Here is a 144,179-nt window from a genome sequence, read left to right as displayed (position 1 = left end):
GCACAGTCCCCCCTCCCCTCCCTGGAGGGGATGCTTATTTCAAAGCATAGGAAGCCAATCCTGCAGTCTGTGAGCTTCCAAGAAGCTCTAGGATTGGGCCCGTCTTCCACAGTGGAAGACAGGAGTGTCATATTCTAGGACACTTGAAAGTTTTCTCCTTTGAAGTGATATACTTTCATCAAGTACCAAGCCATGTATCCTAGCAACATCAGGATCCACGAATCAGGGCTGGCTGGCTCTGTTTGATTATAAAATAACTGTTAAAAAAAAAAATAATAAAAGCAGGTTTACTTAGGAATAATGAGAATAAATTGGCCCAAATTTAGAAAGTCAATGACTGAAGGAAAACATAGAAAGTCAATATTTAGAGGCAGGTCATGTACCCTCAGTTTGGAAATGGTGCCATTTGCATTATGTATTTGTATCCATTGCACTGATTTAATTTTTGAATGTGGAGCATGCAGATTTTATATCATAGTAACCATGATCTAACAGATTGCTAGGATTTCTAAAAAGATTTGCCTCTGTGATGGCTGCCAAGCCGCTGGGTAATTTAGTTAAAGTGTTTAAAGTTATCACTAAATCTTAGGGAAATAAATGGAAGGATTTTAAATTAGAGAAAGTGCCATTAAGGAAAAAAAGCATCTGTTCCTACTCTTCAGACTCCCCATTTGAACACTGACAACCCATCGCATAACGTGGTGAACTATATCTGTGCAGTGTATCATTTCTATTTCAAACATACACACATGGTTTCCTCTTGTATTGTCTTATAAATAAGGATCAAGAAAGTCATAACAAACATTGACTTGTCTTGTGTATATGGAAGAACAGATCAAATGAGATGAATTGCTCGATCCTAATCTGTCCAGGGAGCTTGCAAAGTACTCTAAACTCTAAGAGAACCCCTTGACTGCCAGTCGAGGCATGAACCCAGCCCTGGAATAAGAATTTTGGTAAACGTCAGATTTAACCAATTTTCATAGTCAGAGAAGACTAAGACGTTTTTGAAAGGATTATGTAAAAAGTAGGGAGAATTAAGTGTGGCATTCAAATTACTTGTAGTTAAAGGAATCTGGTTAACGGGACTGAGAGCTTTCATCCGAAGATGAGTTCAGAGACACAAAAAATGAAGGCATCCACTAAATTAACCAACTTGGACTTAAACAGGAGTAGTAGTCAATTTGTATTCTGTTCTTTGGGTACAAGCGGTTAAATCTGCTCCATCACTGAGATGCCTAGAAATAGCCCAGATCATTGCTTTCTTTGATCTATTGGGTTTTTTTTTTCCCCCACCATATTGAGAGGCCTCTGTGGTTATTGGCAGTGTCTATGAAGCTGTACTAATTCCATGAATACTACCCCAGTTGTGATATTGTGAGCTAAGTATTAGAATGGATCAATGCTAAATCTTCTCTTATTCATTTAAGTGATTACTGGACTCTGGATAAAATGTCAAACACCTTATGAACTGCAACCAAAGCCTTCCAGCCTGGCCTCAGTTCAACCAGCACTGAGGCAGCATCAGGGCTTAAGCCTAATACAAAAAATACATATCTTGTCTGCGTTTGCACATCAAGCCTGTTCTACAAGTCAGTTAAAGTTAAGACAGCTGCATATTTTGGTAAGCTATTGTTAAGGAATGTTAACAACACAAGAAATAATATATGTTCGTAAATGTAGGTAGATAAAGTATTTAGCCTGGAGAAATTCATCCATGGATTTTATCCATCCTCAAAATGTTGGACAGTGAAATTAGTGATGGAATCTGGGCCCTTTGGGGCACTTTGTAATTTAACAAAATTAAAAAAAATATTTTTGGTTTTTGGTTTGGTTTTGGTTTTAGCTGTGGGGTGTTTTAACTGTAGTTTTAAAGGTTAGGTGGTTGGTGATTTGGGCGGAAGGAGGGTTGGGAATCTGATTCTTGTCGGTTACATTAAGCTAACTGATGGGTTGGTTCTGTGAATCCCCACCCAAGAGCCAACATGAGTGACTAAAGTAGGTGCTACCACTCCAAACCAGCCAGTGTTTATGCATAGTGCAGCTGATAAATGCCTGCCGCCACCGCCTCTGTCCCCAGACTTGAGTATCTTCATCCACTCTCCAATGCTAGCCACCTTTTAATTCTTTATAGAAAGGCAAAAAGACCACCTCCTCCTCTTTTGATAAGTAATTAGATGCAGTAAGTTGCCTGAAGAATGTTTAAATATTAACAGAAAAATATTGTGATCTTACACATCATTACATTCCTCATTAAGAAAGAGCTCTTTATGTGGTACACTGCCTGTTGGATTTCCATAGTCCCTTACCTCAGCCCCTCTGATTATTTGCTAGGCACAAAACACCAGATCAGGGGCTCTCTGACCTAGCATTTGCTGGTCTGAATAACAATAGCATATTCTCAGTATCCTGGAATTGTAAGTGCTGTTCTTCCAATTAATTTTCACCACACACACACACACACACACACACCAAACAGGACCTTTGAAGTCATTATATATTTGTGGGAACCACTAATTTTTTATATCTGGCGAAACAAAATTATTTTTCTTTGGAAAAATAGGCCTTTCCTTCTGTCCTAAAATATCTCACACAAAACACTGCAGTTTAATGACAGGGCTTGTCGTTAGCCTGTAAATGACCAAGAATTGTTGATTGGACGACTGGCTTGAAGGGTATGTTCCACATTTAGAAATCATCATAAGGATGCTTCAGCAGCACGGCGCTTCGGGGTTGTATTCCGTTCAAATGGTTCCTTAGAAACCAGGAGCTGGTCTGCACAGAATGACTGAACCCAGGGGAAATATTTTTATCTAGCTTAAGTGCTCACATTTTGGAAAAATCCATATCAAGTATTGCAGTACATATTCAAATTAATTTAGTTGAGCTACATTCTCCACTGAACCCTAACATTAAAACAAAAAAAAATTTCTAGACTGAAACTTGGTGCATATCAAGTGGGGAAAGAGGAAAAGACAAAACAAAACAGAAACTCCCTAAACAGGAGACCTCTGACAGGTACCAGACAGCACTTACTTGGAGTTAGTGGTCCCCATACTCTCGTGTAATTGGACTAACAGTGGTTCTGGATGGGCTCTCCAATCCACAGCAGCTTCTCCAGGAACTTGTTAGAAATGCAGATTCTCAGGCCCCACCCTAGACATGCTGAATCAAAAACTCTGGGGGTGGAGCCAGCAAATCTGTGTTTTTAACAGGTCCTCCGGGCGATTCTCATGCTCACACAAGTTTGGGAATCACTGGACTAAGGGAAGTAGACAACCGGCCCACCCTATGTTTTAGATCACTGGAAGATAGCCGCCCAAGAAATTGGAACCGTGAGTTTGAATCCCAGCCATGCCGCTACCTCTTTCCAGGGCCCTGAAAGCTTCATTCAAACCATCTAGCTTTTCATTTCCTAAAAGCCACAAGAGCAGTGGCTGTTCCAGGCAGAATACTGCTCAGCATTGGAAGAAGGCACTGACGATTTAAAAGCGAGCACGTACATGTGTGCAGGGAAGGCTCACCATAGTTTATAGTCAACAATTCTTTTCTTTCCTTTCAAAACTACAGCAGTCGTGGATTCAGGACCCAGAGCATGTAGTCGTTTGTAACACATTTGGAATGACTGGGAGAAATGAGAAACAACATGCAGCAAATTAATAAAGAAAAGATTATTCCATCTGGGGAGCTGGGCTCTGCACCTGCTAGCACGTCCCTCTCTCTGTGAAACAGAGCTATATTGGTCACAAATTAAATAAGCTTCCTGAATTAATCAGCTATTAACATCCAGCTGAGAAGTCCTAGGTTCAACCCCTCCAGAATGACCAGATTGTAAACACAAAGGGCTTCTCCAGTGTTTGTGGCAAACCTTTCCCTGACTGTTGGAACTGTTTCTGGAAACGGGGACTGGAGAGTAATCTATTCCCACCCCCACCCCATCTCTGTGTGTATGTGTATGTCTGTGTGTGTGCACATTTCTGCACATGTTAGACTCCGCAAACAGCGTTTGAAGATTTTCTGTTTGTGGGCTGGGGTGGAGGTGTCCAAATATGTTAACCATCTATTGGGCAACGTGGAGACCTGAATTCTGGCAAGGCTGCCTTAGGACCCAGGAGTCCTCGTAGCTCAGTTAACTAAGTGAAGCCTTTTTCTGGGTCCTGAACTTTAAAGCCCTCATCTGTCAGGAAGTGACTCAACTGGACTGTCTTGGAGGCAAATTCCAGCTCCAAGAGTCTGTCATCCTGTTCTTCCTACTAAATCACTTGTGGTACAAAGAGATTAAAGAGGTATCTGAAGCACTTAAAGGCTGGGGAACAAATCTGAGGATTCACTGTCCATCCCCTGTCTCCATTATTGATGCCCTTACTGCTTGGCACGTACCACAAAATTGAAATCCAGAGGCACTTGGGTCCTGAATAGAAGTCGAAGCAGGGACGTGCCCCAGGGAAGGTGTTCACTTCATATGTGACTATGAAAATGGTACCAAACTGCTTGACAATCAGGCAGAAAATGCCTTGGAGGTGGTGCCCAAATATTATTCAAGGGGTGAACTTCGTCTAAACTTAATTTCAGAGGCCAGACAATGATATTTGCCTATTTTATGTCACTCCGTATTCAGCGGTACCTGGCCAAGAGAGACACAGGGTGTTTTGTGGAGGCACAGTCAGGAAACCCTGGATCAAACCACAGCATCTTCGTCCTGCAGATCACTGTCACAGAACTCTGAACAAACAGGGCTCGCGCCTCAGTCCCTTTGCTGTCACCAACGACATGTTGCTCTCAGCTTGCCTCATTGCTGCCCCAAACATTCTGGATGTGTCTTCTTTCTTGAGACAATGGCGGTGAAGACAAGAGTGTCACACGATAAACCAGGGCAACACTATACCCAACAGCAGACTTCTTCAGAGCTGACCTTTAGGGAAGGTCATTCTGAGTGGAGCTTAGAAGACAAACTTCACTGGCACAGTGGAGTCTGGAATTCTTCATGCCAGCCTCCCAACTTTGGCTTATTCCTGGCCCAGGGGCCTTTAGGCCTAAATCTCTGAGAAGCCCCTATTTTCTTTCTAGTTCAATGTACTTCTGCTCCCAGTTTATGTCCATCCTCCCTTCCTAGTGACCCGAGGAGTCGTTTCTTCTGGAATCCAATGTCTCACCTCTTGGAGCATAGTATGAGACTTAAAAGTATAGATTCTGGAGCCTGACTGTTGGGGTCTGAATCCCAGCTTTGCTACTAGAGGCTGTGTATCTGTGGGCAAGTTACTTAACTTCTCTTCACCCCAATTTCCTTCTAAACGACAGGTAAAAATTCTACCACCTACCTCAGAGGATTTTTGTGACGATCAAATGAGTGAATACACATAAAGCACTGAGAAAAATGACAGACCTGTGGGAAGGTGTCAAGATGATTTTACAAGCTCTTATTCTATTGACTGGTGATGAACTGGGCTCACCTAGCATGGGTATCAGAGATCCTTCTCTAACATTCTCTGATTCTTAGAGGAGATCCCATTTCATCGGTGTTTCATAAGCATCCAGGGCACTTTGTCTTTTCTGGAAGACTCAGAGAGGCAGCTCTTGGTTAGCCACTAACAATACTCCTTGGCCGTTGAGCTGTGGCCAATACACAAATGGAGGAGATATACTACAATAAAAGGCATTTTTCTAGACTGTCCAGTCCAAATAAAGCCCATTAGCCTTAAGTGTCCATTCCAGCTGAATGGAAAGGACTGAAGCCAGGGAGAAGTGGATGAACTCACATAGTCGGAAAGAGAAACCAGGAGCCCCAGCCACATTTCTAAGAATAGCCATGGCACGTCAGGAGGATCCTATCTCACCATTCAGCCTCGTGTTACCCAGACCATTACACAATGCTAACGGTTAGTGTTCTCTCTATGCAAGCACTGTTCCAGGCACCTCTTGCAGATCTAGGTGGCAGTGTTAGCACTCACATACTAGAAGGGAGGAAAGGAAGGCACAGAGGGGTCAACGGAGTTGCCCAAGGTCGCGGTACTAGTGAGTAGCAGAGCAGGGACTGGAATCCATGCAGTCTGGGTCTGGAGCCACTCTGCTAACTGCTGCAAAGTGGAAAGAGTGTAAAGAACATGGGAGGGAAACAGAAACAAAAGAAATGGAAAGTACCTATGTATCTAAGAAGATTCGGGCTTCCATCACAAAGGAAGAACACTAATGGCATCTTCAATGTTTAGCTTTCAAGAGAACACTGGCTTTCTCTTTTAAGGGTTAACATGCACAGGCTCATGTTGCATGGAGGCCCTTCCAAAAGCGGACACAACACTGCTCTGCGCTGAACAATCTGAGGGCAGGGTTTCTAGAGCTTTGTGCCAGCTGTTTCCAATACCTGGAAAGGGACAGCTGTCACCCCCCTCACCCTCATGGCAGATCAGAAGGGCTTCCTCTGAGTTGCCAGCATTGGATAGACAGCGTGTTCTGGAATCGCTTGCTAAACTCAGGAAGGCCCAGTCCTCCCCAGGTCAAAAATTTACAAAGTTATTCTGTGTTTGAGATTGGTGGAAGAGAAAAAAAGGTCAGGGACCTTGGCCCTGCTGTGTCTGGACGACAGGTCTTGGATGACAGGATGCAGGGGGCATGTGCCACCGCCTCTTCACAGCTTTTGTGTATGGCAGACATGACTACTAAGTCCTTGCTGAGCTGAGTTTCAGCCTCAGAATCCTTCTTAAAATTGGGCTTTGTGTAGTCACTGCCAATTGAATGCAACTGACCCCAAAGATGAATTCGGTTTGCTGTCTTGGTTTCCCAGTTTCTCTAGAATAGATCTCAGAGGTAGTGGGATAGATCAGGCAACAAAGTAAAGTGCTGAGGACTGGACATGCCCATCAAGTTGGAGCAGAATTAGGGTGCGAAAGGGTAAAGAATGTTCTATAGGCAAGTGCATAGAGAGTGATATCCATGGGCTGCAGACGGATGATCCATATGTGAGAAGCCCAGTGAGGGGTGATTAGTGTAGGAAGTGGTTGAACACAAGGAAGAGAGTTTGGCCATAGGCAATACTATTACATTACCGAGGTATTTTGTACAAGATGCCATGGTAGATGTTTCACATGCTATCCAAAATACGTGTCAACCATGAGAGATGAGATTTAAGAGATAAGGAAACTAACAATACACAAGCCTAAATCACTTGTCCCAAGGGTCACACAGTTAATAAAGGTTACATTCAGATTTGGAAGCCACATCTACATAATCCCAAGGTTCCCAATTTTTAAAAGTATTTTTTTTTAATGTTTATTCATTTTTGAGAGAGAGTGAGCGAGGGAGGGGCAGAGAGAGAAGGTGACAGAGTATCCGAAGCCAGCTCTACGCGGAGAGCAGTGAGCCTGATGCGAGGCTTAGAACTCACCTGAGCTGAGCTGAAGTCAGATGCTCAACTGACTGAGCCACCCAGGTGCCCCACCCCCCATTTTTTTTAAATGAGAAAATTGTTTTATTTTATTTCATTATTCATATGCTACCTAAAAATCTTAGTAAATTTACTGCTGCCTCTATTTTCACAATCTGTTGGCATTCTAGTATAACCTTATATCTTCTGTCATTTTTCTCCTCGCTCCCAGCTTTACTGAGATATAATTGACCGATAACCTTGTATAACTTTAAGATGTACAATGTGTTGATTTGATATACTTATATGTTGCAAAATGATTACCACCATAGCCTTAGCCAACACCTGCATCATCTCTCATAATTACCATTTCTAAGAACATTAAAGATCTGTTCTCTTAGCAACAGTTGAGGTCAACAATACAGTATTGTTACCTACAGTTGCCATGCTGTGCATCAGATTGCCCAGAACTTACTCATCTTAGACCTGGAAGTTTATATTCTTTGACCAGCATTTCTTCTTTCCCCCACCCCCCAGCCCCTGACAACCCCCATTCTAATCTCTAGTTCTAGGAGTTCAGCTTTTTAAGATTCCACATATAAGTGAGAGCATACAGTATTTTTCTCTGACTTCCTTTCACTTAACAAAATACCCTCGCAAATGCCAAGGCCCCCAATCTTATCCACCAGACCAGTGGTTCTAGACCTTGATCTGTATACATTTGAATCACTTAAGGAATTTTTTAAAAATACCTATGCCCAGGTCCCACCCCAGATAAGTTCAATCAGAATCTCTGGGAGTGGGGCCCTGGCATATGTTTTTCTTACAGCTTTCTAGTAGTTCCGTTGACCAGCCAGGGTAGAATTACTGCCCAAACAGGAGATGTGCCAGCGGCTGCAGGAGGGCTGAGCCACAGAGGAAGGTCAAGTGGCCCAGTGGTGTGGAGGACAGACCCCATAGACCAGAAGGCAGGCAGATCATCACCTGACCCACCCCCCGGTAGCCTGCTTGGAGCCAGCGACAAGCTCCCACACGTTGTTTCACTAAGACTTGGCTTGATCTGCTGGACTCCAAAGAACCTTATAAAGTTCAAGCAAAGAGAAAAAAAACAAGTAGTCCGTGTTGATTGTTTGGAACGGTTTCTCTGTTTCCCAAAGTGACCGTTAGATTAACATGTGGCTTTGCCTTCCGCGCCTTCTAGTAGTTTTTCTCTCTCCCCTATCCCTACCTCCAGCTGCCAGGCAGCCAGTCTTGATTGACGGTTAGTAGGGAAAAACATCTCTGTCTCATGGCCCCTTCCTGGAGGCTTCTTTTAGCAGCAAAGCAGGACATGCCCGGCTTAGCCAGGCCACGGGGCTAATCGAAATTGGCAAATGCTCTGCGTCAGCAGACACCGGGGTGCTAATGCCCCAGGTCAGCTGGTTAGAGGGTGAGTGGGCAAGTGCCTGGCTTTTTCCTCATCTTTTCAGAACAGGAATCTGAGTCCCCGTAATCGCAAGGCTGTGGGACCAGAGGCTATTTTGGGCATTCCTTTATCCAATGGAAAGTCAGGGGTGGTGTCATCTGAAACTGCCAGGGGGCATCAGGTTTCACCCTTTTCCGGGACATGTACCTACAGGAAATGGAAGCTGTGTCAAGGAGACCAGATTGCGGGTGTCACAACGTCCCTTTGTTTTTATTTCTGTGTCATTTCTTTTCATCTGGTCCTTTCATTTTCAGCCCACCTTGCCACTACTCCAGTTCAGGTCTTCGTTAGATTCGTCTGGACTCTCCTACCACCCTTCTGGTGGGCTCTCTATCTCCAATCTGTAACCCCTTCCCCAGTCTACCTTCGCGTGATAGCAGAACGATCTCCCCTAAATGTTCAACGGAAATAATGAATGTGAAAATGTTTCATAACACATTTTACAAGTAGCAACACCTACCTACACACAAGTTTGCTGACTTGGCAGGAGAAGGGGTGCAGTCCTTCCTCCCTGGTGAACACACGGGGATAATGTCCGGTGCTGTTGCAAAAGGATGAAATAGATTGAGAGGAACGTTTTAGGGTAAAAAGACTATGAATTGGTGCACACAGTATTGGAACCTGCAAACAAGTCCCCGAAAGGCATCCAAGGTGGACTTGTCTGCTCTGCGATAGTCTCTCATCTTGATACTCCTGATGAGCAGTGTAGGTTGGAGGCCTAATCATGCCCGTCTCTCAAAGAACCAAGGACAAGAGTGGCTAGGTGATGTGCCAGACATCACTCAGTGAGTGCAGAGCAGGCCCAGAACACGCATTCGGAGGACACGTGCTTTCCAGGGTACCACACTGACACAGACACCTTGATGTGGATGGTGGATGGATGCATGGATGAAAGGATGGAGCATAGTTGCCTCCTTTTAACATGTTGAAGGGCTCTCCATTGCTGACAGAGATAGACTGGCCTTTGTGGCATTCTAGGATGTGATTTTAGGTTATCTTCCTACTTTACTGTCCAGACAACCCCCAACACGCCCTACACTGCACTCTCACACCACCTCACCCTCCTCCTCAAATACAACTTGTACTCTTGCTCCTCTGTGCCTGTGTGCATTTCCTGTTTCCCTCTCTGATTGTAGGAGCCCCACCTGACTGTAACCTATAGTAGGATTGCCAGATAAGATACAGGATGTCCAGTTACATTTCAATTTCAGGGGGCACTTGGGTGGCTCAGTCGGTTAAGTGTCTGACTGTTGATTTGGGCTCAGGTCATGATCTCATGGTTCGTGAGTGAGTTCAAGCCCCACATCAGGGTCCATGCTGACAGCTTGGAGCCTGTTTGAGATTCTTTCTCTGTCCCTCCCCTGCTCGCTCTGTCTGTCTTGCTCTCAAAAATAAATAAATAAAATTTAAGAAATTCAATTTCAGGTAAATAATAAATAATTGTTTAATATAAGTATATCCAAATACTACATGGGACATACTTATATTAAAAAATTATTTGTGGGGATGCCTAGGTGACTCAGTGGGTTAAGCGTTGACTTTGGCTCAGGTCATGATCTCATAGTTCATGGGTTCGAACCCTGCATCAGGCTCTGTGCTGACAGCTCAGAGCTTAAAGCCTGCTTTGGCTTCTGTGTTTCCCTCTCTCTCTGCCCTTCCCCCACTCGTGCTCTGTCTCTCTTTCTCTCAAAAATAAATAAGCATTAAAGAAGTTATTTGTGTTGGGGCGCCTGGGTGGCGCAGTCGGTTAAGCGTCCGACTTCAGCCAGGTCACGATCTCGCGGTCTGTGAGTTCGAGCCCCGCGTCGGGCTCTGGGCTGATGGCTCAGAGCCTGGAGCCTGTTTCCGATTCTGTGTCTCCCTCTCTCTCTGCCCCTCCCCTGTTCATGCTCTGTCTCTCTCTGTCCCAAAAATAAATAAACGTTGAAAAAAAATTAAAAAAAAAAAGAAGTTATTTGTGTTTATTTCAATTCAAATTTAACTCTGCATCTTATAATTTCATTTGACAAATGTGACAACACTGCTCATAAGATGTTATCTTATATGTATCCTCTGGTTTTATCCTGCCCATCCCAAAGTGGGGTTTGGTGCTTCTTTGTATTTTCCATACAGAATTCACTGGTAAACAACGTGTATTTTACTGTTTCTTAGTAAACATGGAAGATGGGGTTTACATTCCATAATACCTAACATTTTGTCTAAAAAATATTCTTATTAAAAAATGGCCTCAGGGCACCTGGGTGGCTGAGTAGGTTAAGTGTCCAACTCTTGATTTCAGCTCAGGTCATGATCTCACAGTTTGTGAGTTTGAGCTCTGCATCGAGCTCTGTTCTGGCAGTTCAGAGCTTGCTTGGGATTCTTTCTCTCCCTCTCTCTGCCACTTCTCCCTCTCAAAGATAAATAAATAAGCATTAAAAAAAAAATGGCCTCATGAGCCTCTGTTCTTGGTCAAAAAGTCACCAAGCATTCTTTTGACCTCTTTCCTATGTGGTATTCCGCTCTGCTCCCACTCATTATGCAGAGAAGCTTCCATTTTCCAAACCCAAGCAGTGGCCCAAGGCTCTTTCACACACTGTGGCGAACTTACGAACGCAATGTTTCGATGAAACATACCCTTCCATAAAAAGGAATTGTCTACTAAGAAGATAAAAATCGTTTATAGAATCTTTAAGATTCAATTCCATGAGGTCTTCAGGATTTTCCCAGGAAAATGGAATTGCTCCCTCTCCAGGTGGTAGTTACTTTATAAGTGACTCAGCCCCTTGTTTTACCCAATGCAATTTTAGCGCCATGGATATTTCATTCATGTGTGCACCCACTGCAGTCTGTCTAACCACATCCCAGAAAGTACTCAACAGGTATCCATTAAATTGCACGCCACAGTGTAACACTGCATTTTAAGTGAATTTAGCCCTATGTAGACACACAAGCCCTATGTAGACACACAAGGAAGACACACAGGTAATGCTGCTGGACAGTCTAGTTGAGTGACTCTTCCTCCTAGTTACATGTGACACCTGGAGAGTTTCTTTTAAAAATCATTATGTTTAGGGGCACCTGGGTGGCTCAGTCAGTTAAGTGGCCGACTTCGGCTCAGGTCATGATCTCGCGGTCCGTGAGTTCAAGCCCCGCGTCAGGCTCTGTGCTAACAGCTCAGAGCCTGGAGCCTGTTTCAGATTCTGTGTCTCCCTCTCTCTGACCCTCCTGCGTTCATGCTCTGTCTCTCGCTGTCTCAAAAATAAATAAACATTAAAAAAATTAAAAATCATTATGTCTAGGCACCATCCCAAGGAAAGTGAATTAGAATCTTTGGAGTTCAGGCATCCATGTTGTTTTCAAAGCTCCCAGGTGATTTTATTGGGCAGCAAGGTTGAAAATTAGGAGTGGTTGCTGGAGATACTTTTCTGGGTCTGATGCATGACAGAGAACAGAGGATAGGATAATGTGAGGGAGAGTCACGGCTCTCTGTTGTTTTCCTGTTGTATGTGTTTTATAGTTTACACAGTGCTTTCACACATGCATGGACACATACGCACATGCCACACCCACAACACAGTCTGGCCATCTAGTCTTCGCCGCACGTTCACTTTGTGAGTATGAGGGACATGGTGGCTACAGAAGTGCTATGTGGACGTGCAGTCAGTCTTGGTTTTGGTTGGGTTGGGAATTGCTCCGCTAGATCCCAATTCCACTTTCACTCTTTGGGGTTTTGGTCTCACCAAGAAATCAATAGCTGTGATACGTTTTGGGTACGAAAGGATGAAGAACTTGCTAATGAGGAATTGGCCAGCTTTCCACACCTCGATCCCCACCACTCGCCGACCTGAACCAACCAGAGAAAACACCAAGGAATGGCTTCTTCCTGGTTTGGATACATTCCACTTGAAGCTCTTCCAGGCATGTGAAGAATTCCTTTCAGTGTATGTGACTGTAAAGAGATGGGTTCTTGAAATGGAGAGTTTGAAAAGTAAGGATGAGCATGAACAGAGAGAAAACATGGGCCTGGGAGTCAGCAGATTGGAATCCCTGACCTTGCTCTGCCCCTCCTGCTCTGTGATCTGGGCAAGTCCCCCTTACTTCTTTCAGCCTTGGTCATGAATTCTACAAAAGGAGGACACTGAATTCGATGATCTGAAGGTTCCTTCCAGCTCTAAATGCTCCATGGATTCTAAGCCTTGAAGCAGCAATGAAAGCTCTGTTGTGACTCTATGAACCACTCTTAAGAAACAACATTCTTCCCCCAAGTCCTGCCTATATATGTGTTCAGACAGTGCACTGAAATGAGCACTGGATGGGACACAGTTCCATCTTGAACTGGCTCCATGTTCTTGAGAAAGTTGTGCTCCCTCTGTGGGCCCTACTCTTCTTAGCTATAATCTGGTGTTCAAGTACATTCTCTCTATGATCCCTTTCGGCTCTGCCACTTTAGGAACATTGGGGCTCTAGTGACTGAGAGTTCATGTTACAGTGAATATAATATTCGAACATAGGAAAACATCCATAACATGAAGGAGAAATCTGAAATAAAGATGGAGAAGACATCAGTTGTCCAGGAACCAAATTATGAACAAAGGTGAAATGCAAGCAGAAGGAAGGAAGGGAGAGAAGGAGGGAAGAAGGAGGGAGGCAAAAAAAAAAAAATCACAAATAAAATTTAAAGTCTAGATGTATTCAGTCAGGGGAAAATACCTATATTTGCGTTTTACTTAGATATGGAAATTATGTCATATTTCAGAAAGAAAACTCTTCAAATGAACAAACGTGTTGTTTGCAAAATCAGTTCCCTTTGTGGTTAAAAAAAAAGCCTTTTAACGTCAGTAAACTAATGTAACTTTTTCAGAAAAGAACTAATTAGATACATAAGCCCATATTTTGTCAATTCTTACTAATTGACACAGGCGTAGGTTCTATTTTTGTGTTTTATTCTTTTCCCATTTGGTCTTTTTAAGAACCATGTTAGGGATCTTCAACTTTAGATGCACATTATGGAGCTTCACACTTGAGGTCCCTGGTGATGTGTCTTCACTGAGGGTTTCAGTCCTCATCCCTCTCTGCTCTCCTGCACACACCCCGGGATCTACTGTTACTGAAACACCCACTGCCTGTTTCCCTTCTACCTTGCCCTTCCCACCCCAACCCTTTGCTTTTCCTTTCTCATCCCTGCCTCTGCATAAATAAATCCTTCAAGACTCAAATCAAACGCCACTTCCTCTCCACAAAGCTTCTCCTATTTCCTGGGTTAGAAGCAATCTCTGTCCCACTTTGGTTCTACCTCCCTAGTGGCACATCGTGTCTTCAACCCTGCAATAGTGCTTCTAGAATATGACTTTCTTGAGCGCAAGATTTTGCTTCTCAGGATAGCACACAGCACAGTGGGCATGAGGTCCAGCTGTTAGACCTGGATTTGAGTCCTGGTTCTGCTACTGGTTTCTGGGTGACCTTGGAGGGGTTACTCGATCTCTCAGCTTCGGTTTGCTTCCTCTATTAAAGGTGGATGGTACCTACTTCATAAGGTTGCCGGGACACTCAGTGAGAAAATATATGTGAAATGACACTTAATATAGCACTTACTGTATGCCAGACGTGGTAAGCACCTGATATTTATTAAACTCAGGAACCTTATAGCAACTATCATAAAGCTCCACTTTACACAAAGAACCTAAGGATCTTGCTCAAAGTCCTACAGTAGGTAGATAGTCTGGCTCCATGATCCATGCACTTGGCCACTGTACTTAATTGCTTCTGTTCTGTAAATGTTACCTATTTTTATGAGTAAAATTCATTTCTTTATAGAGTCTAGTACACTGTTGGCATGGAGTAGATGCTCAAGAAATAATTAGTTGAAGGAAGTGACTCAATATTTAATTTGAAGAAATTCACCTGGTTAGATGCATCTTGGCTGTTACGGGATTAGCTACTTGAATGACGCACCTGTAGTGAGCTGACACATGCGTGATGAGCTTATACTTCTTTTCCGGTTTCCTTCCACCACCTCATTTCTACTATATCCATCAGGGGACCTAGGCTATATGGCACTGGCCTTTGGAAGGAAAGACTTGATTTTAAAAATTGTTCTCTTTCTAAGGAAGTGTCAATAATACTGAAAACATCAAAATGTTTCTTAGGAAGAATAATGACATAAAAGAATTACTATTTCACAGTGTGACCTTAGGCAAGTCATTTCCTGTCTCCTAGACGTAGTCTTCTCATCCATAGAGTGACAGCGCTAAGCATAGTGATCTTTAAGCTCCAACATTTCATGATTCCATGTCGTTACACATTTCTTTCTTCTTCTGATACCTCAATATGTGCCTTAAGCAGCCAGGATACAGAAATGTAAAAATTTGACCTATATAAGATATACTTGCCAAATGCAAAAACCAAAACAGAAGTAAAGGCATTTTCTTTCTTAAAGAGTTATTTCCATCGCTACTCATAAATTTGCATAGTGTTAGTAGTAATAGCGGCTCCTGTAAATTTAATACCTTTGCATTTACTCAGGGCTTTTTGAGATTTTCAAAGGCTTTCACTCTCATTGTTAAGAGGTCTCTCAACTATTGAAAAGCATTGCAACAAAAACAGGAAAGACCGATGCATAGAAAGCCTGAATCCCATGTGTATATCTAACACTTATTAGGCATCCATCATTTCTAAGTTCTGTAAAGAAACTTAGACGACACACCCTAGACTCAAGGCTCGTGCCCCCGAAAGGGAAGACATGCAAATATACACAGCTACAAATTAAGAGTATGAAAGTCTTGTGCAAAGAATGGCTTGCCTAAAACATCCTGGGAACCAGGCAATAGGCCAGAAGGTCATTGTAGAATTTTTCTGGCCTTAAAAATTATAATCCTTTCCAAGTGCGTGGTGCCTCAGAGTTTCCAGAACCTTTCGTGTGCATTTCTTAATTTAATCCTTGGGGCAGACACACGTGCTGCCACCACCACATCCATGTCTTTGCAGAACTCTATTATTCCTAGTTGACAGATGGGGAAACTGTGATTCAGAACTACAAAAAAGACTTGCCATAGGTCAAGAAATTTGTATAATGCTGACACGAGTCAAATCTTCTGACTCCAAATCCTGCTTTCTTGTCACTTTTCAAACTGTTTCTCTGAGGTCTCATGGAGATTAGAGGGTGGCTGGAGAACTCTGAGGTTTTGGTTACAGTCAGGGAGAATGGGAACAGATGTGCTTGGATGAGGCAGAAAAGCCCAGGTACCTGGAAGAAAGATGTTCTTTGGTTGCCTAGCTTAAACATTTTGAATTGGAAATGTATGTTTATCTCCATTTATAGATGAGGAGAGTCAGACTCAGAGTGATGAGTCCAGAATCACATAGCTAGTGGCAACCTCAAGATTTGAAATCAGGTGTGCCTTACTCTAAATATAATGACTAGAAACATGAGTTTTGGTTTGAGCTCTGCTCTCCACAGAGATCTGGGGCCACCCAGATCCCTAAACCTGTTCTCACTGTGAAATGAGGTTAATAATAACCACTGATATAATCTTATGTGAGATGAGTCCTGTGACACACACAATACAGTATTAGGCACCTAGGAAATGTTCAGCAACTATTTGCTATGGAGATTATTTGGCAGACCTCACTGCTTCTCTTCAGTACCATCCCTCACCTCCTCAATGCCTTCCCAGGAAGGTACAAATGGATGTGAGAAGATGGGGAAAAAATACAATCCAGTAGAATGAACATGAATATAGCTGCCCAGCTCACATTGACCTCTGTGGACTGCCTTTGATCCATAGATGCAGACATGATGGATTGGGCAGAGCTGATTGGATCAGAGGTCAACACTGCTCTAGATGAAAACAATCAGGTTCTCCCTCTGGAAATTTGATACTGGGATTGGGGAAGGCATGATAAGTATTGCATTTTTTGGGGAACTATTGCATGGAAACCTGAGAGTGATGGGGTGGCCATAGGAACTGAGGAGACAAAGACGAACATCCAACAGAGAGGGACAGGATGAAGCCAGTCTGCAGAAGAAGGCGGTAATAAAAAAGAGCTTCCTACCTCAGTCCATTCCTAAGACCCAGCTATGTGCCTGTCCTTCGGTTCCAATTCCATATCCTCCTGTTGTTCAAGCTGCTTGAGGAGTCCCACATTGCAGCAGCCACTGTGGTTCTGTGGTTCTGTTACTCTGCCCACACCGTGCAGGAGTCCAAACCCCCAAATCTCCTTGGAGTCATGAGGCTTGCTTCTTTAGGAAAGAGGACATTGAAGCTGCATACCCAAGCACCCAGAGGAACACTTAAGCCAGACTGTGTCTGGATTGAGGCTGTGTAATAAGCCTATTTCAAGTGATTTAGGCTTTAAGAACACCAGATAATATAAAAGACTGACACCCAAGATTTCAGGAGTCTGAACTGGACTCTGAGTCACATGCATCACTGAGATCCAGTCATGCCTAATGTGGGCAAGGTTTTCACAGAAAACTCAGTCTAAAGGAAGAAGACATTGGACAGTCTTGGTGCAGCAATAAAGCCTTAGTCACCAAAGGAGAGGGGCAGATCCTAGCTCAGTATTGTGCCTCCCAGCCCATTTCCCTGCAACATCTCCCCTGGACCCTATGAAGCAAAGTAAGGGTATGCATGGAGGCAGAGCAGTGCTGTGATAAACACCAACCAAGCTAAGACTCTCTAAAACAGAAGTTTAGTAGCCATGCCAAACATGAGAGAGAAGCATTTATTCTACCCACCTCTGCAAGGGAACCTGTACGACCTTGAGGCCTTGGTGTCAAGGTGGGAGACCACAGTGTTCAGCAAAAGTGGCTCACCAGGAGCTTTGACAGAACAAGGCAGATGCCATGCAAACTCAGAAGACAGATGTCTGGTACACACGCAGCCCCTGCAGGCTCTCAGAAATAACTGAGAGAGGGACGTCTTTTAAAATAATACCAGAAGTACTGCAAGAGCCACTAAAGGTGGTGGGGAGTGGGAGCAGTAAAGCCCAGGTTAGAAAAGGCAATAACTCCTGGGACGTAAATATGTGTTCAGGCAACTGCAAAGATGGGGACCAGATGCCCTGAAGGAATTTAATGAGGCTGAAAATTCAGGCCAGTGATGTGAAGTGCAGATGGCTGCTGAGTTTCAGGACTGAGAGTCATTCAGCCTCTTAACCTTAATGCAAATGGTAACTTCAGTGATCTGCAAAGCAGGTTCTCCTCTCCTATTTGAAAATCACCACATACATTTCCATTAGGGATTCAGAGAGCAGAGAGGGTGCCAGCTAGGGTAGGAGAAAAGCGAGACTCCGCTTTTCTTCATATCCCATATGGCCATTGATATAATATTAATTCAGGGGGGCCTGGCAATATTAATCCTTAGGTGCCCTGGGGGTTTGAGAATTCATGGACATCAGAAGGGGAAAGCAGATTCCGGGTGGGATGGAAACGCAGAGTGGGATTTTGTGGTCGCGCAGCTTGGCCCCAGAGAGCCCCAAATTATGGTTCTACCACTTACCAAACATGTGATATAGAGCGTGTTGATTCACTTTTCTGGTCTCCAGCTTCTCTTTCTGCAAAATCGAGATAACAATATGTAAAGCTGATAGTTACAAAATGTTTTTTAAAAAAAATTTTCCTGTTATAAATTAGCACTCTCTTTTAATTCCAATGTTGTTTTCCTTCCCGTTTCCTCTTTGAAAACTGTAATGCCCAGGGGACTGGACACATAACCTAGGCAAGTGTGGGGCTACCTTGAGACTAAGACATATAGGAGAGGGCCTCCCTCATTCAAAGAGGCTTCTTTAGATCCAGCCTACTCTTGGTGTGCAAACACCAGCCATAGAATATCAAACATGACTTTTAAAAAACTTTTTTTAATGTTTATTTATTTTTTGAGAGAGACAGAGCATAACTAGGGGAGGGGCAGAAAGAGGGAGACACAGAATCTGAAGGAGGCTCCAGGCTCTGAGCTGTCAGCACAGAGCCCAACACAGGGCTAGAACCCATGAACTGTGAGATCATGGCCTGAGCCGAAGTTGGATGCTTGACCAACTGAGCCACCCAGGCACCCATAAACATGATTTTTTAAAGAGAAATCAGCAATGTGGAGTTTCATGTGTAGTCTCATTTTAAATGTCTCAATTCAATTTTCTTAAGTTTATTTATTTATTTTGAGAGAGAGTATGAGCCAGAGAGGGGCAGAGAAAGAGGGAGAGAGAGAATCCCAAGCAGGCTCCGAGCTGTCAGTGCAGAGCCCAATGGAGGGCTCAGTCTCACAAACCCTGATATCATGACCCGAACCAAAATCAATAGATGCTTAACCCACTGAACCATGCAGGCACACTTCAAAAATTTTTTTTTTTTTTAAAACCCATTATAGGGCAAATCCACAACAGGCTGCACTCAGCCCATGACTGCTGGCCCACCTTGAGAAAAGAGGTAACCAGTTTTAATCTCTCCTCAGAAACTAGTTCAAACCACCCAAGGCATCTTTGGTTTCCCCCAAACAGAAAGCCATACTGAGGGAGAAGGGAAGACAAGACTCAGGGATTTTTCCAGTGGCTCTCTGTAAGAGCACTTGGTTATTCACTTTGGATCAAGGGCTCCCATGTCCCACCTGTAGCTCCCAGGAGTCCTAGGGGATGACACTTTCTCAGCTCCCATCTTCCTGTGTTTGGACTCAGGTGCTATGAGGCTGAAGTCCCCATATGATGAGATTCTGTATTCTAGGAAGTGTTCTAATGTCCTGGTTCTCTTCTGGGTGGCCTCATTGCTCCTGAGAGAATAGAATTGTGCCATTAGAGATCCTCCTCTATGCAAAGCTGAGGGATGTATTTACAAAGCTTGTTGGGGGATTGATTGATTTTGACATTATCTCTTAGGCTGCTCAAGCTCAAATGAGGAACAAATCATCTGGGGAATCAGGTAGAGGAGGAAATGTCACTGAGAGAGACAGCCACAAACAAATGCAGATGGAGGTCCCTCGAGAGACACTGGCGTCAGAGGAAGTCAACACATTACAATAAGGTCATGGCCTCGGTGGATTAAGAAGCTATCAAATTCACAAAGAACATGATAGTTAAACAAATCCTAGCACAGAGGGAACACTTCCAAGGGCTTTATCTTCAATGATCCCATAATTTAAAAATCATCTATGGCTAGCACTGCAGGCAGAATGAAAGGAGAGAATTCACATGGGTTAAACACCTACTGTATTCCATACATTGTGGTTCTATGTATTGTCTAGCTATGGGACGTGCACAAGGCACTCAACCGTGCTGAAGCTCAGTCTGCACCTGTGCTATAAGAATGATAATGTGCTGTCTTGTAGGATTATACTAGAAAATAAAGCAAAGTATATGGAAGCTGCTGATACTGGGCCTGGTACATATTAAGTATTCAATAAGTCATCACTATCCGTATCTCCCTGATTCTTCCCAATAGCCCATGGATATTATCTGAATTTCATGATGAGAACTTCAAGTGCACAGAGGTTACTAGTCCAAACTGCTTGCCCAAATTCTTCCAGCTAATAAGTCAAAGACCAAGATTCCAATTCAGGATTGCTTGCTTTTTTTTCTTCCCTACAAACTTGTTTTTCTGGTTTAGTAACATTAGCAAGTCAATATTCTAAATTTTTCTACCCAGTTATTTTTTTCTCTTGAACCAAAATGGAATGAGGCAACATTTAACACCTGACTAAGCCCTCCGAAGTCCCTTAGTTCATTGCCAATGCTTTCCTCCAACACCCCAAACAGTTTCACAATCTGACATGTGGGGTCAAGCCCTCTCTTGTGCCTTCTGCCCTGGATCTTGGTTTTGGGGTGTCTGTCCCAGGCAAGGTCATTCAGACACTATCCAGCTGTCATCCAACACAGGTTGCCTTCCCAACTGGGTCTGCACCTCTGCACTGGTTTCTCCCACTTTCTTGCTTCGTTCCTGAACTTTGTCCCATTTGTCCATGGTATTTCTGACATCTGGCATCCTGACATCTGCTCATGTTCTGACATCTGATTTGGCTTCTCCATCTTGACCCTCAATGTGGTTTTAATATAGCTTCTGTCCCTTTCTTGAAACCAGCTTGTGGAAACCAACTCACTGGAGCTGGCCAGGGCCCACAACACAGGAAGCAGAGAACCATGCTGCAGTTTATAAATAAACATGAGTGTTTAATATTCGTTAATCACCTGGTCAAACCAGTCAATTCACTTTTAGGAAGCAATGATTAAAAAAGTAACAAAAACATGCATGTGTGTGCACAATACAGCATTGCTTGTAATGACCAAACAGCAGGGTTTGAGTATCCATCAGTGGAGCAAAACCCAATGTCATCAAATACAATGAGGTTAATCTGGAAAGATATTCATGCTATACTAAGTGAAAAAAGTAAGTTGCAACTCATACGTAAAGTCTAATCCTCCTTCGGTCAAAAAAAAAAAAAAAAGACAGCTTATATGTACATAGTTATTTGGCTTTATAAGCAAAGAAAATTCTGAAAAGATATTCCCCAAGTAGCAACAGTGTGACTGTGGCTTAATTTTTAGAATATTAACTTACATTTATCCTCCCTGTGTTTCTTCCTCTCCTCCACTGTAAGCAGATGGTCAGGGCTTTTTGTGGCCTTTTGCCACAAAGGAGATTTTTGTCACAGGGCCAGAAGCCAAAGTTGTCTGCAAAACACTTCTGATCCTGGTCTGGAATTTTATAAAACCTAAACCCATTGAGAAGACTCTACTTGGTATCTTGGAGGAAAAGGAGAGAGAAGGGAAGGTCTTTGAAATGGAAATACCATAGAAGTCTGTGATCCTGGAGTACTCCCAGGAAGAGGAAGACCTCAGATGAGCTGGTTTAGGGAGTTGGGAATTCTGAAGTCTCACCAAAGATTTTCCTGGCTTAAAAAGAGGCAGCAGAGGAGCCAGACCTGGAAGAGACCATGTGGTCTGAGACCATGAATGTCTCAGCAGTAAATATAGACTAAAGCCAATGGCTGAAGAGTCCCCAGGACTTGGTGATACATAAAACCCTGAGACATTCACCTAATCCTGAGGGTGGCTGAGATTGAATTTCTAATGACCTGATAGGATGAAGAGAGTGTAGACTCAGAATTGGATTTAATTTATGTAAAATAAATAAAGTGCTATTTCTTGCACATCTGAGTTTGTAAAGTAAGATTCATGCTCACTACACATAATGGGAATGGAGAGTCAGAGGGCAGAACTTCACTTCTTATATCATGTAATTTTCAAGTGGTAGGATTTATGGATAAGCTTTTATTTTCTTTTTTTGCCCTCCCGCCCCACCACCCCCAATATTTTTCTGTTTCTAATGTTTGTTAGGTCACCACACCCTCTCAGTCTGATGGCAACCTCTCCAGAGAGTTAGAGTGAATTGCCTAATCATCATTTCTGGTCCTAAGACATGGGTACTATTTATTCATTTAGACATCACTTGAAAGATCCACTTGCTGAAATGGTCTGTGACACTCTTCTGGGTCCTGAATTTCTGCTTCTCCTTGACTCTGAATTCCTCTATCTTCTCAGAAATGAGCCCTCATTCTACCACTTCTTCATCCATCTCCTGACTCAAGTTTTCCCCCAAATGTCTGTCAGATTATGAACTTACCTTCAAACTCATTTATTCTCCAGGTTTCCTGGATGAGATTCTTTTAAAATTTCTTTGGAGGGCTTCCCTCTTAAGAAGAGAAAATGACTCTGAAGTGAGTAGGAAGGAGAGAGGATGATGGCTGGGGACAGCTGTACACAGTCTGTAGTGGGCTCTGCTGTCAGAGTGCTACAGAAAAGATAACTCCCCATTGAAAAACGCAGTAATGCCATCTAAGCCCCCTGCATGGAAGAAAAAGGAAGAGGCTCTTTTCTGCACATCAGTCCTTGGGTCCTATCAATCCCTCTAGTTGTAGGACCCACTGCTCTCCAATATACAACCTCCCGACTATCAGGCCAGAACTCTGCACCGATCCCTGCAAGAGCACAGGTCCAATCTCCAGATCTTCATACAAATTGGTTGCCTTTCATGATGAACCACCTCCATCACGCTTCTTCTAGCTTAATTCTGTTTATCTCACAATGAAGCTTACTCTACCTCCTCCTGGCAATGGTCACCTTTTTTGAACCCAGATGTTACATATATATACCGGTATTAGGGTTCTCCAGTTAGGGTTTCCAGAGACACACACACACACACACACACACACACACACACATATAAATTTATATGCATGTGTATATTGTAGGGCAAGTCTGCACATTGAAAATTCATATAAGACTTGATGTTGCAGTCGTGAGTCCAAAACCCCCATCTAAAAACATACTTTCACAGCAAAATCTAGACTGGTGTTTGATTGAACAAGGGCACAAAGCCTAGCCAAACTGACACCTAAAATTAACTATTACCATACCTCAACTATTATTTTATGTGTTTGAATTGTATCTCCTCAGTAGGATTTTAAGCTATTGGAGAGCAGGGAACAGAATGACATCATGAGTTCAGGCAGAGATGTGTCTATTGAAAGCTCCATATAGTAACCAGAGTCAGAAATACTGAATCTCAGAATCTTAATTCTGAATGTCAGAATCTCAAATACATTTCCTGTGACTGTGAACTTAATCACTGGGGGACAGAAAATGTGAGTTCTCCTTCTTTCTGCTGCAGACTTTTGGATGCTTGCTGTGGAAATGGGGTTTCCATTGGAGTTTAGTCCAACATGAAGAAAGGAAGCAACTCTCCACTAAGCCCAGAGTTAACAACTGTCATAAACAGTCAGTGGGGGTAGATAGTTGAAAGTTGTGATTTAAATGACATTCATAATTATCTTTGGATTTGTTTAAGCCATAATAGCCATGATGGAGAGCTCACAGGTCCAGTTGGTGAACAGGTCAACAGTAGGTCAAACATTAATTGGGCCATTCTCCCTTCCCATACCTCACCTCCCAACACACACACACACACACACACACACACTGATCTGACTGAATTTTTGCCTGAAAATTAACTGAAGGTTGACCAATTAATTATGAGTTAATCCTGAGAATCGATCTTTATGGAAGCTATTGGGAACTGAGTCAGAGAAAAGGATACCAAAAGGGAAGCAGATGGACAAACTTTTCTGCCTCACAGCCATGTTCCTGCTACCCTCCCCAGTTAACCACAACTCACAGTGACATTTCAAAAAGGGTCCCCCCTGCAGTTGACAGTGACCATACACACAACCCCATTTATAGACTATCTCTGGTGTGGTAAGATTGAAGTGTCTCCTAGCAGAATATCTTATTCTTTCCCTGTAGCCTGTTATATTCCAGAAAGATGGTACATGTAATATTATATTTGAATATTTAATGTAAAACACATACAAGTAGTACTTCATCTGCATGTATTATGTTCCTAGAAGTATATTTAGAATTTTAAGCTGTTCCAACTATTACACATTTTGCCAAATTTTAGTCATTGAGAGAGTTGTGTTTAAACATCTGTTGACTGCAGATGTTAAGCAGTGTGAAATAGTCTTTTAAGATGCCAAAATGCAGTTAAAATCATAATATTTTTCTTAGGAACATATCATGCTACATCAATGGAAATTCAGAAAGATAACACTCGATGAACAATGAGTGGTAATAATTCTCTAAACAAATCAGCTGTGACTCACGGCAGGGGAGAATTAGCTTTTAACTAAATTATGTTAAATTAGCCATGCCAATTTGCCCAGCTCTTGAAGATAGTTACTTTTTTTTTTTTTCCAAACCAAGCAGTGGTCAGGTGGAATAAAGTGCAAGGAAAGATCTTTTTTGGCTTGAAGGAGAAGATAATTCGGTAACAAACTTTTCCCTTACTTTTAGCTAGACCACTGAACCAGAGGATGTCAGTATTTAAAACATAGAAATGCCAACTCTTCTCTTGAATGTTAATGTGGGGGTGTCTGGTTTATACCTGGGCTCAGGATTCAGAAAAAGGTATGTGGTACATGGAGCTTGGACAAGCCTCAGCTTGGACGGCTCCACCTCCGATTGTGGAAGAAACACATCTACAACATAAGCAGAGAGGATACTTCTGTGCTTCCCATGACTCAAATCTGCCTTACTTTGGTTGCTAGGTGGGAAGTAGGAGCATTACTGGAGCTTCTAGAAGAGAAGAGAGAGCTATCTCTTCAGTGTGAATTAAGCAGTGTCGAGAGGCCTCACAGTTCAAAATAGCTTTCTCCCCTGCCTGAAATTCTACGGCTAGAGTTTTTCTTTAGGTTTAAAACCTTGAAAGCTCTATAATGTTCCTGAGTAGAACAACAAAGCCATTAGCAGTCAATGTCTCTCTCTAACTTTTTTTTTTCCCATTTCAATTTCAGGTCTAATTCTCTGTGCTTCCTAAAAATATGTTTCATATTTTCATGAGGATTGGACCTTCATATGTAATTGGTTCAAACACCTTAATTTGTTGGCTAAATTAGTTGAAATTCTTTTCTAGACAAAAGTGAATTCATCAAATTGGGTGACCCATTATTTCTTAAATTCATCATTGATTGAGAGCATGTGTTATGTGCCAAGCTCTATGCTAACTCCTGGGGCAACAGAGGTAACGCTTCATAATCCCTCTTTCTGGCACCGTGTCACTCTGCTGGGGACACAAGCACATCACCAGACCATTATTATGTGGTGTGATAAATAGTTGAGGAGGTAGACGTAGGATGCTTTTGAGCACATCCTGGTAGTGTATTGATGATGATATCCTGGGCTTCAAATACAGCACATTGAAAAAGTATAATGAGGAGATGCTAAATTAGTAGACAGTATTCATGCAAAGTTCTACCATGTTTTTACTCCTATGCCAAGTGTTTGGTTTGAGTAAGAGTATTGGAGAAGAGAATAGAAGTTGGGAAGGAAGAAAACATCATCTCAGCCATCAAGGAGTTCCCAATTTAGTTGTAGGAAATAAGATGGAAATATTAGGAATTACTAAAAATTAAGGCAATCTACAAATTTATAGAGTATGAACACCAAGTTGTGTGGCAAACAGTAAGTGACACGAGAAAAGGAAAGGAATGATATAGAGTGGGATAGTCTCAAAAAAGTTCCTCCCCAGGAGATGGGCATGACATAGACAAGGAAGGGCTGGTCCAATTGACATTGGTAAAAGTGAAGGGCTCACGCTATCTATACAGTGTGGGTAGCAGGGACAAATGTCCAGAGTTGGCAATGAGGGGGAATGTTTTGTTGTATGGGTGTTACAAGGGTGGATGTAAGGGATTATGCAATTAGGGAGCAGAATAAGAGTCTGAAGTCCAGTTTTGTGCAGGGTCTTCAACTCACTCATTATTGAGGGCCATGCACTGGGCTATATACTATACATACAGGAATTAATAAATTCCTGCCATCTTGAATATTATAATTTAGTCCTAAAAAGAAACTTAGATTTCTTGGAGCCTCACTGTGTTGGTGTCTATGCCCCTTTCATTTCATCCTTCAAATGCTTTCCACTCAATGAAATCTCCCCAATCCGTTCAGCCAAAATAATTTGTGATGACAACAAAACCAGCTAACATTATTAAGTACCTCCTAGACCATTGTACTGTACTAAATAAACACTTCACATACTTATTCAAAATAATAGTTATCATCTAAGTGTTTCAATGTAACAGGCACCATGTTATATTTTTTGCAAAGATTACATAATTTAATCCTTACAACAAACCTTAGATGTACTATGATTATCCCCATCATCTGTACAAGAAAAGTGAGGCTCTGAAGGGTTAAATGATTTACCCAAGGTCACCCTTAACTTTTTGAGAAAGAGACGATGCTTAGAGAATGAAATGACCGCCACTGTATGCCTCCAGATGTGATAGAATATAACACGTGGCACCATCTATGAAGTAATGTTTGACCAAAAAAAAGTTGAATGTAAATCTAGTTAGCTCTTTAGATCTAACTTCCAGTTTATTCAAAGTAGAGGAATAAAGAATCAAGATGAATGATACCATAAAGAAATAAACAGAAAAAATTTAAATTTGAGAGTGTGGGGACTGCAGGACAGTTGACCTGATTTATTCAACATGTATATTATATATAGAATAGTATAGTGTAGTATAGTATAATATAAGTGTAATATGATGATAAATGATAGATAGATAGATGATAGAAGAACTTGGTTTGGGTTGAGTTAATTTAATGTTTAAGCCTTGTTTGGTTCCTTATTTTAGCAAACCAATTTTTAAAAATATTTTTATGTTTATTTATTTTTGAAAGAGAGAGACAGAATGCAAGCGGGAGAGGAGCAGAGAGAGAGGGACACACAGAATCCAAAACAGGCTCCAGGCTCTGAGCTGTCAGCACAGAGCCCAAGGCAGGGCTCAAACTCACGAGCTGTGAAATGATGACCTGAGCCAAAGTTGGACGTTTAACCGACTGAGCTACCTAGGTGCCCCATCAAACCATTTCTTTTTTTTAGTGTTTATTTATTTTTGAGAGAGACAGTGCATGCAAATGGGGGAGGGGCAAAGAAAGAGGAGGACAGAGGATCTGAAGAGGGCTCTGTGCTGAGAGCAGCGAGCCTGATGCGGGGCTCGAACTCACGAATCATGAGATCATGACCTAAGTTGAAGTCAGTCACTCAACCCACTGAGCCACCCAAGCATCCCTTGAGCAAAACAATTTTAAAAAGACATTTTTGAGGAATGCCTGGTGGCTCAGTTCATTAAGGATCCAACTCTTGATTTCAGCTCAGTTCATGATCTCACAGGCCCTGTTGCTGCCAGTGCAGAACCTACTTAGGATTCTTTCTCTTCCTTTCCCTCTCTCTCTCTCAAAATAAATAAACAAAAATAAAAATAAAGACATTTTTGAAAAGTGGGGCAGTTTGAATGTGGACTGGTTATTGGTGGTTACCAAGCAAATATTCTTAATTTTCTTGGGTGTGATCATGGCACTGAGATTATGGAAGAAAACACTAATTTTTTTGAGATGTGTACAAGTGAATTAGGAAATGATGAGATCTATGATTTGCTTAAAAATATTTAGCAAAATAATTACAATAGGAAAGGATAAATGAGGCAAGAATGGCAAATGTTTGCTAGTTATTGAAGCTTGCCGACTGATACATGGGGAATCATTGTATTAGTCCCTCAATTCTTGTGTGTTTAAAATTTTTTGATATAAAAATTCATTAAAAAAGATACTGGCTTAGGGGCGCCTGGCAGTCTCGGTAGAGCATGTGACTCTTGATCTCAGGGTTGTGAGTTCAAGCCCCACACTGGGTGTAGAGATTACATAAAATTAAAAAATAAAATAAAATCTTAAAAAAAAAAATACATGGCTTAAAAAATCAATCAGGCTGAAAATGGATTCTCCTGTACCACTGGGCCCAGTTTCTTGCCGATAGTAGGGGCTCAATAAGCACATGCTTAAATACACGTCACAGGAATATGTGCTCCAAACCAGCAACCTCTCTTTTCTTCCAGAATGCTGCATGTTGCTTTTTAAATGAAATATCCTCCTTTTCTCTTTGCCTTCAGGGCTGCCCCTGATGTTAATTTTGATCAAAATTCACACAGATAAAATTTTAAAAGTGGGCCTTTGCAGTGCGGTTCACCTTGTGAGTCCAGCTTGCTTGATTACAGAGAGCTTTGAATGCAGCCTGGGATTCTGACCTCATCTCTGAAATCACAAACAGCAGCCTCCACCTTTACATGGATGTGATTAAATCAATGTCTTAAGATCAGTTTCCAGCTCCTCCTCTCAGTGTACCTCCAAATCTGTCTTTCACGATGTTATTTCTTCTGTAGTAGGGTAAAAACACCCCTGAATTGTGACTGCAGAGGGATGGGGGTTGCAACAGGCAGAAAGACACTGCCCGTGCTAATCTTCCATTTTGAACATGGTCAGACACTTTTTCCATATCAAATCTGCAGAGAATTGCAAAAATGACGTCAACAAATATTTTTCCGGAAACTGATTTATTATACCAAATATGAAATTACTGATACTTTTCCAAGGGGGAAACAAGACAGTAAGCTCTGCATAGAGCCTGGTTATAATAAGATATTTGTTTCTCAATTCCAGAAGCTGGCGACTGAACTCCCAGAAATGAACTGGCACCAATTCCCATGAATGAAATGACTATGAATCATTTCATTCTTGAAAATTAAACAAAGATGTGACTTAACAGGTGATGAGTTGGGTGGATGTGCAATATTTCCACAAACACTCAGCCACGATAGGTGCTCATATTATTGGTATGAATCGGAACTCTTTAAACATTTTTCCATCTGAGCCTTATGAGAGAGAGAAAAAAAAAACCCTGAGTGTATCTGTTTGAACATGCTCAACAAATTATTTTTGTGGAAGTCTGTCTTTCAGTGTTTCAGATGAGGTGATGCATAATTTTTATAGTATGGAATGTCCTGCGTAGCTTGGGCATCCTATTAGAAACAAGTTTCTGTTTTTGAATAGTTCCCTCTCCTAAATGAGAAATAAAGGGAAAGAGGACCAGAATTAACAGTCACTTCTTGACTCTTACAAATCCAGAATTTCACTCACCCATCGCTTTGAGAAAGTACATCTGTGCTGTGAAATACAGTAGCCGCTGGCCACATGCAACGATTTTAAATGTAAATTAATTAAAATTATAAATTCAGTTTCTTGGTTGCACTAGCTACATTTCAAATAGTCAGTAGCCACCCATGGCTAGTGGGACCATATCGAATAGCCAAGATTTAGAACATTTCCACTGTTGCAAAGTGAGTGAGGAGGCATTGATATGGTTCCCATTTCCTCATTTTTTTCAAGTTAGAAGAGCAGCATTTGTCTCTGTAGCCCCGACAGAAGGATATCGTGGGATTAATAAGAAAACACCTGAAATTAGTTTCTCCAAAATTCATCCTAAAGCTCTGTGGACTCAGTTGAAATAGTGTAAGATTTTGACTCTATACGTCCTGAAATATTAAAAAAGAATGACCAAATTGAAGATTTTTAGCGTTTACTGGAATGGTTAAGTGATTTTTTTTTATATTTGATAAAATACAGCATTTTGTTAAATCTCATTTGAAACTAGGGAATGGCCCAGTTTATCTATATACCTATATCTTTATCAGTATGTATCTGTATATACCACTGATTGGAAAAACCCTGACATAGGAAGATGTACTTATGTAATACTTATAATCTTTTGTCTTGTGTGTTGTCCCTGAGAGCAAGACATGGAATAAGATACCGGTAGCAAATGAGAGTTTCTTCTTATATGTGACATGACAGAATGACTCACTTGTTAGTAAGATGACCAAGGACAAGGAAAGGGACCCCGGAAGAGCTGACAGTAAAGTTACTTCCAGAGCTCTAACATTGGTAGATTATGTATTTTTCCTTGAAGGCTTCTAAATCTAATGATATGATTTGGACGCACTGCTCTATCCAAAGTTGAAACCAATGTTAGATTAAGTAATGCCTGAGTTTAGTGAAAACATGCATCACTGTGGGGGAAAAGTACCCACCATGATTCATTCAGCAACGAATGCAGCATCCACTAGAACCAGTCACTGTTTAGGTGCTTAAGTATATTAGGAGAAATAGCTCTAAAGAGATAACCAAATGAATAATTAATTATAACTGAAATAAGTATCTGTAAAGCTTCCTGTAAAAGCACATAACAGGAGGACCAAATATACTTTTGGGAGTCAGAAAAGGTTTTCCTAAAAACATGATGTTCAAGGTGACACCTGAAGGATGAGTAGGATTTATCAAGGTCAAGCGGTGTGGAAGGAATGTTTTGGGAGGCGAATATATGGATGGACTCCCCAAAACCAGAAACAGCATTGAGCATTTGCTGTGTGGCAGGGTGTAGTAAGCAAGAAATAGGAGGGTATAACATGGCTGGGAGGTAGGTGGACACCTGCTCATGGGGGACCTTACACACCGTGATGAATAATAAATTAATCAATGAAATATGCATATATATAAATACTGTTATTGTTTGTATTTTAATGAATAGTTATTAATACAGAGTAAAAGGCATAATTATGCAGAAGCACATAGTTTGGGATGTTACTTAGTTACCCAGATCTATGAAAAGAAGGATTTCTTTTCATAGATGGAAATAAACAGTGTTTTCAAATTTGTGGAGGTAAGAAAGAATCCAGTGTTTTCTGGAAATAATTAAGAAGAAGGGCAAGAGAAAAAGCTAAATTGTAGATGAGGCCAGATTGTTGAAATTTTTTAATGGCAGGATAAGGTGAATGAATTTTATCTGTCATGTAGCAGAGAACCATTGAAGATTTTCATTAGGGAAGGAGCAAAATTAGAACTTTATTTAGGATGATCTAGCAAGTGGTAGTGAATGGTTGGGGAGAGGGAAATTTAAATGGATATTAGAACTTGAATTTGATGTTGCGGCCACAGGCAAATTATGTTAGAGTCTTGACGTGAGGATAAAAACTTAAATGAGAAAAATTATTTAGTTGGTAAGTGGAATAAATCCGTTGCAGCAGTGACGTAAGGAAAGCTAAGAGTGTGTGTGTGTTGGGGAAGTGGGTAGGGGTGGGGATGTGGTTATGAAGAATCTGAAAGCCAATGAGAATGAGAGAACTAGGTCTTGGTGGCTTTTCCAGCCTCCATTTCCCTCTTTTCTGTTCAACAGCATCTAAATTTTCCTTTGGAGAACAGCCACCACCTCAGCTTCAAGAAATCTCCAGCTCCTGGTTTTAGTAACTGGCTCAAGAATACACAGGTAACCCTATTTGGGCCAATAAGAAACAAGGAGACATTTGCTGGGACTTCTCTAGGAAAGAAGCTTCTTGATGGTTCTCTAACGGCTATCGAGGTGATGGTCTTCCTCCTTCTGAAGACAGTAAGAAAAGGATGGGGATCCTGGAATGGCTGCAGCCTTTTTATAGAAGGATAGGGAACCAGGATGAGAATGAACCTGTCACAGGCAGGAGAGCAGAGGCAAATGAATCACAGAGAAGTGGGTCAATTCCTGATGACACTGAGAACCTCTACACTCCAGTTACAGGAGCCAATAAATTCCCTTTGCCAGTTTGTGCTGGGACTCTGTAGCGTGACACCACCATAATAAGGCTGAATGATAAGGGGAACAAAAATGAGTTCATTTCTACAAAAATAGGAAATTGATGGAGTGCCTGCCTGGCTCCATCGGTTAAGCGTCCAACTCCTGATTTCAGCTGAGGTCATGATCTCACCGTCATGGGATCGAGCTCTGCATAGGGCTCCAGACTGGGTGTGGAGCCTGCTTGAGATTCTCTGTCACTCCCTCCTTCTGCCCCTCCCCCACAGGGTGCTCATGCCGCTCTCTCTAAAAAAAATAAAAATAGGGGCGCCTGGGTGGCTCAGTCCGTTGAGGATCCGACTTCGGCTCAGGTCATGATCTTGCGGTCCGTGGGTTCGAGCCCCGCGTCGGGCTCTGTGCTGACAGCTCGGAGCCTGGAGCCTGTTTCAGATTCTGTGTCTCCCTCTCTCTGATCCTCCCCTGTTCATGCTCTGTCTCTCCCTGTCTCAAAAATAAATAAAATGTTAAAAAAAAAATTTAAAAAAAATAAAATAAATAAAATAAAAATAAATAATTGAAAATGGATGAGAATTATCACCAGGAAGGATTAATTTTATCTCAGCTGTATGACAATTGGCTTAATAATCAAAAGGATAGATTATAATCTATAAATGATACAGTAGCACATAGCATTAAAGCCAAAGATCCCGCTCATAGCCATGTGCTTCTGCTTATTTTCCCCAGAATTGTTGGTTGCAATAAAGAACCATGACTAATAAATGAAATTCAAAAATTTTAAGAATATTAAAAAATCACTATTAACATTTCCAGTCATTTATGAACGTACACAAATTTATTTTTATAAAAATGGGATCCTATTCATGCATTGTACTATAACCCGAGTTTTGCACACGCCGATATGTAAGAGACACATTTCTACGTCAATAAATGATGAGTTACATCATCTTTTTACTAGCAGTTCCCCATACATGTTTTTAGAAAGCATATCCTCTGGTGGTAAAGAGAGAGGATTTAACACCAAAGTGCGTGCTCAGATCCTGCCTCTGCCTCTTACCTCTCGAACGCTCTCTGGTTCCTCATTTCAGTTTTGCACTTTAAATGAACTGCCTCCACAGTCCTTAGTACAATGCCTGGTGGAGGGTGACACTTGGTAATGAGAGTTACTACCATCATTTTTAATATACTGTGTGCTGCAGGGGCCAAGGTAAGGAGATACAGAAAATATATATTAGACTCAAATATAAAATACAACTTGGGCCCTGTCTGTACACGATAGCAATGAATCAATGGGAGAAATAAAAGGAGAAACCAAACATTATCCTGTTCCCTCATTACTAATTTGAAGGTCAACTAATGCTTGCAGCATAATCGTTATAAAATTTGAGCAATGAGATTCTTGAAACAACTGAACCCTTAAGCCTTTTATTTGACTCCTCCCCTCCCCCTTCTACAAATTAGGATGAACAGAAACAAAAGAGTGGAGTTTATGGTCTTTATGAAAAAGTGCTTTTCTCTGTGTCCTTAGGCAAAATGCCTTCAATTGACACAGGCTCCATCTGCACTCCAGGCAAAACTGCACGTTCTTCTTTTTTTAAATGTGTGTCTTTAAAATACCATTTGGCACCCACCCTACGAAGCTTAAAAATTAGCTTTTGAAAAAAATAAATCACCCAAAATGTTGCCTCGCGTGTAGAAGCAAGCAAATCGAATTCATGTAAATGATCCTTAAGAAATATCTTTAAGTCTGTATTCCAACAACTGCATTTTTAAAAATAAACAGTGATTTGCTTTTAAAATTCTAGACTCCTTATATTTCCCTTCCTCTTTTAGAAAAGAACCTGAATTATTCAAATAGAGCTTGCATTAGAAATCCTAGTAAGTGAATACTCTTATTTGCATCATAGAAAAATTATAGAGTCATTATTTACTCTTCAGAACGATTTTCAAAAATTATTCAAAGTAAAATCCCTTTAAATAAAAAACTTACCAAGGAAATTTATTTTTTTAAGTTTATTTATTTATTTTGAGAGAGAGAGAGAGTGCAAGTAGAGGAGGGGCGGGGGGGGGGGTGGGGGAGAGGGAGAGAGAAAACATCCCAAGCAGGCTCAACACTGCCAGAATGGAGCCCAGTGCTAGGCCAGAACTCATGAACCGTGAGATCATGACCTGAGAGGAAATCAAGAGTTGGACGCTTAACTGACTGAGCCACCCAGATGCTCCCCACCTATTTTTTTAAGTTAGAAAACTTACCAAAGAAATTCACAGTATGATTTAAATTTCATACAACTTTTCTGTAACTCATCTATTAGGTATAGTAATACAACAATGCGCATGAAAAATTTAATATAACCGCCACTATATTCTCAGCAGTATATGTATGTCTGGAAATATTTTGAGCTAAAATGACTTGGAAGTATCTCTAGCACAAACGACCATAGTGATACAAAGAAATTGATCTAACCCAGTGGAGATTGGCAAATGGTAATAGTAGGAGTCACCTTTCATTGGGCTGACAGATATTCCAAGACAGAGCTGTGTCTTATTCATATTTGTATTAGTGGTTTTTTCCCTATGACATGTTGAGTATTTGCATTCTAAAACTGCCATCTTGTGACTTATTCAGTAAATAATTGGATTAACTGGATGACTTTAGAAAAAATAAAGTGGGATCCCTACCATACTCTTTAATGTTTAAAAATGAATTCCACATGGATCAAAGATTTAAACACAAAAAACCATAGACTTCTATTTCAGCAACATGAGAGACTGGTCCTTGGAGACTTTTTCACGTTACAGAACACCTAAAGGTTTGAATTAAATTGTTAAAATATATTTTAATGCATGGATAAGCTGTCAGGAAGTCAAAGGAAAATATCAAAATCCTTGAGGCCAGAATCAACAGCAAAACAAAATAATATATAAAAATTGCTTATTTCTGGAAGCCCAAAGCCTTGGTTTTTATTGGGCCAGACATGAGATGCAAAGTTGGAAGTGGCCAAAGCAGAATGAGAAAGTAAAGCAAAACTTCTAAAGAGGGAACCCCACGTTCAAAGGTTGAATAAACTTGCAACAAGCAGAAAGTGTTCGCCTATTCAGACTTGACTCTAAATGGAGTTGAGAAAGAGAGAGTGTGGGGAAGGAAGGACACCTTATCTCAAATTCCTAACCACAGGCTGCCACTCATATTATTGGGAGAGATGAATTAACATTACTTGTGGAACAGCCCCCCTCCTCAAATTTTAGTCAAAAATGTAGTTCAAAATGATAAAGTGTAGTTATTGGACTACTTAATAACATTTTGTTTAAATAGTTATTGGGAGAATACTAATGAAAATGTACACCTACCTCACACCATACACAAAATATCAGTTCCTGATGGATTGATGACATTTGAGAAAGGCAAAATTTTAAAACATTTAGTAAACACATAGAGTATATTTTTCAACTTGAAATGAGGAATGAGTTCTTAAACAAGGTATAAAATGTGCAAACCATGAAAGGAAATGTTGATACATTTGATCATTAAAATTAAGAACAGTTTGTCAAAAAATACCATAAAGAAAGGAAACTGATAGCCCCTAAATAAAAATTATGATGAGCTTGGAAAGGAGACTTCCAATAACTGCACAAGAGCCCTTTCTTCGACATGGATCTATCCACCTGTCTTCTTCAGGTAGGATCATTCATTTGGTTATAATGCCACTATATTCTTATCACCTTATTTAAAATATTGTCATTGGAGTTGCTATAAGTGGATCATATCTCGATTTCTTTTTTTTTTTAAGTTTATTTATTTTGAGAGGGAGAGACAGTGCAAGCAGGGGAGGGGCAGAAAGAGAGGGAGACAGAGAATCCCAAGCAGGCTCCGCAGTGTCAGCACAGAGCTTGATGCAGGGCTTGAACTCATGAAACCGTGAAATCATGACCTGAGCAGAAACCAGGAATTGGACACTTAACCGACTGAGCCACCCAGGCACCCCAAAGCATATCTGGATTTCAATGAAGTGTTGTTCTGTTCTAGTTTTCCAGTGTTTTTTAGGGAATCCTTCCATGTGTTCGTTCAACTGCTTATTTATTCATTTATTCATTGATTTTAATTAGTAAACATTCACTGAACATCTACTTTATGCTTAGCACAGCCCCAAGTCCTGAATATCCTCAAGAGAACTAGACTGGATTTTAAAAATTAACTTACTCACTCACTCAACAACTATCTATTGAGCAACTATATATAACATACCAGGCACTGGTATATTGAGTGTTGAGATGTAGCGGGGGGAAAAAAAATGAAAGAATTTCCTGTCCTTGTGGAGTTTACTGTCTAGTGTTGTCTATTAATGTCACATTAACATTAAAATCTAAAGCTCTCTACACCTACCCTTATTTGTTCACCCAAGAATTCCAATCCCTTGCATAACCTCCCCCCAAGCAATATATTTCTGATGGCTACCAACAACATATTATTCACCCCACAATTCAGGATAGGCTGTCACTTACCACTGGCCTTTGTTCCACCATTCTGAGCCAACCACCAAGATGGAAGGCCTTAATTAGCCCAAGCTCTATTAATGTTATTATTAGAAACACAAATTTATATAGCATTAATAGCTACCATTTAGCATGTGGTGGGCACTAAGTCCCTAATATGCATCACTTAATTCTATGAGATGTTCTGTGTAGTCTTTAACTTTGAAATATATCAGGACAGATAGTAATGTGTATGTATGTTTCAATCTACACCTTAGGGTAGTTAATTATCCTAGATAATTACCCTAATTAAAACCACTTTAGGGAGATTAATTAATATTCAAAGAACTCTTATCAGAAAAACACACTGAGGATGTCTAGTTAGCCTTTGAAAGACCCCATTAGAATCCCACATTTCAGAGGCAGTTACTACAGAACTACTTTAGTTCTTAGCTATCATGATCTCTGGTTAACACCCAAATTTTATTAATCAGAATTAGTATAATGGATGTTAGAAATCATTTTTGTTGTTGAAATGAAGAGAGTTCCAGATGCTGGGTTGGCTAGTAGTACTCTCTCTCTCTCTCCATTGCTAAAACAGAATGTAAAAATCTAATCACTCAATAGCCCAATTGCTTCAAAAAAAGATCTCTAGGTTTCGAGTTCTAAAGAGATGATGTTACCTGGCTCCTACAAAAATTTAAGCAGAATTCTACCCTTAAAAATTGTCATAGTCACCTAAACAAGAATCACAGAGAGCTGAGATTTTGTCACATTTGCAAAAACGGTTTGTATGACTGATGCTTCCTTATCTGTGGCAGAATCTAAGAATTTGGCCAGACACTTTCTTTCATGCAAAGTAGCACCTGACAGATTTTGGAGGAGGAAACCTACAGCCCTCATCTACTTACCTACCTACCTACCTACCTATCTACCTACCATGTAACTATTACAAGCTACATATTCAGTATCAAAAAGAGCCTAACAATAATAATCCCTGGAGGATTTGCTATTTCTGAATAAGCAATAGGCTAAGTCCATTTGCCACAAAGCAGGTATTATGATCCCATTTTAAAGAGGAGGAAACTAGTAAGGTTTGACATGTTAAATTACTTCATTAAGTTCTTGAAATTAGTACGTGAAGGAAGTGGGATTTGAAAGGAAGGTCTGTGTGATTCCACAAGCTTTATACCAATCCCTTACCGATTATATTATCAGGAAACTCTGCTTTCATTATCGGACATACGGCCATCTGCTACACTCTAGCCTTTGAGACAAAGCTTGGCTTGCAAACCATGGGCGAGTTGCACGCACAACCATTGGGAGGTTGATCATTCAAAAATATATACTCATCCTATTGAACTTCCTGTCCACATTACCACCCCCTTGACTTTGGGCTTTTCCTGGCATGGAAGGGTTCACGGAAAGGTTCACTTTTGGGTTCACGGATGGACATGGAAGTCTTTTTTAGCTGTGTCTGACTCAGGAAGAAAGATGCAGGGCAACCTAAAATCCCACTAGTTCTCTAAGACACTTCTGTCCAAAGGATTCTGCACGGAATGCTGCAGAAAGAAAAACTGTATGAAGGGGACAGGTTGCTAATCTTATTAAAATAGTCCAATTGTTTGAACTCGGATGCTTGACAGCATATGAATATGCACTGATCAGTTTACAGCCATGTAATCCAATCCACATAATGTTCTGCCTAAAAGAGAGACTGCTCAGACCCACACTGATGGCAGCCCAGGCTGAGAAGTTGCCGGTAAGAGCAGTGAGATGCCTAAGCCAGTGGTCTCTAGGGTTTCATCCCTGCTGGGTAGCGTGGCTAGCTGATACCCATGTGTTGATATTCTGTACATGTTTATAGCCATGCCAGGATGACATTGCCATTCCGTTAACTCTACTGCTGCACAGCTGACTTATGTTCTATTCTCCACCCTTAAGTCTTTGAAGTCACCTGTACAAATAGCCCAAAAGCTCCCTGGCTGGTGCCTGATTGAGGGGAAGGACTCACTTACTTTGGTAATATAAGACTAAGACTAAGACTAAGGATAAGAATGCAATCATTTTTAGTGTTTATTACATGCCAGGTACTAAAGTAAGTGCTTTACATATATTACTCTAGAAGAGCTCACAGCAGCCCTTTGATCCGGGTATTATTTTTATTGTTTCCACCTTACGCATAAGGAAACTGAGGCTCAGAAAGTTTAAATAGCTTGGAGCCAGAAATTAATCTAAATCTGCTTGACATTTACTCCTTCTCTTAACCACCATTCTTGCAGTCAATCAACTCATAGCATATGAGATTCTTTTTTATTATAGTCACTCTGATTTCATGGGCTTGATGCCTCTTGTGAAGAAATAAGTAGTGATTTACCTCAATATGGTAAAGAGAGCATAGTATTTGGAATAAGGGGACCTGGAATCAATCCTGGGTCTATTATTGGCAAGCCATCTGATCTTGAACAGATTAATTTCCCATAGTCTGCTCCTCTTATCTGTAACATGGAAATGATACAAACATTATCAGTTATTGTGTGAATCAGATAAAATAACAGCTCCTTAAGTATCAGTTCCCTCCCTTCCCCATATCACTCAGCTTATTATTGACTGTATTAAAATCTATATCTTGTAACTACTATTCCTCTTTGCCTTTTAGTTGACCTGGGTATCTTCTGACTTTCCACTTATTATAATATGCTGAGCCAATGTCTTTGGCTCTTGTCTCATTTGATAATGTTGGAGAAGTCTTAATCACATTGACAGCTGAAAGCCCCCTAGGAAGTGAAGAAACAGGAGGAAAACTATAAAATACAGATACAAGATACGTACACAGAGGCTATTTAGCACTGGGACAAATACCTCAAGAGCTTCTAAGCGTCCCTACTTTAGCACACAGAACTAATTATGTTTGTTCAAAAGTGCAGGTAATAGTGTTTTAGAAAGCTATCCACTAACCATGCTCAAATTATAAAATAAAAAGATGTACTGTCTGGTAAAATAGACCTGTTATCTGACAACTCAATCATCCAGAAAAGCCTTCCAAAGTCTCTCTATCCATTTATTCAATAATTATTGAGACATCTACCAGCTGCCAGACACTGGTCTTGGTGCTAAGACTACAATAGTGAACAAAATACACAACAAATTTTGCTTTTACAAAGCTCATACTCTTGCGGGGACTCAGGCAAGGAATAGGTCAAGTAAGTATGCATGTATGTATGTGTGTGTTTTCTCCTCAGCACTCTCTACTACACTACAGTACAGTGTAGTAGAGAGTGCTGAGGAGAAAAATGAAACTGGGAAAGAAACCAGGAAATCTTGGGGTTGAAGGCTAAAACTTTAGAGAGGGTGACCAGGGAAAGCCTTACTAGAGAGTGACTTTTGAGTAAAGGCATAAAGGAAGTGAAGGAGCTGGATCTGTTGATGTTTGGATAGCATCACCTTAGGATGAAGGAAGAGGAAATGTCCCCAAATGGGAGCATATCTGTCTTGTTGAAGACCAGCAAGACCAGGGGAGCAGAGTGAGAAAGGGGGACACAGAGTGGTACTGGGGCAGAGGGGAGAGACAGCTTAAAGTGGTAACGTGGGGGAGGGGGAGGAGATAGTGCAGGTAGATTGGGCCTTGTAGGCCATATTAAGAATTTGGTTTTCATTCTGCATTAGATCATTGGAATTGCCACATTTGCAGGATCACTCTGCCTGCTTCTTGAGAATGGACTAGCAAGAGGGACAGGGCCCAAACCACAGAGACCAATTAGGAAGGTATTTCAGTAAGCCAGGCAAGAGATGATGAGGCTTGGACCAGAGTGGGGGCAATGGGAGTGGTGAAAAGGGTTTGAAAAATAAACAAATTGTCTTATTTTGGAACTGACAGAGTTTGATGACAGACTGGATGTGTGGTCTGAGTGAAAGAGATGAGTCAAGGATGACACCAAAGTGTTTTGCCAAAGCAATGAAAGAGTAATACAATGATATCAAGACAAATGCCAAACTCTGTAGAATGGGAAACAGCAGCCTTCACAATCTCCTTCTGCTTTTCTCCCACCATTTTCTGTCTGTGCTTTGACCTGTTTCTAGTGTTCTGAACTCACCAATGCTTTCTTGCCTATAGGCCTTCACCAAGGCATTTCTTCCTCCTATAACATTTCTTATTCCCTTAATTCCATGAAAGAGGGGACATATCCTCAGCATGGGGTTGGTAGTGCTAAAAATGTAATTGATTGAATGAATATCTAAATATTCCAGGTAACTGGGGCACCTGACTGGCTGTCAGTAGAGCATGCCATGCTTGATCTCAGGGTCATGAGTTCAAGCCTCGCATTGGGGGTAGAGCTTACTTAAACAAAAACAAAAACAAAAATAAAAAACAAAAAAATGTGCTAAGTATTCCAAGTAACTGATGTTTGTCTCTAGGATCCATGGTGCTGGACAGAAGTTGGGCCAAGGCTGAGAAAGTTTAGGAAGCAGGAGTTGAGTCACAAGGAGTTCTAGGGAAGTGGATGCCATAGTCACTAAAGGATCAGGGTGGATGGGGGTGGAGTAGAGGCTGGAGTGCTTCACTCAGATCCCCTCATCAGGGTTGACACATTCATTCCTCAGCTATTGAGGACTGAGCTTGTCACTGGAAATTGTCTCAGCCACAGGGAACTATGTCATCCAAGGTGATGCTTGCTCTCAGGGAGCAGCCTGTGTCCAGTGACAGCTGATGTGCGGACACAATGACTGGCTTTCTTGACTCAATTTGGGACAAGTCTGATGGGACTTCCCAACTACAAAATGTCCAATAGGATGGCTGAGGCCTGACTTGGACCCTCTTATAGGTCAGCTCCCCACCTCTTCCCCACATGACCTTCCTCATTTCCTCAAAGAGCATTATTCCTACCTAATAAACCTTCTCTGTGCAAGTCCCCATCTCAAAGTCTGGCTCCATAGACCTCCATCTTGAACAAGAAACATCATTCCAAAGGACAGTTCCACAGTGGTCTTCAGCAAGCAGGATCCCTCTGTGTTTCAGGGGCTCGGGGACACACAGTGGCTTCAGAAGGCGAGACAACTCTGAGACTGAGGCTCTGACCACTGGAAAGGTTCATTAGTGAAACTATGCAGTATAATTTCATAGAAGATTATTCTATCTGGAAGCTAACAGATGGCTCTGAAGCCAAATTCGGGACTCTAATTCAACAGAGAGATTCTGCTGATGTCACCAGCACTTGAGCTGTGTGTTCCAGTGTGGGCTTTTTAAGGGTTTTGGTTGTCTTTTTTTTTTTTCTCTTCCACAAACAGCCATAGAGCCTCGAGAGTTAATTCAGCCTTGTAGTCACTCCAAGGCCATCTGTTGTTCAAATTAAAATACATATTTTTAACTTTAACCTTTCAATCTCTAAAGTTTTAAACCTTTGCAATAGAAACAGTCACTTTGCAACAGCTTTTCAGCTTCCTGATTCAGTGACATCAATGAAAGGGTAATGTCAGTTTCAGGGACGTCAGTAAGGAACGTTGGCAGGGCTGACATCGGTAGAGGGACATGGAGAATTTACCAGGCTATTTTCTGTTCTTGCATGACATGGTAATGTGCTGTGCTCTCATTAGCTGGAGTTAATAGAAACTCTGAATAGATTTCATGAAGGATAATTTAGGAATTCATATTTATTCTGAGACATAAATAAATAAAGAAGGATCTAGAAAAAAAATATACTGCAGATTTTAGGTTCCTTTGTTAGTTCCATTAAGCCTTTGGCATATTCTAGCATGGAAGCCAGAATAAAATGTGACCAAAATATTAATGTCTTTGTGAATGATTTGTTTCTTATTGAAAAAGTCATGTGTGCTCATTGGAGAAAATACAGAAAAGGCAGAAAACTCCAAAGATGCTAGTAATCCTGCTGTCCAGACATAAATTCCTTGTACATCTTGGTGTATTACATTTGTATTTTTAAAAGTTTAAATACCCCTTGAATGAGATGAGGGGGTGGTATTATAACCTGTGATATGTTGTCTTTGATATTTGAAGAAGCTGTTGTCAGTCCCTTACTAAGAGGGGCATATGCCTTGAATCTGTTTCATTTTTTTATCTTTTTTCCTCCCACCAAAGCTTAAGTGGAAGGCCATTCCACCCCCCTTATCTGTACCAAATAAATACATCTGCTAAAACTCCTTGAATCTACACAAATCAAAATGGTATATTACCATTCTCAGTTTTATTTAATTTAACCACCCTTTTTATTTATAACAGGTGCTATGTATTCTGCACTGTGCTGAGTGAAGTACAGGGATGAGGTGGGGTAGGGAGATACAAATATAAGGACCACACAGTTGCTAACTCTAGGAGCTCATGTGTGTTCATCTAGGCAACAAATATTTATTGGACACCTATTATATGGCAGGCTTCATTCCAAGTATTAGCGATATAGTAAAGAACAATAAGGACAAGGTCCCTCCCTTTATGACACTTACCTTCTATTGGAGTAGACAAAAGAAATACATAAATAAATGAGATCATTTCAGGTAGTGTGTATTAATAGTGTTTTTTATTTTCTGTATGTTATCATTTTTTAGATTAATTTTTATTGAGGTATAATTGGCGTACATTACCGTATTAGTTTCAGGTGTACAATGTAATGATTTGATATTTTATATATTGTGAAATAATCACCACAGTAAATCTAGTTAACATCTGTCACCATATATAGTTACAAAATTTTTTTTGTTGTGATGAGAACTTTTAAGCTCCACTCTTAGCAACTTTCAAATATGCAATACAGTACTGTTAACTATAGCCACCATGCTGTATATCCCCATGAATTATTTATTTTATCTTGAAGTTTGTACCTTATCATGTAATGTTCTCACATGTCAAAAATCTTGCTGGCAGGGGAGATCTTACCTACCCAGGGCTAACCAATTCTTAGAGATGGCAGAGAGCTCAACTTGGAGCGTGCCTTTCCCGTGCAAACCAGTGGACCCTGAGTGTCTTCCCTCCAACTACCCCCTCATCTAATTCTCGCACACCAAGTCCATATTTCCTTGGTCACCCAGGGCCAGATAGAGACCACCCCTATAGCCCAAAGTCCGCTGGAACTATTCCAACTAGCCAATCCTAAACAGTTTTCTCTGCCCTGCCTTGAGTCTCCCAGAGATACCCCAATGAAGACCCTGGCCAGGGCTCTCCCCTCTCTCCTGCTTCTGCTTCCTGACCCACACTGGAGATTTCCCCTCTGGCCCTATGTGGTGCCACCTGCCCCCTTCTCTCAGGAAATGAAAGTAGTACATTCTTCTTTCAATGTTGACCTCTCCCTGTTGTTCCTCAGTCATCTTCATAAGTTAAAGTCATTGAGGCACTGTGGTAGGTGCTACGAAGGCATTAAAATGGGAGTGCTATGGAGAAAAGCTGCGATTGGGAGGGACAGTAAGGAAATGCTTCTCTAATAAGGTGGCATTTTGGCTGAGACCTACTGGAAGGAACGAGCCATGCAAAGAATCCTAAACAGAAGTAATGGTAAGAGCAAATATCCTGAGGTCAGATGAGTTTTGTTTGTCCAAAATACAGAGAGGCCTGGAGGGCTGGAGCAGAGTGAGCTGGGGCAGAGTGGGACAGGAAGAGGTGGGAGAGGTAAGTGGGCAGAGTTCATGAAGGGCCCTGCAAGAGGGCCAAACAACATATGCAAAGAGGCATTGCAGTATATTGTAAACACTGCGTAACATTTGCACTCCTCTCAGATACTGTGAACCCAAAAGTTTGGATCTCTGGTACAATTCCAGGAACTATGGGACAGCAATGAGAGTGATGCTTCTGAGTGGATGCATTCCGTAGAGCCCCTTAGATTAAGCCCTGGCCTTGTTCTTACATTTCCTGTAAAGTGAGTCTTTGTAAATTGAAGGAGAACTACTTTTATCCAGCAATGTGGAGTGAAATTATATGTATCACAATGTGCATAAAGAGGGCAAGTACCAAGTTCAAGGTGCACATCCCTATGTGGGTAAAGATTGGGGGAGGGGGCGGTTCTTAATAAATTCTTGTTGAAGCTCAGCTTACCGACTGTTGGGTTCAGAACCTGCACACGAATCATGATTCATAAGCTGCAGCAGAATCCTGATTAGAATGACAACTAGGTGGCTTAGTCCTCACTGCTTTATAAAATCAGACACAAGGAGACATATTCACCTGTTTGGTTTAATGCAACATAACTGTGTTTTCATTTGTCTGCTAAGTCCATAAGAATAATTAATTTAGAGGTTCAAAACCAGACTCTAAGTATTATAGGGAAAAATTTGTTTTAATTATATCCTTATATGATATAGTCCATATATAAATTTCCTAATATATTCCCCAAGACAATAGTCATCATAACAATCTATTAAATATTTATTTTGTATATGTTTATATTTATTCCACACCATATTTCAAAAAACTTATGAGATACCTTGAAGAACATAAACAATTTAACATTATACAAAAGATTATAAAGAAGTGTTTACATAATGCAAAGAAAAGAAAACTGAAGACAGGAAGTAAAATAGAAGCAGAGACAGGTTATGTTACCCAAAATATGTACTTTAAGGCTCCTTGACTTTACCAGACTTCATGTGCATCATCCCATATGATTCTTAACATAACCCTACAAAGTGGAAAGGCTAGTTATTATTAACCCAATTATTACATTATTACAATTAACCCATTATTACAGATGAGGGAACTGAGGTACAAAGAGCTAAAATGATCTTCCCAGTAAAGATTGGCTGGGACCAGATCAGTGTCTCCACTTCTAGCCCAGTGCCCATTGTGGTTCCCGAGGCCCCAGGGCAGGGGAGATCCATGGAAAGTAGGGATGGCCCACTGGACTCTTTTTGTCCCCATCCTTGGGTATCGCTGGTTGATGCTGTCCCCTGTTCCTTGGCCCTACCCCCACAGAGTCTCATCTACACTTGCCTCCCTGAATGGCATCAATCTTCCCATGTTATGAAAATCCCCCAATGCAGTTTTGGGGTTCCTCGAAGGCTATTGGCCAAGTGAGGACCAGCTCATTGTATACACTGAGGCTTAGACATGTATATTAAGGCAAGTCATGAACCAAAGGTGATAATATGAAATAATGATGTTTTGGCCTCAATAAAATAAAAGCCCTTCTCATAAGACTGTCTAAACACAGAGGGGGCTATGTGGGTGAGGGAGGCATGGATCAGTGGTGAGCTCCCATCCCTGTGTGGCCCCTGCGTGGGCTCGATGCCCACTTGTCAGACAGAGATGGGCCTCTACTAGTTAGATATGATGCCTCTGTCCCTACTTCCAATCCTCCAGATTCCAAGGAATTCTAAGGGGATCTATGCTGATGGACCACTCTAGCCCTGCCTCTCTCCTCTCAGGCAAAGAGCCTGCTGGGAGTTAACACCTTCAATCAAAAGTGTGACTGCAGGAGGGACAGTTCCCCAGGCCTGCTGGGGCTTGAGCGGGGGAAACTGTTAACGCCCTTTAATTACACTGTGGAGAAGCCATGGACCCCATATAACTTTGTTTCTTTTTCAAGTTCATGTTTTGTTTTGTTTTGTTTTGTTTTGTTTTTTAATTAAAAGCAAATTTTTTCTGAATGCTTATTTATTTTTGAGAGAGAGAGAGAGCACAGGGGAGGGGCAGAGAGAGAGGGAGACAGAGGATCTGAAGCAGGCTCTGTGCTGACCACAGAGAGCCTGACACAGGGCTTGAACTCACAAACTGTGAGATCATGACCTGAGCCAAAGTCAGATGTTTAACTGACTGAGCCACCCAGGCGTTCTTTAGGTTGGTGTTTAAAGGTTTTTGCCTAACATCACTGAATTGTATCTCTATTTTTAAAAGTTTAAAAACATTTCTCAGTGAATTTGAATATCAGGAAACGTCTGAGCATTGAAAGCAGGCTTACACTTCAGTGCCTGCTGATTGCATGGTGCTTGTCCCCACCAAGCAGTGAGGCTGGAATAGGAAGTCAGGGAGAAGAGCCCATGCATCTCCCCACAGGTGCCCATTCCAGTGTTTTTAAAGCAACATATGTGAATAGTGCTATTATTAAGATTATCGTGAAGAGCGGACAGAGGAAGCAAAGCGAATACAGGATCATGGAACACTTAGCCATGATTGCCAAAGGCTGACCTTGGTTTTGTGTCCCACAGCACCCCGGCCAAGGAGCTGACACTCCCCTGCATGCCCCCTCCAGAGTCATCTCGCCTCCAGCTTAGATGCCATGTGACCTGTGCTTAGACTACATGTGTCATACATCCCCTTTGTGCCAAGCTTGTGCTGGGCACTGCCTTGAAGGAGTTTATGGTCTTGTTGAAGGTGACAAATATGAATGTATTTATGCTGCGTCCTGTTCAGAAAAGGATTAAAGGCAGTTTATCTACAAACAGAAAGCATTACAACATGAACTGAGGCTAATACAAAATTGCAGACCATAAATGAATGAATAAACAAAATGTGGCATATACATACAATGAAATATTTTTCAACCTTAGAAAGGAAGGGAGGGGCGCCTGGGTGGCTCAGTCAGTTAAGCGTCTGACTCTTGATTTCTGCTCAGATCATGATCTCACAGTTTGCGGGTTCGAGCACTGTGTCGGGCTCTGTGCTGACAGCACGGAGCCTACTTGGGATTCCCAATCTCTTTCTCTCTCTCTCTCTCTCTCTCCCTCCCTATCTCTCTCTCTGCCCCTCCCCTGCTCTCTATCACACTCTCTCTCTGCCCTTCCTCCGCTCTCTGCTCTCTATCACATTCTCTCTCTCTCTCTCTCAAAATAAAATAAATAAACTTTAAAGAAAAAAAGAAAGGGAATTGTGACACATCCACACTAACAACATGGATGAACCTTGAAGATATTATGCTGAGTTAAATAAGACAGACACAAAAGGACAAATACTATGATTCCACTTCTGTGGCATACCTAGAGTAATCAAATTCCCAGGGAAGAAGGTAGAATGATTATTGCCACTGGCTGCAGAGATGGGGAAATAGAAGTTATTATTTAAAGGGTACAGAGTTTCAGTTTGGGAAGATGGTAAAGTTATGGAGATGAATGGTGGTGGTGGTTATACAGCAATGTGGGTGTACTTCAGGCTACTGAACATACATTTGAAAAAGCTTAAAATGGTAAATTTTGGGTTATATATATTTTACTACAATAAAAGAAAAATACACTAGATTCCAAAGGCTTAGTACCAAAAAAAAAAAAAACCTGCATTAGCTCTGGAAATGATAATATTTTGAACATGGCAAGTGAAATAAAACATATTATTAAAAACGTTTTTGAATACACACCCCAGATGAAGAACATAAAATCAAACACTTTCAGAGGGCGAGCAGGTAGCACACACATGTGAAATGACAAGTATTTACAATAGGGAGTGGGTGTGTTTGTAGCAACCAAGAGACATTCAGATTATGTTTTTCAGAAACCTCAACTAAACAAATAAAACACATCCTCAGCTTCAGTTACCTGAAGACAACAGTCAGTGATACTGACAGAAAATGTTACACAAGTGCTAAGAGGGTGTCATGCATTTGGCTTGGGTTTCCTAGCAGCCAATGTGACAGGAGAAATGTAGCCAGTTACACAGTTTACAGGGGGGTGAGATAAAAACCAAGTAGTTACTCAGAAGCACATGTGCTACTGAAACTGAGATAGGAAAGAAATTTCTCCTGAACATCTCCTGGGAAAAAAAACCTGAAATGTAATGAATGATGCCCTTAGAGGTTGGGACAAGTCCCACAGGAACTTTCTCATCTCATTCCTCAGTGAGGAATAAAATCCCATATCCCATAAAAACTGTTCCACCACTGGCCAGTGGTCCAGCAAAAGGCAAAGTAGCACTGAGTGAATGGCAGAGACCATGGCTCTCAGAGGAGGGTGAACCTGCTGAGGGGTCATCTGGGTTATGAAGGGCTTTCTAAAGGTGTGGGGCAGGCACTGGAGCTTTGGGAAAAGTAGGATTTAGGTTCATGCCTGGCACATAGTTGATAGTCAGGAAATGTTTGTTGCGTGAGTGAGTGGGTCAAGAAGAAAAAATACAGGCATCTCATGGCCAAAGGAGTAGACAGAGCATTCTAGGGAGCAATCTGGCTGGAGGATATTAGTCTGGACTTTTTTGGTGGTAAGTGATAAAAACCTAACTTGACCTTGATTTGGCAAAAATAGAAATGTATGGAAAGCATATTGAAGTGTTTCACATAACTAAAATAAAGTGTTGAACATTAACCATAGTGGAGGCAGGCTGAAAGTGAGCCTCTGTGTTGGACATGAGAAATGCTGTCAAGATCACTTTCAAAGAAGGATGTATTGCCCCAGATGCTGGCTGTGTGGTCATTAGACAGCCATCAGCTTCCAGCTACTTCAGGATTTGTCTCATCTATAGAGAGCTGCCTTGCCCAAGACCATTCCCTTCTCTGGAGACCCAGATCCGGTGACTGGTCGCTGTGGGAAGTTAAAGGTCAGGGCATCTCGGGCCATGCAGGACCATTTCAATGAGTCATGTCCACTACAGAGCTCTCTATGAAGTCATTCAAAAATTCATTAGACCTGTGTTGTTCAACTTCTCCCTCTACTCACCCCGTTTCCTTCCTTCCTTTCCACAAGTGTTTCCTAATAAATATCCTGTACCCCAAATTCCATCTCAGAGTTTTGTTCCATAGAACCCAACCTTTGACAGACTAAGAAACATGTCTTAAAAGGGCTCAAATGCCACCAGGATGCTCTCTCTGTCTCTCATTTCTCCTCTCTGCATCTTTGCTTCTGTCTCCTCCACTCCAGATGGACCTTCTCCAAATATTGGAAGACCTGCAGAAGACATAAAGATGGTCAACAGACACATGAAAGGATGCTCAACATCATTCATCATCAGGGAAATGCAACTCAAAACCACAATGAGAGGGATGCCTGGGTGGCTTAGTCAGTCAAGTGTCTGACTTTGGCTCAGTTCATGATCTCAGAGTTCCTGGGTTCAAGGCCGGCCTCGGGCTCTGTGCTGATAGTGCAAAGCCTGCTTGGGATTCTCCCTTTCTCCCTCTCTCTCTCTCTCTCTGCCCCTCCCCACTCATGCTTTCTCTCTCTCTCAAAATAAAAAAATAAACTTAAAATATATTTTTATATATAATGAGATATCATCTCACAACTGTCAGAATGGCTAAAATCAAAACACAAGAAACAAGTGTTGGTGAGGATATGGAGAAAAAGAAACCTTTATGTATTGTTGGTGGGAATGCAAACTGGTGCAGCCACTAAGGAAAACAGTATGGAGGTTCCTCAAAAAATAAAAACAGAATTACCCTATGATCCAGTAATCACATTACCAGGTGTTTACCCAAAGAAAACAATGACACTAATTTGAAAAGATATACACACCCCTATGTTTATTGTAGCATTATTTACAATAGCCAAATTATGGAAGTAGCCCAGGTGTCCATGGATAGATGAATGGATAAGGAAGTTATTATTCAGCCATAAAAAAGAATGAAAGCTTGTCATTTGCAGCAACATAGTTAGAGCTGAGAGTATAATGCCAAGTGAAATAAGTCAGTCAGAGAAAGACAAATACCATATGATTTCACACATACGTGCAATTTAAGAAACAAAACAAACAAGGAAAGAAAAGAGAAAGAGAGAGAGAAACAAACCAAGAAACAGACTCTTAACTACAGAGAACAAACTGGTGGTCACCCGAGGGGAAGTGGGTGGGAGAATAGGTGAAATAGGTGATGGGGGTTAAGAGTACATTTATCCTGGGGGTGCCTGGGTGGCTCAGTCATTTAGGCATCCATCTTCTGCTCAGGTCATGATCTCACTGTCAGTGGGTTCTAGCCTCGCGTGGGGCTCTGTGCTGACAGCTCAGAGCCTGAAGCCTGCTTCAGATTCTGTGTCTCCATCTCTCTGCCCCTCCCTCACTCTCACTCTGTCTCTCTCTCTCAAAAATAAATATTAAAAAAAATTTAAGGAAAAAAAATAGTACACTTATCCTGATGAGCACTGTGTAATATATGGAACTGTTGAATCACTAAGTGTACACCTGAAACTAATATAACACTGTGTGTTAACTACACTGGAATTAAAGTTAAAAATTTAATAAAAATGAAAAAGAAAATCTTAAACAAAAGATGTTGCTTTTAAATTTTAGAAAATGGGAGACCTGAACATGAAGAGTTTCTCATAGTTTTTGCCACAGAAATGGACAGATTGTTATTGTTCAGTTTCTAAAAAAAAAAAAAAAAAAAAAAATTTAAATCTCAGAGCCCAGCTGGGGTCAGGTGACCACCCCCAAGCAAATCACCTCTGGCCTGGATGTCAATACATTGTAATTGGCTACGTTTGAGTCAAAACCTGTTTCTCAGAGATAGGATCATATCAGAACAAACATGGCAGCCCCCATAGGGCCATGGGTTTGGGGGGAGGATTGCTGAGCAAAAACCTTGATGATACCTTCTACATTTTAGGGAGTAGGAAGAATTGCCTTTGGAATATTAATTTGAGGTTTTGAATGTTAGAAGAAATAAGACATCTTTATCTATTTGTTGATTTTTTAAACACACTTAAAGCAACAAGACTCTTTCAAATAAAACAACTTGCGAATACCAACGTAATATGTAGATAACAGTGGAGCTGCTGATCTAAGAGGAAGTAGAATCCAGTCTTCTGATCTTCTCAAATTCCATCTCCCAGCATCCAATGAGTCACTCATTCATTCATTCATTTTATAGATTTTTTTACTGGATACTTATTCTGCCCCCAGACAATGGCTGAGTAAAAATAAACAGCATATTTCTGGAACATACTATGTATGGTCCTTAGAACACAGTTTGAAACCCACTATTCTGGGCAATTCTGTGGAAGTAGGGACAAGGAGAATAAGGGATTGAGAAAATTAAAGGGATGCTTTAGAAATACTGATCTGGCAGTTGTAGATGTGGTCAGCTTGATTTGGTGAAGACTGGCAAGTTGATTAATTGGGAGACCATTGCAAGAGCAAAGACATGACATGCTCATTCTAAACTAGAGAAAAAGCAGAGGAAATGAAAAAGAAGCATGGATATAAGAAATATAATGTAAGAAAAATTGATGAGTTTGGGTGACAACCTCTTAATGGATCTGTCTAGTATCTATTAATGCACAATATTAAAACAATCCTACATACATTTATAGGTACTAGATACCCCCTACTTTTTCCACTCAATCAAATGTGCAGTATATTGCAACCCATGTCACTGCACTCACATATTAATCATTCATACAATCTTGACAGCCCATTTCAGCCCTAGTCTTTCAGCACCCTGACCACACACACATATTTCTCATGGCTCCAAGTACAACACTGTCTCCTGACTGATAGCAGTCCTTGCCATTACTTATGTCTTCCTTGTATTCAACTGTAATCAATATTAAATTCCTGAACATTTGCAGATCAATTAATGTCAAATACTCCTTTAGACAAGACATTGTTCTCTAGTTTCTCAGGGGTTTATTTTGGGTTGTATGAAAAACCTGCAATCAATAGACCACCACCCATTCCTCTCCTTTCTTCTCCATCCTATATAATGGAAGCACCTTAAAGTCAAAAGACAATTGGAAAACTGGAAAAAAAAAGATTCATAATTTATACCACAAAGGGCTAGTATTTCTAATATATAAATAATTCTTAATAGGGGCACCAGAATGGTTCAGTCAGTTAAGCATCTGACTCTTGATTTCTGCTCAGGTCATGATCTCCAGTTCATGAAATTAAGCCCCACAACAGGCTCCATGCTGGGTGTGGAGCCTGTTTGAGATTCTGTCTTTCTGTCTCTCTGCCCACTCTGCCTCTTCCCTGCTCTCTCTCAAAAAAAAAAAAAACAAAAACAAAACAAAACAAAAAAAAACTCTTAATAATTGAGACACTAAGGATGAAAAGTCAATAAAAAAATTAGGAGGGGCAGCTGGGTGGCTCAGTCGGTGCATCCGACTTCACCTCAGGTCATGATCTCGTGGTCCATGAGTTTGAACCCTGCATGGGGCTCTGTGCTGACAGCTCAGAGCCTGGAGCCTTCTTTGGATTCTCTCTCTGCCCCTCCCCCATTTGTGCTCTGTCTCACTCTGTGTCTCAAGAATAAATATTAAAAAAAATTTTTTTTTTAATTAGGAAAAGACATGGACAGGCAATACACAAAAAAGAGATAATAAAAATAGCCTCAGACATTAGAAAAAATGCTCAACTTCACTCATAATTAGAAGAATACAAATTAAAACACTGAGATCTTATGTCCTACCTATTAGACCAGCAGAGTTTTAAAAATATGACAACATATTCTGTTGGTGATGCTGTAGGAAAAAAGTTATTTTTATTAATTGCTGGTGAAAATGCAAATTTGAACAACATTTCCAGATAGAAATTTGGCAATACCTAACGAAACTACATACATATTTACTTTTCAACCCAGCAATCCCACTTCTAGGAGTCTTCCCTAAAGATACACTTTCAACAATGCAAAACTACATATACATAAGAATATTTTTTGTTTGTTTGTAGTTGTCAAATACTGGAAACCACCAAATGTCCATATACAAGAGAGTGGTTGAAGACACTATGAAACATTCATACAATGAAATACTATGCAGCTATAAAAAAGTGAGGAAGATGTCTATGAACAAATATGGAGTAATTTCCAGGTCATATTGTTAAGTGAAAAAAAGCAAAGCCCAAAAGAGCACCTCTAAAATGCTATCATTTATGGAAGAAGAAGGAGATGTAAGAAAATATATACAGGTATCTGCCCATTAATATAAAAGGAATAAAGAAAACATAAACCAGAAACTAAATAGTAGTTATCTATAGGAAGTAAGTGGAAAAGAGGTAGGAAGAGTGGGGAATGGGAACAGAGTAGAAAGGTTCAGCGATACTCTCAATGTATATCTTTTTGTACATCACTGACTTCTAGAACTGTGGTATTGTTTCACAAACCCTTCAACTACCCTCAAAATAAACAAATAGTTAAAATCAACCAGTATATGAGGAAAAGAGGACCCAGAAAGGAATAGCTGTACTATAAATGAATAGCATAACCCCACTGAAATTCATGGGGAAGAAAAGAACCAACCCAAGGAAGTAAGGAACAATGTGTCTTGACAGAATACTGTGAGGCTGAAGAAAAAAAAAGAACTGTGTATAAATACTGTGATCTGGTTAGCAAAAGTGTTTCTCACAGGGGTGCAGACCAGCACTTCTGAAACTACTTTATGTAAACATTAGAAATGAACAATAGGGGATGCCTGGGTGGCTCAGTTGGTTAAGAGACCAACTCTTGATTTTGGCTCAGGTCATGATCTCACAGTTTGTGAGATCCAGCCCCTCCTCAGACTCTGTGCTGAAAGCACAGAGTCTGCTTGAGATTCTTGTTCTTTCTTTCTCTCTCTCTCTCTCTCTCTCTCTGCCCCTCCCTCACTTGCATGCTTATGCACAAGTACACACACACTCTCTCTCTCTCTCTCTCAAAATAAATAAATAAATAAACTTTAAAAAAAAAAAGGAATTGAACAGGGGCACCTGGGATGGCTCAGTTGGTTAAACATCTGACTCTTGGTTTTGGCTCAGGTCATGATCTCATGCTTTGTGAGTTTGAGCCCCACATCTGGGTCTTTCCTGAGGGTTCGAAGCCTGCGTGGGATTCTGTCTCTCCCCCTCTCTCTGCCCCTTCCCTACTCTCTCTCTCTCTCAAAAATAAATAAATAAATGTTTTTTTTAGAAAAAGGAATTGAACAAATAAATAGATAAATTGTGGGTAATAAAAGCTGAATTTCTTATTGTTGAAAAAAGAAATTATAAATAAATAAAGGAAGATGCTATAATGAATCTCATGGTTTTGGAGTGGAATCAGAGGTATCAGTATATATATGCATATACAGAGGTTCATATACATACATATATACACCTACATATATATATTTTTTAGCTCTGTCTGCTGGTAGCAATAATAGCTCAGCAATAATGAACACAATCAGTGCCCAGATCTTGGTCTCTAAACACCATCCTTCAATGAAAAGAACTCCAAGAAGTGGTTGCTTTAAGTAGGGACAGGGTAAACACAAGATGATCCTGGAAATTACCGTGGTGGCAAAAAGTAAGAAAATGCTGAAGATGGGAGCCTGTCAAAGAAAACAGGAGGCAACTGCATGAGATCCTAATGGCCAAAACTGGAACAATTTGAACAATAAAATAAATAATGGTATCATAAGATTAAAATAAATACCCATGTGTCTATGCTGATATATCATCATGTAAAGAAATGGGGGAAAATAAAAGAAATGGGGGAATGCAATAGCTCTTTCTCACAACAGATTCTAATTAATAAACCTAGAAAAGAGGGAAGTAAAGAATCATTGTTAGACAAACATAACAAATTGTTGCAGGGAAGATATGCTGATGGAAGCTAAGATTATTGGGCACAAGTTTGAGGAGGAATAGGATTTGCATAATCTCAAAGTATCTCTCCCAAAATATTTATCAATTACAAAGGGAGAAGTGATAACTTTACAATGAAGAAACTGGTCAGAAACCAACTTAACCAAGTGATCAAGGTACTAAGATCACCAGCAATTAGACACATCAACCTCACAAACCCCTTGATATGATGCGCTGAGACAGATACAAGAGCATTTCCTTAATATTCTAGCCAAAAATGCATAGTCTCAATCTAATCATGAAAAAAATGTCAGATAGACCCAAAGTGAGAGAAAGTCCATGAAGTATCTGACCAATGTTTATCAAAAACTTTAAGGTCAGAAAAGACAAGGAAAGACTGAGGAACTCTTATAACTTAGAAAAGAGTGAGTAGAAACAACAGCTAAATACAATGTGGGATCATCCTTAGGATCCTAGTACAAAAAAAAAAAAAAAAGAAAAAAAAAGACATTCGTGGGGAAAATAGTAAAATTCAAATAAGGTCTGCAATTTAGTTGCCTATATTATGCCAACGGTAATATCATGTTCTCCAGCCTTCTACTATGGTTATATAAGATGGTTATCTTAAGGGATGTGGGGTGGGGGGATAAAAGGAAACTGTACTGTTTTTGAAACTATTTTATAAGTTTAAAATTGGCTTAAAATAAGCAGTCTTTTTAAAAAGACCTTCATGCGAGATAGAGGGCCCTTTAGGTCTTAAGGTGTGAGGAATCCCCAGCGGGGCAGGTCTCCCAATTCTTGAAAGTCTGTGGCCTTTTGTGCCTTTGTGCATACACAGAGCTCCAGCATGAGCCTGCCACAGTGTTGAAAATAATTACAGAGCTCTGGGGCTCCCCTTTGCCATTCTGCCTCTGCACTGACCTTGAATAATAAGAAGAATCTCATAGTCCACTACTAATTCCTAATGAATGACCATCTGACCTGAGCTGAAATTTCATGGTAGAAAGATTTTACTAAGGAAATGTGAAAAATAGGGCATGCTGAGCCTGTTTTTTTTTTTTTAAGTTAAAAAAAATGCATTGCAGCATTATTTATAATAGTTCATGTGTGGGGGGAAAAAGTGTCCAAAACTAGGGGATTGGTTAATAACTTTTGTTATAGTCACACTTTGGAATGCCAAAGAGCAAAGAATAGTAATGTTGTGGACTATTCAATGATATTCCATATCATGTGCACAAAAAGTTACATGAATAGAGTTAAAAAAATAACATGCAGATTTAAAAGATAACCTATCTATGTATCAATTTACTTATAGAGAAATTCAAAGAGAGAAAATTTGGAAAAATGTTGTCTAAAATGTTAACAGGAGTCACCACTGATGGGTGAAATTATCAGCAATGTTTCCCTTCATTTTTTTTTTTTTTTTGGCATTTTCTGACATGTCCAGAATGAACGAACATATATCCCTTTCTAATTTATGAAAATGTTTTAAAAATAAAGGAAGGAGACTTCTGGTTTTAACCTGGTGGAGGAAGGACACCTGTGCCCCTTCTCTTCTCCGAAATCACCCTGCAACAACAAACAGAAGGAAAACAGAAATGTGAGCTCCATCTTTGGCAAAACTAGGAAACAACTAGCAATCCGAACCCCAGGTGAGGAAGGAGCTGCTCAGTGCAGAGGCTGCCAGGGATGCCCATGGGAAAGCAGTGCCCAGACCCACCTGCAAACATGGAGCTCAGGCAGACCCCGCAGACGCTGGTTACCCTAGGACATGGGAGACCCTGAGAAGAGAGGCCACCAATTCCATGTTTGAACAACAGTAGTGGAACACTCAGGCTTGTAATGGAAGCTTCTTTGGTCCTCATTTGTCACCCCAGACAAGTGGGGAAGCTGGGGTTGAAAGCAGCACCACACAAACATGACCTCCTAACAGGGAGCAATCCGTTGGTGAGGTGAGGCAAGGTGGAAAAGACCTGGAAATGCCATTCTGCCACCTTCCATTAGCCCTGAAAAAAACAAAGGCAAAAATGGTTCTCTCCACACCCATATACCCACACTCACTCATGCAGCCCTGCATTATAAGTTTTATTACTGTGCCAGTTAAGATTAAGCTCAGCTATATAACAGAAAACCCCAAAAGTTTAACATCATAATAGATGTTTATTTTTCACTCATTTAAAAGGATTTTTTTTAACTTTTTTAAATGTTTTTATTTGTTTATGAGAGAGTGAGAGAGAGACCAAGACAGAAACAGGATGTGAGCAGGGGAAGGGCAGAGAGAGAGGGAGACACAGAATCCAAAGCAGGCTCCAGGCTCTGAGCTGTCAGCACAGAGCCTTATGCAGGGCTGGAACTCATGAACCGCGAGATCATGACTTGAACCAAAGTCAGAGGTTGACTGACTGAGCCACCCAGGCCCCTAAAATAATTTTTAAAGTTCTTTTTAAAAGAAATTTTCTTTTAAAGAATTTTAAATTTTTAAAATAAGATTTGTATGGTAGCTTCATGGTATCGTCAGAGAACCCAGCTCCTAATTTTCTGTGCTGCTTCTCTCTGTACATGGTTTCCACCTTCAAGCTTACTTCATAGTTTAAGATGGCTTCTGGAGCTCTAGTCTTAACATCCATATTCCAGACTGAAAGGGTAAGAAGTAATCCCTCCTCCCCCATATCCAAGGAGCTTACCCAGAAGCCACACTCAACACTTTTGCTTTACGTATTGGTGGATAGAGTTAGTCACATAGCCATAACTAGCTAAAATGAAAGGTGGGAAGGTTAGGGTTTTAGCTGAACACGATGATGAATAGAATCTGGTTTCTGTTGTTATAGAAGAAAAAAGAGATGGATGTTGGAGAATGAGCTATGAACTGGAGAGAATTCTTTATAACTCAGAAATACAATCTTGTTCTGTCTCTATGAATTTCCTACAAATAGCTAGTTCAGGAAGAAATTGTTTCACTCAAAGATAAATAGCAATTAAAAAGGAACCAGTACATAAAGATATTACAAGAGAAAGGAGAAAAGAAACAGAAAAAAAAACAAAAACAAAATGGCAGTGAAAAACATTTACTCCCCCCCCCAAATGTTGCCACCATAAAATTATGATCAAACATATTGGCATATACCCTAAGAATTTAATAAAATTTCTAACACTCTCAAAGCAGAATACAAGAGCCAAGGAAGAAAGGAATAGATATTACTGAGAATATTGTAAGTTACACAGAAGACAAGGCTTTAAAAAATGAACAAAATGAAATAAATACGAAAAAAGCACTACAGAAGTCAAAGTTAAATGAAAAGGTACATAACTGGTATCCTTGGATTATAGGTGTTCAATTCTGTATACAATCAAAATAGATAAGAAAGAAAGAAAGAAGAAAAGAATCAAGTATAGAGTGTTCCAAGAAAATTAATGCAAAACAATTGACGCCAAGATATAGAATACTCGATTTCAAAGATAGAATTTCGGCATTCAGGCAAAAAGGCCAGGTCATTAATGTGGATGAAGGAAGGGTGAATGGGAACCACGATGGCCTCTGACATCTTCACAGCATCTTTTAACATTAGAAGTTAGAGGAGCAATGCCTAAAAATGCCTTGCAGTCCAAGAATTTTAGAACTAGCTAAACCAGAAGTCAGAAAACTTTTTCAATGAAGAACCCAAGTAGTAAACATCTTCCGTGGTGTGGGTCACACACTGTGTTGCGATTCTGCTCTTGTGTTTGACAGCAGACAGAGACAATCCCTAAGTGGGTGGTCAGGACAGTGTTTCACTAAAATGCTTTTTACAAAAGCAGGCAGCTGGCCAAAAAGGACCCATGGGCCAGTTCTGCTGCCCCTGAGCTCAACTATCACCTAGGTGTCAAAGCAAAAGGAAACTATTTCGGAGGTGGTGAGGTCTTCAGGGATATATGCCCATAATCTGGCGTTAGAAGACAAACTTCAGTGGGCAAAAAAGATAAATGAAGAGATTGAAGGAAAAATACTGGCAAGTAGTTAAAAAGCTAAAATATGCTCTACTACCTGGAGAACAACGAAGACGACGACGACGACAACAACAACAACAGCCCGGCATACCTTCCGGCTCCTTTGGCAGCAAGTTCTTTAGAAGCCCTGTGACGTGAAAGGATAATTCAAGAAACCAAGACATCTGTTGGAAGCCATAAAAATTATGATCAGTTCTAAATAAAGAAAGTGATGTCACATTCACAGAGCCCTTTTAAAAACATCTCACAATTCACAGGAATATTTGGATTGTTAACCCACAGTGACAGCTGAAGTAAAAGGGCCTCGGTTTCTCAGAAGGAAAATGAAGTAGTTGAATTAAACCAGAGGTTCTCAGTCCTGACTATTCATGAAAATCACATGAGGCATTTTCCCCCCTGAATGCTTGTGCCTGGGTCCCATCCCAGACCAGTTAAATCAGAATGTCTGGAAAGAGGAAAGACAAAGGTGTTTGTTTATTTGTTTTTTAAGCTCCACAAATATTCGGATATGGAGCTGCAGTGGAGAACCCTTGGATTAGATATTTTTGAGGTCTGTATCAGTTCAGATATTCTATGATTATATATATGTAGATGTAAAGAATTATTTCAAACTTAGAGATTTAGAAATTACTATATAACAGAAGTTAAAATACGTAGTCCATTTTGGATGTGTGTTTCTATAACGGAACCTCACAGTCCACACTGGTCCCAAGTAACTGGTCCAAGTAACAGAGGCTTCTCAAGAGAACCTAAAGAACTAATGCCATTCTAATGTAAAGAAGCTGGTAATTACTCATGAATGAAGAAAGAAGTATACAACTCTAACTGACAGTGTAATCAAATCCTTATTTTGTGTGTGTGTGTCCCTATCCCTGTAAAGGAACTAATAAATGTCAAATGCTCCTTCTTTTTGAAAGCCCAAGGCCCTTGGGATGATGTTGGTTTGCTTTCTTAAAAATTTTATTAAATTTAGAAATTTTAATTCCAGTATAATTAGAACACAGTGCTATATTAGTTTCAGGTATACAGTATCATGATTCAACATTTCTTTGCATTACTCAGTGCTCACCGTGATAAGTGTACTCTTAACCCCTTCACCTATTTCACCCCTCCCCCCCCACCCATCTCCCCCCTGGTAACTTTCTGTTTGTTCTCTATAGTTAAGAGTCTTTTCTTTGGTTTGTCTCTCTCTCTCTCTCTTTTCCCCTTTGTTCATTTGTTTTCTTTCTTAAATTCCATATATGAGTGAAATCATATGGTATTTGTCTTTCTCTGACTGATTGATTTCACTTGGCATTATATTCTCTAGCTCTGTCTATGTTGTTGCAAATGGCAAGATTTTGTTCTTTTAATGGCTGAATAATATTCCATTGCATGCATATATATATATATATATATATACATATACATATATGAAATGGAATATTATTATACTCTCTCTATATATACACATCTTCTTTACCCACTCATCTATCGATGGACAGTGTTTGTTTGCTTTTATAGAGCTTTTCAATAAGTGTGGTCCTTAATCTATTTCTTGAATAACTCACTTCCAAAAATTAGCAAAGTCAAAGAGAGATTTAAGCATGTCAAGAAAAATAAATGAGTCTCAATTTTTAGAAAAAAAAATTTCATGGATAAACCAATCACTAATAATTAGGGTGACAACAGTTCCAGTCTGCCCAGGACAATCTTAATATATACCTGTTATTCCAGGTATATATTTATTTATATATATATATAAATATATATAAATTTGATATATACCTGTTATTCCAGGTATATATTTAAATATAATTATTTAAAAAATTAGAAAAAATTTTTTTTTCTGAAGGAAAGAGACAGAGCATGAACAGGGAAAGAACAGAGAGAGAGGGAGACACAGAATTGAAGCAGGCTCCAGGCTCTGAGCTGTCAGCACAGAGCCCAACGTGGGGCTTAAACTCACAAACTGTGAGATCATGACCTGAGCCGAAGTCAGATGCTTCACCAACTGAGCCACCCAGGAACCCCCAGAATAATTATTAACAGTGCTTACTTTCACACTCAAACATTTCCTAGTATAGGCAATACATTGTATGATAACTCTACCACTGATGTTCATAATAATAAATGAGCCATAGCTCTTCATTATAGCAGATGCAAAGACCTGTGCTTAAAAATATATTAATTATTAAATTGTACCCTCAAAAGAGGGGACAGAATCTGTAGCATGTGTGTGTAATTGGGACTCAGGCTGTGGTGTGGGAGGTAGAGCTTAACATGCAGTCGAATCACAATTAATAATTTCACAAGAGGATGTCATGAGATATTTAAAGATAAATACTGGAAAGCCAGACTGGAGTTGTTGAGGATGGGATTGGAAGAGTTTGGTTGGGTATCAGACAGAACTTGCTAAGATGCAAAGAGAAAAGCAGGTCTGAAGACCAGGGTCCCGGGGACTGAACCTGGTCAGGAACAGTATGGGAAAGGAGTCCCAAACAGGAGGGTTTGGCATATGACAACTTTGCTAAGGAACTGCCTACTGTTTCCTCCAGCTTTATCAACCTCATCTCACCACCAGGGCGTCTTAAAGCACTAAGTTTTTTTTTCACACTCAAGTGAAGATAACATTTGTATGAAAAAAAAAGTAAAATAATGTCTATTCTTGCAAAGATTTCCTTAATTCAGATCTGTAATTCAAACTGTTCAATTATTTAAAAAAAAAAAACAATTTTTCAAATGAGGAAATCTGGCTTTCAAAGAAAACTAATCAGATAGTTTGCTAAGATAATTATCCCAAACTGGTGTTATTTCATCTTCTATGATGTTCATGCGTTATATAGAAAATTAGGATCTGCAGAAAACACAAGGATTAAGTGTCAGATCAGTCAAATCAATTCTGCCAGTCAATGGAGTTTCACTGTCACATCTCCTTTATAGCCAAGAAGGACTACATGACAGCAGCTGAAAAGTGAGGTATAACATTTATTCATTCCACAAACATATAGTCAGCATCTACTATGTACATGACACTATGCTTACCTGGAAAGTAATGGGGGTTGTGAAAACGTGAAAAATTGACTACAACAACCATAAGTGTTTTTATAAGGGTAATGGCAAGGCATCTAATGGGATCTTTGAATGTTCATTTTAAGAATGATTCATTGCTATGGCTCCCATAGAAGAGGTAGCCTTAACCACCAAGTGGACCCCATAGGGGCAAAGAGCAGTGAACAACCTGTTCAAAAAAGCTCAACTTTACTTCTTATCCTAGAGTTTTTGCTTAAGCTAATTTAAACTGATTTCTGTTAGTTTCAAAGAAAGAACCTTGACTAAAATGGATAACAAAGGCAAATTTGGTATTTTAATGTAAGAAAGGAAGTATAACTCCTAGGTATTCCTGACATTTGGTAGAATTCCTATCAATAATATTGCAACCAAAGGGAATATCTTCTTGGAAAGAAATGGATCAAATACAAAATGAAGGGAAGAAGCCCAGGGACAAATAAAGTATAAGATTAGTGGGAGTTCTCAAACTGTACAACGTGAGCATAGTGAAGACAGCTTGGGTGAAGACAAAATGGGAATGAAACAGAACTGATAGGGAAACATGCTACAGCTTATTTAATCAATAGAAGTTATAGAGAGTTAGTGCCTTCCTGAAATATCCTAGCAACTTTATGTATTAAAACTCCTAAACTTACGTGTTGAATTTGGACATTCATCCATGAACCTTTGAATAAACACTTCAAGCTATCACTCAGTAGCATCGCCTGTTGGTTGACAGCTTAGTGTCAGCCATGTAGCCACCTTTGTCCTTACTACAGTGTTTGTGCAATTATTTGAGTATTCTACTACATACCCTTTTGTGATTATTTTCTAAAATGTGAGTGGGAAATAGAAAGATTAATATCAATGCTACTACTGAGTAATATATTTCTCCTAAGCTTATTACAACTAAAGCCAAGATTGAAGTCATTAGTTGTGTCAAAAGTAGTGGATTCTTTGCCATCAATTGTGCTCACTGGGATTAAGCTGTCCATTGATGCTTATTTTAAAGGAAAATAATAATATTAAAGAAAATTTATTAGAAAGCGGAACTAGCCTCAACCTTTTTCTCTAAAAGTTGTGATATAATTAAGGATTTTTTAAATTATTATTCTGGAAACAGAGTCCTCCACTGAAATACGTAGTCTACTATTTAATACCTGTACATCTGATTTCCTGCAAGTCTTTGGGAACTATCATATACTAAAATATTGGAGTGCCTCTGTGACGAAATTGGCACAGAGACAAGCTACGTGTTGACGGAAAATCTCAACTCTCTTGACATCTACTAGAAGTCTTTTAGAGCTCAAAGTAAAGTGGTTAAAAATTGTTTTACTTACCTTATTGAATATCAGCTCTGAAATAATAGAAGCTGCAGGAAAAAGACTATTTTGGACCAACTTCTCTCTCTGACAAGGAGGAACTGAATGGTTACTGCGTCATCTTGGCATTTGTAATGAGGAAAGGAAATATACTGCAGAGGCTGATATGTGCTGAAGATTTTAAGAAAGCAGATGTCAAGAACTTCAAAGAAAGGAAGGAGTTATAGCACAGGAGTTATAGGAAAGGGGTGGTAAGAGCTCAGACTACAGACTCAAGAAAAATGTAGGTTTGAATCCTAGGTGTGCCACTTAGCAGTCGTGTGACATTAAGCAAGATAGTCAACCTTTCTGAATCTCAGTTCTCCTTGCAGAGTGAGGGTAGTAAGGAAGAGCTACAAACTGCCTGGGAAAATTACTTAACCTCTCTAACCTTGTTTAAAACACACACACACACATACAAAGATAGTAATTATGTATGCCGCATAGGTTTGTTGGGAGAGTTGACTATGAAAGGTCACATAAGGGGCATCTGGGTGGCTCACTTGGTTAAACGTCTGACTTAGGCTCAGGTTTTAATCTTGTGGTTTGCAAGTTCGAGCCCCCCATTTGGGGTCTGTGCTGACAGCTCGGAGCCTGGAGGCTGCTTTGGATTCTGTGTCTCCCTCTCCCCCTGCCCCTTCCCTACTCATTCTCTCTCTCTCTCAAAAATAAAAGTAAACATTTAAAAAAAAAAAAAGAAAAGTCACATAAAATACCTAACACTGTTTGGTAAATAGTAAGCATTTTTTAAATGCATGCACACACATTATATACATATTTTATGGTCTCTAAAATTCTAAGAGAGAAGTGAGGGATTCATGAAAGAAACTATGAATAGAAGATGGATTGAATGAAGATATAACTAAGAATGAACACCAAAGACAACCACAGGTCTCTAAGAGCTGAGTTTTAAAAGGATAACGCTCGAAAAGAAATGAAGTAATGTATCCTAAGACAAGACTTTTTTTTTTTTTAGAAGTTTTTCTGTTTATTTATTTTTGAGGCAATGCGAGAGACAGAGTGCAAGCAGTACAGGGGCAGACAGAGGGAGGCACAGAATTCGAAGCAGGCTCCAGGCTCTGAGCTGTCAGCACAGAGCCCGACGCAGGGCTCAAACCCACGAATGGTGAGATCATGACCTGAGCCAAAGTTGGATGCTCCAACCGACTGAGCCACTCAGGTGCCCTTTCAGACAAGACTTCTTCAGCCACATTTTGTGGGAAGAAGAGGAGGCACAGAATACATGTACTCTTTGGGGACTATTGTGCAAAGTTACCAAGTGAAAAAGAGAAGGCAGAGCTACATCATGTCTATTCGAGGTCTACATTTCCCACCAAGAAGAATGGTCCACAGCTGGAAAAAAAAAGAGGAAGCCAGGCAAAGACAGTATGTACCAAAAGATGGGTTAGAAGAGAGAAAGGGAAGACAGAGTTACTATGTTACATGGATTCAAATCTCCAGATCCATAGACTAGGTGGTGTCTCAGATTTTTTCCAAGATCATAAATGCAATTGCTTGACATAAAAAGATTTGTTATAGCAATGAAGATCTGAAATTATTCTAAAAGAAACATTGATATGGAGACAGAGAGATGCTCATTTAAATAAATTGGCCATCCAAATCTTTATAGATTTTATTGGGCTTTATAAATCATACATAGTTTTTATTTTGATGCCTTCTTGTATAGAATATTTAATTATTTAAGCCAAATAAGATGCTGCTAAGGCAGGTCAACCATTAGTAGACATCATCCATTATAAAAATCTGCTTCATCCTTCTGAAGACTGACAAGTAGCTCAATGAAACCAATTCTTAATCATCCAACAAGGATTTGAGCGTTTATTATGTGCAAAGAAAGTGAAGTTGATCTCCTCTTTTTGAGCATTTATTATGTGTGCAGAAAGTAAAGTTGATCTCTTCTTTCTATAGAGTGAGGAGGAAGATAATCATGTGAAAAGGTTACAGTTCAAAACATAGTTTGACATACCAAACACAGGTACAAGCAAACTGTTACAGGAACACAAAGAGAGCAAACAATAATTCTGAGTTGAGAGCTCAGAGAGAAGACTGTAGGCAGGGCTGCTACTAAAAACACGTAACAATTTATATGATACCACCAATCAGAATGGATCTCTGACAAATCAGAATAGACTCAGGTAGGAAGTATCCACTATAATGACACTGGCAGGTGCCAGTTGAAAACTAGTTGTGGTTAGAGGGAAAGTCTCATAAATGCTAATCCTCAGAAGATTTGTGGAATTTTGACAGATGTAGAATGACAAAACAAACAAACAAACAAACAAACCCTCTAATCTAGAGGAAGAGAATAAACATTGGACAGAAAAAATGGATTGCATAATATGTAACCAAGAATTTCAAGTTCATTGGTAAACTGGTGTGGCTGATCAGTATGATTTTGGAATGATGTAGAAGATATGGCTAGAAAAGTCTTTGAGGCTCATCTATAGCTTAAATACCAGAAACAATAGGCTTGAATTTAATTCTATGATAACCAGAACGACAGCTACAATTTATTGAGCACACCCTATGCAACAGAAATTTTATATGCAATATCTCATTTTGTTCTTCCAATAACCCTATGAGATACAGTTATGACCTCTGCTTTAAAAACTAGGCCTCAAGTTCACACAGCTAGTTAAGGATTAGAATTTAGATCCAAATTCAAAGCCACAGAATGACTAAACTATAATCCTTGATTGTGGAGAAAATGGCAACAGTGAACATTTTTTGAGAGGGAGACAGAATGAAAACTGAGTATCTGGAAGATAGAATATAGTGGCAGTAGATTTCCAGGAGAAGTGAGAAACTAAAGTTGGGAAGTTTAGTTAAAAAGTTGTTAGTTCAGGGGGCACCTGGGTGGCTCAGTTGGTTACATTTCTGACTTTTGATTTTGGCTCAGGTCATGATCCCACAGTTTGTGCGTTCAAGGTCCACGTTGGACTCTGTGCTGACAGTGCAGAGCCTGCTTGGGATTCTCTTTCTCCCTCTCTCTCTGCCCACCCCCACCCCAAATAAATAAATAAACTTAAAAAAACACATTTTTAAAAAGATTCTCTCTAAAAAAAAGTTGTTAGTTCAGAGATTAGGGGCCTAAATGAGACATGAGAACAATAAAGAAAAAAGGATAGATTAAAAAACATTGGAAGGGAAGAATTAAGAGAAATTAATGTATTAGTTTTCTATGCTGCATAACAAGTTAACACAAACTTAGTCACTTAAAGCAACATACATGATCTCACAGTTTCTGTGGATTATGAGTCTGCACAGTTTAGCTAGCTAGGTCTCTGCTCAAGGTCACATAAGGCTACAGTTAAGGTGTCAGTTGGGCTATGGTCTTATCTGGAGCTTGACTGGGGAAGAATCTACTTACAAGCCCATGTTAGCAGACTTCATTTCTTTGTAGTTGTATGACCAAGTCTCCCCATTTTCTTGGTAGCTGTCATTAGGGAACACCTTTCAGTTACTAGAGATCACTCTCATATTCTTGCCCCGTGCTTCCTCCTCTCAAACACTGCAGCTTACGTCTTTAAGGCCAGCAAGGTAATCTCTGATGCTTCAAGTCACTGGGGTCAAGGAAGCCTAAATACCTTTTTTTGAGTGACTCATGTGATAACCTAGAGAATCCTCTTTTGATTAATTCAAAATCAACTGAATCACACTTGCAAAATCCCTTTATCTTTGCCACATAGAGTAACCTAATCAGTGGAATGACATCAATCAGGCTGTAGACACAATCAAAGTGGAGACATTATACAGGAGGTGTTACATCAGGGGTTGGGAGCCTGGAGGCTGCTTTCGAGTTCTGCCTACTATATCTAACAGATGGTTCGATACAAAGAGGAGGCAAAGATGACCCAAAATTTTTAGCCTGAGTATTTAAGATGATGTCCATTAATTGAGATATGACATAGAATAGGAAAAGAAGTTTAATGAGAAAGATCATGAATCTTGCTTGGGACTTCTCACCTTGAGGTAGGTACATCCATTTTTTAAAAAAAGATGGCATCAGTTCATTTCAATGGTATTTAATGTTTTATTAAATGGGGTGGAGAAGAGGAGCTTCTTACATCTGGAAGCCATTCTATCATAAAGTACACAATTTTTAAAAATGTTACAAATAGCCATGAACTTGAGAAACATTTAGCAAGTTATTATGTTTTAGATTCACGTCTTCCTTTTATCCCAGCAACCAGTCACAGTGATTTTTTTTTTTTTAATTTGGGTTGTTTTGATAAATGTTCCTTTCAGGCTCTGTTATTCCTGAGAAATAGCCAAACATCTTTTCTCCCCCATGAATGTTTATCTTAAAATATATCCAGTAATAGCTGAATGAGTTGTTAAGCAAGTAGATAAATGAAATACCCAAAATAACCAAGGAAATATCAGAGTTAGTGCTAATAGAAGTCAGAATAAATAATCTAAACTCTCATTTTAAACTATCTGAATTATCCCATGGCTTTGGGGTTAATACAGATTACATGTTCCCTGGCACACAGTGAAATGCAGAATATTGTTGACTGGTATGTTGTGGAAGAGAAATAGTTACTGGGTTTCTTCCTAATGCCAAGCCCTATACTAGAATTTTTACATATGCTATCTCATTTTATTCTAACAACTCTGAAATAGGTATATATTAGCCTTATTTAAAAAAAAATAATGTTTATTTATTTTTGAGAAAGAGAGAGAGACAGAGTGCAAGCTGGGGAGGGGCAGAAAAAGAGGGAGACAGAGAATCCAAAGCAGCCTCCAGGCTCAGAGCTATCAGCACAGAGCCCGATGCAGGGCTCAAACTCGCGAACTGTGACATCATGCCCTGAGCTGAAGGTGGACGCTTAACTGACTGAAACACCCAGGAGCCACTAGCCTTATTTTTTTTAACAGATAAGGCAGTTGAGGCTGAGAAATTAAACATTGCACCCAAGCTAGGAAGTGGGAATAGCCAAATTTCAGACCCAGATTTATTTAATTCTTTAAGAATACTTACCTACTGGGGCGCCTGGGTGGCGCAGTCGGTTAAGCGTCCGACTTCAGCCAGGTCACGATCTCGCGGTCCGTGAGTTCGAGCCCCGCGTCGGGCTCTGGGCTGATGGCTCGGAGACTGGAGCTTGTTTCCGATTCTGTGTCTCCCTCTCTCTCTGCCCCTCCCCCGTTCATGCTCTGTCTCTCTCTGTCCCAAAAATAAATAAACGTGGGGGGAAAAAAAATTAAAAAAAAAAAAAAAGAATACTTACCTACTTTTTCCGCTATTAATCTTTATGCAGTTTTCAGATTAGCTGTACCTTCTTCTAAGAAACCTTCCCTGACCACTCCTGGATCTTCCAAGACTACAATGGTTGCAATTCCCACCATGCTGTCCCCTACAACCAAGATCAAAGTTCTTGATATGTATGACAGCACAGATAGGATTCAAATTCCACCTTTACATTTGCTAAGTGCATAAACTTGCAAAATTGACTTGGCCTCAGGCTTTTCACTGGTAAAATAGGAATAATATTAGTACCTGGATCAAGGGGTGGTTAAGAAAATGACCTATGAACATAAATCCCTATCGTCGTTGTCATCATCATCATCGTCATCATTATTTGTTATTCCATTTACTACCCTGGGTTGCAGTTGCCTCTTTACTTTTCTATATTCCACACTAGATTGTAAAATCATCCCTAGGACAGTGGCTACATCTTGTTAGCATAATTTCCCCAGAGCCTAGTACAGTGCCTATCTGGCACATGGTTGGTACTTAAAAACTTCTGCTGAGGGAGAGAGGGCAGAGGAATGGTGGAGGGCAGGAAGGAAGGGAGGGAAGGAGGGAAAAAGGGAGGGAGGAAGGGAGGGAGGAAGAAGGGTCGAAAGAGAAAGAGGAAGAAATGAGGAAAGGGAGAAAGGGGAAAAAAAAGAAGAAAGATAGGAGACTGCTCATTACATAGGTGTTCTTGCTTTTCATTGGTCCAGCCCTAATAAAGGCATGAACTCTCAGGTTTGTTGTGTTATTATTCACAACAGTCAAGATATGGAAACAACCTAAGTGTCCATCAACAAATGAATAGAGAAAGGAAATTATATGTATGTGTATATATATATATATATATGTGTGTGTGTGTGTGTGTGTGTGTGTGTGTGTGTGTATAAAATCACTCAGCCATTAGAAAGAAGGAAATAATCCTGTCATTTGTGACAACATGGATGAAACTTGAGGACATTATGCTAAGTGAAATAAGTCTGACAGAGAAAGACAAATAATTACTAAATACTAGATGATATCACTTATATGTGGAATATGTGGAATCTAACAAAGATGAAATCATAAAAACAGAGTAGAGTGGTGGTTATCAGGGGTGGCGGGGCAGGTAAGAATGGAAATATTGGTCAAAAAGTGCAAACTTCCAGTTACAAGGTAAATATGTTCTGAGAATCTAATGTGCAGCATGATGATTATAATTAACAAAACAGTAAAACCTTGGTTTGCAAGCATAGTTCATTCCAGAAACATGCTTGCAATCCAAAGCACTTGTATATCAAAGTGAATTTCTCCATAAGAAATAATGGCAACTCAGATGATTCATTCCACAACCCAAAAATATTCATATAGAAATGATTATCATACTGTAATATAATACAAAATAATAAATAAAATGTAAAGAAAAATAAACAAATTAACCTGCACTTACCTTTGAAAACCTTCGTGGCTGGTGTGAGGAGAACAAGAGAGAGGAGGGTCACTGTATAGAACAACTTTCACTATCACTAACAGAAGCATTGCTATCTATTGGCTCAAAAGAATCTTTTTCTGCATGGAGGCCATTGTATATGCTCACACAGATGTTGACTACAGCACAGTATTAATAAGTTCTTGTCATATACTGTATTTAACATAACTGACAATAAGGCAGCAGAGGAAAGGGTCTATATGCAGCCTGACCTAGAATGAAGCAAAGCATTCCTGAGCTTACTCTTGTATGGAAAAGCAAAGGACTGTCCACAGGTGCTTTGAAGTGACAAAAAAAACACCAGTGCCCGTTGTGGGCATCTTCAAACATTCTGAAAAATCACTGATTTCTGCCAAACGCCATGGCGTGAGACTGAGTATCTGAGCATGGGAGACGATCACCCACAATTCCACAGTGAGAGACAGAGAGAGAGACAGAGACAGAGAAGAACCATTGACTCAGTTGTGATCACGTGACATTCGGCATCATGTACTACTCGTATTGCAAGACGTTGTTCATTTATTAAGTTAAAATTTATTAGAAATGTTTGCTCATCAGGGTGCCTGAGTGGCTTAATCAGTGAAGTGTCTGACGTCGGCTCAGGTCATGATCTCCTGGTTCATGGGTTCAAGCCTCATCTTGGGCTCTGTGCTGACAGTCTAGAGCATGGAGCTTGCTTTGGATACTGTGTCTCCTTCTTTCTCTGCCCCTCCCCCACTCACTCTCTGTCTCTGTCTCTCTCTCTCTCAAAAATAAATAAACATTTGGGGCGCCTGGGTGGCTCAGTTGGTTGGGCGGCCGACTTCGGCTCAGGTCATGATCTCACGGTCCGTGAGTTCGAGCCCCGCGTCGGGCTCTGTGCTGACGGCTCAGAGCCTGGAGCCTGTGTTGGATTCTGTGTCTCCCTCTCTCTGACCCTCCCCCATTCATGCTCTGTCTCTCTCTGTCTCAAAAATAAATAAACATTGAAAAAAAATTTTGTTTTTAAATAAATAAACATTAAAAAAAGAAAAAAAGAAACATTTGCTCATCTTGCAGAACACTTGCAGAACAAGTTACTCCCAATCCAAGGTTTTATTGTACTGTATTATATACTTGAAAGTTGCTAAGACAGTAGATCTTAAATGTTCTTACCACAAAAAAAGAAATGGTAATTATGTGACATAATAGAGGTGCTGACTAACACTGTAGTGGTAATTATTTTGCAATGTACAAGTGTATCGGTTGACTGATTTGACCGGTTTTATACCTTAAACTTATACAATGTTATATTTCAATTATATCTAAATAAAACTGGAAAAAATTAAGGCATGAATGTATATATATATATATATATATATATATATACACACACATATATATTTAGGTAAAAATAAGCTACTACTTCCCTTGAATTATACTCAAGGATCAGAAGCCTTAGAAAGTAGAGTTTGTTATGACATCCTAATGCCAAGTATGATCTGAAAATCCTAATAGTTAAATTCTGCCTGGAAAAGGTCAAAGCCCAGGTATTCTCTTAACAAGTGAGCGTTCTCCCTCCTTGGGAGAAAAGATAGCCACCCTTACCCTTCAGCCTGAGAGTAGTGCACTAAATGTGAATGCCCTGCCTGTAGCTTCAAAGCCGCCCAAAGGACAGTAGCCAATTCCCAGCCGCCACCAACTCCAAGGCTACTATGAAAAATGCCCCTGGCTCCTACTATTTCTTTAATGTCAAATAACCTAATTTTTGTATGTAGATATAATTAGATATATTTGACATAAAACATTGTGCAAGTTTAAGGTATATAGCGTGTTGATTTGATACATTTATATATTGCAGCATGATTACCACCTTAGTCTTAACCAACACCTCTATCACGTAATATAATTATCATTTCTTTTTGTGGTGAGAACATTTAAGGTCTAGGTTCTCAGCAACTTTGAAGTATATAACACAGTATTGCTGACTATAACCACTATGCTGTGCATCAGATCTTTAGAACTTATTCATCTTCCAACTGCAAATTTGTACCCTTTGACCATCATCTTCCCAAGTCCCCCACTGCCCAGCCCCTGGTGACCAGCATTCTACTCTCTGTTTCTATGTGTTTGACCTCCCACTTTTTATTTGATCTATCCCAGCTACACCTGTTTCTTTGTCACCTTCAGCTCCCAGCAGGCCAGTGCCTGTTTTTATTCCTTTGATGGAAAGAGCATATTCTTACTTGTATATGTGTATCTGTATGTATGTATATGTGTATGACTTGTACCTATTTAAAGCCCTGCATGCAAGTGAGAACAAAATATCCAAATGAGCATATTTAATTAACATAGTTTCAACCAGTTTGGGCATTTATGGGCCATGGTAAAAACAGGATTGTTTCTTTAACTGACTGAGCCACTCAGGAGCCCTAAAACAGGATTGTTCGTATTTTTCACATTTCTTACAATAAAGTCAAAACCATAGGTAAAAATGCAAATTAGGCAAAAGCAAGCTCAGGAAAGAGGGATGAAATACAAAGATGAACGGCCCTATTCATTTGTGATGCAAAAAAATCCATTATTAGAAGCAAATCTCCTCGGCAGCCTTGTGCATGCTGCATAATTCACAGAGCGCAACTGTACTTAGGAAGTGATGGTTAAATATTGAAAATCTGATTGGAAGACGGCGGTGGCTTCCTGCTCTTTCCTGTAATTGCCTTGTCTGAGTTTTCTCATGAACAATGTATCACTGGAATTTTTGACTATGATAGACTGTACCTTCCTGAGAGCTCTGCCCTGAAGGCCAGGGCTCCAGCTCCACGGGGGTCGTCTGATGGAGGACTTCACATACATCCCCTGCACCTGTCACCTCCCTTCCCTTGTCCAGCCCCAGGTGGTGTATGGAAGTGATGAGCCTCTCCCGAGCCTGCCCCCCTCCACCCGACTGCCTCTTGCACATTACAGCTGCCTAATGAGTTGAAGAGACAGAGCCGGCCCAAGCTTCTTATTACAATCACATTCCATTTTCTTCAAATAAACCCTGCTCGGAACAAAAGCGGGGCCTCCTGGACACAGCCTTTGTTGTGGATGTTTAATCATAACGTTTTGGTGGGACTCAGAATATTATGATGACTGCTTTCAAGCAATTTGTGATATACATGCTTAGCTGATGATGTAACTGCACAATTCTGCTGTGCTTTTTGCTTCGTGGCTTCATGCAGCATAGTTTACTGTGACAGTATACTCTACAAATGCAAACAGATGTGTTTCCCATGACCTTAACCCTGACAAGTAAGAGATGTTTTATGTATTTCCCAGTTAACATTTTTGAGAGCTTCAAAATGCAGTCTCTTAAGGTCTCTTTGTACTTGTGTATCTTATACTTTTAACTATTTTGGGTATTTTAGGAATGTGATAACACTAATGAGATACTAGGGCAAGAGAAATAATAAAAAGCATACAGGCTCCAGCTTTTAAAAAGTTTGTTTTAAACGCATTGGTTTCGGGGTGCCTGGGTGGCTCAGTCGGTTGAGCAACTGACTTTGGCTCAGGTCATGATCTCACGGTCTGGTCTGTGAGTTCGAGCCCCGCGTCAGACTCTGTGCTGAAAACTCAGAGCCTGGAGCCTGCTTTGGATTCTCTCTCTCTCTCTCTCTCTCTCTCTCTCTCTCTGCCCCTCCGCCACTAGTGTTCTGTCTCTCAAAAATAAATAAATATAAACCCATTGGTTTCCCTTACACTTAGCTCTCAATTAACTAAAATGATAATAAAAAGTTCTTTGGAGCATTAAATCTTAACACAAAAATATTCAAAGGAAAGACATCTAAAATAATGTGATGTCTGGGGGCGCCTGGGTGGCTCAGTCGGTTGAGCGCCCGATTTCGGCTCAGGTCACGGCACAGCTAGTGAGTTCGAGCCCCACGTCGGGCTCTGTGCTGACAGCTCAGAACCTGGAGCCTGCTTCTGCTTCTGTGTCTCCCTCTCTCTCTGCCCCAAACCCACTCGCAGTCTGTCTCTGTCTCTGTCAAAAATAAATAAACATTAAAAAATTTTTTTTTTAATTTTCTTTTTTTCAACGTTTATTTACTTTTTTTGGGGACAGAGAGAGACAGAGCATGAACGGGGGAGGGGCAGAGAGAGAGGGAGACACAGAATCGGAAACAGGCTACAGGCTCCGAGTCATCAGCCCAGAGCCTGACGTGGGGCTCGAACTCACGGACCGCGAGATCGTGACCTGGCTGAAGTCGGACGCTTAACCGACTGCACCACCCAGGCGCCCCTAAAAAAATTTTTTTAAATAATGTGATATCTGAGTATAGATATGAAAACCTAGCAAGAAGTATTCATAATATGTTATGAGATCACTCTATAACAGGCAAGTGGGATTTGTCCCAAGAGAGTTGATATATAAAATCTACTGAAACCATCCCGCCTCACATGCCATAATTCTCCCATGTTATTTCTTTTGTGTTTTGTTCTCCTAGGGTCAAAGACACACAAAAAAAGCTGAGAAGCTGGAAGTGCCTCTTATTTGTGCTTACTTATTTATGTCTATAGCCATTTTTCCAATGGATCGTTACTACTGCATAAGAGCATTTGCTTTGAAGTCCGACAGGCTTGAAACTGGAACATTTAAAAATTTTTGTTACAACAGATCTTTAAAATTATAGCTTCTTATTTTGAATAGTTTTTGGCTCACAAAAAAAATTCTAGAAATAATACAGAGAAATTTCATGTACCTCACCCAGTTTCCTGTAATGATACTATCTTACATAATCACAGTGCATTGTCAAAACCAAGAAATGGACCTGGGTACAATACTATTCTCAAGTACAGACCTTATTTGGATTTCACAAGTTCTAGCATGGACATTTTGTGGGATGTTTGTGTGTGTGTGTGTGTGTGTGTGTGTGTGTAGTTCTGTAGTTGGTGTAACCATCACCCTAGTCAAGATAAAGAACTGGTCTATCACTACAAAGAAATTCCTTCAGGTTACACCTTAACAGTTCCATCCTACACCCAAACCTAACTCCTTGCTACCATTGATCTGTTCACCATTATGATTTTATCTCTTCAAGAATATTATGTGAATGGAATCATACCAGATAATAACCCTTTGGACTGGTTTCTTTTCCTCAGCATAATTCCTTTGATATGCATCTAAATCATTATGTGTGTCAACAGTTAATTTGATTACTGAGTAGTTATTCCACAGTGTGGATTTACTGTAGTTTGCTTATCCATTCACCTGTTGTAGGACATTTGGGCTGCCTCCAGTTTTTGACTATAACAAAGAAAGCTGAGATGAATATTTGTGTACAGGTTTTTAGTGTTAACATAACCCCTCATTTCTCTAAGATAAATACCCATGACAGAGATTGCTGGGTCATAGGGTATGTGTATATTTCATTGTATAAGAAACTGATAAACTATTTTCTAAGTGGCTAAACCATTTTACATTCCTCGTCAGCACAATGGCACTATTGATATTTTTAATTTTTGTTATTTTATATGTGTGTAATATGTAAATCCTGCATCTTTAATTTGTATTTCCCTGCAGGCTTGTGTGTTCATTTACCATCGGTATGACCTCTTTAGACATGTGTCTATTCAAGCCCTTTGTCCATATTCTAATTGGATTGTTTGGTTTCTTACGATTCAGTTTAGTGAGTTCTTCATTATCCTAAAGACAAGTTCATTATGAAATAGTGATCTGAAAATATTTTCTTCCAATCTGTGGCTTATTTTTTTATTCATCCTTTTAGCGGGGATTTTACTAAAAGCAACAGATTTTCATTTTGATGAAGTCTGATGTATCCATTTTGTTTCCTCATTAGTGCAGGGCAGGGATGGAAGTCAGGGTTGCAGGCAGAGGCCCTGCCAGAGAAGCACACCCCCTCATTACTTCAGGACGGGATTTGTCACAGACTGAATGTGTCCACTCCTTCATATACCAAAGTGTGATTTTAACCCCCAGTGTGATTTTATCTGGAAATAGGGCCTAGAAAGAGGTAAGTAAGGGTAAATGAGGTCCTAAAGATAAGGTCCTAATCTGACAGGACTAGGAAGAGACATATAAGAAAAGGAAGAGACACCTTTGTGGAGAAAAAGTCACGTGGAGATGCAGTGAAAAAGCAGCCCATCCACAAGCTTGAGATCTCACCAGAAACCAATCCAAAGGCAGCCTGAACTCAGATTTCAGCTTCCAGAACCGTGAGAAAATAATTTTCTGTTGTTTAAGCCCCCAGTCTGCTGTCTCCTGCTATGACAGCTCGAACTGACTAATCGAGAGCAGAAATAACCCTTCTGCAGGGGAGGGTCCCCACCCCCTTACTGCAAAGAGGATGGGTAACAGGGTCCTGCCCCATGAACTCGATCCCTGCAATGCCTGTCAGGGTGAAGGAGGGGCTCATGGTCTGAGCCCTATGAGCCCTATGAGGTATGGATAAAAGTTTCTGTCCCACCTGGCTGTACTTTTCACAAAGAACTTTTCACATTCTGTGTTTAGAGAGCCAAGGCTCCTCTTGTGGCTAATTTTTGGTCTTCACCTCTTTTCAACTGGTAGGCTTCTCTAGTGCCAGGACAAATAGGAGGCAAGAAAAAAATAAAATAAAACAGGGAATTCACTTCCCGCTAATTACTCAAGCCCTGAGGCTCCTAGTCTATCCATCTTCTCTTTTCCATTTTTTGGACATACGTATTTTGTTCAGATTTCTTTTTTGTTGTTGTGATTAGTGGGAGGAGCAAAATGGGATGTTTCCTTAATCCTGTCTAGAACTGTAAACTACAACTGATTTTTTAAAAATTTTTTTCAACGTTTTTTATTTATTTTTGGGACAGAGAAAGACAGAGCATGAATGGGCGAGGGGCAGAGAGAGAGGGAGACACAGAATCGGAAACAGGCTCCAGGCTCTGAGCCATCAGCCCAGAGCCTGACGCGGGGCTCGAACTCACGGACTGCGAGATCAGGAGATCGTGACCTGAGCTGAAGTCAGACGCTTAACCGACTGCGTCACCCAGGCGCCCCTCAACTGATTTTTTAAAAAATAAAATTGAAAATAAGATTTTAAGAGTGTAACAGCAGCATTCTCAGGGGTTATGTTTTCTTGATTGGGGGACATACCCAGGATTTATTGACTCAGTCTGATATAGAAAACACTACTTGGTAGGCACAGTTCTTGTCTCTCTCTCTCTCTCTTTTTTTTTTTAATGTTTATTTATTTTTGAGAGAGAGAGGCAGAGTGTGAGCAGGAGGTGGGGTGCAGAGAGAGGGAGACACAGAATCTGAAGCAGGTTCCAGGTTCCGAGCCGTCAGGACAGAGTCCAACACAGGACTTGAACTCATGGACTGTGAGATTATGACCTGAGCCGAAGTCAGATGCGTAACCAACTGAGCCACCCGGGTGCCCTGTCAGTTTTTATGTGACCTGGGGCAAATCACCTCACCTGTCCATGTCTCAATCTCTTCATCCCTCAAAGACATGATTTGACTTGATCTGGGTTAGTAAATAGGTTTCACCTCTTGAGCCAACAGAATGAAATAAGAAAGCTTTTGAGAAGTACTCTAAGACCATGAATAGGCTTGGTGAGAAGGAACACGATCTTTTATTAGGAATGTCTGCCTTATGCACAAGATAAGATCATGGTAGCATACCTGCTTTATTTTTATCCTTAAACTAGAAGACTTCTAAGAACTTTTCTACTTAAAAAATTCTATAATTCTAATACAAAAAGGAAATTAACTTCAATGTCTGGACATTTTAAATGAAGGTAAAAGAGATAAAAATTATCTTGTGAGAAGGGAAGATAAACCATATTAGGAATGCAGGGTGAAATTATTGAGAAAAAAAATTATCTGGGTTTCCTGACAGCCACAGCAAAAAGGGACATTTATTGATTATCTAGATCTCACCTTTTCTCTTTGCTTCTTTTTTTACCTCTTTTTTTCTACCTTCAGATGAACTGATAAAATTTTTTATATTCTCTTTTTTTCCTCTATGAATTTGGAAGTGGAGAGAGTATTTCTGTCCTTTTTAGTAGCTATTCTTAAATTTAAAATATATATACTTTATGTTTCAAGAGGAGTGTGAAGTTGCTCAGCATTAGGACCTCTATCCTCCTCTCAAACAGGACAGAGATGTTGATACACTGAATATTCAGGGAAGGCTCCATCTCCTTTTCTGTTATTCTTGTTCAGAGATTTTGTTTCATGTTTTTGGATACCTTGACACTTACTTTTTCGGTTTCTTTGCTCAGTTTTGCATCTTGCATCACAGTTAAAATTTCTTCTTGCTAAAGTATGTTCTTTATAATTTTTTAAGTGATAGTTTGTGAGTGAAAAATTCTCTTAGTGTTATATGTAGGAAAATGTTTTTATTTTAATGAGAGTATGTTTTTTGAGAGTATGTTTTAATGAGAGGAATGTTTTTTTTTTAATGAGAGTATGTCACACTAGTAGTGATCACAAGTTAGGACTGGCAATCAAACTCACAGAACACAATAGGATTGAATGTGTCATTATATTTATTTACATTTATAGAAGGATAGAAGTCAAGAAAAATAGTATTTTTCCCAGGGGGAAGCCCTAAAGCTATATATGTACACAGCTTCTTGTCTCTCCCCTTACCTACCTGGGATGCATGCAACAAATAGGAATAACTTCAATATGTATGTGGTTTGATTTAGCACAGAGAAGCCACTGCTTTAGCCCTTTTATATTGTTCCTGTCACGTAAGGCCAAGGCTTGTATGTCTACCTATAGCATCTCAGTGAAGAACTCTCACTAATCAGAAATTTCACAGTAAATAAGACAGATTGTTGTCTCTTACATGTAACATTCCACATTTGTCTAAACTCAGACTGTGTCCAAGGAAATTATGCTGTGAGAAGGAAGAACTGAAGTCTTCTGTCTTCCCAGGAAAGCATTTATATGTTTAGGTTCTGGGCCTGATCTCACAGGTGGTTTAGCAAGGCATAGAATTCTAGACTGAGAGTGATTTCCTGTCAGCGATTGGTAGATACTGCTCCATTGTCAACTAGTATCTATAGTTGCTGCTGTGAAGTCAGCTGTCTGCCTAATGGTCATTCCTATAAGAATCTGATTTTTCTAATAGATTTTCATATTTTCTCCTTATTTTTAATTTCATGAGGATGCATCCAAGTATTCGTTTATTTTTATTTATCCTTCTTAAGACAAAGGTCACATTTTTAATCTGAGGATTTGCGTCATCAACTCTAAAAAGTGCTTAGCGAATGTCTCTTCAACTGTTGCTTCTCTTCTTCCCTGTATTCTAACTTTTTGGAGCTTCTGCTAGACCTAAATTTTACCACCTCAATCCATCCTCCAATTCTCCAAACTGCTTTCTTCAGTTCTACTTTATTATTTACTAATTCTCTCTTTGATTGTGTCTTTTATAACGTTTATACAAACTTACTTCCAGAATCTCTAGTAGCTTATTTCTAGATCTGCTAGTTATTGCTTTTTTCCTACATGTTTTGTTCCATATTTTCTTATTCTTTATTATGAATGTTTTCTTTCCTTTACCTTGTTGGTGAAAGTCTAAATACCTTACCAAATCTAAAAACTTTTTCAGATTGTTCAACTATTTTCACTTCATCTGAAAAAGACTTTCACTACTTTATTTTGGTAGCTATCTTTTCTTAGCATTTTTTCTTTGTAAATTGTGTAAATTAAATTATATTTTCAGATTTATCTTGAGTAGGACAAAGGTTTGTCAATCATTTATGGGTTTCTTCCTCCAACCAGTCTCTCTCCTTTCTTTCCTTTCCTGTTGTTTTTTAGTTGTCTTCATCCAATGCAGACAGCCTCCCAAGCTAAAATTAAATCTTATTTTGTTATATCGGATATCCTGTCCCATAAGGATAGGCTAATGTGGCAGGAATCATGACATTGGAGCTCTAGTCACTGGTTAATATCCTGGCTTCAAAGTTATATCTGGATCTTCTCTCGGATATTCAGTAATAGTAGACAGAAGTTTTGGGCTTTTTAAAAGCTTTCTTTAATGGAACGGTACTGCACCCCATGCTCTAAATTCAAACAATAATCCCAGTTCTGATCCCCACTTGCTTGGCACCTTTAGAACCTGTCACCCCATGGGAACTGAAAACTAGTGGCCTCTGCCTCTTTATAGTGCCAGAGCCTAGCAGACCCTCAGCTACAGTCCCACTTATTGCTTTGCATTCCCGTTTGCTTTTTCGCCCAAAGAAACATTGATTTTGGTCTTTAGATTATTTTTATCTTTTAAATTTTCTCTTTTATTATTTTTTCTATAATAACTGTTACCCAAAGAAGGGGGTAGCTCAAATGTTGAAACTTCGTCTTGAACAGAATTACAGTAGACCTCATTAGACAATATAAAATGTATTCCACTTCCTTAGAAACATTTTTTTTAAAGATACATTTAGTAAGACAATGGAAATATACTTTAGAGGTGGTTCTTCCCAAGTAGACATTTCTTTACCATTCCTGCACAAAACCAGATAGCATATTACTTAAATGTCATTCAATGATGACATTTCTAATGGTATTAGAGTTGTAGTCTAAATAAATTTTTAAACTTGGTTTAAGGTTAAAATGTAGAGACTGAATGGTTAGCTTCAAATATCCCTCAAATATCACTCTTCTCAGCTAAGCTTTTTGACAGGGCTGAATTTCAGTCAGTCCAAGATTGAGCTCTTTAGAGGAAGTGAAGACATTGTGTTGATTGAAAAGAGATCCATATGCTTTAGGCATATGTTTTAAACTGTCAGGTGGCAAGGCTGACATTCTGTTATAAAAATTCAGGAGCCTGACTTGTATTCTCACCCCAGCAGAAGGCCTTCTCACCCCCCAAAGTGAGCCATAGTAGTGCCTGTGAAAAAGCTAAACTTTTTATTTAAAAAGAGCTTCAAATCCTCTCAAAGTCTTGGTAGAAACCTCACTTGAGGTTTTCCATAGCACAGGAGGAATTTTCTAGGACCCAGAAGGAAAATATTGAATAAAGAAGACCTTAGTTCAGAGGGACTTTTAAAAGGAAGGGACACACATGTCCTCTTTTTTTTCAAAGTTGAATTCAAAAAGGAACCTCCATGTGCCCACCTTACACTTAGTTCTGAGGATGGAGTGATGATGGTGAATTGGTTCCTATCCCTGAAGGATTAGAACAAGACTAGAGGCAGAGATAGAAGCCAGGAAATGACTAGTCATCATGAGACGTAAAAAGACCAAGCTAAGGCAGTAAGAATGTAGAAGAGATAAGGAAGGTTTAAAATGTATTTAAGAAACAGAATTCTGATCTATTGGAGAGTAAGGATACAAAAAGATTTTTATAATTCCAGAATGATTCTTACATCTTTTTTTGCTTATTGACAGAGGTGACTGATAGGACCTTCAATCAGCCCAAAAATATGGGAGGAAAATAAGGAAAAGGAGAAGTAAGGCAAACAGTTCAGCTTCTAGATAGATTGAACTTTAAGTGTTTGGGAGACATCCAGATGGAAGAATCTAGGGGGCAGTGTATATGCAGTAGGTTTCAGGACAGAAACTATAAATTTGGGAGTCATCAGCATATAGGGATATAGAATAAACAGAGAAAGAACTCTAAAGGGGACATCAGGAGAAAGTTATCACTTTTTATTCCATCAAAAACTTCTCAGTTGGGATAAATGGATAAAAATCAGAGTTGGCATTTTTTAATATCATTAAGCCACAGAACACCCACCACCCTTTTTTACCTTTGTTGTATCTTGAAATCGGCTCAGCACATTTCAAGTGCTGACAAAATTACCAAGTAACCTGAGAAGTTGGATTCGGAACTGCATTCAATCTCTGAAATACGTTAACTGCTAGCAAAGAGCTCAGTCTGAGAGAGAGATCATGGAATCCCACAGAGTTTCAGTCCATGATATCAAAAGAGAATGCAAATCCAAGTAAGCAGTATCTTTCATATGTGGACCAAAAAAGGAGATATGGGGAGGTTCTCCAACTGCTTCATAGAGAGTCATCAGGAGGTAGCAGGGCCCCAGGGATCAGGCAAAAATAGGAGAGCAGGTTAAGAGACGATTCAGGTAGGAATATCAACAATGGGAAGAATCCAGGAACAAGACAGACAATGTATTATCAGAACTGTAGTACCTGGAGCTTTGGGGCTGGATCTCAGAAAAAAGGAATTAAAACACCTAGTAAAATACTTCCTCAATAGTACTCAAATCCATGACCTCTTTTCATTTTCGCTGCTGCTGTTTTGGTTCAGGCCACCATCGCCTCTTGCCTGAATTACTGAAACAGCCTCTTACTGGATCATTCTGCCTCCAGTTTTGCTCTCTCATCTTGAGCCCACTCTTATCACTGCAACTGGAGTGACCCTTTAAAAGTATAAATCTGGGGCACCTGGGTGGCTCAGTCAGTTAAGCATCCAACTTTGGCTCAGGTCATGATCTCACACTCCGTGAGTTTGAGCCCTGCATCAGGCTCTGTGCTGACAGCTCAGAGCCTGGAGCCTGCTTCAGATTCTGTATCTCCCTCTCTCTCTGTCCCTCCCCCACTCATGCTCTGTCCTCTGTGTCTCAAAAATAAATAAAAACATAAAAAAATTTTTTAAGTACAAATCTGATCATATCACACCCACCTTCCATTTTAAAACCATTCCTTGTAACCCTATTTCTCATGCAATAAAGTCTGAATCCGTAATGTGACCTTAAGTTTTTTTATGAACTGGTCCCCATTCACTTCTTAATTCTGTTTATTACCATGTCGCCAAATATTCAGTGGTCCAGACAAACTAAATAATGAGCAGTTCTCTAAACTTTACCTCTCCTCCAGGTCTTTGTAAACTGCTGCTTCCCCTGCCTAGAATACTTTTCAATTTCTTCATTTGTGGATGCCTTCCCTCCTCACATCTCAGCTGACATATCACATCCATGCAAATCAGAACAAGTTGAGGGCCTTAGCCACATGCTCCCAGAGCATCACATATTTTCTGTCATACATTGTCCTGTACTGTTGTAATTCTCTCTGGCTAGCTCCCCTATGCATTACAAGTTCCAGGACAGTAAGGGCTGTTTGTTTATCATTTGATCCTCAGCACTTATGCTGTATTCTTAAAAATGGTCGGCAGCTATTTGTTGGTTGGATATTTCATTTTCTTTTTTTTTCCTTTAAGTTTTAAATATTTATTTATTTTTTAATTTTTTGACACTTACTCATTTTTGAGACACAGAGAGAGACAGAGTGCAAGTGGGCGTGGAACAGAGAGAGAGGGAGACACAGAATCTGAAGCAGGCTCCAGGCTCTGAGCTGTCAGCACAGAGCCTGACACAGGGCTCAAATTTGTGAACTGCGAAATCATGATCTGAGCTGAAGTCAGATGCTTAACCAACTGAGCCACCCTGGAGCCCCTTAAATATTTGTTAAATACTTATTTATTTTGAGAGAGAAAGAGAGCATGAGCAGGGGAGGGGAGAGACAGAGGGGGAGACAGAGAATGCCGAGCAGGCTCCATGCTTCAGAGCAGAGCCTGATGCAGGGCTTCATCTCATGACCCTGGGATCAGGACCTGAGCTGAAATCAAGAGTTGGAAGCTTAACTGACTGAGCCACCCAAGCACCCCAAATACTTCATCTTCCCACTGAACTACAGAATCACGGGTTATGGCTGGAAAGGTATCCTCTCCATTACAGCTGATTTAGTACAGTGACTGAGGTGGAGCTAGGATGGCAACAGTCAGGAGCTCCAGCTGAAGAGAAAGGAGGACTGCCCAAACCCTAGTGTCTTTGTATCCTGTTCTTTACTGTATAGGCCTCAGGAAAAAACAAGTTCGTGTCTGCCTATAGAGGGCTTACATTATCTTGTATGAGGGACCTCTCTTTTCTAGTTCATAATCTGTGGGATTTGACACGACAGTCAAACTCTAAGGTTGGCCCTTGACCCCCAAATGATCAATTAGAATATGCTATTCCCTACATTCTGTCAAAGCTCACATGACCTTAGATGGGCCAATGAGAGCCTTCCACGGGACTTTCGCTGGAGCAAAAATGAAATCTTTCTGCAGACAGTGTAAATTAGTACAAAGAAGGCTACAATTGTGATCTACCTAAATAGAGTAATAGATGACTTGTGACATAAATAAATAATGAAACCGTTTAAAATAATGAGATCTCTGGTTGATTGTTCAGTGACTGACGTTACATCATTTTATAAGTTTATTTGTTTATTTTGAGAGAGAGCGAGCAAGTGAACATCCAAGCAGGCTCTGCCCTGTCAGTGCAGAGCCTGACACAGGGCTTGAAGTCATGAACTGTGATATCATGACCTGAGCTGAAATCAAGAATGAGGCATTCAACTGCCTGAGCCACCCAGGCACCCCCAAAGTTATATATGTTTATGCATATACTGTATTACACAGATGTATATGTATATATCATTCAAATTCTATTTATGTAGATAGAGTTAAGTAACAGAAAAGCTATGAGCATGATTGTATTAATACTATTTCTGGCTCATACGTAGAGTACATATAACAAAGTTACCAGACATAAGACTGAATAGCACAGTTTCTAGAAAAATTATCCTTGTATTTTTAGGATGTGGTTGTTAGGTAGACTTCATAAAGCAAGACCACTACTTAGCAGTGAGAAATAGCTTTTCTCCCCCAAGGGAAATGATGTTTCCACTAGGCAGAAGTTAATCTCCAGGCAGGAAATACGGCAGGCCTTAGGATCAGATAAAGGGTTGACAAACTTTTTCTGTAAAGATCCAGATAGTAAATATTTTTGGCTCTCTGGGCCATACTGCCTCTGTCACAGCCTTTCAGTTCTGCCGCTGTAGTGCGAAAGCAGTCATAGACAATATGTAAATAAATGAGTGTGGCTGTGTTCCAGTAAAATTTTATTTACAAAAACAGACGGACAATGGGTTTGGCCCCTGAGTCATAGTTTGCAGACGCCAGGACCATGCGAATAAAAGCCTTTCTTTCTGTGAGACCAGTTGGACTGGAATGCTGCATGCAGAGACACTCAGAGGAGTTCCACTGCTGAGAGTAAGCTGTCCTTGTACAGGGAGAAGGCAGGATTCTGTGGCTGTGGAAGTGCGGAAGATGATGGCCAGAGGGGAGGGCAAGCTTACGGATGTGATAAGGCCACCCTCCAGCTGCAGGAGCTGATGCTGGTCTTCTACTAGAACTAGAAAGCAAGCTATTTACACCTGACAGTAGCCGTGCTGACAGGACCGGTGGGAGACGGGAGCAGTGGGAATGCATAAAGACTGTGGTGGGGTCACAGAAGGTGGCAATGAGCAAAGATGGGCTCAGAAGAGCGGTAAACCATGAGCCAAGCAGGGCAGGAAACAGCACAACGATGAAGATGAAAAGCTCAAGCAGGAAGAACCCCAGAGACCTATCCTGTGCCCATGGAAACAGTCAGAAATAGCTGGATGACACTCTGAGGGGGCCAACGTTCAAGCCCTAATAATCTGTAGAGCGAAAGGAGTTGCAATTGTATTTGCTGTCCCTGGCTAATGAGGCCAGAGACAGTGGGGCTATTTACTTATATAATAGCCAATAGCTTCTAGGAATTCAGGAGTACTTTGAATTGAATTGGAGTCTCATTCATCACAACAACATCTATATTCATTTGGAAAATACTAGTACATAAACATGCAAAACACGTTTTTATTCAGACTGAGATTAGCATGCAGATTCATGGATTTACTACACCCATCTCCTCCCCAACCCCCACCACCAGGGGTTCAAAGGTTGGTGCCATTTGGGGTAACAAAAGTCCAAAGAAGAGAGAGTGCTAATGCTATTTAGGAAGGAACCTGCAGATCTAGCTGAAGAACTAGAAAACAAGCCCTCGATGCCCTTCAGGATCTGCCCTGCTACACATTTAGCTTCATCTCACAACAATGTCCGTGTGGCTTTCTTTGCTCCAGCCTTACTGGCCTGCTTTTGGTTCTCAGGGAGCACCTTTTCCTCTTCTTCCTCAGGGCCTTGCAAGTGCTATTCCTTCTGCCTGGAACACTCTTCCTTATCCCCACTTTCACCTTTGCTTAGTATACTCTGAGGCGTCCTCCAGACCAGGAAATGCCATCTTATGTTCCAGTGGCATCATGGCATAAGAAAGCCCTGGTCTGTAGGTCAGGGCAACTTGTTTCTAGTCCTCAATCAACCTCTATTTAGCTGTGTATTTTGGGTTACTTTATCGTCTCTGAAAATTAACTGACATGTTAGGAAAACAGCTAGAAGTGTCACCTGTACCTAACCCAAAGAGCAGTCAAAGAATTCTAGGAGAAAACAGTGAAGAGTGCTTTGAAGAGTAGAAGGCGCTGTATTTGGAAACCTCCACAAGGACCTTTCTAGTGCTCAGCCCAAAGCTCCCTCTCAGGCTGTTCCTCACATGCTCTTTTCCTCTTCACAGTAGGTGCCAGAGATTCAACTTGCTTTCCTCTCCTGTGATGACTGCCATTGACCATGGGTAGACACAGAAAAATGTTCACCTTTAGCCCAGAAGGCTGACCTATGGCCTGTGTAGTTCTGATAAGGACCAAATACAGACAAAATATGATTACTACATTCTTTTTTTTTTTAAGTTTATTTATTTATTTTGAGAGACACAGAGATAGTGCAAGTGGGGTAGGGGCAGAGAGAGAGAGAAAGAGAGAATTGCAAGCAGGCTCCAAACAGTCAGCACAGAGCCCGATGTGGGGCTCAAACCCATGAAGCTGTGAGATCGTGACCTGAGCTGAAACCAAGAGTTGGACGTTTCACCTACTGAGTCACCCAGGTGCCCCTCATTGCTATGTTCTTAGAGGGTCTCATGACTTCCTGTATATCTCAACAATAGGTAATATCAAGCTGAATAATAAGCACCAGAGAAACTTTATGAAAGTTGTTTTTACCAGTAGAAATTAGAAGACAGATATGATCTAATACTCCCTGCACATCCCCTCCCCCTTAAGCACTAAGCAGATATACAGCAAAAGTGCAACTCTTTCTGCCCTGGGCTACTTAAACCTATGACGTTGCAGCGTACAATGTCTCATGAATTCTTTCTTGACTATTGTACATGGCAACCTACAACCCTGCCATTCACTCAATCCCTTGGAATCATGTTGCTCCAAGGCTGGTTGCTGTCCCTACCCATGATTGTATTTGATGACCGAAACACACAAATTGTTTGACTGCTAACTACCTCTGAGAAGCCAAAATAGCGAACTTGGTGTTACCAGTCCCAGAGCTGTGGCAATATTTTATATTTCTCCCATCTGCAGTTCATTTCAGAGTAACTGAAACAATCTTGCGCCTCCATCTTCTAGCTTTCTTCTCAAAGGTGAAGTTCAACAAAACTTCCTTCTCTTTTTGACCATGATGTTAGCAAAATCCCTGAGAACTCTTCCTCCAGGATGTTCCTCTTTGTTGACAGAGAATGTCATCTGAGAAGAAAGGTTGTCCCCATCTCTTAGGTACAGTTTAGAACCTGGAAGGCTCTAGCCTGGGTGATTCCATGGAGCCTTGGCCCACGTGGGAAATACCTGAAAGGAGAGAGAAAATACACAGCTCATGTGCTGGCACTCCCTGTGCCAGTACCTCCATGCACATGGCTAAAGGAGCACAGTGCTCTTTCCAGCTGATCCCAGCCTGAACTCAGAGTTCTACTCAGGCCAATGCTCAAGACAGCCATCATCAGTCAAGAGCTGGCAAGTGAGATAAAGCCAATTAGTTGTAAATACCAGTGAGGCAGAACCTTTCTCCCAAGGTTCAGTCTTAAAGTACTCAAGCAACCTTTTATATACAGCCTTCTGTTGTGCCAGAATTGGAAAGTGGCCTTCGTTCTGTAAATTTATATGTACTTGGGCTCCCTGTGATGGTGTTCAGTTCAGATTGGTAGGCTGCTTTAAGAAAATATTATTAAATGGAGAAATTCTGTTTGGGGTGAAAATTTATAGGCTGAAATGGTCCATATGAGGTGATTTTGTCCTTTCTCCAAGGCAATCCTCCACTTTATTTTCTATGTTTGCTGTTTAGGTGCTAGGAACCAAGATTTTTGCAGCCACCATTGGAGGCCATCACAATTCCTTTCTCATATTTTTCCTTGCTGGTAGAATCAGATTTCACTTGGTATTCCTAGGGCTTTATTTGGTCTTTGGGGCAATGTGTCCATTCTGATTACTTGGTGCTATGCTTTATCTGATGTTGAATATTTTGAATATCACTCTGTAGTTGTCCACCCTCTGTATGGTCCTGTGTCCAGAGAAGGAGCCCCCCTCACTGCCAGAAGTGAATTGCAGTTTTTCTAAGCCAAAGTGACCTCATTCCCCTTGCCAGTGATTGGTTTAGGCATTCACATGTAGCCCCATGTAGTAAGTCTAGTGGGAAAGCTTCTGGGAAAATGTCTTTAGTATTAAAAAGAGAAGTCCAAAGGGCTTCACAATAAAGTTGGCAGATTAGATACATGTATTCCCCACTGGCCCTTTCCAAATCCCCAATAAAAAGACAGTAAATGAAAATTCCTTTAAGGCATAGTCTGTAAAAACAAAGAAACTAAGAGAGGAAAGAAGACGAACAAAATTTTTAAAGCTAAAATTTTTAAATGTAAGAACTGACTTAGCAGACCCAAAAATGCTGAATCCTAAGCCATCAGTGCAGAAAGTTGAAAGAAAAAAAAAATTTCACAAGAATACCCCAAAGTATCAGAAAGAGGAAATTCTAGTCACAGGGTAAAGACCAGACTGAACACAAAAGGATTTTTAAAAATCTGTTAAAGTGGGGGGCGGGGGTGGGCACGGAAAGAGACTTACAGCCCCCCTCTGTACATGTAGTAATTCCTCTCCCCACACTAAGAAGTCACATTGCAGAAGGAATCAGGGGATCTCTTGCTTTAGGAACACGGAGCAAAGCTGAGGATAGGTTGGCATACTGAAAACAAGGAGACTGAGTAAAATTCCACACACTGCACGTTAAGATCCTCAGACCTCTTCCATAAGTTGGGTTCCCAAAATGCTGCCACTCAGGATTATTCCCTTTAGGCAGGAGACTGGAGGATTCTTCTTTGGGTAATCTGTTCAACTAAGGGGAAAAAAAAAATCAATGATCATGTTATCAAGGTTTGCTCCAGTAAGTCTACCCAGCCTGATCACAAGGCAGTGCAGGTGACAGTTGACAATGCCCACACTGTGTAAAGTGTTTCTAGTTAGCTTTTGAGTGGTCCTTTCTTCATTAAGATTAGGCTGCAAACGATCATCAGACATTTGAGGAAGGCTCTGACATGAAGGGCAGAGTCCAGACAGAATATAGAAATATAGAATATAGAATTCTATATAGAATATAGAATTCTGTATAGAATATAGAAAATCAATTTGGAAGACACAGCTCTGATACAGGGAGAAAAAATTTCAAAGAACTATCACTGATGTCCTCAGAGAGATAAGAGTACATTTTGCATCTGTAAAACAAGAACAAGATGGGTTTTTGTTTGTTTGTTTGCCTTTTTTGTTTCATTTTTACCAAAGAGGTACGGAAGACAGTCAAAGGACAGGAAAGATCTCTTGAAAGTTAAAAATAAGACAGATGAAAAGTTTCAATAAAAGGGTTAGATGACAAAGCTGAGGAAATCTTCCTAAAAATAGAGAAAAAAGTTAAAAAAAATAATAGATGGGGGGGGAGGGCAATAGAGCAAAAAAGATCCAACATCCAAGTAATCAATTTTTTAGAAAAGAGAAAGAAAACCTACAGGGGTAGATATTAATGCAAGAATTTTTTTAGAAGGTCCCAGTACTTAAGGTCATAAGTTTCCAGACTGAAGGGTTTTACTGAGTGCCAAACGATAATGAAAAAAGGGGGGGTTCACACCAAGGCACATCATTATGAAATTTCAAAACACTGGAGACAAAGAGAGTCTATTACAAAGGTGAGGAAAACCTCAATTACATACTAAGGATCAAGAATCAGAATGACACTTGACTTCTCTACAGTAATACAGGAAGCTGGGAAGTTGCCTTCAAACCTCTGAGTGAAAATCACTTCCAAACTATAATCTATACTCAGAGAAACTATCAAATATTAGGATAAAATTAAGATGTTTTCGGGGCGCCTGGGTGGCTCAGTCAATTAAGCATCCAACTTCGGCTCAGGTCATGGTCTTACGGTTCGTGAGTTCAAGCCCCGCATCCGGCTCTGTGCTGACAGCTCAGGGCCTGGAGCCTGCTTCAATTCTGTGTCTCCTTCTCTCTCTCCTCACACTATATGTCTCTCATAAATGAATAAATGTTAAAAAAATTTTTTTTAAATTAAGATGTTTTCAACTATCAATGTCTCAAAAAATTTGTTTCCCATGTACCCCTTCTCAGAAAGGGACTGCAGAATTTAGTCCACCAAAACAAGGGAATAAACCAAGAAAAGTGAAAATAAGAAATCTGGGAAGCAGGGGCTTCAACATAACAAACAGACCCAGGAAACTCCAGGATGACAGAGGAGACTTCAGGGTACCTCCTGAGCAGCAAGCCTTAGGTATCACAGAACCTGCTTGGGACTCTCTCTCTCTCTCCCTATGCCCCTTCCTTGCTCATTCACACGCTCGCTCTCTCTCTCTCAAAATAAATAAGTAAACCTTAAAAAAAAACCCTACAGCACCATTCTTTAAGAAAAAACATAAAAATAAATAAATTGCTTTCATTTGAGTTTTCTGTTCCTTGTGTCCACAATCATCCAGTTGATATGGAGACTCAAGCTTCTTCAAAAAAGAAAGGCTAGGGTTCTTGACCCCACTCTGAAAACCCATCACCAATTTACATAGCTCCCTCATTAGTCACATGAACATTTTACTCACTTTCTCTCTCCTGAATCTAGACAATCTTCTGTCTTCCACCACAGCTTCTTCTGGTCACTCACTTGCCTGCTACTTTTTAAGCTAATGACTGGTCACCGCCCTTCTCTATTTCATGGCTGCTTTTCAACTTCTGCTCCCACTGTTAAAATGCATATTGTCTAGTGATTTCTTGAGAAAGGAAATAGGATAGGTCCAGCTCATATTTTAAGGCCAGGCCACATGGTGTCTCTGATGTTTCTTATTGGTTCCCTGCAGTTACAATTCCTATCCTTGGTCCACCCAGCAGGTGTTGGGAGAAGAGAGGCACTGGGGTCATGGTGATATAAGAATGGCTCCCTAGACCCATCTACCACCTCACCTGAAGATTACTGAGGGTAGGAAGAAGACACGTCTTTTTAGAATGGGCTATGGAATAGATTGATTTAATTAATTTCAGATAACTGGTTGCCCTTTTGAAATATCAAAGAGAGAGAGAGAGAGAGGGAGGGTGGGAGAGAGAAAGAGAGAAAGAGAGAAAGAGAATACACCAACTCCTTTAATGGCCCATTCCTTCTATACTACCTCACAAGAAAGGCATTTTAAAGCCTAACCACATCCTCTTGCTACAATCCTTTTCTCTTGCGGCCTCATTGGAAATGAGATATGGCGCTTCTCACCCCTTCTCTGGTATCCATTCTGGAAATATTATACCCCTGGGGTAGTCTCATCTCCAGGGAAGAGAGATCTCATTTCTTTACATTGTCATTTTAAGGACTAAAGAAAAAATATCTCATTCATCACATTTATAAAACTTATCTCCACAAAATGAATGTGTTGATCAGTTTTTGTTCAACAGTAATGAAGATATTATGCAAATACCAAAGGCATTATTTTAACTTATGGCATTTTTATTCATAGACTATGTACTGAATACAGTTTAAATATGCAAATATTTTATCCTTCCATTGATCACAAAATACAGAGTCATTTTCTGTGGGGAGCCAGAAATTCCTGATGAGTAATAGAATAATATGTAAGGTATGCATATAGACTCATAGTACATTATACACACACACACACACACACACACACACACACAAAACTAATACGCCTTTAAGTTCATATAAATGTTATGGTAACTTAATGTATGTATATCTATTCTAGATAATGTTATTCTACCTTATGTAGAATAACATAAGGGAAGCTTGAGTATGTGTAAATAGATATCTTAGGAGAGGGAGAGAAGAAAGTGGAATCTTTAAATACAGGTATTAATCTGTTCTAAAGACATATTAGCATTTTATTTAATGTTTATTTTTGAGAGACAGAGAGACAGACCATAAACAGGGGAGGGGCAGAGAGAAAGAGGGAAACACAGAATCCGAAACAGGCTCCAAGCTCTGAGCTGTCAGCACAGAGCCTGATGCTGGGCTTGAACTCACAGACCACAAGATCATGGCCTAACCTGAAGTCAGACGCTTAACTGACAGACACCCAGGTGCCCCCATATTAGCATTATATCTTAAATATATATTTTAATAAACCTTTAATACTAACCCTGTGGCAGCCCAGCAAAAATATAATATTGGCCTGGCAGTGGGGTCACGGCTTAGCCAAGAATTTCATTATAAGAGCTAGAAATGTTGTGCCAACTCTATTTTTTAAAATCTTAGATTCCTTTGGAGTAAATGAAAGGAAATTACTTCTGGATAGTCTAATTTAAGTGCTCTGGAGTGGAGCCCAGGCCAGGCACATACGCTTTTTTTTTAAGTTCTGTAGCTGATTTTACAGTCCAGCCAGGGCTGCAGACCACTGGGACTCATTAGTGAGCTTCTGGGTCTACCCAGGAATTTTACTTCCAGGGAAGAGGTAACTGAATTACAATCCCATAAACAATTAAAAAAAAAAAAAGTAATGACTGGAACAGAAACTTTTTTGAGAGTTGCAACCATGATTCCTCACAAATGAGTTTTATAGAATATTTTCTGTTCATGTGCATTTCTAAGTGCACATACACTAAATACCTAAGTTACAGCAACAATTGATACAAGGAATATAATGTGCACTCCTTGCCCTGTCACGCCCTTCCTGACTATGGAGTCCACAAGTAAATCTGCAACAAACAAATGAGGTAGGCTTTTTTCAGCTTTATTTTGACATTTTTATCTAGCAATTTTTTAAAAAGGGATGGATGAATAAAAAGCATTGGAAGCACAGCCTCCAACATCATAAATTCTCAGGGGCAGGAAGATGAGAGATCCTACTACTTCCTTTTTCTAAGCTTAAGTCATCTCTCAGAACATTATAATCCCCTCATCATCGTAGAGAAATTCAATCAGCGGCTTACTCATGCTGCTGCCTGAGTCTAAGACACTTTTGCTTCTGTAACTGCTTTCTCCCTGTCCTTTCTGCCTTCCAGTCTCCCCTCCTCCCACTGACCTAGTCTGCTGTGGACATTGATGCCACTTGACAATGCCTGTGCCCTGCCCCCCAGTCTCCCAGTATAATGTGCCTCTCCATTTATATCTTTAGTATTGTCTCATCAGTTACCCCAGTTGAGCTCAGGCCTCTGCATTCAACTGTAAATATCTCTACAATTCCCACTGAGGGGCCTGGCCATATCATCTGAAACCACATAAAGATCAATTTACAAATGACAGGAACTATTTGTGTCCAAAAATGTTGGCTTGTATTGTCTTTAACCATTTCCTAAAGAAAAGAGCTATACTCCTAATCTAATTAACAATAAAAGTAAAATTTAGCATTTATTAAACAGTTCATTTACTAAGCCTAGCACTACAGGAAGTGCATATGTATTCTCTTCAGCACTCACATATTACCTATTTTTCACGTGAGGGAATTGAGACTTAGAGAGGTCAAGGAACTTATTTAAGGTTATACCACAGGTAGGTAACTAAATGAATTCAAGCAGAGATACATCATCTAACTTAAAGACCCCCTCATGTTTCTTGATTATGTTCCTAAACTTAGTCTTGAAGGCCATCCATTCTCCCCTCTAATTTATCTTCCAGCCAAACTCCAGCCAAATTATCCTACTTCCTGTTCTCCCCAAACACCATCTGGAATTATGGCAAGGGAACAATCTCTTTCACTAGAGTAAATGACAGAAACTTTCAGAGTTTTACTAGAGAATTGTAGAAGGATAGTGTCCAGGTCAGAGGATAATAAAGTATCTGTTCAGAGCTATCTGCTCACCCCAATGTTTTTCTGCCAGAGGCCTTGTTTTGTTTTCAATTTCTTAAAAACATTTATTTATTTTTGAGAGAGAGAGTGCAAGCAGGGTAGAGGCAGAAAGAGAAGGAGACACAGAATCCGAAGCAGGCTCCGGGATCTGAGCTGTCAGCACAGAGCCTGACATGGGGCTCCAACTCACAGACAACAAGATTATGACCTGAGCTAAAGTTAGACGCTTAACCGAGCCACCCGGTGCCCAGGCCTTGTTTTGTTTTCAAAGGCAGTCCAGGGGTGCCTGGGTGACTCAGTTAGTTGAGCGGTTGAGTGTCTGAATTTGGCTCAAGCCATGGTCTCACAGTTTGTGAGTTCAAGCCCCGCATTGGGCTCTCTGCTGTCAGCACAGAGCCTGCTTCATTCAGATCCTCTGTCCCCTTCTCTCTCTGCCCCTCCCAGCTCACTCTCTCTCTCTCTCTCTCTCTCTCAAAAGTAAACATTTAAAAAAAGGTAGTCTGTTTCTTTATACCTCTTCTTTCTGTTTATACCAAGTCTACACATCTCTCAAGACCATAGTCATACCCTCTGCATGATGTATTGGCAGCCCATTTACCACTAGGGAAGGTAATTCCCCTTTTCCCATAATTTCTGGTTCACCAACTACACAAATGCATTTAGAAAGGGACCAGATATGAGGTTGTGAGTCTTTGCTATATGTGTACTCTACTTGTGGTGGTCAATAGGTTTATGTTAACAGGAGGATTTGGGAACCAGCAAAATATGGGAAGCAGATTAAGCATAACCTTGGTCAAGTGACTTCATTTCTGAGCCTCGGTTTCCATAATCTTTCAAATGAAGAGGCTAGGCTAAATCAACTCAGTTCTTATTCCTTGCACAGTATTTATAGCTTCCATTGTATGCAACACTGCTCAATTAGCAGGGCTGAAACGACTTACTAATTTTGAGTCTTGCAACAAAAAAGGTGTATCAAAACCCTAAACACACATAACTACTAATCGGCTTCAAGTTTTGCCAGAAATGAAAAACTTCATTGAAATTCTGATTTACCTTAGCTTAGTGATTTGACGTGAGAATAATCTTCACACCAAAACCTTACTCAATAATCCAAATCCAGGGGCACCTGGATGGCTCAGCCGGTTAAACATCCAATTTCAGCTCAGGCCATGATCTCACATTCAAGCCTCGCAGTGGGCTCTGTGCTGACAGCTCAGAGCCTGGAGCCTGCTTCAAATTCTGTGTGTCTCCCTCTCTTTGCCCCTCCCCTGTTTGTATTCTGTCTCTCTCTCTTAAAAATAAATTAAAAAAAAAAAAAAAAAAAAAATATATATATATATATATATATATATATATATATAAAGAATCCAAATCCAGATAAGCTAAAGCTTTGTGAAAGTACTTTTGTTCCTCTCATTTACTCCTACAACTAGGTCCCTCTGGCTCTTGCCCCCACCACAACCCTAAAAGGGCTTCTGCAAAATCACCAGTGACCTCCCAGTGGCCAAACAAAATGTCTTTTCAAACCCTGTCTTCTCCTTGCCATGCCATGGGGATTTCCACCTCTTCCTTTCTTACTGAACTCTCTTGGCCTGCATGACCCATTTCTCTCCACTAGTGCCTTATTTCTCCCGCTGATCTCCTTCATGAGTTTTTTCTCATATTTTCCTGTAAATATTAGTGTCCCTGGGCTCTATCCTCAGTCCTTGTCTCAATCTATGCATTCTCCCCGAGTGATCTCATCTAAACCCCTAATTTCCTAAACAGAATTTCTCACCCTCCATTCCCTCTTGCATTTCACATGTGTATGTAACAAACATCTATACCAGAAATATCCCACAAATACATTAAGACCAATATATACAGAACTAAATCATTATATTTCATCCAAAAGATATATTCCAATTTCATTAATATGTACATGCATGTAGGGGTGCCTGGGTGGCTCAGCCAGTTAAGCATCCAACTCTTAATTTTGGCTCTGGTCATGATCTCATGGTTCGTGATTTAGAGCCCCAGGTCAGGTTCTGTGCTGACAGCTCTCTCACTCTCTCTCAAAAATAAACATTAAAAAAATACATGTACATGCATACATAATCATGTCCTCCATCACCATGTTCTCTTTTTCTCCCTTTTCTGTAGGTGACAGATGAATATAGGCAATCTAGGAAATAAATGCAACCAAAGAAACAAATGCAACCCAGAAAACCTTATTTCAAGTTCCCACTCCTTAAATCCTTCACACTAAAAATTCCTCAAGTAATTATTTTACTTTATTTTTAAATTAACATATATAATTGCCTTTTCGTATACAGTTCTATGAGTTTTAACACATGTATAGATCTACGTAACTACTTACCTCCACAATAAAAGTATAAAACAGTTCCATATTTTGCTCCAAAACATTTTCCTTATGTTATCCCTTTGTAGTGAGTCACTTTCCTTACTCCTTAGCCCTGGAAATAACTGACCTTTTCCTTGTCACTATAGTTCTGTTTTTTATAGAATGGCGTATGAATAAAATTATATAGTATGTAAACTCTTGAAAACAGCTTCTTTAAGCAGGTATAATGTCTTTTAGATCAATCCAAATTATTTTGTGTACAAATAATTCATTCCTTTTATTGCTGAATAGTATTTTTTTTTAATGGCTATTTATTTATTTTGAGAGAGAGAGAGACAGCAGGGGAGGGGCAGAGAGAGAGAGAGAGAGAGAGAGAGAGAGAGAATCCCAAGCAGGCTCCACACTGCTAGTGCAGAGCCCGATGTGGGGCTCAAACTCATGAACCAGGTCACGATCATGACCTGAACCAAAATCAAGGGTCAGATGCTTAACCAACTGAGCCAACCAGGCACCCCTGAATAGTATTTTGTTGTACAGATGCAACATTGTTTGTTTATACATTCACCCTTTGAAGGACATTTGGGTGTTCCCAGTTCTTGGTGATGATGAATAGAACTTCTATAAATATTCATGGACAGATTTTTATGTGAATGTAAGTTCACACTTCTCTAGGGCAAATTACCTAGGAATGGAATTGCTGGGTCATACGCTATATATATGTTTAACTTTGTAAGAAACCACCAAACTGGTATCTGGAGTAGCTATTTTCCTTGCTACCAACAATGTATTGAGTTTCAGTTGCTTTACATCTTCACCAGTACCAATCAATATATATATTTTTTAATTTTGCCCACTCTGATAGATGTGCCATAGTATCTCATTGTGGTTTTAATCCACATTTCCCAAATGGCTAATGAACTTTTTTTATATGCATATTTGCCATCCTTTTGTAGAAATTGTTTGGGAGATTTTAGTTCCTTTGTTCTCCCGTATAAATTTTAGAATTAACTTTTATATACCTTCAGACATCTGTTGGAATTTTTATTTGAATTGAGTTAAATCTATACAGAAACTTGAGAATTAAACTTTTGCTATGCTGAGCCTCCCAATTCATAAACACAGTGGGTTTTTTTTTTTTGAAAAAATGGATAGTTTTCTTACAGTTGAATTATGAAGAGTCCTTTTTATATTCTAGATACACACCCTTTTTTGGGTACGTAATTCGCAAATATTTTCTCCCAGTCTGTAGCTTGTCTTTTCTTTCTCAAAATAGTGCCTTTTGATAGAGCAAATGTTTTTTGCTCAAATAGAATTCACCAATCTTTTATGGATTGTGCATTTAGTATCACAACTCTTTGTCTAACTCCAGGTCACAAAGATTTTTCTGCCTATTTTTCTCTTTAAAACGTCATACATTTTATTTATTATTTTTTAAAATTATTTTTATTTTTTTAGACAGAGAGCAGAGGAGAGGGGCAGAGGGAGAAAGAGAGAGAGAATCTTAAGCAGGCTCAGTTGGTTGAGTGTCTTACTCCTGATTTTGGCTCAGGTCAGATCGTAGGGTCATGGGATCGAGCCCCACATTGGCTGAGCTGAAATCAAGAGTCAGACACGCAAATGACTGAGCCACCCAGGTGCACCTCCATATAAATTTTAAAATCAGCTTTTGTGTGTCTATAAAAATAATGATGAGATTTGATCTGCAGATCAATTTGGGGAGAGTTACATCTTTGCTATGCTGATTCTTTCAAATCATAAAACAGTACATATTTTCACTTATTTAAGTCTTTTTAAATTTATTTTATTACTTGTCATTTATTTTTGTAGTTTCAGCATACAGACTCTGTTCATGTATTTTTAGATTTATACCTAAGTATTTATTTGGAGCTAATGTAATTTTAAAAATTTTGTTCATTGCTAGTATAAAGAAATACATTTGGTTCTTGTATGTTGGCCTTGTATCCTGCAACCTCATTAAACTTACTAGTTTAAAAGCTCTGTCATGGATTCCTTGAGATTTTCTGCATAGATAATCATGGCATCTGAAAATATATTTGCTTTTTATTTCTTTGTCTTACTGTATTATACAAGCTGGAAAATCCAATACAATGTTGAGTGGTGAAAGTGGATATCCCTGCATTTTTCCCAAATTTATGGAAAAAGCATTCAGTCTTTCACCATTAAATATGATGTTAGCTACGTGTCTTATAGATATCCTTTACTGGGTTAAGAAAATTTTCTATTCCAAGTTTGTTAAGAGTCTTTCTCATGAATCAATGTTGAATTTTGCCAAATACTTTTTCTGCAACAATTGATATCATTATGTGATCTTTTTTTTTTTTACATTGTTAATATGATGGATTCCATTTACTGATTTTCCAGTATTGTACCAATCTCACATTCCCACTACAATCTCCACTTGGTCATGGTATATTATTATTATTATTTTTACATATTGAAATATTCAACTCCTTAATATTTTATTGAGTTTTATTATATTTCTGGTCATGAGCCATATTTGGCTTATAGTGGTTTTTTTGTTTTGTTTTATTTTTCTAGTGCTATCTTTGTCTTGGTTTGGTATTTGGGGAATGCTGGCTTCATGAATTGGGAATGCCCTTTCCTCTTCTAATTTCTGGAAGAGATTGTGTAGAATAAGTGTTAATTCTTCTTTAAATATTTGGTAGAATTTGCCAATGCAACCATCTGTGCCTAGAGATTGCTTTTTTGGAAACTTTTAACTGCAAATTCCATTTCTTTGTTACAGAATTATTGTGTTATCTATTACATCTTGGGTGAGTTTGGGTAGTGTGTTGTTTACAAGGAATTATTCTATTTCAATCTGTTTTCAATTAATATCTTTTTAATGTCTATGGCATTTATAGTGATATCCCCTCTTTCATTCCTAATATTGGTAATTTATGGCTTATCTCTTTTTTCTTTGTCAGTATTGCTAATGGCTTATCAATATTATTAATCTCAAACAATCAGCTTTTGTTTTTACTGATTTTCTCCATTGTTTTCTCTTTTCATTCCATTGATCTCTACTGTTATCTTTATTGTTTCCTTCTTTATACTTGCTTTGGGTTTATTTTACTCGTATTTTTCCAGTTTTTATTTTTTTAAAAATTAGTTTTTTTTTTTATTATTTTGAGAGAGAGAGAGAGAGAGCATGCTAGTGAGAGAGAGGCAGAGGCAGAGAGTGAGAATCTTAAGCAGACTCCATTCCCAGCACAAAGCCCAATGTGGGGCTTGATCCCATACCTCTGGGATCATGACCTGAGCCAAAACCAAGAGTCGGATGTTTAGCCAACTGAGCCACCCAGACACCCCTAGTTTTTCTTTTAATGGAAGCTTAGGTTATTTATTTGAAACCTTCCTTCTTTTCTCAGACAAGCATCTAATTCTACGGATTTTTAAAAAATTTTTATGGAAAACTCTGTGTGGTAGAAAAATACTCAGTCCTGGCATTTGGATGCATCAGACTTAATTTGAATGCAAGACAATAATTAATGAATCCATCACCCCATTTCAGAGAAGGGAACAAATGATTCCAATGTCAACTCTCCAGATGGTTCAGTGCAGAATTCATCACAGGGTAATAACAGGCAAAAGCTGTCAGGGAGCGAAGAATAGACAAAGCATCCTATGCAACAGAGTAGAAGTCTCTTATGCAAGACTCTTGATCTTTTCTACCAAAAGGCACCCTGACAGCTTTATGCATTTTCTGCAGCCACATATGCACCTACTTTTATGCCTCTTCTGCTTGGAAACACCAATATGCATTGTGGAAGTGTCCACGGAATGTTGTTTATAATATACTCAATTGCACCCAATGTGATTCATTCAATAAATATTGATAGATTTTTCTGTTGTGAGTGAGAAAAATTCATTTAAGCTCTGTATTTTAATGAATTTAGGGGAGAACACAGTATATACAGATGAAATCTACATCAATTAGTAACAGCTATCATTTATTTAGAACATACTGTGTGCCAAACATTGCATATACTGTATACTTTACATACACTTAATCTTAATTATCCTATAAGGTATAGAAAATTTGGACGATGGTTTCATGGGAATAATATAGGTTTGGGAAACAGAAACCAAATTTGAATCTCTGCTCTCTCTCTTAACATGACTTAAGCCAGTTATTTAAACTCCCTGAACTTCAGGGTTGTTTTTTTTTTTTTTTTAATTAAAAATGGGGATATGTTGTTGTGAGGATTAAATGTGATAATATATGAAAAGAGCTTGGTTGGGTAGGGAAAGTAGGGGGTTGGATGTCTAAAACGTTGGCTTCTAACCCAATATCAGCACATATTAGCTATGAGAACTTCAGCAAATTACTTACCCTCTCTGAGTTTTCATCTCATACGTAAAATAGGGCATGAATATATGATGGATGAAGGCAGATACATCACCTTCCCCTTCACCACCACAAAACCTCTCTTGTAGGTGTCCCCTTCTTAATGTCAGCAACTCCATCCATCCTCTCAGTTGCTCAGATCAAACAACTTGGGGTAATTTTTGACTCTCCCCATAATTCATAATCTGAAAGCAAATCCCATGAGTTCTACCTTCAAATCTATTTAGATGTCTTCTACCTCTCCTACCTCCTCCCTGCAAGTCATGGTCTGAGCCACCTGTCCTACTGTCATCATTTCCTGATTTTCTCACTTCCTACCTTAATCACCACTAGTATCACAGCAGCCAGGATGACCCTTTTAAAGACACATCAGATCAAATTCTCCAACAGCTTCCCATCTCGGAGTAAAAGTCAGTGTTTACAGTGGCGTAAAAGGTCCTTTCAAAGCTCTCCCACCCCTGCCACTCATCCTAACCCTCCTCAGCTGCCCTACAATCTCTTCTCCTACGTGCTTCCTGCACCTGCTCTACTCCAGGTCCACCAGTCTCCATGCTATTCTGGGAACTCTCAAGGTTCTCTTCCACCTGAGTGACCTTATACTTTCCATTTCTTCCACTTGGTAAGTTCTTTAGCCAAATAGCCTGAAGCCTCCCTACCTCACCTCCGTTAAGTCTTTGCCCAAATTTCATCTTCTTAGCAAAGCCTTCCCTCCCCACTCCATTTAAAACTCCAACAGCTCTCCAACTCTCCATGCAGCACTCTACCCCCTTACCCTAGTTATCTTTCTCTATAACAGTGCTTTATTGTACTTACCTACATTTTGATGTTGCAGCCTGTTCCTCCAACACACACTCACACACACCCACACATGAGAACTCCAAGAGAGAAAGTATTTTTGGTTGTTCTGTTCATTGTTGCATCCCCAATCCTAGGATGGTATCCAGCACATGGTATTCTCTCTCACCCTCTCTTGCTCTTCTGCCCTACCTTATTCTTCTCTGCTCTCCCTTATCCTCTCCTCTCTCCCCTCCTCTTCCCTCCCTCTCTCTTCCTTCTCCTCTCCTCTCTCCCTCCCTAAAATATCTATGTACTACACATATCATGACAGAGTTTCTGGATTCATGGAATCCTAGAGAAAGTGGTATAAAGCCAATCTTAGTTTCCTTAGCTTGTTAGAAACAACCCCACCCCCCCCTTCATTGAGGGAGAACATAGGATTAGTGGTTTATGTAATATATGTGTACCGGCAACCTATCATGTATCAGGTACTACTTTAAGATAAATAAGAAATAATCCGAGTCCTCAACTCACTCACTAACTGTTTAGTTTGAGAAAGGATCAAGTAAACATGTAAGAAATAAGAGAAAGGTATTCAAACACAAAAAAATATTTTACTTAGTGAGGAGGGAATTGTGAGAGGTTTAAAAATAGGTCTGATGTGGTCAAGACAAACCCGCAATAACAATCAATTAGAAGACTAATGGCACAGTGTGTTTGGTGCAGAAGTTTTGATCCATCTAGGGGGCTGATCAAGATGATTCAAGTGTTCCTTTGACAATGAGTCATCCATAATCTCATGACTGCTTTTGCCCGTGTTTGTGGTTATGAAATGATCCTCACACTACAATTCCTAATATTAGAAGATTCTGTTCCAACCAGTACAAATTGTTAGGCCAGGGAGTGAGTGTTTATAGTGTGGCATATTTGCTCTCCAGCGGGCAGGGGTTACAGTGAACTCAGCATTTACTGAATAAGAAACACATACTAGAACCTTCACTGATATGCTGAATGGGACTAAACAAGAGGTGCTTGGGGGCACATTCAGGGAAACTCAAAGAGCTGGATGGAGGAATGGAGAAGGTGAATAGTAACAACTGAAGTGTTCCTGTATTAAGAAAACAAAATTGCCCTTCTGAGTAAACATTTAGCAAACTGGCAGATTCATAACTCCAGCATGCAGAGGGCTGAACACGCCAATAGCAATGGCAAAAGGAAGCCTTGAGGACATACCTCCAATTTCCAAACTTTATTTCATTAGCAGAAACTTCTGGAGTGCTGCTTCAGGCCCTGGAGGTCTAACTGTGCAAGGTCGAGGGCGGAACCTTAGACACAGAGAGACATCTGAAGGAAAACACCACACATCTCTGGGGGACACTTGGGTGGCTCAGTCAGAGAAGCGTCTGACTCTTGATTCTAGTTCAGGTCATGATCTCATGGTCATGGGATCAAGCCCTGCATCAGGCTCTGTGCTGGGCATGGAGCCTGCTTAGGATTCTCTCTCTCTTTGTCCCTTTGCCCCTCCCCTACTCATGTGGGCGCGTGTGCTCCCTCTCTGTCTCTGTCTCTCTCATAAATACATAAATAAATAAATAAATAAGCAAGCTTTTTGGGAATTTGGTGATAACAGTATGGGATTTGGTGATGTCACATAGGTTATCTCATCTAATCCTCACAGCATCCCTCACAGAGATAAGTGCTATCATTTTCTTATTTGATAAAATAGAAAACTGGGACTCAGAGATAAAGTGACTTTACCAAGAGGCAGAAACGGGACTTGAATTTTGGTCTTTTCACTCCCAATCCTATACTCATCTTCTCCTACTTGCTGTGATGAAATTCTGGAAAACTGTTTGGAAAGTTCTGGTCTAGAGCAGTGTTTCTCAACTTAAGTTGCATTTTGAAAGCACCTGGGGATATCTACAAACCCTGATATCTGGTTGCCAACACTAGAGATTTCTACTTAATTGGTCTGGGGTGCAATCTGGACAATGGGGTTTTTTGTTAGTTTGTTTAAAGTAATCTCTACACCCAACACGGGGCTTGAACTCATACCCCTGAGATCAAGAGTCACATGCTCTACTGACTGAGCAGTTGGGCACCCCTGGACAATGGGGTTTTTTAACCCTCCCCCCCCCCACCCACCCAGTGATTCTTCAGGATTCTCAATTCTGAATTGAGAACAACTATGGGGAAATTATTTTAAATTACAGATTCCCTGAGCTCCAACCTAGGCTTATTGAATTAGAGTCCCACAGGTGAGTTGGGGTAATTGTGTTATTTTATAATCTTCTCAGGTTGTTCTAGTAAGTAACCAGATTTGGGGACTACGGGGTTGAATAATACCTGAAGATCCAGGTATTAGTCCTACCTCTGTCCTTGTTTGTGCTCTAATAGGGAACTAATTTATCGTCACTGCATCTCTGTTGTTTCTTCATCCTAAAATGAGGCTGTTGACATTTGTTCCATCAATCTCTTTGGAATGTTCAAAGGAAAAGTTATGAATGTTTTAAAAGTTGGAACACATCCTACACTTGTAAAGTATTACTATCATTACTCCCCACTGGTGGTCCTGGCTTTTATCTCTAATACTGACTGCCTTCCGAACAAGCCACTTCAGTAGGAGAAGGATTTTAGCCTTCCCTTCCTTTTCTCTCTTTTGCCCTCTTTACAACTCACAAGGAGGCAATGTATGGCTGAGAAAAAGGGTCACTGCAGATTCTCTTTCCCATCAGAGGAAATAATACAGAGGGGAAGCTTGCCCCAGTGAGGGGAAATGGAGAGACAAGGGATTGTATAGCCCCAACTGCAAGCACTTGTCAGAGATACAAATGTAACTAAAAGACTGAAACATTAGCCAATATGCTTTCCCAGCACTCCAATTCAGAAATGAGACTGCCTATTACCAATAACATCTCATCCAATCAGGAGTGGGCAGCTTCTCCAGCCGGGCAACGCCAGGGCTTTCTGCATCTAACTCTATGATGGGAACATTAGGAGATACATAGAGGAAGAAAACACATTATACAGATGCTTTCCCAGTGCAGATCTGACCTGTAGTCCCAACAGTTGATAATCCCCAAATTTGTAGGAGGATGACACAAGGGCCTGATGGCCTTCTTAGAGGTTTGAACCCTGTCAACCCTGGAGAAGACTCTGCAAATTACTAACACCTGGGGGTCACCCCTACAGATTGTGACTTAAATGTTTTTAGGTGGCATCATGTAGTAATCTCCAGGGAGACTGCAATAGGAAGCCAGTATTGAGACTCCAAAGAGAAAGGGATGACAGAGTAAGAGGGACTACTCTGTATCCACTGGCCCTTCCTCTCCCCTAGCAGTTCTTCTGTGGTCTTGCTGCCAACCCACTGCCATCCTGACCTTGACAGAGCATCCATCCTCACTTAAAGCTCTGGGCCAAGTGTCTCAAGTCACGAGAGTGATTCAGCCATGATTTTTTAAAAGACTAAATTTTGAGAGAGAACCAAAGTAAAATGACCAAAAAACACAAGAAATAAATAGGGTTATATGTAAAAAGCTTTGACCATAATCTCTGTCGACTATAGCACTTACTAGCAGCCTGTTCCCGCCAAAAACCCTGATGACCACAACAACCCACTAGCCCATCGTTGCCAAGAGAGTAGTTCCCAGAATATAAATAGGTATTTCAGCCTCTGTGTGTGTGTGTGTACGTGTGCGCACACACACGCGCGCACACACACACACACACACACACACACACACAGAGAATACTAGGTTAGAAAATACATATGTGAGACCATTTTTTTCAAGTTATCCCTCAGAAAAAAAAGAATTGTTATATATGCCAATTCTTACAGTCTTTTCTATTACTGGGCTCTCTGATCATTGTTTCAGTTTATTTATTTAATTTTTTAATATTTATTTATTTTTGAGAGAGACAGAGCACGAGTGGGGGAGGGGCAGAGATAGAGGGAGACACAGAATCCGAAGCAGGCTCCAGGCTCTGAGCTGTCAGCACAGAGCCCGCCACAGGGCTTGAACCCACGGACCACGAGATCATGACCTGAGCCGAAGTCGCATGCTCAACCGACTGAACCACCCAGGCACCCCTATTTTAGTTTAAACAACAATGTACTGCTTAGGATAGACCCATTAGCTGAATCAATGTGAATTTGAGGTATCTAATTTATAGAGGTTACCTGACAAAACCATTGAATAGAAGGCAAGTAAATTTAACAAAATTTACTAATTATTCCTGAGACTACAACCTCGCAATTTTAATTGTTTCAAGAAAACATTTTTTCAAGATAATTTAATATAATAAAACAGTCACAAATACATACCTAGAGGGTGAATATTTAAAAAAAAAAACACCAAACATCCTGGTATTACTCAATTGGGCACTTGAAGCTGGGAATGAATTTTCTGTAGCCAACGATACACATTCAAAATGTGCTGTGCCTCAAACTAGCCAGGAGATAAGTGCTCTAGAAAGCTGTTAGAAGGTCATAACACAATCGGGGTAATGAGGAAAACACTGATGCCTTTCTCATAAAGTGTGAGCGGGAAAAAACTTAAGAAATTTTAGTTCAAGAAAGGAGTAGTACTTCTAAATATGTGTATTTTTCTATAATATGTCATTATGAATACTCTGTTCATTTAAATTTAGAAATTAAATATTATAAGTAAGCATTTTACTATTTCACTCATGTCTGAAGTTGTTATATGTATGCACCCCCAAGTATTTTAAAATTTAAAAAAAAGTTTTTTATTTTGAGAGAGAGAGAGAGGGTGCAGGCAAGAGAAGATCTTAAGCAGGCTCCCATGCTCAGCACAGAGCTTGACTGAGGGGCTCAATCCCATGACCCTGGGATCATGACCCGAGCTGAAATCAAAAGTCAGACGCTTAACTGACTGAGACACCCAGGCACCCCTGAGACTCCACATCTTTTAAAAAACTTTTTTCATGGCAGAGCAGCTGGGTGGCTCAGTTGGTTGAGCATCTGACTCTTGATTTTGGTTCAGGACATGATCTCATGGATTGTGAGTTCAAGTCCCACATCAGGCTCTGCACTGATGGCACGAAGCCTACTTGGATTCTCTCCCTCTGTTCCTTCTTGCTTCTCTCTCTCTCTCTCTCTCTCTCTCTCTCTCTCTCTCTCTCTTCCTCTCTCAAAATAAATAAACACTAAAAAAACACTTTTTTCATGGGGAATATGAAGGAATCACCCATGATCAAGTATGAATGGGAGAAGAGTTGATTCTCACAGTACTTTTAGAGCCTTAACTATCTCACAGTCATGTGACTTCCTAAAGTGGGAAACCAATATAACATGGTGTATTTCCCATTCTTATTTGACCCTGTTAATGTAATCTACATGAGACTAGAATTCTACATAATACATATGGGGAAACACTGCTCTTGCCCAAAAGGATCCAACCCACTTCAAAAATAGCTTCCTTTCCTTTAATCTCTGAGTTAAATACCTCCATGTGTGAGTGCTATCTTACCCACCCACCAACCACACTGAAGCTCTCTCCTGGTAAGCTAGTACATTTAATCCAAGAGAAACTTTTCACTTTGTTCTTCTCTAGGTCCTGCCACTCATTGGGGTTCCAACCTTACTGAATGATTGACATGACAAATGAGCTCACTGTTCAGGTGTGATACTAACCCCTAAAATAGAGAACACTCTGGTCATTTTCAAACTCAACAGTATGATAGTGCCTTAGCATACAACATCCAAACCACCCACCCCAAAATCATACACCAGGTAATGGGGAGTCAAGCAGCATTTTCCATTTGCTAGGCAATGTATTAATATACAATGATGAGTAATAATATGAATTGTAACTACAATGGAGTGAAACTTGGGTCGTGATACTGATGATAAAATGAATATGATTACCAGTGATATTAATGACCATACATGGAGTATATACTATGTGGTAAGTTCTATACTAAGCTCTTAACATATGCTTCTCACTGATGCCCACGAGATTGGTACTGTAATCTCCATTTTGTAACTAATGAAACTAGGGATTAAAGTTGAAATGACTTGCCCCAAATCACATAACTAGTAAATGGCCCAGCCCAATTACTTAGCCCACTATGACACTGAATTTCTCAATCTTTAATTCTTCAGAGTTTATTCTAAGCAATTTGAGATCAAGGCAGTCCAGCTCCATATTCTGCAGTTACACCTTGAACTCTAAGCGAATGGCTTTTATACAGTAGCTCCAGCTGGTGGCAGACCAAAGGAAATAAAATGGATTTGTAAAAGGCCTACCTAATATTAACCCAGAACTTCAAAAAGTCAAATAATTGACTAGAAATGGTTTCTGTAAACATTTTTTATATTATTTTTCAAACGATTGTTCTATTATATTTGTTAACTTTTCTATGAAAAAAATCCTGGGAATTATTTCCCCAAGGAGGAGCTATTGGTATGGTAGGAAAAAAAGAAGCTGACCTAGGTTTGAATCTCAGTCTCCACATGACTTTTGGTAAGATATCTAAGCACTTCCTGTCTAAAAAATGGGGATAATTATATCTTCCTTTTAGAGCCATTATAATATAAGTATAAATATAAATCAGATAATGTCCTTTGTAAAGGCAGGCACGTAGTATTTGTCCAGCAAATTATAGTTTCCTCCCTCGCTGAAAAAACAATTGTAAAGGGTCCATCTGTTCATCTGCCCTTTAGCTTCTTGGTGTGGGTACCATTGGCAAGTTTCCACTAGGGAGTGATCACACTGTGCTCAGAGTGGTATTTTATTTTCAAGTGGCTCAGATTTGGCTGAAAAAGGTAACACTAACTATAAGGGAGTTCTAAATCCTGCCTGGGCCTTACCTTGGGCAATGATGATACAACTTTCCTGCCTGTGAAGAGGCAGATATATGTACTGATAGAACTTCAGTGATAAAACTGCAAACCACAGCATAGTCTACACTTAGTGCACTTTGGTCAGTGTGCATGCTGGTAGTTCCTCAGCGACCGGGAAATTTTTCTATCCAGAGAATCCTTTAATTCAAAGAACAATCATGGATACTCTTTACATACTCTATTAAAGCCACATAATGCAATTTGAGGTCTTTGATACAAGTCATAATTATAGCTGTTACATCTTCATACAATGGCATATGCAGGAACACTAATATTTTATTTTCTCTTTATATCTTGATTATAAATTATTAATAAAATATCTGTGTAACATTTTTTCAGATTATATATATATATATTTTAAATATAACTAAATCTTTACTACTTTGGAGGGACACCTTTAAAAAAAAGTCAGACAGGGGTGCCTGGGTGTCTCAGTTAAGCGTCTGACTTTAGCTCAGGTCATGATCTCACAGTTCATGGGTTCAAGCCCCTGTGCTGACAGCTCAGGGCCTGAAGCCTGCTTCAGATTCTGTCTCCCTCTCTCTCTGCCCTTTCCCTGCTAACACTGTCTCTCTCTCTCTCTCTCTCAGAAATGAATAAACATTAACAAAATAAAAAAAAAAAAATCAGACAGTAGAGTTTGTCAATGTGGGGGATGTGACTATAATTTTGGAAAGGTTAAATGTTTCAAAATGCAAATGCTATAAGCAGGAACAGATAGCACACGTATGTTTACATCCTGATGATGCAACTCACTAGTCTCAATTACTTGTCAATAAAATAAGGATAATTTTATATATCTGTGGAGTTGACACAAAGATTAAATAAAATGACCTGTGTAAAGAGCCTAGCAGGAAACCCAGCACAACACAGGCACTCGATAAATATTAGTTCTTTTTGCTTTTTCCTGTATAAAGATGGGCTTCACTAGCAGATTCTCATTGCACAGAAGTGGTTTAAATATTCTTTGGGGACAGAGAAGGCAGCTTTTAGCAGGCAGCTTTAAACCCTCAGAAACCTAGAGTGAACACCAACCAAAAATAAAATAAATTAAGAGTCAGTGTGAAAATTATAAACATAGACATATTCAGTTATTTTTCGTAAAGCTTGTAGAAAACATTTAAAATATGTAAATGAAAAAGAAGGAGGTGAGGAGCTGTCACAACTCAGACAACAGTTCTGTGGCTTTGAAGTTTATGCTCATCTTTTTGCCTTGGTTTATCCACCTTCCTCACAGAGATAAAATAGAGAAAACAAAGGAATATACTAAAAGGCTCAACGTTCATCTCCTCAAAGCTCATCTTTATGACATAAAAGCAGCTATTTGTAAGGCAATGCTTAGAATTCCTGTTGCGATGTAATTAGAATGAATTACGTCCTCTTGTCCTCTGTTTATTGAAAAGCAAGGGGAAATCACAGTCTGAATGGTGGCCATTTGGATGGAAATGCCTGATCACCAAAAGACTTACAATGTTGCCTTTTATTTCACAGCAGGGGCAGCCAAATTCAACCTAAATCCCAATGAACATAAATAACATACATAATAATTGAATGAACTACCCAAAATAAAATTTTCTTATATTGATTCATTTTCAGTCATTTTCTTGGGACTTGGAACTGGGTCTTCAACTCACTGGGACCAACAGTTTTCCTTGAAACACAAGGTAGGCTATCCCATGTTAACTAGCTAACAAAAAGCAATAAGGAAATGATGTTAACCATGGCCTACATTTGTAGAAAGAAAGCACTTTTATAGCCATGATTGCATTTGATTGTCAGTAATTCAGACGTGGCAAGACAGATCTTTCTTATTATCCCCATTTTATTTATAAGGAAAGGACACCAGTTCTCTATGGGGATGGGGCAGTATATAACAAGTGCACGTTTTTAGCCAAGTGGGAAGTGGCTGATATATGACAGCAGTGACATCCACCTGCATGCCACTTCCATGGGTTCCTGGGCTTGAGCCTGGGATGTTTGTAATTAGTTACTAGAATATAAGCAACGTGATTCATTCTGGCACCATTTAAACTTTAAGTTCAGCCGAGGTGCACCAAAGGAGAATGTGCCACCAACTTGATTTATTTGGGTGAATACAAAAGCAGATTACCCAAGGCTTAAAAAGAAAAAAAAAAAAAAAGAAAGAAAAAAAAAACCACCGAAATGGGCTGTCTTTCTTACCCCACCCTTAGGGAGTGTTGGCTAGAAGAACTTACCTATTGTGTTAGATAGCGTGAAAGAGGGGAAAAACAGACTGGGGCAACCCAAAGTCAAAATCAACAACCTTTGTGAATCTGAGCCATGGACTCTTTGCCTAAAGGGGAAGAGGGAGGAACCAAGTTTCCACCCTCTTAATGCAGAAATGACAACAATTGTTGATAGAAAAAGGAAAATCTTTTCCTCTCCTCTCTCCCCAGGAAAAGCATCATTAAGTAACAACACAAGGGTGTCACTCCAAACCCCATGTCCTAATTAGAAACCAAAAATGACATGCTTTATAAAAAATATGCATGTTTCAGATCCAAAATAACAAGAAGGAGAGTGTCTCCAACCCTGGGTGTAATGTGATTACATGCAGTAATTAACAATGAATCTGTAACCAGTCTTGTTGGCTCTGTTCAGATGCCAAGGATGGGAGTCCAGTGGATCATCAGTTATGGGTGTAGATCACTAATCTAAAGGCACTGAAACTTGTGGGTGATGAATGATGGATTTCAAATGGTTGCAGTGACTTGAAGGAAAAGAACAAGGCTTTTGAGACTGAAAAACCGCCAGACACCTGGGTTGTTTCCTGAGTGCCAAATGTCATCCCTCTCTGGTCCACAGACCTCTTTGGGACAGAATCAAACTGAAGGCCAGCATATGCAGCACAGCCGAGACCCAGCCCAGCACTTAACTCTCTGCCAGGCTGAGATAAGCCCTGAGGACATCTGTCCCAGCCAGGAAAGGAGGAGTGCCAGAAAGTCTGAATTCAGCCTGCCGTCCTGTGTTTGCTGGGACTTGCAGCATTGGTATCGACAGAGAGAATTTTGATGCTGGATGGCAAATTCCTGTAGAACTTGGCTTTGAACAAGGCCAAGCAGAAAGATGTCCTTAATGAAGGATTTGGATGATAGATTATGGTTCCATGGTGATCAAACCATTTCAGCCATTCCCACACAGAGGGATCACATCACTATCAATGGAAGCAGGCCAAATTAAAAAGTAGGACAAATTGGTGGTCCTAGGACAATAGGACAAGTAGGACAATAGGTCTTGGTGTGCTCAAAGCTGGGTGTCCCTACGTGCCTCCCTTCTTTCAACATGCCCCACCTTCTTTGCCTTCTCCCTACTTTCCAATCCAGCAAGGTCCAAACCCTCCTCACTGCCTCTGGTTATCCAAAGATCCCTCTCAGTAAACCGATTATCTAAAGGGAGGCCTTGCCTCACCCCAACAAACATTGTTTAAGTCTTAACTATGGGACAAGCAAAATATGATATATAAGAAAGACAAATATATGAAAAATTCTCCTGAGCCTCAATGAGAACAGCCTTATAAATTCACTCAACAACATGTACTGAGTTTCCTACCATGAGCAGGAGATAGTGTGTATAGCTAGGCACGCAAGGGGATATGGGGATGATGAATATGCATTTTCTTCCCTCAGAAATCCCTTAAGAGACAAGATAGGTAGAGCCCAGTCACTGTCAAAGCTTCTGACTGCTCTCTCTTCTTCTGCTCCTATCTCCTGGAATAATAAAAACAACAATAATATAATATAATATAATATAATATAATATAATATAATATGTGTGTATATAGTATAATACACATATACACATATACACACACATATATATAGTACAGTATAATACTATATATATAGCCTAATATAATATAATATAATATAAATCTACCCACCACTCAGGAAGCAGAGTTTTCTTTGTAAAACATAAATCAGATCATGCCATGTCTACTTTAAAACTTCCCAACAGCTTCTCAGGGCACATAAAATAGAATGCAAACTCCTTCTCCATGACTGGCATAATCCTTGCCTACCTTTCCCTCATACTCACTGCAGACACATTGACTGCTTTTTCTGTTCTTCAGACATTCCTGCCTCAGGGCTTTTAGCTTTGTAGTACCCTCTAACTGAAATGCTCTTCTAGATTGTGTGTGGCTGGCCTCATTTCATCACTCAGGACTCAGTTTAAATGCCCCTTTTCAGAGATGCTTTTACTGACAAGTCTGTCTAAGGAGCACTTCCCCAGTTCGTCCACAGCTATTTTCTTTTCTTCATGACAAATGTCACCAGCTGAAACTATATTATTTTTTTTAATTTGTCTAACAGAAAACTCAAACTTCAGAAATCCCAAATCAATCTGCTGATCTGCCATCTGGAAACCTGCTCTACTCACTGTCTTCCTTGTCTCTCATAAAAAGTAGCTCCACTCTTGGGGCACCTGGGTGGCTCAGTTAGTTAAGCATCTGACTTTGGATCAGGTCATGATCTCGTGGTTTGTGAGTTTGAGCCTCACATTGGGCTGTCTGCTGTCAGCACAGAGTCTGCTTCAGATCCTCTGTCCCCCTCTCTCTCTGCCCCTCCCCTGCTCATGCTCTCTCCCTCAAAAATAAAAAAATAAACATTAAAAAAAAAAGAAGTAGCTCCCCTCTTCCAGTTATTCTGGTGGCACAGATAAAAACCTAGGATCACCCTGGGCTCCTTCTTTCCTTGACAATCCATCTGGAAACCCTGTTCATTCTATCTTCACTTGTTATATTTCTTACACTATAACTCCTTTATTATCTGTCTCTCTTTTCACGTGCATTAACCTCCTTCCTGAGTTTTCTGCTTCCTCCTTTCTCCCATTTAGTCTATTTTCAATACCGCAGCCAGATTAACCTTTTTAAGATGGTTCAGGGGAGAGCATGGAAAGCAGACATGAAGACTACAAATATGAACAATCTTTAGAGGAGTTCTGCTCTAGAAATGATAAGAAAAATGGGAAGGTAGCTGGAAGGAAGCATGGCATCAAGGGGAGTATTTCGCTATGAGAAATATAGCATGTTTATATGCTGATGGAAATAAACTGATAAAGAGGAAGACCACCTCTCTAAAATAGCTGGACTAAACTTGCTTGAGTAGTCTCCTTGAGTAGATGTGAGGTTCTGGGACCTAGTGCATAAGAGGAGAGATGTGCCTTAGATAGGAACATGAACAGTTGTTCATGCAAGATGGAACATGGGTATTAATAGAGGTAGGTTGGTAGAAGTGATGGAAGCACTATGTGGAAGGTCTCTTCTGTTTGCTTCCATTTTCTCAGAGAAAAAGAGTCAAGGTCAATCAGCTGAAAATGATGAAGGAAGAAAAGGTGTTGAAAGTTCTAGGAGACTGAAGAAAAAATTAAATAAGAATCAATAGATTAGGGAAAGAGGTAGAATTGTTGAGTCCACTTGAGTGTAGTGAGTTTCAAGGAAGGTCATTTTGGGTATTTTCTTCCAGCCAAGTTCAGCAAACAGAAAACAGGTGCAGAGGAACAAAGAAGTGAGAGAAGCTCCAGGGTGTTACGGGTGTGATAAGTGAATGATTATTAGGATAGACAATAAAATCTAGGATGGATAAAGAGGTATGTAAGGACATGTGGGGTAGGAAGGACAGTGAAAAGATGGTAAGACAAATTCATTGTCTGGTCAACAAATGTTAAAGTCAGAGTGCCAGATACATTGCACTGGAAAGATATGGTCTGGATGTGATCCTAGAGTACAATGCTTACGATTATGGACGGGTAGCTGTTACTGACAAAGATAAGGTCTACAGTAGGGAGTGAGTGCCCCAACTATGGGGATGAGTAGCTGAGGTTGGGAGAGAAGGAGATCATTAGAGAAGAGGCCAAGGAAGTCAGATGCCAGAATATTGAAATGATCATCAATACGGAGCTTGAAATTGCCAAGAATTGTGACAGGCATTTTGTTGGAAAGAGTGAGGTTGAGTTTGGAGCTTAAATCCTAAAGAAATGTGGAAGAGTGACTCAAAGTCAACAGATGACTGCCATAATAATGAATTGCTGGTAGTAAGGTTGTAAGCTTCATGCCAAAGTGCTTTAAGAAAGAAAAGAACTTGATCTGGTAGATGCAGTGGAAACCAGAGACATCCTCCCCATCCCAGGTCCAGAATTCTATTCCAAATTCACATTCCAGTTATAGGTTTTTGATGCCACGAGAGTTATCCTCTGTTTCCAAAGAAGCTAGTGTGATTAGAAGCTTCATGCTTTCATTCAAAGGAAACACTTACTAATTGCTGAGACTAGAGGCATTGCACACCACCAGTGTGGGAAAGATGTTTTGGAAAAGGGTCTTTAAACCATCCCTGGGCATTGTCCCATATATACAGCTGTCCCTGTAGAAAACCTTCTTCAGATCAACAGCAACAACAATAAAAACACATAAAAATCAGCCTATTAATCATTTATTAATGATTACAAGAATAAAATTTTACCTGATACTCTCAATGAGGGATGTTCATGTCAAATGAATTGAAAACCAGCAGGATGAGTCAGTGGTTAAAACCTGTAGAAGTGCTCTTAATGATTTTTACAATTGTTTCCTTAATAATGGAATCTTAATAAGCAGGTCGATGTTAAATTAATAACATGCAGGCATTCTAAAAAGCATACTGAAACATGATTTTAGCCCATTCACTCAAGGCTTAAAGCCATACTCTGGGTTTTTTTCTTCCTGATAGAATATCATCTATCAGAAGGAAAATTTTAAACTACAAGATGAAGTTTAAAACATAAAATTAATAAGAAGGAAAGGTGTAGTTTTAACAATAGCCATGCAAAGGCATTGTAGGCCCAGAGCTACAATCTTTCTGCCACCTACTGACCTCACTCCACTTCATTCAATGAATGATCACTGAGCATGGGGAATATGCCAGATACGTTGCTACCTAATGAAGAATTGGAGAAGAATAAAATACTATCCATACCCTTCCAGCAAATCTAAGGGTAAGAGGGTTCATCTAAGGGCTCATTATCTGATTGGAGAAAATAAACACTTGAGTAAACACAATACGATATTGGTAATTTGTGTAAAGTGCAGCACAAAGAATGGAACATTTGAAGACGAAGAAGAAATTTACTAAATGGAGAAGAAAAGCACTTTGCCAGGTGGAAAGAAGGGCAGGTAAGCGTGGAATATTTGGGAAGCATGAGCAGTCCTAGGGGCAGGGCTTATAGGACCTGAAAGGAGGGTATGGGAAGTAAAATTACTTACTATGAAGCTTCCAAATCCTTTGCCCCACTTCTAGCCATGATTGCCCCTTTCTCACTGCCCTCCTCCTCTCAACATCCTGTCAACCAAAATATAGTCCTCTTCCCCAAGAAATCCAAATACAAGTATGTTGTGATGTCTGAAAACATGACTGCAGATTTAGAGGCCAGCAGGAAGAATCTCACAGTATAACATTCAATGATTCACTGATTCTCACCCCCTTACCCTTCCTCACCTCCTTACTACCCATCCCACAGCAGTCCACACCATCATCACCACACCTGGTCCAAGTACAGAGAATTTCTCCTTTCTTCTCTGAGGTTCTGGTGCTTTCCAACAATCAGAGCTTAACGACAGACAACACCCAAACAAATATAACTCTCTCCCTGAAAGGAATTTTCTTATTATCTGCTTAAATAATCAAAGCTTCTCCCTTGGACTATAGTTCTAAAATAGAGTTCTAATCTAGTGCCTCAATTTTTAAAATCCTTTGGTGGCTCACTCTAGCCCAAAAAATAAATCCAAGCATCCAGGAGCCTCTACAGTCCACCTCAACCAAAATGTTAGGCTCCGTTTTCTGCCACACTTTCCCCATCCCCAGATGCACAACCTCCACCCGACTGAAGCCCTCCTCATTTCCTAAACAAGACATACATTTTCTTCCTGCATGGCTCTATTCACATAGCCCTTTCTCTGGCATTTCTGTTCCCCACTTACCCAATTGTTAAAATTCTAATCATCCCTGTGAAAATGTTTCCTCCTGGCTGAAGCCAGGTTTATCAACCTTGGTGCTACTGGCATTTTGTGATGTATAATTATTTCTTGGAGGGTGGGGAGCTGTCCTGTGCAACATAAGGTGTTTAGCAGCATCCCTGGTCTCTACCCACTAGATGCCAGTAGCAACTCTCACCCCCACTATCTGACAATTAAAAATGTCTCCAGACATTGTCAAATGTTCTCTTGGCTTCAAAATCACCCCGGGTTGAGAACCACTGCTCTTTAAAGCTTTCTCTGGTTACTCCAATGAGAAATCGTTGCACCCCACTCTACTCCACACCACTTTAGTGAAACCCTTGCAACTAAAGCAACAACAAGAGTATCAACAATAACAACAGTTAGCACTATCTCTGTTTTGTTCCTATGATTGCTTATATGTCTGTTCTCTTTTGTAGATCTGTGAGCTGAGACCAGAGTATCTTCCCTGTATCTCTAGGACCCAGCACAATGCCTTACTATAGTGTGTAATCATGACAAATTTGCTGAGTCAGTGTGGTAACGCTGTTGTCATTGTCTGTCTTCTGACTAGCCATTTGGTGACCACATCACTTGCAAGATTGAGAAGCTAATAATTCCAATGGCGTTTCGCAAGATTCTGCCTATACCTGACAAGTGATAAAAAGCATTAAGAACAATGGATCCTGGAAAGTTTGTTTTTTGTTATTTAATATTTACATTTTGGAATGGTTTATAGTTGAGTAAAGATTAATTTTCGGATTCAGTTTAGGTTAGCAAAGTAATGTGGTTCGTTTCAGTATTTTAGTTTGAGTAAGTTTGCACACTGCAAGATTTTCTTTTTAAGCTTAAGATGTAAATATAAAGTGGTGGTCCAAACCATAAAACATAGTACTTCAATAGATGCTAGTGGATAGCAGTCTGGATTGATTCACTTATATAGGTTTCATTCGCCCAAATCACTTGGAAGTTCTTTGGGGGTAGGAACACATCCAGGATTTCTCCTATCCCTATAGCACATGCTAAGTGGATACTTTCGAGTTAATTGGCAGAAATTTTCCAATGGGGGTAAGTAAATGTATTTACCTAGAACGCCCTAAGAACTAAGTCTTGAGATAAGTTTTAGCAGCTATGATAAGGTATGGCAAAGATTCCTAGAGGACTATGTCAGCATCCATTTCCCTCTTCTTCTCGAGGGATAGAGTTGAGATTTTTGTAGCTTGGCACTTTGTTGTTCAAAATGAAAGACTTTATTTACTGGTTCCACTGCAGCAAAATGGAGCCATGTAACTGAGTTCTGACCAATGACATATGGGTCAAAATATTACGTGGGACCTCTTGGAAAGCTGGCTTAAAATATGCTGACTTGAGCGGAACCTGGATGACTCAGTTGGCTGAGCAGCCAACTCTTGGTATTGACTCTGGTCATGATCTCGTGGTCAGGGGATCGCTGAGCATGAAGCCTGCTTGGGATCCTCTCTCCCTCTCTCTCTGCCTCTCCCCTGCTTGTGTGTGCATGCCCATACTCTCTCCCTAGAGAGAGAAAATAAATGAACAAATAAACAAACTTTAAGAAGAAAAAGATGCTGACTTGATTGGGAAGGGTGATTGTTACTTTTATGCAAAAACTTATTCTTTTTTTCTGGCTTGCAACTCACACATAATAACTGGAAGTCCTGCAGTTTTCTTAAATTGTGAGTAAATTCGATGATCAAAGCCATCGAGGATGGTGGTACATAATGACAGAAGCTGGGATCCCTAATGAAACTGTGGAGCTGTCACACTTGCCCTAGATTATCTATCTCTGGATTTCTTTTACTTATAAATTATTATTTATAATAATATTATTTTGGGCTTTCATGCTTTAAATTTTTTTAATGTTTATTCATTTTTGAGAGAGAGAGAGACACACAGCATGAGTCGGGGAGAGGCAGAGAGAGAGAGAGGGAGACACAGAATCCCAAGCAGGCTCCAGGCTCTGAGCTGTCAGCACATAGCCCGACGTGCAGCTCAAACTCATAGAATGCAAGATCATGACCTGAGCCGAAGTGGACACTTAAACAACTGAGCCACCCAGGTGCCCCTGGACTTTCATGTTTTTATGAAGCTGCATCCAATATTGACTGATACAAAAATACTTCATTGTAATTCAACAATATTTTTGAATGACTCATATGTGCTAGGTCAGTAGTTCTCAACAAAAGAGCACATCACAATACCTTCATAATTTTCAGAAAATGAAAATCTTCATGTCATACTCAAGACTTTCTGAATCAAAATTTACATGGTGGACTTTGGCATGAATAAAATTAAATATATACACACACTATTACATATGTCAACAAATTATATAAATATATGAATTAGATAGTTGTATTAATATATAATTATATATAATATATATTACATTTAGTATACATTATATGTATGTAACATATATGTATGTGTATATATACACATATATAGTTTTTCATACTATTCCCTTATATTCCTTTTTATTTCTGTAAGGTTGGTAGTAATTCTTGACTTTAGTAGTTTGAATTTTCACTCATTATTTCCTGGTCAGTTAGGCTAAAGTTTTGCCAACTTTGTCGATCTTTTCAAGAAACCCAGTTTTAGTTTCATTGATTTTCTTACTTGTTTTTATGTCTATTCTTTTTTCTATTCTATACTGGTTTTTGTTCTTTAATTCTATTTCTTGCTTGAAATGTTATTTTTCCTTCTTTCTACTTGCTTTGGGTTAGTTTACTCCTTCTTGAGTGTCTTAAGATAAAAGTTTAGGTTATTGATTTGAGGACTTTCTTCTTTTCCAATATAGGCATTTTTTAGCTATAAATTTCCCTCTAAACACTACTTTAGCTGCATCATGAATGTAATTTTAAAGTTCTGCAGAGAATTCTTGTGCATATACTTGGTGAGAATATGCTGTACTTTTTCGCAATCACAAAATTTTGGAGGCTGTGTGTGTGTGTGTGTGTGTGTGTGTGTTTCCAATTTCCAATGTGGTGCTAAACTTTAGAGTAGACAAAGCTTTTCTTACAAAGCAAAATGCCTTGGCTTGGGTTTGGTTGGATTTGCAGAAATGCCCTTGCTTGTAGCTCAAAGATTCCTTTCACAGCCTAATGTAAAAAGCAAGGGCATGTTTGTTTTTACTTGATTTTTCTCTGTGAAGTGAAGATTTCCTAGGCTATATGGGCCCTTCTTAAAGGGCCCTTTCAGTTGGAAGTTTCCTTCACTGTCTGTATTTCTACTAAGCATATTTTTTGGCAGCCCTGACACAATGTTTGTGTCCTGTGAGTAGAGGTCAGCTAGGAGTGAAAACTTCCTGTGCTACCATCAGTGCTTTCCCTTGGTCTGTGTACTTTGCTATTTGCCATGCTTTGTCCACAATTTGGCAGCACTATTACCCACTCTACGTGACAAATGACATCATTGCTATAATGAGAATTCCAAGCAGCACCACTGGATCAAAGCCCATCTGTGTGCCTGCTCCCACACTTGACAAAACAAATTCCAAATTCATTCAGCATGCCGGTGCCATTTAGTCACTGTGACATATCCCAAATTTTGGACTCTGTGCAAAAACCAATCTGTGCCCACAAAATTAATCATGGAACACATTTTATGACGTTTGACAACAACTTAAAAGGTTCTCATCTCTGGCAGGTGGCTCTGCCAATCTGCAAGTATGTGCATGACAAATTCTGAACAATATATTATGTGGCTGAAAATATATCATGCAGGATGCACACCCTGGAGAGAACCAGAGTGAGTCCAAACAATCCTGAGGTCTCAGGGACACATAAGCCAGACTGCTGTCTTGTGAAGGAAGGATGATGGCCCCAGGTACACACAGAAAGCCAAAGAAAAGGCAACAGCTCGTGTGCCAGTAAATGCTGAGAACATTGGCACAATCGCCTGTGTTGGCAGGACCAAGAGTTTGAGATGGCTAATTTAAGCGACAAGATCCTGGCAAACAGATTTATTTAGGGCAAGGGTGCGTCAGAAAGATGCCAGAAAAATACATCAATCTGTGCCTTTACATGTACTGTGGAGTGATGATGAAACAGTTGACATTAAAAAAGTAAACCCTTACACTTTAATATAATCCGCAGCTCATCTTCACAACAAGTAGGGTTTACTTTAGATCTCTGGTACTCCAGGATGGGGTTTTATGTTCTCATCTGAGATCTTCAACCAAGAGAATTTCTCTTCAACAGGTGTTCTTGAAGAGATCTTCCCATATGGCTGGGTTGAATTGATTAGATTCATGTTTTTATATATTGTTTAATTTATTTAAAAATGTAGGCTATTTGGCATTTGACAATATCATTCCCTTCAAATTAAGGAAGCCAATTATCTAAAATTTTACTTTACTGAGGAGCATATGACAGGATCTCCATTAGAAAAAGAAAATTCAGACTTTAATTGTTCTGATAGAACCCTTTGCTTAAGAGTAATATTTTACTCTGTAATAAGACATAATAACTGTTTTAAATATCTATCCTGTATAGTGGTGCATATTTGTGCACTAAAATGATAAAATAGCAATAAAACAGTGAGATGCAAAAAAAGAAAAACCCAAAAAGCAAAATGTTCCACTTGGGGGTGTCTGGCTTCCTCATATTACTTTCCATTTTCCACTTTCCTTCTCTAGACAGCTTCCTACCCCCAATTTTCCCCACCTACTCCCTTTTTTTTTTCTCTTACTGGATGCTGGCTTAGTACATTGTATTTGCAACATCTTGGGTTAGGAGAGCTTTCACAACCTGACAGCCTACTTAGGACTTTCATTCCTCATTCGAAGACAAAATTTGCCTAATTTAGCTTTCATGGGGATTTGTCTCAGAGTTCCTATTCTGAGTCTTCCTTTCCATCTCCGAGGCAGGAAGTAATATGAGGAAGCAAAAGGTGAAGAGTTCTTCCATAGGAAGAACAATTCTTGATTAGGAAGTGAGTCCTAATAACCTGGTGAGTCAATAACCTGATGAAGGCATAAAACTAAAAGCAGCACTTCCTTATTTGTGCTCACAATTGCCTCCTTTGAGACTTAGGGCAGCAATCTGTCCCCTCTTCTGGAAAATGAAGGAGCTGGACTCTAGTCTCTCTCAACTCCAGTAGTCAGGGATTTGTGACTTATGGAGTGATGTTTTAGGGTATCTCTCCTTACACAAAAACTGATTCTTCTCTTTTGTGCATTGAATACAAATGGGTTGTTAATTGGCTCATATTTTCCCTTCTCAGTAGCTCCTAAAACTTTTTTTCTTCCTTTCCTCTGCTTAAATAATGATCTGTAACTGTTCTGATTCCCAATTCTTAGAATGTGACTTTTAATCTTTCTATTTTCTCTGAAAACTTTTAGGATCTTCTACTTACCCCTGGAATTTTGAAATTTTATGATGATTATGTATGTTAAGAAACTACCAAGGACAAGGAAAGGATCACTCAAAAGGAGCAAACAATCTATAGTCTCAGTTACTGAGAATTGTTCCTGTTCCTGCCAGTCAAAATAGAATCACATAAGTTATGGGGAAGGGGTAAAGAACTTAGAAGGGTATTGACTCAGTAGTGGGACATAATTAGCCATACACAAAGGTTGAACTGGTTCTACCTAACAAAGCTTAAAATGAAGCCTCAAAGGACAAATTTTTTTTCAAGTATCCCATCTGCATTTCAAAAAAAATTTCAAAAATATTCATAGGGATACAAAAATATCAAGCACCCAAAAAAGTAAATTTCACAATGCTTGGCATGATTTTATATATATATATATATATATATATAATATATATATATATATCACGGGTCATGCGAGAAACAGGAAATTATGATCTGTAATGAAGAGAAAAATCAATCTATAGAAACAGTGCCAGAAATAGCACAGATGGTAGAATTAAGATAAAAACATTAAAATTGTTAACATAATAGCATTCTACATGTCCAAGAAGCCGTGGGAAAGGTTGGGCATGGTAAATAAGGACATGGAAGATTTAGAAACACACACACACCTCCTTAAATCTAACTGCCACAAATAAAAACTATAGCCTCTGAGATGAAAAGTGAACTATTGGGATTAAAAGAATATTAGATTTCAAAAAAAGGAAACACAGGGAAAGGCTTGAAAAAACAAAATGAATAGAGCACTAGGGAGCTGTAAGACAGCATTAGGCAATAGAACGTACATGAAAGTGGGGTCATCAAAGGAGAGGAGCTGGAGGATAGGGGAAGAGAAAATATATGAAAAAATAAGGGCAATGTCTGCATTTGTCTTGTTATGGTATTCTCAGTGCCTAGCAAAACACCTGGTAGGTATTAGACATTTAGCAAACATTGAAAATATTTGTGGCATAACCATAAGTAAAAGAGAAGCACATGAGTGTTATTGCAGGGTATAAGGACCATCAGGGACCAAGGGACAACAGTTTGAAAAAAGGGAAGCTTATTAGGGGCACCTGGGTGGCTCAGTCAGTTAAGTGTCCGACTTCGGCTCAGGTCATGATCTCTCAGTCTGTGAGTTAGAGCCCTGCGTAGGGCTCTGTGCTGACAGTTCAGAGCCTGGAGCCTGCTTCCGATTCTGGGTCTCCCTCTCTCTCTGTCCCTCCCCTGCTTGCTCTCTGTCTCTCAAAAAACAAAAACAAAAACAAAAATAAAAACAAAAAAAAAAAAAAAAGGGAAGCTTAGAAGTGGCACTTCTTTAGCAGACCTGGGGATGGGTTCAATTTGAAGGTGTATATGGTTTGAAGAATTGGAGGAGATGAACAAGGATATTCCACATGAGAACAACATGAATGAAGACTTGGAAGCAAGAATAAACATGGTTTTGAATATATCACCTCAACTAGAGAGGTGGTTGCACTTGAGGAATAATGAGAAATGAAGTTAAATGGGTAACTTAAGGGTCAGAGTATGCAAGCCTTTAGAAATAGGAAATGGTGGGGGAGAAACAATTGAAAGTTTCTAAACAGAAACTTTTGCTAATGAAATCAGGGTTCAAGGGAGAAAGAGTATAATCATGACATTCATGATGGCTTAGAAAAAATACTAGAGTGGAAAGAGTGGGCTGAGGACAATCAGGAAGTTAAAACGTTCCTATCATGAGGTGTTTAAACTGTATACGAAACCATCTAACACAGTATCAGCAGAGACTAGTGCTTGAATGAATGTCAGTGGAATCTATATACTGGACAAATTAATATTCCATTTCAATTAAGTACTAAAATTTTTCTTGGTTCATTAATTTTCAGAAGTGGCCCTAAGAAATCTGTAATGCATTAAGCAAATTTGCTTCATATCTCATTTACATAAGATTTTGGATCATCTTTTTAAAATTGTTCTCTGTGGTGCAATTGTTCCTTGTTCTCTTGCTTACCCAGGTGTTTCATGTTTTTTGTACTTTCCATCCTTAACTCTCAAACAGATTGGCAGGGGAGGCTCGTGCCCTGATTTTTAAAGTTAAAACGATGCCGCCACAAAAAGAGACTGTATTCCGTTACCTATTTGTCACAGAATCCCAGAACTTAAGAGTGGAAAAGACCTCGGAGATAGGACCCGTCATCGCACAGATAGGGAAACTGAGGACGAAAGGGGTTAAGGGAGCATTCCAGACTCAGAACCATTAATGGTCAAGCCCGGAGAAAAATCCAGACTTTCACTTGGAGCCAAGGGTTCTAAGCGAGTGGGACAAGGCTTGAATCTGAGGCAGGGAGCAAGAATCGGGAAAGGCGCTTTTTCCACCTTCCGAAGCCGGGGCATTCGCTACCCCCGGGACCGCGGAAGACGCTGCGTAAGACTAACCTTGAGGGCATAGAGCCCAGGTAGCCTCCACCACTCTCTAAGCCACAGGTCCTACTCTCGCGATACTGGCAGGCCGTTTCCCTGCCAGCTCCTGCTAAGCCCCGCCCCTCCACCGCAGCCCTATGTCGTCATTTCCTGTGGGTCTGCAGGCAAAGGGAGAAGATGGCGGCGCTGGGGGAACCTGTGCGGCTGGAGAGGGGTGAGTGCGGCCGAAGCCGGGACCGAGGTGGGCGGAGGGGGTGGAGGAGTGCCGCGTGGCCGGAGGGGAGGAGGGGCGACCCAGGCTCCGAGATCCGGATCCAGGTGCCCCTCGCGCCAAAGTCGCTGCTCCTGGAGGGCGCTTGCGGTCCCCTGACTGATACTCAGACCCCTGCTCTCTTCACATGGATTGTGCCGGGGCACAGCACAGTTAAATACCAGCTGTCCGCCTTCGTAGACACACGCCGCAGACGCGCTCCCTAGGTGCGCACGGCAGACCCGGCGGCCTGAGACATGTCAACCCCAGAAGCAAACATCACACGCCCAGTTCGGAGAGACTACATGCACTGCCCTTACTTATGCGCGCACAAATCCGGTGTCCCCGGTCTCACCCCCACACATTGCAGACATCCCGGACACACAGCGCATTCACCACAGAGTCGTCCTTATTTATGCACAAACTCCGTCATTACTTTAACCACAACCTCACTTGTGTTTGTTTTGGGCTGTTTCCTGGCTTTGGTGCCCCTCCCAGGTACCGAGAGGTGCTTTAAATACCATCCTACTGATTTGGTCCTCGGAAGAATGTTATATAACTATTTGGAATAGTGAGCGGTAGGTTGTAAAATACTTGAACGTATAGCCTTATTCCATCTTTACAAACCTTACAACTGCTAACTGTGGCTGGTTGCTTGCTTTTTAGAGCAGACTGTCAAGGAAAGTAAAATCTGTTCTGCTGAGTAATTAGATACCGAAGAGCCAGTGAAAATATATGACTGTGCTCCTGTCAGGGTCCTGTTACAGAGTTTCAGCATTCCACCCTTCCCTTCCCAAAACCTTTATTTCAAGGCAATTGCAAGCATGCTTTTGACACATCAGTATTAGATGTCATTGGTAAGTCAAAAACAAACAACATTTTGAGTGCTGGTGGTAAACAAAATATAGGGTGGAGATTGTAGATATCTTCCGAGTATTAACTCTTGCGGTTACAGCCTGAATATTAAGTAACTTCCGCTCCAAAAAGGAAATATATTTTTGGAATTATTGTATTTAGAGAAACCTCTTTCCTCATACCTTCACACAAATAAATGCTCACTTAACATTATTTTTTCCTGATGGTGTTCACTATTTGTAAGCCTCTTTATAAATGACATTGCTTCCCTCCAGCCCACCAGACCATTAATTAAAGCATCATTTTTGACAGAGGAGTAGCTACTCTGGGAAGAATTACTAAGTTAGGCTTAAGACTGTGACATCTCCCTCCTGAGCACAATGGCACTGTGCTTTGTAGATGGGAACAAATCTGTTCGTTGTTAACAGGAGTAGGTGTTTTGTTTTTTGTTTTTTTTTTGAAAGCCAGTCGTAGGATTCTAACATGTTGGCGGTCTTTTGTGTTTTTAAGTGCAGCACAAAATGTGAAACTTCACCTCTGGCATTTAGGTTTGGTAGTCATGGCTTTTTTTGCTTTTTCAGAGTTCTTTACAGTTCCACAGTAGAATGCTCAGCAACTTAGTAGGATGAATTACTAGAGGTTGCCATTTAGCTGGATAAGAAAGATTACATCATCTGTTTCTTATTTAGGATTCTCTTTAGCAAATTCTATTAACAAACACTTCCAATAACCCTACAATTTAAAATTAGTGCATATGATCAAGATCGTGAATGTTTTCTAAATCATCCAAATATGATTCAGTGGAATAGCTTTGAGCACATGTTAGGTACAGTTTAGGTTCAGTAAAGAGTTTTTTTCATTTCGTTTCAATTTTTTGTTAATTGGAAATATTTATATAGCTTACATATTGTAATTTTGTAAGTCAAAATAATCAATGAACCAAAAGCTCCCATTCATCAGTCATTCATTCTAGTGGTGCAATAATCAGAAGGGGGAAAGTCTGATTCCATTGCATTTGATTAATATCAGTTTAAGCTTTTATGATCTGAAGTTGAAAAATCTACTTCTTTCTTCACTATATTTATTGCTAGTTTTGTAGTATTATACACAAAGAAGGCCATATTAATTCTATAAAGAAAAAGTTCCAGACTTGTGGTATAATATAAAGTTCAGAACTTCTTCCATTTTAAAAGGAGGCAAAGAATAATAAAATAATAGGTACTGTAGCCCTCTGGGGTACAAAAACAGTTAAGAAAAAAAAGTCAAAATACAGAAAATTACAGTGTTTTAACATAACTTGGAATCTTACAAAATATCTTAATTCATAAAATACATTTCCCAATATGCCTAATATATTTGTACAAACATGTACCACCTCTTAAGATTTCTTAGGATTAATTGGTGCCAAGGGAACATAATATTTATGCTTGCTACATACCAGACCCTTTTCCATGCTTTTTTTGGTTTAGTTGTAAAGTAATTCTTATAAGGAAGGTACTGTTACTTCCATTTTACAGTGGAGAAACTGAGACATGCACATTAGGTAACATGCCCAAGATCACACAGATAATATTGAGACCAGATTGGCAAAACTTTTTATTTTTCTGTTTTGTAAATGTATGTATTTGGTTGAACTTGTCTTAATTAAAACAGTGTGTTAATGATCCTGAGTTGAAAAGAGGCCACAGTTAATTTATTCCTTTATACCATTGTTACTGTGTCCCTGCCACTAAGTGCATCTGTTATTGAAAGTTCATATCTACTTACAAATTGTGATTTTCTTTGGAAAATGAAAAAGGATTTCACTAGCACACAGTGTTTTGTACTACTCAAAGCTTTGATTACTAATCATGATAGGTACCTTTTTTTGACTAACTACTTTCAGATAGAACTGTCTGCTTTTTGAAGCAGTACAATGTTCATGTGTCTATCACATTTGAACCCATCTTTTCCTGTGACATTTAGAATTTTATATTCAGTTTTCCTGTCTCTCAAAGATACTATTTTCCAGATCTTGCATGTGTGCATTAATATTTGATCCTAATCTACATAAAAGCATTCTCAGATTTTACATTCCCTCTCTCATATGTGTATTCATGTAACCCCATCCCCAACACACACACAAGCTCACACTCTTACACACTTTTCCCCTCCATATTCTACATATTTCTAGTTAATCCTTGAGGATTGAATCCTGTTACAAGGCATTTAGAGAATATTCAGAGAAAATATGTGTGTGTGTTTAATTCTAGATATTTGTAGAGCAATTGAATTGTTGGAAAAACTGCAAAGGAGTGGAGAGGTCCCACCACAGAAACTTCAGGCTTTACAAAGAGTCCTTCAAAGTGAATTCTGCAATGCTGTAAGAGAGGTGAGTGAATGGGATTAAATTTACTAAAAACGTGAGTTAATTAGGTAAGATAGTAGTCTGAAATTTGGGTTTAGAAGTTTTTAAGAAAACAAACTTTAGAAAAATACTAGAACTGGGGCACCTGGGTGGCTCAGTTGGTTATGCATCCGACTCGTGATTTCAGCTCAGGTCATGATCTCATGGTTTGTGAATTCGAGCCCCACGTTGGGCTCTGTGCTGACAGTATGGAGCCTGCTTGGGATTCTCTTTCACTCTCTCTCTGCCCCTCCCCTGCTTACGCTTTCTTTCTCTCAAAATAAATAAATAAATTTAAAAATCCTTTGATCTTATTTAAAAAAAGGAGAAAAAAAAAATTAGACCCTATCTCTCTCTCTCTTGAAAAAAGTATATTGTTAAGTATATTTAAAAAAAAGCATATATGTTAAGTATAACATACAATGTTATATTAGTTTCAGGTATACAGCATATTATCCACCAGTTCTATTTATTATTCAGTGCTCACCACAATAAGTGTAGTCACCATCTGTCATCAAACATGTTGTTACAATACTAAGACTATATACCCTATGCTATACTTTTCATGTCTATGACTTATTTTATAACTGGAATTTTGTACCTCTTCATTTGTGGGGATTTTGAGTGGAAAAACATTTTACTGGATGCCTGAGTGGCTCAGTTGGTTATACGTCTGACTTCAGCTCAGGTCATGATCTCATGGCTTATGAGTTTGAGCCCCGCATCGGCTCTGTACTGACAGCTCAGAGGCTGCAGCCTGCTTCTGATTCTGTGTCTTCCTCTCTCTCTGCCCTTCCCCTGCTCGCACTCAGTGTCTGTCTGTCTGTCTCTCACTCACCTCACTCCCTCTCTCAAAAATAAACATTAAAAAAATATACTAATAATAATATTTTACCGGGATGCATAACTTTGCCTAAAACTTTAACACACTCCTTAACTTGACTTAGAACTCAAACGTGGTATATTCTGAGATTTTAAATCATGATGATAACTTTGGGTTTCACAGGTATATGAACATGTCTATGAGACTGTGGACATCAGTAGCAGTCCTGAAGTGAGAGCTAATGCAACTGCAAAGGTAGTTGTTGTTGTTTTTTTTTCCATTTACTAAAAGAGACTTCATTATAAATGAGACGTTTAGGGGCACCTGGGTGGCTCAGTTAAGTGTCCGATTCTGTCTCCCTCTCTCTGTGCCTTCCCCACTCGTGTGTGCCCGTACTCTCACTCGCTCTCTCAAAAATAAAAAAACGTAAGTGAAAGGTTTAAAATGTGTAGTTACTAGATATTTGATAGGCTAATTTTGAAAACTAACATGTAGTATTTTTTGAGCCACACTAAACTTCTCAAGTATTAAGACAAGACATTTTTTATTGGCTTTACAGGAGATATTTTATCATGCAGTTTAGATAATGCATTAAAAATACACTTGCAGGGGCGCCTGGGTGGCTCTGTTGGTTAAATGTCTGACTTCGGCTCAGGTCATGATCTCGCAGTTTGTGAGTTCAAGCCCCGCGTCGGGCTCTGTGCTGACAGCTCAGAACCTGGAGCCTGCTTCGGATTCTGTGTCTCCCTCCCTCTCTGCCCCTCCCCTGTTCATGCTCTGTCTCTCAATAATAAATAAATGTTAAAAAAGTTAAAAAAAAACCACACTTGCACACAAATAATAATATACCTGTTGGTGCGCCGGGGTGGCTCAGTCAATTAAGCGTCCAACTCTTGGTTTTTGACTCAGGTCATGATATCATAGTTCATGAGTTCGTGTCCACCTTAGGCTCTGCTCTGACAGGAGCCTTCTTGGAATTCTCTCTCTTCCTTGCTCTCTGCCCCTCCCGCATGTCTCTGTCTCTGAAAATGAATAAATATTAAAAAAATATACATGTAATACATATTTGTTATATATGATATGCATATATCATGTACATTTTCAAAAAAATTCTGAGGTATATATTATCCTGACTTTATTGGTGAGGAAGCATTATATTAGGTTATTTTTCTCAAATCACACAAATAGTAAATGGTAGAACTGGGTACTCCCCTAGGTTGCTCTTTGCTTTTCTCCTTTGCCTGAACTCTGCAAATATAGGGGTAATGTCACTAATAGGTTAGCTCTTCAGAGCTGCATATGGCAAGTTTTATGTGCTTTTCTGCACCAGTGGTTTCCTCCGATATTTCCAGAATTGACCTCGGTGTCCATCATATCTTGTTTGAATAAACTAGTATCAGCAGTAAGTGATTTATACTAGAATTAGTCATTAGTAGGTAATTTTGCCTTAATAATTACCGATCCTTAAAGAAAATACTGGATTCTCTGTTGAATGTAAACACTTAAACATGTGAGTATAGTTTAGAAGAGTATAAAAAAGACATGGAAACTTGGCTTGAAATTCTAGAGTTACATGACCTCACGACTTCCTGAATTTCTGAGCCTTAGTTCTATTTGTAAAATGGGGCTTCTTTCAGAGCTTGGAACCTAATGGTATTCAACAAATCTTGATTTCCTTCCTCTGCCCCTTCCCATTTTTGCTCATGCACCTTGATCTATTTACGAAAAATCGTACCAGATTACTTAATTACCTGCTTTTAAAAGCAGAAAGAAACCAAAAATCTCAACTTTGTGTTAGAATTAGTGTAGGTTAGTCTAAATTTGAAAGTTTTAAAGATGTGATGTGACTCTGTTTTCATCTTCTGTGGGGTTTTAGGAGTAACTGGGTAGTTGACTAAAGCAACAAAAAAAGTTCACGTTCGTTATATGTATCCTTCTTTTTCTCAATATTGAATTATTTCTTTAATTAGTTATTTAGTATATAGTACAGATAGTAACAGCAGCCCAAATGATTGCATATAAAGACACCTACCTCCTTACAGGTTATTATGTAGATAGGTTGTGCCTTGCACAGACTCCTAAAGGAGCCAGTTTATCCAGCCCAAAGCCCAGGGCTGCTGGCATGCCAGGGAAGGGGTTTTCTCTGTAACATGCACCAGTGTTCATCTGCCAAGCAAGCCTGCACGCCAGTTGCTGCAGAGAAGTTCTGGGTGCTGGGTGGACTGAGTGGCCTGGACAGTCTTAACACCTCCTGCATAGGCCCAGGGTATGCTTTCTGGTCATCATCACCCCATCCACTCAGCTTACCTTCTCTTTCAAACTGCCAGTGAACTTGTGAGCATTCAAACATCAAAAGCGTGTACCTCAAAAGTAGTTTTAAAAAAGAGACAAAAGAACTGAAGCAAACAAAGATCATATTTGTAACTATGTGAAATTCTTTTCGAGGCTACTGTCGCTGCATTTGCTGCCAGCGAAGGACATTCCCATCCTCGAGTTGTTGAACTACCAAAAACAGAAGAAGGCCTTGGATTCAATATTATGGGAGGCAAAGAACAAAACTCTCCAATCTATATCTCTCGAATAATTCCAGGTGGAATTGCTGATAGACATGGGGGTCTCAAGCGAGGAGATCAACTTCTTTCTGTTAATGGAGTGGTATGGATGAATTTTATTTCTACTTGTAGTAATGCATTGTAACCACATGGGGGTATATTTGAGTTACAGAAACCAAAGATGTTGAGGGGAAAACCAAAGCCGCTTTGTAGTTTAGAAATCCCTTGAGGGAATCCTGGGCAGTACTATTTAGTACAGTGATACTTTTTAAAGCACTTTAAGTGTGTTTTGCTTCTTTTCCAATGTAAATGAGCAACGCTTAGTGTGATTTTTATGAAGTAATTAAGCTCTTTAGTAGTTACGGCAGTACATTAAATTAGAGAAGTCCGCCCTCATTTTCGTACAGAATGCCAGCTGCTTAATTTACTTGGGACCTAGTGAGGTAATAGGGCATATATATTGGTATCGGGAACAATTATTTGGAACTTAAAACCCAGTTGCTGGATTTGATTTGGCAGAGGATTTCACACCGATTAAAATGATAGAACCAGGTTATTTTGTAGGCTTATAGTGTTGTGATGATACAACATTAAAATTCTTTTTACTTTTATGTTTTTTAAACATTTTTGCATTTTGAGCTGCTTACAAAACCTGGATACTAATTGTGTGTATGCCTGTTTTTCCCCAGAGTGTTGAAGGAGAACATCACGAAAAAGCTGTGGAACTGCTGAAAGCAGCTCAAGGAAAGGTTAAGTTAGTAGTACGGTACACACCCAAGGTCCTCGAAGAGATGGAGTCGCGCTTTGAAAAAATGAGGTCAGCAAAACGCAGGCAACAGACCTAATGCAATTCAGAACTTTATATTCCATTTTGCTTTTAGCTAGAAAAGTTTTACTTGTGACCTACTGATGGCCGCAGTGCCAACGATTGTAAAAAACAAACAGAAACTTCCCATGAGATCCTCCTTGCCATTTTATAAACACCTATTTTAACATCGTTTATGGTTCCAGAGATGCATACACTTTTTTCTGACAAGAAAAAGTGAAAGGTGATGAGGGCAATTCTGTCCTGCTGTTTTTACAGGCCTTTTTCAAATGCAGATTTTGTCATAAAGTTGTTATAGATTTTTAAAACTGGTTTTTTAATATTAAAATGTACTTTTACATTCTCAATCTTTTTTTAGAAAAAAAAGTTTTCTTCATTTGGCTGCTTATTTAAAAATAACAATTCTCCAATTCTTTTTTTGCTTACTCTATTTTTTTTAACCTGTAAAATTTCTTTACCGTTTTCCAAGAAATTAAACATAACAGTCTTAGCTACAGCAGTTCATTACACTATCAGTGTTAACACCACTGCTGCATTTTGTACTTTGAACACATGCATAATATATATAATCAATGGTAAATCATAACTCAACAGTGGAAATTTTTTACTTTTATTTAAACATAATGTATAATGAATATTCATTTATACTGATTTATAAAAGTTTTTAAACACTGAAACAATCATTGCTAAAATATATATTCTTTCATAATATTTGAGCAGTGAGGCAAGAGGATGTGATTTGATTGTTGGCATTACTGATCACATCTTTTTATGTTCAACAATATATCATAAATTACAAATGCAAAAACAGGTTCAGGTTTCATTTTTTTGCAAATTTTTTTAATGCTATTCATTCTTATTTAAATATATTTCTTATATTTTGGTTTTTCCATTCCTAGGGATGAGCCAGTTAGATTGTGTTGGGAAGTAGCAGAAGCAAAGACGAAAAAGTAATACCTTTAACCTCACTAGCCTCAAGAGTTACACACTCTTTACTAGCTCACCTTAAAGAGTTGATTTTAGATAGGAAGAAGATAGAAGGATATACTTAAAATATAGAGAAATTATGAGGCGATATATTCATAAGAATCTGCAGGCTCTTAGTCAAAATGAATAGGAACTCATTCATATTGAAATGGTTGAATTTAGAGATGTGATCTTTGAAATGATGGGAATTCTGAGAGATACTTTCATTCGTCCACTGGATGTCACTCTTACTGAAAGGCAGCTACTAGTGTAGGACTATGACTGAGGTCTTTTTAAAGGTGGAAATTAAGAGTTGAGGTTCATTTTCAGTCACAATTTACAGGAAGATTTGTACAATTTTTAAGAATTTTATGTGACAGATGCTAAAAAGAAGATAATGGGTTGAAATATATAAGGAATTTAGCCTAATTACTGACCCTGTGTAAAAAGTGGGCATTTTGTAACATTCCTTCAGGAAGAATAGAAATGTATACCTTTTCCTGCATGTTTGTGAGCACTGTGAGTCTTACAAGATTATTCCAGTTTTCAATGATTTTCAGAATAAAAGTCAATCAACATTGTTATTTATCATTTAGGTATTGAACACTGGATTGCATGGTCGAATGTGTCTTTAGTCCATTACAAAACGTGCTTGTATTGGTAGGATCATGTTGTTAAATTGTGTATTTTCAAAATTAATTGATGTTTTTAAAATGTTGAGACCAAAGTAGAGTAGAATTATGAATTTATTTTAATTTAATTGTAAAGTTATTAGAGGTATTTGTTGTAGAGCTTTACCTATTAAAGAGAGATATTGGTGCATATAAAAACAGTAATATTATTATGCTCGTATTCTTGCATTACAGGGTAAGTAAATCCTGACGAAATCTTATTTTTAGTATAGCTACAGCTGTAGTAGCTTGCAAGGGCGTGTCAACATTTCATTATAAATTATAGCTTCCTGGTTCAGTATCTCCGCTGTTTCAGAACTTTCAGCCAAGTTCAGTCTTTTTTGGTGTTGAAACTTAGTAAGTTGAGTAAGCTATTTTTTTTCTCTTCTACAGTAATCCACAATCTGTTCTTTGTGTGGGTTGGCACTTATTTATAATTCTTAAAATAAGGATAGCTTAAAGGAGCCAAATACAGTAGTTTGCTTGCTACTGTTGAGCATGAGTAGCAGTAGTTTGTTTTCGTTAATGCAGTTTTCAGAGTGTATCCCAGAATTTTAAATCTCGACCATAGAAAAATTCGGTCATTTGGTGGCAGAGATGTACAGTACTGGTCTCGTATATAGTGAGGAGATGAAGGGAGTTGTCATCTTATAAATAAATGTATGACTCATGAACATAACTAGGCACATAGTAAGTATATAATAGGTGTTTGATTTGTAAATTATAAACTACTCAATTTCCATTTATTTTCTTGGTATTTCAAAATGGGTTGAGTCAGTGATTCTCAGCCTTAGCCACACGTTAGAACCCCTGCAGAGCTTTAAAAACTATTAGTATATGAGTCCCATTCTGTATCAAGTTAGATGAGAATCTCTGAGGGTGGGGCCAGATACTTATTTTTTTAAAGCTTTCCAGTTGGTTCTAAAGGACATCTGGGTAGAGAACCACTTGTTTTCCCCTTTATAAAATGCTCTAATCACACTGCTGTCGTGAACTTAAATTCTAATGGGAAAAACACAGTTAAGTGCGTAATATATTTGGAAGTATCAGAATAGAAAGAATTTACAGCTACTGACTGTTAAGTAGTCGCAAATATAATAATCGGTTATCTTTTTTAGTAATTTCTTTAGGAATAAAAGGTACTTGGCATTCATTATTTGGGAAGTGATTATAGTTTACCTTTTATCTTTTTTTTTTTTTTTAATCTGCCAGTAGTTTAAATGTAAGATTTTAATGTCTGTCATCTTTCTGCCCCCTTTGCATTTAAAACTTACAGAAATGAATGTGTATTGGTTGAGAAAGCATGTTTAAAAACTGCAGATGAGAAATACTGTCATTGGTTATTATGTGCTGTTTTAATATGGCCACTTTATCCATTAGTATACTAGATTATAATGGCCTAGTTCTTTGGAGGTTGAGAATTCAGATGTGTTTTTAAAATCATTGTCTTCCTCTACTAAATTTTTTAGTTATTTTGTTCAAGTACTTAAGTAGTTTGGCTCAAGTACTTTGTTTACAATTAAAATGGATATTATAGCATTTAGTAGAAGAAATGGCTATGGCTTATCTGAAAAGAATGTCAGCATGACTTGGTGTAGACTTAAAAGAATACATGTTGTGAATATTTTATAATGTGGAATGATCACTGAAATATCAAGGACTCTGGTATTGTATTTCCTGAATAAATGTATGTTTATGACTTTTCTAACTTACATTTTGTTGTCTCTCCTAACAATCTGGTTTTACACTTTTTATTGTCCAAAATTTCACTAATTGTGTTTCTTCAACAGCTATTGCAGTTCTGTAATGGTTAAATAGTGGAAAAAACCCAAATTGCTTGTTCATTAATTTTCAAGAACTTGCAAACTAATTTGTATCTGGACATAGTTTTTAAAAATATTATCAAACAGTATGCTTCTACTTTAATTCCTGACTGTGAAGCAAAGAAAAATACCCACAATGGATTTAACACTTTTTCAGTAGATGACTTCATTTATTACCAACTTAATTCTGATTCTAAGATATATTTGAAATAAACTTGTATTATATTCTTGTTATTTGGATTTGAAAAAAAATTGGTATAACTACACAATAAATGTGTTTCTGAAAACTCTGTATAAAATAACTTAAATAAGGTAAAAACACAATCTGTGGTGGTTACTGGAGTGAAACTTTGAATTCCTATATTTTGCTTTGTCTTTCATAAAATATAACTATAGAAAAAATTCTCTTGTGTTATTTTGGGAGAGGCAATTTGACGTGTGATTGACAGCACAGCATCTGCAGGCCAACTATCCTAAGTGCGAATCCTAGATCCACCATTACTATGTAATCTTACATAAATTACTCCTCTATGCCTTGGTACTCTCATCTGTCATGTGTAATAAGATCTTAGTAATTGTTAGGTCATTATCCGTAAAACTCTTATTTAGAAAGGTGCCTGGCATAGTAAGTGCTACTTTTGTTTGCTATTATTTGCATGTAAAAGCTTCAGGGACCTTATTAGCTGAAGGAAGACATGTGGCCACATAATTAAAATTGCAACTTCTTATTTTTGATGCCTAGGAAACAGATAAATTATGCTTGAAAACTTTATAAGGAATGAGACTCAAGGAATTTTCAGATTTCTGTCCACTGGATCAAAGAAGCTAATGAGATTCTAAAATTTGTCGTGTTTTGGGGTCAGAGGGTTGAGGCCACGTTGAGAATGAAAATCATACAAAGTTCAAGTAAGTGATTTGTTCAATCAGAAAAGCAATTTGTAGGAAGGATATGAGCTAGCTCTAGAGACAGTGGATTGCTGGAATGGGTGTCAGACAAATATAAGGCATGATTCATCATGAATTTTTTAAATGCATGAAAATGTACCAAGCCACAAGGAGTACAACAAAAAGCATTTATTGTTAGCACTCCGTTTCTTCAAAATGTTTGTAAGCCGGAATACCCATTCTCTGAATCTTTACATTCTGGTTTTGTTACATTCACTATCGTTAATCATTCTGATTTTAATTAAAGAAGTGGTGACCCAGTTTTTTGTACATTTTATATATTTGGTGGCAGATAACCTCTACATGCTGGAATTTTTAAGACTTACTTTATATAGTAAGCAAAAGGTAAATTCATACAGAACCCATTTGTAAATTGTATTCCTTCAATTTTAATTTTTTTTAAAGAGGGCAGTGCTTGATGTCAACAAGGTATGTGTGAGAGCTCCCCTGAGTCTTATCAATTACAGAAGTATATTTTGGACAGTCAAGATTTAGTCCTTTAAAAATGTGTGTGTGTGTGTGTGTGTGTGTGTGTGTTTAATGTTTTCTCTAGGGAAGGAAGTGTGGATGAATTCTAATTTGTTAAGAGTCTCCAGAATTGAAACCAACATGATAAAAAGAAAATTTAGCTATTGGCTGCTGCTAAGCTCCCCTTATTTGGCCCTTATTTGGCAGTTATGGAAAGTAATTCTAATCAGAGGATAACAAAAACCCAAACTTTAATTTTGTTTTTTATTTGGCAAAAAATGGAATCTGAAAGCATGAAATAGGGGCAGATGTTTATTTCTGGTATCTCTTACTTGACCTAGATTTGAGCCCAGAGTTTAGATGCTATCCAAGTTTGACTTTGGATTTTAAGGTGTTATAGACTGAATTGTGTGCCTCCCAAAAAAGATACCTTGGAGCCTAACCCCTGGTACCTCAGAATGTGACCTTTTTTGGAGATGGAGTCTTTACAGAGTTAATTCAGTTAAAGTGAAGTCATTAGGATGGAACCTAATCCAAAATGGTGAGTGTTCTCATTAAAAAGAGAGAGAAATTTGAATACAGACACACAGGGAGAACACCATGGGAAAATGAATGGGGTGATGCTTCTACAGACCAAAGAACACCAAAAAAAGCCAGCAAACCACCAGAAGCAAGGAGAAAGGCATCAACAGATTTCTCCCTCACAGTCCTTAGAAGGAAACAAACCTGTGGACGTGTTGATCTTGGATTTTAGTCTACAGAACTGTGAGAACAAATTTCTCTTATTTAAGCCACATAGTTTGTAGTACTTTATTACAGCAGCCCTAGAAAGCGAATACGCATGAGAATCCTTTGTTTTGGTGGCTTCACCACCAAAAATAGGTACAGAAGCAAAATTAAATGTGACTTCTCCCATGTGTGATAAAAAGGTGTCAAAGTGGTTTTGACTAAAAGAGAATGATATTCCTCACCTTTGAGGGTGGGGGGAATGCTGAGTTCTTTGTTTTCTGTATTTGAAACACTTCCTTAGACTCATATGCAGATGTTATTGAGCTCGTATATCCAAATGGCCACCTGGCCTTAACTGTCCCCTCCGAACTTCGCTTTTTCCTTAGTTTAAGCTTGCCAGTTGTTACCTGGCTGCATCTTTCTCAATTGAAGGACTTTGTAGGAGTTGGCAGTGGCAGGAGAAGATTTAGCACTGAGGAGAGACTTTGTGCACCAGCCCTTGCTCCAAGTGGAATGTGAAGAGAATTTGCCCTTGGCCTGCGGTATTTCACCCTGTGAAGATTTGTGCTGGCTTCCTTAGTGTCTATGTGCCTGATACGAAGCATAAATTCAGCCAGAACCCATTGTGTTGCTCTCTCCTGAAAACTCTTTACTGTGCTTGGGACAGACTCTAAAAATTTTGCCATTATTGAAAAGGTTCTGCATAATCCATTCCCTACTTCCTCTCAAGCCTCATCTCATCCCACTGCTCTACTTGCTGTACCCCACACCAAATACCCCTTGCTGGAAGGTTCTCCCTCTGGCTCTCCCACTCGCTACTGCTCCTCACTCAGGTGTACACTGAAGCCACCACCTCTGTTGAGGCTTCTGTTCACTCCATCTAAAGATAGGTTCCTCATCCTCTGTTAATACAGCCACACCTTGTTTATATTATGTACTTAATTTTGTTTCTCCCATTAGAATTTAAGTCCCGTGACAGCAAGAAGGATCACAACTGCGTCTTTACATTTGTACCGCTATCACGTAGCACGGTGATTTGTTCTACCTTGTTAAATTAGCTTACTTTCTGCAATTCCACAGGTGGATCAAGAACTTACACTGGAACGGTATAAAAGCAACGGTTTGCCAGCTGATCTTGATGTTAAAACAAATAGTCCAGGAAGGACCAAGATACTAAAGGGATAGTATCTTCATCAATCTTTTTATTACCTCAGTCCATTTAACATGCTGGGTCCCATTTGTGGAGGACAACAAATGTTGTTTACTCCTCTATCTTCACTCTTCGTGTGTCTCCAAACATGAGCAGCCTTTCCACTCGCTGCTCCCTCTGCTTGGAATCTCCTTTACCCTCCACTGATACGTATTTGTCTATTTTGTCAGCTCCCTTTCTCCCTGACATCATAAATAACTTGAGGGCAGGCAGGACTTTGTTTTGTTCACTACTGTATATCCAGAGGTGAGAACAGTGTCTAGCATATAGCAGACAATGTTGAGAGAAAAAAAAATGGAAGAATGCTATTTTAGCAAGTGAGGACAGGAAAGGTCTCTGAGGAGATGACATTTGAAGAGAAACCTGAATGGTGTGAACAGCAAGCCACCCCTGTGACTATCTGGGGAGGTGGATTTTTGACAGAGCCCAATAAATAGTATCTCTCTTCCCCACTATGGTTCTGAATATGGCAGGAAGTAAAACAAATGAGTTGGCAATTGGGGACCAAAATGTCCCCTTTATTAATTTTCCATACAAATGTTATTGAATGTCTGCCACGTGCCAATCATGTTCTAGGGGACAGGGATACAGAGAACAAAATGAAGCCCTTGTTTCATGGAGCTTCCTTTCTATTAGAGACTGGGCAGGTACACACATCTTAATCTTGAGAAACAAGTATGCTTCCTCAAGTTAGCCAGACTGACCCACCTAGTCTGGACCATGACTCAGTTCTCATCTTTCCATCCTGCAGTGGCAGAGTCTGCTCACACCCTAGATGGATATGGGCCAAGCCAAGACATAAATGCTGCTGCTTCCCAGATGACAAACCGATCCTCACTCCATCTCCCATAGAGTGGGTGCTTCCATAAGTAGAAGCAGAAGGAGCCACTGAGATTTAAGACCTAGAAAGTGTGGTATCCCCAGAGCAAAATAGAATCATGAACATAGAAATAATTTTATGAGAAGAATGGTTGGAAACAAAATTTTTAAATTTTTTAAAATTTGCAAATATTGGCAAAATAGGAATTTTATTATAACTATTTTCATTTTAAAACTTATTAAGGAGGGAAGGGGTCAACAGCACACACACACACACCTTTCCCACCTCCCTCTTTCCATAGAACCTCAAGGGTTAATTACTGTAGATGATCTTTTTCTCCTACCTTTTTATATTTTGCCACAAGATGGCACCAAAGTGCTGTTGTTTCTATTTTAGAAATTTCTAGCAGTTCTTGCTAAAGATCAAGCCAAAGACATAAAAATGTATCTGATCTGGCTCTCGGGTTGGGGAACAGGTGGAAATATGAGAAGACCAGCACCCCTAGAGAGGGCATGGAGACTCCACGCCCTTTCTCCATATGGTGCCCTCTGCATGCCTTCTGTCTGGCTGTTCCTGAGTTCTGTCATCTAGCCCGGCCTAAGCACTCCCCTTGCTGAGGTCTTCTGCCTCCAGACCACCCCGATGTTTTTCCTTGTGACCCTGTGTGTCGTGCGATAACTCCCTCTCCGGAACCTAACTGCTGTTGTAGCCATGTGATTGCCTGAGGATGAAGCCAATACTGAAAAGAGCATAGAGAAGAAATTGGAAAGAACCTCAGGTACTTGATGACATCGCTGAGTGGCTAAATCAACCTGCCCTGAGGCCTGACCTCTCTGCAGACTTTGTGCAGTGAGATAATAACCTCTTTTATTGTTTTGGGGGGGGGGGGGGAAATGTACCTAATCTTTTCTTTTAAATTCAAAATTAATATTTAAATGTATTTCATAAAATGTAAAGCTTTGTAAATGTGGAAACTCTTTCCAACACACCCTAAAAGAAAACAAAACAAACCTATGCAAATTACCAAATTATACAAATATCTACCCTACCATTCAGTATATACGTTGCCAGGGATTGTGTGGACGGAGGATTCATTTAGTATTACTTTAGGGCTTCTACTAAGTATGAACAACTGTAGTTGACTGGAAATTATCTTTGGCTTTCTGCCTCTTGGTTATCTTCACCCGAGCCCAAACAGGATGTTTGATCAAGAGAAAAGTCCTTTCATAGAGGACATGGCACGTTCCTTAAATAAACCAACGACCATCTGAGGCATTGAGATTATCTTGCTTTGTCTGATACTAAATTTATGAAAATTTTTCTCTTTTCTATAAAAATTAAAAACACTAATTAAACCAATTCTAGAGTGGAAAGAGGAATTGACCTAGATATTAGTTCTAGATGTGCCACTTACTACATGTGGCTAATTTAGCTGTCCTCTGTGGGTCTGATTTCTCACTGTTAAATGAGGGGATTTAACATATGCTCTCCAAATTTCTTTCTATTTCTGAGTATTTTAAAGTATCAAGGAGAAAGAGTTTGTCTCCACAGTCGATGGGACTTTCTAACAGCCCGAACTGCTCAAAGATGGACTCAGCTACCAGTGAGGATGTAAATATACTAACCCTTGATTGTATCCAAGAGTGACAGGCATGTGTTACACATTCTTCAGCTTCAGGCAGGTGATTGCCTTCGGGTCCTTTCTAATCCTAAATTTTCTAGATTCCATAAATTAAATTGGATTGGAAGCTGCTTGAAGGGTGGGACCCCCTGTCATACCTTCTTTTGTGAGGTTGCCAGGAAACATACCTCTGACTGTAGGGAGGCTAACTGACTGACAGTCCTACTGGAATATCCTTCACCACATTTTTCCCAGGCTGGACCTAGTCAGTGACTGAGTACAACAGCAAAGGCACTAAGGCAAGTGTGCTCAGGAGACATGGGACTCTTCTAATGGTGATTTTCTCTTGCGGGTCTCCCCATTGGTCTTGCCAAACCTTGGAAGAACGCTACTTTTGTCCAAGACTCACCCAGTCTCTTGTCCTTCCTTCTCTCCTGACCTGGAGTCAAACCTGCATCTCAGTTTCATGGCTTTAAATATCTCCCTCCGTCCCCTCCCCCATTTTCCCTCGGAAACATTTCCCCTAATAAATCTCTTGTGTGAGCAATCCTGTTATCCGTGTTTGCTTCTCAAAGGATCCAAACTTGCACAGTCTCCTAGCAGAGAGTCATAAATTTGGGTGGAGTCTACATCAATCAGGAACTTTTTAAATCTTGAGAATCCAGGGCCTCATCCCAGACCTATGATAGAAGAATCAGTGGAGGTGGAATTTCTATTTTTAAAATCTTCCCCAGGTGATTTACATGTAGACTGTCATGCATTAATCTCACCTTTTTGTTCCCTAGCAGGGTAGATTCTGAGGGGTAGGTACATGGTAAAAATTCCTCGAAAAAAAAATCCAGAAAATGTTGAAAAGCTTGACAAGTTTGTGCTATTTTGGTATAAAAGGAGCAAACTGGCAAAGTTACTATGTTTCTTTATCACCTCCAGGTCCTCCATTTGTTCCTTCATATTGCAAAAATTTTAAACTTTCCTCATTGTGTTCTACGAAATGAATTTGTATACTTCAACACTAACATGAGACCAAAAAAAAAGAAAGAGAGAGTTTAGTAAATAGTACCAGATTTTGCCAACCAGACTCCAAGAAGAGTATTTTTGACATCACCCTAACTTTCAACACTGTTGATCTAGTTTCTGTGGTTTTCTTTGCTCCTTTCTCAGGTAATCTTGACAATTACAGATGGTTGGTAGTTTGCCTGTGTTTTTAAAAGCATTGCCTCTGATTTTTTTTTTTTATTTCAAAAAAGTTTTTAAAATCATTTTCAAAACCCCTAGGATTGTTAAAGTTTTCACCGTGACTGCCACTCCTTATTTTGAAGACAGTCATGGTAACCATCACTAGACAAAAAGAAAGGTTTTGAAATTACCTAGGAGGTGTTTAATAGTGTCTTTCTTGATACACAATATTAGGTGTCCAGGTCAGGAAAAAAAGAAACTACAGAATATGATACCTTCTCTCTCTGTCTACCCATAGCTTGTCTTTGAGTCTGAATTCTCTTATGGCCGTCTTCTCTAGATCTTTTTTAAGTTTATTTATTTATTTTGAGAGAAAGAGAAAGCATGAATTGGGGAGGGGCAGAGAAAGAGAAAGAGAATCCCAAGCAGGCTCTGCACTGTGAATACAGAGCCTGATGTGGGGCTTAAACTCATGAACCACGAGATCATGACCAGAGCCAAAGTCAGGCAGTTAACCAACTGAGCCACCAGGTGCCCCTTTCTCTAGGTTTCTTTTCAAATACATTCATGCAGACAAAGAAAAGCTTCCCAGGCTATGTCAGGGTCCATAGCAGAGCTACCCCCAAGTTCTGGTCTTCTGTAAGCACGTTTTATGGGACACAGACATGTTGCATGAAGTTCTTTGAAATATTGTTTCATGCTAGAGTCTTCTTAAAACGTTCAAAGTTTTATCTGGAATTCTGAGAGAGTAAAAAGGAACCCAATTCTGTGACTGAACTTTGTGTTAATTCTTTGGTCTGAACAAATTCTCAGTGTGACTAGGAGATAATCTTTCTGGATTTCTATTCTGTTTTTTTTTTTTTTTTTTTTACTTTTACTTTTCTATCTGTTGCATTTTCTGGCTTCTGTCATGGGTATTTACCTTTGCCTAGTTGTGTTCCTCTTTGTAGTTTATGCGCTTAGGCCTTGGGATCCACGTGTGGTTCTGTCATTCAGAAATTGTTCCCTTGAGGGTCATTCACCTCTTGGGTTAGATTTGAAAGGGAAATTCAGGATAAGCAAATTAGATTTAGAAAGGATTGGGCATGAATAAGAAAACATTTCTGATATTTATTGAAATGTTTTGAAATTTGGGATCAATATGGGTCTTCAGAACTACCAGAAAGGACCTCTGACCCCAGGATATGCAACCAGGCCAAGAAACTAAGAACTCTTTGGCGATGTCCTGAAAAGGGGTGACTTCCAGAATGGCCGTCAGTCAGTCACACGGGAAGCCTTATGCCGGTCCTCACATTCCAAGATCTATCAGTTCTGCACATGTGGCAGTAGAGGAAAGGGGGTCAGAAGCCCACATTTGGTCACAAGTGCAACTTAAAAGGATGTTTTTAATTTGTCAACAATTTTACATTGTTGTTTTTGTGCTTCAAAATGATTGCTATTTTAAATTATCCCTAAAAACTAGGTCCTGTGCACAAGAGGACCACTCTAGGGACCTTGAAACACAGAAGAAAAGGACAAGTGGGTGAAAGCACCTATTTGAGACCAAGGTAGAAAGATTGTAAGCCTCTGAGCCAGTGTGGGAGCTCCTCCATCCTAAGGCCCCAGATGCAAATGTGGAAGAATCAGAGCATAGAAACAATAGCATTTATCTTGAGGATTCAAACTGGATACATACCAGATACCTGATGGGTGTGATATGTTTTCTTTATCCCCTGAATTGCTCACAGTTTGAAATGTTCATATATGTATACACACATAAAGATACCCATTTATATGTTTGTGTGTATATATAAACACATATATATATTTAATATACATATTCAGCTTCTAACTTTGAGTGGTGGTTTGGCACCCTTGCTTTTATAAAGTCGGTAGCTATTTTTCATCAGTCATGTGATTGTCTTAGGTCAAAAATATTTGGGGTGCCTTTTGGATGGAGAATTAGATAAACCCTAAGTGCCCCAGGACTCTTTCTGGCATTCATTCCAGAAAGAGGGTCATTTTTTTGCCTTGCAATTTGTTCTTTTTAGCTCATTCTGCAATAAAATCATCAGCACGAGCTCACTCCAGAGACCAGAAATTATAAAGTGCTTGATCTCAACTTACAAGAAAAGATGGTCACCTTTGAGGTATGTCCCTGTGAATTTTACATAATCCTACAAATGGTTTTCAAAAATAATCTGATCTCAATAAGGGATTAGCACCTATAAAACAG

General features: G+C 39.6%; 1 protein-coding gene and 1 long non-coding RNA gene across 2 annotated transcripts; one reads left to right on the top strand and one right to left on the bottom strand.

Moving 5' to 3' along the window:
• Positions 1-86,838: 86,838 nt before the first annotated feature.
• LOC125177202 (uncharacterized) lies at positions 86,839-123,940 on the bottom strand. The gene is made up of 2 exons (XR_007156534.1): positions 123,859-123,940; positions 86,839-87,243 (listed from the first exon to the last, which is right to left on the bottom strand). It is a non-coding gene; the product is annotated as an uncharacterized LOC125177202 (long non-coding RNA).
• A 52-nt stretch (positions 123,941-123,992) lies between these two features.
• LIN7C (lin-7 homolog C, crumbs cell polarity complex component) lies at positions 123,993-134,884 on the top strand. The gene is made up of 5 exons (XM_047823424.1): positions 123,993-124,057; positions 127,201-127,319; positions 128,341-128,412; positions 130,603-130,812; positions 131,399-134,884. The coding sequence occupies exons 1-5, from the start codon at positions 124,021-124,023 to the stop codon at positions 131,552-131,554; spliced, it is 594 nt and encodes a 197-aa protein (XP_047679380.1). The 5' UTR covers positions 123,993-124,020; the 3' UTR covers positions 131,555-134,884.
• The last annotated feature ends 9,295 nt before the right edge of the window (positions 134,885-144,179 follow it).

Source organism: Prionailurus viverrinus, chromosome D1, assembly GCF_022837055.1.
Source record: "Prionailurus viverrinus isolate Anna chromosome D1, UM_Priviv_1.0, whole genome shotgun sequence".
NCBI classification, from domain to species: Eukaryota; Metazoa; Chordata; class Mammalia; order Carnivora; family Felidae; genus Prionailurus; species Prionailurus viverrinus.
Note: the sequence above shows the minus strand (reverse complement) of the source record. Positions and strands in the feature narration are given on the sequence as shown.

What these genes read in the sequence shown, in the direction of transcription:
- LIN7C (XM_047823424.1), top strand. Translation starts at nt 124,021, where the DNA reads ATGGCGGCGCTGGGGGAACCTGTGCGGCTGGAGAGGG. An exon ending in ACCTGTGCGGCTGGAGAGGG is followed by an intron (nt 124,058 to 127,200) that starts GTGAGTGCGGCC and finishes GTTTAATTCTAG; the next exon opens with ATATTTGTAGAGCAATTGAA. An exon ending in TCTGCAATGCTGTAAGAGAG is followed by an intron (nt 127,320 to 128,340) that starts GTGAGTGAATGG and finishes TGGGTTTCACAG; the next exon opens with GTATATGAACATGTCTATGA.